We start from the raw sequence: 136,870 nt of genomic DNA, 5'->3' as shown, positions 1-136,870 counted from the left end.
GAGGCGCGGCTCCCGGCCGGTGCCCATGAACTTGGCCTTGAGGAGCTGGAAGCGTGTGGGTCGCCGCGGGGCGTCCTGGGGCTCCGGCGCCGGGCCGGTCTTGCTCAGCCCGCCTTCTGCCCTCCTGGCGGGAGGAGGCCCCTGGGGCCCGTCCTCGCGCTCGGTGATGTAGAGCAGCAAACTGCTGAGGATGGCTCGGGCCGCGGGGCCGCACGTCACCCTGCTGACCTTCTTCTTTAGGGCTTGGACATCGATGGGCGTCTTCTTGCTGCAAATCCTGCCGCTCCTGGGGCTGTAGGGAAAAGAAGGAATCGTCACCGATTTTATCATCGTTTTTCCAAGGCGGCTCCTTGGAACATTTCTTATGGGACAATCCCATTTGAAACAGCCCAAGAAGTCCAGGAACAGAAGCCTGGGCGCCAAGCGGCTTGGGTTCTGGGGTATCCCTGGGGCAGCCTCGGAGAGTCAGGGTTGCCCACCGCCTAGAACTTTGGGTCACTATTTCCTTTTCTGTTAACTGGCCATGTTTTCTGAACTGTACCCTCTGCAGGGCTTTGGAGAGTGTAAGGTATTTACATTTTTTTTTTTTGTAGTGGGCATGTTTTTCTTGCATAAGTTAGGAGAAAAGCATAAAGGCTTCACCTTCTCTGTGTGTTCTCTGCTTTCCTCTAACTGTACTGCATTATATTCTGATTCAGTCCCAAGGGCGCCGTCCCCACCCAGGCCCTGGGCGGGTCAGGCAGCGGGAGACTCAGCTGTGGGGCGGGAGCTGGGGCGCGGCCCCCGGAGCAGGAGGGCGCGGGCTTCACTGCCCAGCAGAGGGGAAGAGGGCTGGGGGCACCGGCCGGGACCTGCCCTGCTGAGCCCCCTCGGGAATGCTCTCAGGGAAACCCCGAGGCTGAGGGGCCTGAGCCCTCACCCTCCACGGCCCTGTCCCCAGACCCCTTCGCCCCAGCCCAGCGGGTCCAGGCCGAGAGGCTGTCCCCTGAGGGCGCGTCTGCCCAGCACTGGCAAAGCCGGAGCCTCCTCCCAGCTGGGGCTTCCACCTCTCCAGACGGTATTTTGGCAAAGACGTGCCCAGAATTGCAGCCCAGCCACCAGCACGGCTTGCTGTTCATACCAAAGAGACGATCAGGTCGCAGAGCAAAGATTAGTGTGCTGCGTGTGACACTGAAAACGGGACACATCCTAAGTGCCTGACACGGGGCAGGGGCCTCAAGAAACGTCACGTCTGAGTTTGAGGGAAGGCAATCTACAGCAGGAAAGTGCTCAGGACGCAGCTGGCGGAGACACAGACCGAAAGCAGGCTGGAAGGGAACGTGCGAACATACTTTTCTTTCTGTACTTCGCAGGAGAGAGAGCTCTGTTTCTGGAAGCTGCACACAAACTTCTTTTAAGAGCCGTTAGGAGCGCTTCCGTGATGGGAGGACAGCAATGGGGCCCCTGCTGGCCTCACCCCCTGACGGGTGAGCCCCTTGGGTGAGCCGGGCGCCCGTCTACTGCCTGGGAGTGGATCCCGGACGGACAATTACTCCTTTCAAGGAGCGAAGGGGAGTGAATGTAACCGCAGAATTTTCCGTAGAACCCCGAATTCACTCGTACGCAGTGAACCCACGCAGAATGCAGCTGCTCCCATTATCCTCAGATGCCAGAGGACCTGGGCGCCCAGTGAGGTGACCCCACCAGAAGCCCCAGCTCGGACGTCTCAGGGACCCAAGACCTGCATTTGCAGCAAGTCCCCTGAGTGGCCGTAGCTACTGGCCCTGGGAGCCACTTTGAGAACGGCCAGCATGGAGCGAGAACTTTCCAGCCTCAGACCACCGTGGGTTTGACCCTGACGTGGTGGACGAGGCTCCGCAAACAAACCCAGACCTGAACCCACTGAGCTCTGAGGTGGCAGGGCTGGCACGGCTGCGGGATGGCCACAGCCGAAAACACATGACCGCTGAATCTGGGGCGGCGCCGAGCATCTGAGGGGGTCGGGCTGTGCTGAGCCCCGGCCAGAGGGGGATGTGCCCTGGGCTCGCTGGGCAGCCAGGCTCCGGTGCACTGGCCCTCGACTGGTCCCAGCTCATTCCCACCCCAGGGCCTGAGCAGCCTGCGCGCGGGGCGTCTCGTGTCCTCTGCTGGGGTCCCTGCCTGAGCACACAGCTCCCAGGCGCCGCCCCCAGCACGTCCCCGGGGTGCCTCCCGCTGTGCACTTCTCATCCTTGCCAGAGGCCCGGGTGCAGCACAGAGCACGCGGAGTGTGGCTTTGCGTGGCCCCCAGTGGCACACAGCCTCTGCGCGGGGAGACCGTCTCTTCCCTGCTTTCCCAGGGCTCACAGCAGCACCTGTGGAAGGGCCCTGGCCGCCGGGTGCGCCCCTGAGCGCCTCTCCACGCTGCACCTTGCACCCGCCCGCCAGCCTCTCTGCCCTGCCGTTTTCCACTCCCCTCAAACTCTGGCCGTACTGGGCTCTGTTCCAGCTCTACACTTTCCCCGCACTGAGCCTTCCGGCCCGGCACAGCCACGCTCCTGACGAGCTCCTATCCATCCCTCAGGACCCGGTTCTCATGCCCCTGCTTTCCCAGTGGCCCGGATGCCTTGTCCCCACTGGTCCTATGAGGCCTCTTAGTGTCCCCTGCAGGGTGACAGTCCCGACCTCTGCACCCCGAAGTCACTGAGAGTGGACGGCAGGCGAGCTCCCGTGGGGAGGCGAGGTCCTTCTGTCCAGACTTCAAGTCTGCCTGTCCGGCCAGACTTGAAGGCAGGCCCAGCACATTCTTTTGGGACCTCCCTGCTCCCAAGGCACCTCGGGCCTGGGTAAGAGTTCCTGCCCATCACGGGGGTTCGGCCCAGCCCATCTCGGCCTGGTCAGCACTGCTTGGAGGACCGGTGGGCCCGTGGCTTCATGTCCAGCCCCTGGCGGCGTGGACGTGACCGAGCCCATCCCGGGACAGGAGTGGAACATTAGGGGCCAATCTAAACAGTAGCGCTGCAGCAAAGGTTCCTCATTTAGTCCCGTCAGTAACTCTGGCTCCCGAGAGGTCACTTGAAAATACAGGGACATCAGAGTCGCTGTTGGCGACACACCCCTTCCCACCCCGGTCACCAACCGGACCCCCTTGGCAGTCACAGATGGGGCAGGACGCAGACCCTGCGTTCCCAGCAGAGGTCCTCCACTCCATCGTTGTCCTAAAACGGGAGCAGCGTCCAGCACCTCTGGGGGCCTGTCCCCTCCACGGGGGCAGCCTGTCCTGCTTCATCGAGGGCCTGGTTGGCCTGGGCCTGCTCTACCACGCGTCAGCACATGTCCTGGGGCAGCGACTGGATGTCCCCCGGCCCCCGTGTCTCCGCTGAGGTACGGGGTCTCCTGGGGCACAGGTCTGGCCGTCCCGCCGCCCTGGCAGGGGCACTCTCTGCGGCACTGAGACCCCCTTCCCCACTCTCAGCCGTGACCTCCCTCCAGGCCGATCCCCTGCGCCCTGAGAGCACGTGTGCTGCCCCAGGACACACAGTGAGTTCACATCTGCCACGCGGCCATGCTATCTACCGTCGTCTCACGAACACTCTTCCCCCAGCTGTGGGCCTGGGGGTCAGGGGGCAGAGACAGGGACACGTCACCCCCTCGTCCTCCCGGCCTGGGGCAGAGATGGTGGCCGCTCACTCGGGGTGCGGAGGGGCACACACCGCGCACTCTGTTCTTCCAGCTGCGGCTCCTCCCGCGTCCCCGTGGAGCCGCGAAGGCCAGGAGGACACAGCGACCTTCCGAGCCACCCCTCCCCCAGTGCCAAGTGGGGCTGCACGCAGCAGGCGCTCCGTAAGTGCCTCGCCTCCCCTCGGAAGAGACGGGAAGGAGGAGAGGCTGTCGTCCCCCGTCTCTACAGGCCGTTGGCGGGGAGCTGGCGGGCGGCTCTCACGCTGACTGCAGGCCCCGGCTTGCACATCCCTCATCAGTAGCCGTTCCCCCACCGAAGCACAAATGCACATCGGTCGACTGCGCTGAACATTTTAGTGGCCAGGGAGCTACCGGCTGAAACTTGCCAACGCATCAGAGCCTGACAACCTGAACCTCTGTGTTTCCTGGAAATAAACCTGGATAAAGGCTGGTGGGCGTCCTCTGGGCCAGGGCCCACGGTCCCGCTCCTTCCCGCCTGGCCCTGGTCATGGTGGACAGAGGGCCATCCATCCAACCGGGCTGCCTGAGGCCCTGGGGGTTGGGTGCTATTTCAGGACCTGAGATTTAAATAGCAGAGTGTTCTGCGGACACTCCCCTCATGTCTAGTGACAACTACTGCTGGGTGTGCGTGTCTGTGTGTGTGTCTATTTGTGTCTGTGTGTGTGTCTGTGCATGTCTGTGTGTCTGTGTCTGTGTCTCTGTGTGTCTCTATTTGTGTCTCTCTGTGTGTATGTGTGTGTCTGTGTGTCTGTGTGTGTGTGTCTCTGTGTGTGTCTGTGAGTGTGTTTGTGTCTCTGTGGGTGGGTATGTGTGTGTCTATGTGTCTCTGTATGTGTGTGTCTCTGTGTGTCTGTGCGTGTCTATGTGTGTCTGTGTGTGTGTCTGTGTCTCTGTGTCTGTGTGTCTGTATCTCTGTGTGTCTGTGCATGTCTGTGTGTGTCTGTGTGTGTGTCTCTGTGTGTGTCTGTGCGTGTCTCTGTGTGTCTGTGCGTGTCTCTGTGTGTCTGTGCGTGTGTCTTTGTCTCTGTGTGTATGTGTGTGTCTATGTGTGTCTGTGTGTCTCTCTATTTGTGTCTCTGTGTCTTTGTGTGTCTGTGCATGTCTGTGTGTGTCTGTGTCTCTGTGTGTCTATGTGTCTCTGTGTGTGTGTGTGTTTGTGCGTGTCTCTGTGCGTGTGTCTTTGTCTCTGTGTGTCTGTGTGTCTATTTGTGTCTCTGTGTCTTTGTGTGTCTGTGCATGTCTGTGTGTGTCTGTGTCTCTGTGTGTCTATGTGTCTCTGTGTGTGTCTCTGTGTGTCTATGTGTCTGTGCGTGTCTTTGTGTCTGTGCGTGTCTGTGTGTCTCTGTGTGTCTGCGTGTAGTGAGGGGGGAGAAAGCAATGCAGCAAACGGGGCCCGGTATTAGTACAGTAACAGTGGGTAAAACTGGATGAAGGGTATACGGATTCTTCGAGCTGTTTTTGAGTTTTGTGTGTTTGAAGTACTTGAAAACAAACGATTAAGATGGGACAGGGATGCAGCAAAGCCAACCTGAAAGCACAGATGGCCCTGGGCCAGTGGGAACACTTGGGACCCTGGGGGGTGTCTCTGGGTTTCCCCTGGTCCTGTGCCCCCAGGGGGGGTGCAGTTCTGAGGGCCCTGTGGTCAGGCTCCAGCTAGCAAGCGTTTCCTCGTTTGCGTCCCCGGGGACCTGGCAGTTGAGGGGAGATGCCCCTGGGGCCAGGCATGGGCTCTGGCTGGGTGTCACCGGGCTCCAGAGCCTGAGCGCCGGCCAGGGGAAGGCACGGCCTAGTGTGTGGCCCCGCGCCGGAGCCACCCTTAGTGACGGGGGCGCGTGGAGCCCCGAAAGCCTCGAGGCTGCCATTTCCCCCATGCTGGTTTTTCCCTGTAACATCAGGGGTGCTCGCCTTATATTTCTACTTCTTAACTGGAAATGAGCCAACACGGGAGAGATTTTAACTCAAGTGGTCACGGTGTCCGCGCTCTTACCTAAGAGTTACTCCCACCTTTGGGGTGAATTTCGGTGATGAGGTTTTTAAACCCCGTGTTTGGGTGAAACGTCAAGTTGGGTATTTCCTGCTCCATCACGTGGCATCTGGTCCATTTTTCCCATCCCGTCTGCTCCGGGTGCTGGGTTCATAGCTCACCGAGGGCTCTGCCTGCGGATTCGGGGCTGTGGTGAAGCCTCGACGGGTCCGGGAGGCCGGCGGGGTGTTCAGGGAGTGCCTTGTCGGACGGCCTCTCCCACCCCTGAACCCACAGCACGGGGCGGTCAAGCGCCGCCGCGGAGCCCCCCGCTAAGGAGGCCCGGGTTCAGGGGCAGACCTGGTGGTGGGGCCGCTGCACCCTCCGAGGGGGCCCTTCTGGTCCTGCCCCGTGATTCAGCCCCGACCGCGGGGGGCTGGGGGGGACATCATCTGGCTTCCAGACATGAAAACGCTGGGAAATCTAATGCACGATCTCTAAGCAAAGAGTCTGGGGACAGGAATTAATTGAAATCGGCCTGAAGTCTGGAAGCTCGCCACAGGGCGGGGCCCGTGCACCTGTCCCTGGGGACGCAAACCCTTCCCGCCGGGCACCGCTAAGGCGGGGGTGTGGCCACAGGTGCAGGAGGAAAACAGCAAGATAGCACACGCGTCAACGGAATTTCAGGCAAGAGTTAAAAAACCCGAGGGGCACACGTGTGACTGCACAGAAAAGTATCCAGAAAGCCGTCAAGTGGAAAATTCCCAAAGCAAATCACAGGTAATGTGTCATTCCTATTTGTGGAGGGAAGTCGTGTGTGTGTGTGTGTGTGTGTGTGCGTGTGTAACACAAATGCATGTATGCAAACACCCCCCCTTCCCGGCCGTATGTGTAGAGAACCTTCTGGAAGGACACGAAGGAATCGTGACCCACGGTTTCTCTGGTGCCTGGTGACGTGAGTCGGGTGAGGGTTGGGAGGAACCCTGTTCCCCACATGCCCTGTTTACGGGGTTGAGTTTCTGAAGCCGTGTGCAGGTATCACTTTTCTAATAAAAATGAAATCAGCAGGTGTTAAATTTTAAAACAATTTGAGTAGGTATGGAATTCTCGTCATTACTTTTTATGGTTTTGTTTTTCTTTTCAACTGTTGCCTTTCTCTGGAACAGGAAAAGGAAATGGGGAGAGAGTTCCACTCTTATTTTATGATGCTGGTGAATTTCTATTCATGTGTTTTAATTTAATCAGTCTATAAGGAGACTCACTCCCTGATTCTCAGGATGGGTTTAATTCTCCTACATCGTCACTAAAGGTGGAGACCAAGTGGCCTTCAATCCAGCCACCCCCATTCCTCTGATCACTTCCCTTCCGCGCAGCAGATCGTGAAGGGCCGCTTTTCGGGAAAGCCGGGGACACGGGACAGACTCCACACAGGAAGCCCAGCCTGTCGTGTGTGTCTGGGCAAGTGTCGACTTACCTTAATTGGGTTCTGTTCCTGGAAGACAATTGTCATTAATCTCCCAGCCCCCCTACACCTATCTGGACCCCGCGTGGTGGAGCGTCCCCCCCTCTGCCTCTTCTGACTGCAAAGCATCTTGAGCAGCAAAGGTTAGTCCAGTTATTCAGAAACGCGGCGTGGAGCCCACTGCGTTACCATGTGCAGGATGGCCCAAGGTTTCTGTCCAGCACAGCTGAGAGCCTCCCTTGCCCAAGGAGTGCAAAGTGATGGATTCTGTGGAAAACATGCCCATCCCGTCCCCTCGCCCAGGACGCCAGGAGGTGCCTCGGGGCTGAGCGTCTGCGTGTCCGGCAGGGACGGGCCCGGCTGTGCGCCAAGGCAAGCCTTCAGCACGCGGGGCCTGCAGTCACACGACGGGCCCAGCCAAGCCGCCAAAGCACATGTTACACGTCAATCACCAACTGCTACTTTACTCACACCAGAGACTACTTCAAAGAGATTTGTGTCCAAGGTTACTTTTAACAAGAGCAAGTGTGGAGAAGCCCCGGCCACGGGGAACAGGGCCAGCTCTGTCCTCGTCAGCGAGCCCGGGGCAGGGCGGCACGTGGGAGGATGCGGGCCGCACGAGGCCCCCGTTTCCTGGCTGCATCAGTTAGTCGTTCTGAGAGAGGCTGGCGTTAAATCTAGTGAGATGACACACGTGGGCTGGAGCTTAAACACAGCGCGCGGCCCCGCAGGCGCAGGCGCTGGCCACTCTTCCAGCTGCTCTGGGCACGCGGCGGCGAGGACGCAGACGCAGAGCTAGGTGCGGCCCCGTGAGGCTGGGTGCCCGAGGTGTGCAGGTGTCGGACTGCACGCCTAAGAGCTAGAAAGAGACCGTGCTGGGCGCCCTGCAGACCGAGGAGGCCGTCCGAGCAGAGCCATCGTGCTAATGGGTGCTATTGGAATCAGTGAGCAGATGCGTTAGTTTTGCGACAGGATAAAATACACCGAGTGTCCCAGAGGCCCTCCGTGGCCTCGCGTTTGGAGGTGGGGCTGCTGCGTCCAGAGGGACGTCAGTGAGGCACTAGGCTTGGCCAGGGCGGGAAGACTATTCTCATAGGACAAACGATGTGTTTTATACAGCAGTTAGGCCTCTGAAATCGGGAGGAAAGTTAAGATGTCACACGAGCTGCGGGGGGCCCCCCGGGGCCCCAGAGGCACCAGTGGGCCGCCAGGGGCTGGGGGCGGGGAAGGGGTTTTACTTCTCCTCCGCGGACAGGCGGTAGAGCTCCTCGCCCAGGCGCCGCAGCTGCTCCTTGAGCTCCAGCTCGCGGTACAGGCCCGCGGGGACGGCGTCCAGGCCGTGCAGCAGCCCAAACAGGCAGCCGGCGATGGCCCCCGTGGCCCCGCTCTCACCTAGAACGAAGCACGGCCCTCAGGGCTGCACGGCGGTCCTGGCCCCCTGGCCCCCTGGCCCCCTCGCCAGGAGGCCGGGCCACCTCAGCCTCTGCCCTTGGCCTCAGCCAAAGCCCAGGTTTGCTCTGGGAGGTGCCGGGGACGGGGGCGGGGGGTCCCCTCCCCCTCCTGGGACAGCCGCACACCCTGGTGCGCTCGGGTGACCCCCTCCTGCGGGTCCTGCACACGCGCTGCGCACCACCCCCGCCGCCCCCGCTTCAGGCTCTCAGCCTCCTACCCACCCCGTCCGCCGGCGGCCCTGGCCCGCTGCCCCTGCTCCACTCCCCCGCCCCGGGAGGTGTCGCGTCTCCACACCTGGGCACCCGGAGGTCCCAGCAGTGTAGGTGGGGAGCCCGGGGCCCGGCAGGAGGGCCTGGCTGGTGGCCTCTTACTTCACACTCACGAGAAGGCGCATCTCACCTCCGTGGAACATGGCCCGGTGGCAGAGCTCCGTCCAGCTGCCCTTGGCTCCTAAAAGGGCATCGTAGGCAATCATGGGGGCGTCGTGGCCCCGCCGGCCCCCTCGACCTTCCGAGCTCCATTTCCTGTAGGTCTGGAGAAAGCGCCACAGGTCAGAGGCCACCAGGAACCACGTCCCGTGCGCTAGGGCACGAGCTTCTGGGTTCATCTGTGCGCCGACGTGGCGCCCCTGTGTGCCATGCACTGCCCCAGGGCTGCGGGTGGGCACTGGCTTCCCGTGTGTCTCACGCCAGCCGTGCCGCAGATAAGCAAACACGCCAGCTGCCGGGCAGAGACAGCCTTCAAGGGGTCTGGAGCGCTGTGATGGGGCTGCTGTGACAGCACAGCTGGGCGCCACTGCGTGATGTCAGGTCTGTGTGGGGCACAGGGACACGCGAGGCCGGGCAGGGGTGCTGTGTGTGGTCAGGGCCGCAGGCCGGCCGGAGGACATGGTTGGGGAGGCCATGGTGGCTTGAGCAGCTGGTGGCTCAGAGCAGGTCCCTGTGGGTCTGTGGCGAAGGCTGACGAGGGGCAGGGGCCAGATTGGGCCAGGGAGGTGGACGCAGGCAGGTCACACCCCTGTGCCTTAGCAGCAGAGTCAGTGTCGGTCTGGGGCAACAGCATCTCCACAGGAAGAAGAACGGTGTTTCTGAGTCTTTCTGCGTCGGGGGGCCCATGAGAGATAAATGAAAGGGCGGTAGGAAGCACCTAAAAAGGGAAGGGTGGACCCTTCCTCTCCCCCTGCTCCTTCCTGACACCTGGAATGCAGATGTGCTGGCTGGAGTGGGAGCAGCCAGTTTGGACTATGAGGCGTGCCCGCAGAACAGCAGAGCAGCCAGACAGAGGATCCTCAGCTCCTCACTGCAAGGGGCTTCTGACTCAGCTCTGATTCCCTTGACGTGAGGATAATGAACTTCTGTCTTGGTTAAACCGCAGTTACAGCGGTTTCTCTTATGCTACCAAACACGATCCTGACAATTTCAGCCACTTGGGGGGGTTTCTCAGCATGGGGAATGCCGGTGGTTTGCACAGACTTATTCATCCCTCTATCCCCAGTCCCTAGAAGAGATGAAGTGAGATGGACTATTTTCACATTTTCAACTTTTCTAGCACAAATCGTGCTTATAATCAGAGAAAATGAAAAGATAAAAGCACCATCCATTTGCAATGGGCTTCCTTCGAAAATCCTTCCACGGCCCCGCCTGCCAGCTGCTCCCTCAGCCCACCTCCACCGCGGGGTCCCGTACGGCCGGGGGCGGCAGGCGGCGGCCCCGACAGCTCCTGCTCGCCACCCACGTCGCCGGCAGACCTACCTTGTCCCTCTCCTCTGCGCTGTAGCGGTCGGGAAAGCTGGCCTCGTTCTCCGTGTCCTCACTGATTTTTCTCTCCTCCAAGTAAAACTGCCATTTAGCTTCGAAGTAAAACCAGTGCTCCTGGTATTCTAAACACAGAGGCCAGGTGAGCGGGCTGTGGCGGCCGTCCAGCTGGGCGCCGTGGGCAGTGGGCGGGAGGGAGGAGGCAGAGCCCATGCCCTCCGCCTCGGCTAAGGCTCGGGAAATTCGAAAATGCTCACATTTGTAGCTACTTTGAAATACCAGCAAGGAAGATGGAGATCTAAACCAGCCCAAAGAATTGCTTGACAATGTGCTGAACTAAGGCAGCGATCGCAGTATTTTTATTTTTAAGTGGCTTCTCTTGAAAATTCTGAACCTGTGTATTTTTCAAAATTAATTTTATTTATTTTTGGCTGTGTTGGGTCTTTGTTGCTGAGTGGGGGCTACTCTTTGTTGTGGTGAACGTGCTTCTCACTGTGGTGGCTTCTCTTGTTGCGGAGCACGGGCTGTAGGCGCACGGCCTCAGTAGTTGTGGTGCACAGGCTCAGTAGTTGTGGCTCACGGGCTCTAGAGCACAGGCTCAGTAGTTGTGGCACACGGGCTTAGTTGCTCCGCGGCATGTGAAATCTTCCCGGACTGGGGCTCGAACCTGTGTACCCTGCCTTGGCAGGCGGATTCTTAACCACTGTGCCACCAGGGAAGCCCTGAACCTGTGTATTTTTATTAACTCAACACTGTGCCTGCAAAGTCAGGAGAGAGGACGTTCGTTATCCCTAACTAGCAGCTTGACCTCCAAGCCCCAGAGGCGCTGAAGCGACTTTTCTGAAGTCATGGTAGGAGAATGCTGCTGCAAAGTCTGGAGCAGCAGCTGCAATGGCTCGTGGATGACGGGTGTGTGTGTCGGGGGGGTGCCCGCGTCTCGAGAACCCAGAGGGGATCCCCGTGCTCGTCTGACCCTCCGCTCTCTGGCTAGGCGATACTGCAGGCCTTCTTTGTGGGGTCAGCCTGTCACACGGCCCCCCCAGTCTGTCCAAGTCTTCTCTGGGTGTGGCTGGAGCCCACCTCCTTCTAAGGTGCCGGGGGAGGGTGTCAGGAGGGAGGCTGGGCTCACCTGCCAGGTGCCGGATGGTCCTTTTACAATACTCCTCGGCCAGCGGGACTGTCCTCAGCATGTCTCGTCCCCACTGCTCCAGCCGTTTGCCCTGAATGGCATACGACGCGAACAGGGCCGTGCACAGGGACCCGAGGAAGCCTGGGGTGGCAGGAGAGAGGGTCAAAGTTGGCACCAGCCACGCCCCCTCCCAGGTGCTGGACACGCTGTGTCCCTGGGCTTTGCCAATTTGACCTTCAGTTACCGTCTGCAAGGGGGCAGAGGCGGGGCGGGGAGAGCACGATCCCCACCTCTAAGCGCTGCTGTGGGCACGGGATCCAAGCCCGGGTGAGCCCCTGCAGAGCTGCCCCACGAGTGGCCACGGGAAGCGGGACCCCAGGGAGGCGTCAGCCGCAACCACTTCTGGGGCAGGGACGAGCGTCTGGTTCTCGCGCCCGGGGTCCAGCTGCCGTCCTGACCACCTGCCACAGCCCACCTCCCGTCATGGGGTGCTTCAACTCCAGATCTGGGACGCACGCTCCCAGGCAATAAAGGTAAGAAAAACGGACACTTGCCTCCAAAGGCAGTTCAAAAATTGCAAAGGAGAGTGGAGTTAAAACGTGCTTCCCGGTATTAAGTGTGTGCTGTCCAACCCTAGTCACCAGCCTAGTAATATATAAATTACCCAGCTCTTGAACACGTGAAACAACATTTCTTTAATAAGAGTGGGCAGGGCTTCCCTGGTGGCGCAGTGGTTGAGAGTCCGCCTGCCGATGCAGGGGACACGGGTTCATGCCCCGGTCCGGGAGGATCCCACATACCGCGGAGCGACTGGGCCTGTGAGCCATGGCCGCTGAGCCTGCGCGTCCAGAGCCTGTGCTCCGCAACGGGAGAGGCCACAACAAGAGTGGGCAATAAATTAACCAATGTTATAGATGTTTAAACTCTCACCCCAGGCTCTCGTACTCATGGCATTGTTTCCAAACGTTCAACATTTTCCTGTTGGAAGGCTGTTTATGTTTAATTCACTTCTGCTGAGTCGGGGGTTAGCAAACTCCTCTCCACCACCCGGACGTTGCCGCCCGGCTGAGTTACATGGCTTTGTGCTCAGAGATCTGACGGGCTCATCCGTGGGGCTCAGCGGCCGCGCCTGCTGTGGACTCAGGTGCCACGGCGCCCGCGTCGGCTGCTTCCTGGAGGGCACAGGGTGGCCCTCGCGGCTCAGGGGGCGACACCAGTAAGCCCGGACCCTGCAGGTGACCTTGAAAGGAGCACAGTCACCGAGAGCAGCTGACACCCTCGACCCCGGGGGCCGGGAGCCGAGCTCAGCCAGAACTCAGGACGGTTCTCCTTTCCTGAAGCTGAGCTGGCTGCTCCCCGGTCACGTCTCACGGGCGGGCGCTGGGTCGGCAGGCCCGCCCTCCCTCTGGAGCCCGACCCTGGGGGGCCAGCCCGGAGTGTGGGCCCCCTGCCCACCCCAAGCGCTTTGTCCTGACACACGGGGGGAGCGGCTTCTGCTGCTACAGCCACTGGACCCGGCCAGGGCGCGGCGCACAGCGCCCACGGGGCCCGACGGCGGCGCCGGCTCCCCGCTGGACAGCCCGGCCGAAGTGCCGGCTCCCGGGGCTCCAGCCAGACCCCAGGCTCGTTCGGAACCGGTGCCGTCCTGCTTTTCTTGTGACGTGACCGACTTTGAAGCGGGGAGAAGGCCTTTCCGTCCGGCCTCCCCACGCCTCCCCGCCGACCGCGGCTGCCTCACCTGTGGGATGGTTGTGCGTCATCCGGCCGCACTCCACGCTGACCTCGAGGAGCGTCTCCAGCCGCCCCGGCTGCCAGTACCGCATGCCCACGCACATCGCCTTGGTGGCAGCGCCAAACCCGGAGCCTGCGTGGAACGTGGGATACCTGGTCTTAGACCTCTGTGCCAGGGACGCCGGCTCTGGAAGTCTAGCTCTCACGAACCATATGAAGATGTACAAAAACTATGTGCTACCATGATTATCACAGGGTCATTTAAATGAGTCAAAAGTAGGGAAATTGCCCACATTCCTGACAAAGAAAAGAGAGGAAAGAAGTTGCAAAGCAGCCATTAAAAACAGGATTTTTGACGGGATGAGGAAATGCTCCTTCTGGGAAACGTAGGAGAGAGAATTGCACGCACAGTATGCTTTCAACGATATGTTTCCTCTTTTTTTTTTTTTTCTTGCGGTATGCGGGCCTCTCACTGCTGTGGCCTCTCCCGCTGCGGAGCACAGGCTCCGGATGCGCAGGCTCAGCGGCCATGGCTCACGGGCCCAGTCGCCCCGCGGCATGTGGGATCCTCCCGGTCCGGGGCACGAACCCACGTCCCCTGCATCGGCAGGCGGACTCTCAACCACTGCGCCACCAGGGAAGCCCACATTGTTATTCCTTTTAATGCCACATCTTTTAGAGAGGGTTAAATAATAAGTCAGCACCCGCGTCCTCACCGTTTCCACCGCCTCCCTGCCCCACTGGCGGTGTCCTCCTGCCCGAAGGACGTCCTGGGCATCTCTCCCTGGGCACCTGCCCAGCATGAACTCCTCAGTTCGTTTGTCTGTAAAGGCCACTTGGCCTTCGCTCGGGAAGGCGTCCTCTGGGTGTCGGCCTGGCTGGTGCTTTCTCTGCACCCGGATGGCTCTGCCTCTGGCGAGAACCTGCCGTCTCTGCCTTGGTGGTCGGCACCGGAGACGTGTTCCTGTCTTTATTATTAGTTTGGAGCGGTTTGATTGCCATGTGCCTTGATGTCGTTTGCTTTGTGTTTCTTGTGCTTGGAATTTATTGAGATTCTTGGGCATGTGAGTTTATGTTCTGCATCAAATTTGGAGAAATTTGGCCCCTATCTCTCCACATCGTTTTTGTTCCCCGCCTTTTAAGGGCTCCAGCTGTAGGTGCGTGAGTGCCTTGACTTGCGCTGTGGCTCCCTGGTGCCCTTTCCACATTCTGCGCTTCTTTTTTTTTCTGTATGTCCCATTTTGGATAGTTTCTATCGCTGTGCCTTTGAATTCACTAACCTTTTCTTCTGAAATGTCTAATCTGCTGTTAATCTCAGTCAGTGAATTTTTTTTTTTTTTTTTTTTTGCGGTGCGCGGGCCTCTCACTGTTGTGGCCTCTCCCGTTGCGGAGCACAGGCTCCAGACACGCAGGCTCGGCGGCCATGGCTCACGGGCCCAGCTGCTCCGCGGCATGTGGGATCTTCCCGGACCGGGGCACAAACCCGTGTCCCCTGCATCGGCAGGCGGACTCCCAACCACTGCGCCACCAGGGAAGCCCCTCAGTCAGTGAATTTTTAAACTCAGACATCGCACTGTTTTTCTCTAGAACTGTGATCTAGATCTTTTTTACACCTACGTGTCTCTATTTAACCTTTTGCAGAAATATCGAATCCACACTATTTTATATCCTTACCTGGTAACTTTAGTGATGGTGTCAGGGTTCGTCAGTTCTGATTTACTGCTGTTTCTCTTTGTTATGGACCATGTCTCCTGCTTCTTTATGTGCCAGTAACATTTGATTTGATGGCATCCTTCAAGGTAAACCCAGAAGGACAGGTATGCCCTCAGAGTCAACCCGGAGGGCGTGTCCAGGACCCCAGGAGCAGAGGCCCTGGGGGCAGAGACTGCAGCTGCCTGATAACATCACCCCGAGGACACATGAGATCATCACAGAGACAGACATTTATGCAGGTGGTGTATGCTTTCCCTGATGCACTGGCTAAAAATAACACATTTAAAGGGAAAGCAGTGGGAAAATGTTCCTAAACCAGGGATGGTGACAGAGGAGCTGGGCATGCTAGTGACTCTGAAGCCGGCGCCCAGGCTGGCTGGCTCCCTGGGCGACCGGTCAGTGGGGTGACAGGCAGGGTAGTGTCGCGGGGCCCTGTAGCCCCGTGGCCTTGGAAGGAGAGGAACTCATGCTCTGACCTTTCTCATTGAAGGGCGTGTGCCAGGCCAGGAGATAGTTGTCGGGCTTCAGCTGCGAGCAGCCCTCGATGGTGGCCGGGTCTACCCGCTGCCCCGGGAGCTTCTCGAGCACGTCCACGTAGCGTCGCACCATCTCACGGTACAGGTCGTCCAGGCACCAGAAGTCTGGGGCGGAAGGGGGTGTGTGGGGGGCAGGGTCAGACAAGGGGCGGGTGGAAGGCAGCGACAAGGGAAGCGACGACCGGCGTCCGGCCCCATCCCCCCAGGAGGAGGGAGAGTCTGGGGTCGGCTCACAGGACCCTGGCTCCCCGGAGAAACCTGACCGCAGACGAACGACGCGCTGTGGATCTCATTGAATTTCAGATGCTGTAGTTTGCTGCTGTGCTTCTTCTAGCTACACACCAGAATCTAGGAAAACCCAGGATCCTCACACACGGCTCGCGGTTCTATCCGAGACGCCCAGCTGGCCCGAAACCTGCTGTTCCTCGGGCCCTCGGGGACCCACGTCCAGGGTACAGGGAGCTGACCCTCTCCCATCTCCCTGTCAGCGAAGCGGCCAAGTGCCCGCTGCCCACCGTCCCCACTGCCTCCTCGTGGGAAGGCGTTCTGGGGACAAGCGTGGTCTCGAGTCCCTCGGAGACCATGGGCCACAGGACAGGGGCGCCCAGGCTGTTACCTGGGTGGCACCGGGTTTGGCTGACCTGTACTGGGTGACCTCATGTGACGCCCCCCCCCCCCCACAACGCGCCCATCACTGCAGGGTCAGGCTCCTGTCTGTCTACTGTTTCCTCCCAGACAAGGCTCAGCGAGGGGCGGTCACTTGCCGAGGCCAGAGCTGGCCAATGGATTTCAATCGCAAAGCCTGAGCACTTCTGCCATTAAATGAATCCACAGCGTGGTGTACAGAGGCCACACACCCTCCAAAGTTGGGGCCCAAGGTGCCTGGTCACACGGAGAGCAGACCAGACAGTGCAGGGCAGGGCACACCTGCCAACACAGCTGACGGGCACCAGGAACCCGACCTGTGCGGGGCTGCGTCTCAGGCCTCGGGGACCGGCCCTCCTCTCCTGCCTGCCTGTCTTTGGAAATCGCGTGAAGAGCCGTCGTCCATCGGGGCCCCTGAGCTATCGCGTGTCCAGCAGCCCCAGCAGGCGGGATGGTGCTTCAGATGCAGGCACGAAGCTGTCTGGGTTCCAGTCCGCACTCACTGTGCGCCGCTGGGCAGGTTACTCAGCGCCAAACAGCGAGTGTGGATTGGAACCACACTCTGTGCGTCGGTTCCTTTATCTGTAGCCCCTCGTAATAAACCCGACCTGCAGGGTGGTGCGAGGACCTGATGACGCCGCCCGCAGTTAGAGCAGCACCCTGCCACAGTCAGAGTCTGCTGTCGCTGTGACTCAGGGGGCTCAGAGGCCCCTTCCACAGGCTGCAGTTTGTTATTAAAGAAAAAAGCTGGGCTGTTTGAAAACTAAACGTAAATGAAATTCCAACTTGTATGTTTAGGGAGCTGAAAACACATTCGCTTGCGGAGTTTCTGGGGGCGCAGGCCTGCCCGAGCGCGCCCTGGTGACCCGCTGGCCAGAGGGCGTGCGTCTGTCCAGCTGCGCCCGCAGCCATCGGAACTGGGCCCACTGCCACCGTCCTCACCCGGGGCGGATTCCGCCCTATTCCTGCCAAGGGGACAGGACTCGATCCAACCCGGGGGAGCACGTTCTCGTCGGGGGCCGAGCCGGGAGCTGTCCTGGGGGCCGCCGCACGGGACGGAGACACGCCGTGGGCTCTGCCAGGTGAGGACCAACACAAGGGCACACGGACTGACACGGAGGGACACGGGAACCTGCCTGAAAGCCTCACAATCAGCCCCCACTGCCCCCAGTTGCGGAGTTTGCAGACTCAGAAGGACACTTGCTGTGCCAGCTTGCCGTGACGCTGTCTTATCTGAGGTGCCTTAGCTCTCCCCCCGGCTACTTGGGACCCGGCAGAGCAGACGGCATTCCTGTGCGGTGACAGCAGAGCTAAACCCGGCTGCTGGCACCGGCCCGCGGGGTGAGCACAGGGTGACACGTACGTTCCAGCCACTTCAGAGCTGCCGTAAGTTCTAATTTTGCAGTGACGAGCTCACCACTCGATACCTGTGGGGAAGGTGTGCCTCACAGACACCCGCTGCTTCTCTGAAACTCAGTGAAGACCTGCTCCTAAAATCAACCTGCTCCTTAAGGAAGCGTGTCTCCCCTCAAGTCATAGCATCTTCTTAGGACAACTGGGAAACTGCAGCAACTCTCCGAGCTAAATCCTATTTTGGTAGGTGGCGTTTTAACCACAGTTCATTGGAATTTAGAAGTAATTCCCCCAAATATCATCGTAATGCGTCCAAACTTCAAACTGGCTTATTATTTTATGTATTGTTGAAATAAACTCAGAAGCAGGCTTACTACCCGCAGTGAAAAGCTGAGCCCTCATTCCAAACCCCGAAGCGAGCCGTTTGGCTGGTTTTAACCCTAGAGACAGAGGCTGGGCCGAGTGAATGTTTACAAAACAGTGAAAGTCCCGGTTTAAGAACCTGAGGCTGCAGATGAGCAGAGAGTGATACTGTCACCCGAGAGGCTGCGTGGGAACATAACCCACGGCACGTCCGGTTTGCTGGGGAGCCGGGTGTGACAAGCTGGTTTCAGCAGCGGCAGCGGGTGACCCCCCGCCCCCCCCTCACCGCGGGATCCCGCGCTCCCGCCCGCCGGCACGCCGGGGCTGAGCCTCACCTGTGACCAGGGCCCCTGCCGTCGCCATGTGCATGATGGTGTTGTCGCTCACCGGCCACCTCTCTGGAGAGAGCACCAGGTGGTCCAGTCCCCCCACCTTTCCCGGCTCCTTCTGGACCTTGGGGCCCGAGGCGCTGTCCTCCCCGAAGGCGTGTCCGTGCCCGAGTGCATCGCCCACGGCCCCCAGCAGCATCGCAGCCTGAAACTTCTCCATCTCTGCCGGCAGCTGCCGGGTGCCCAGCCTTCAGCCCGCCCCGCCGGCCCCTGTTCTGGTCGCCGCGTCGCCGTCGGGAGCCTCCCCGATCGGCCAGGCGCCCTCTTCTGTCCCGGGCGGGCGGGCGGCACCAATGAGGAAGCCGTCTGGGCCCGCAGCCCGCAGCCACGTGGTGCGCCCAGGGCTGGCTCTTCAGTGGGGGCACCTGCGGCTCAGAGCGCCGCTTCAGAGGGAGGTCTGCTCGGCGCGCTGGGGAGATGCACACGTTTCTAGAGCTTCCAGGTGTAACTCGCGCACCGTCGGGCTCACTGCGTTCGGTCCAGTCACGCAGCCCAGGCGGAGAGCCCGCCCGAGCCGCGGCCCCTCTGCTCCCTGGGCCTCCACCCACCCACTTGGTCTCTGTAGCTCTGCCTTTCCGGGACTTTCAATTACACGGGATCGCGCTCGGCGGCCTCCACGCTGCGACTCGACTGTCACACGCACGGCTCTGTTTTCCGGAGGACTCGTTGATTATAAAGCGTGTTTATGGTAGAAAACTGCCACGTGCGAAGGGGGAAAGCACGTGGAGCCGCCGCGTGCGCGATCACGGGCGTCCCCGCGGCCCAGCGTCAGCGAAGGCTCCCCGACAGCCAGCCTCCCGGCCGCTCCGTGTGCGCGCAGAGCCCGGAGCCCCGAGGGGCCGGCGAGGGCGCCCCGTGAAGGCTCACGCACCTTAAGCGTCCTCCCACCGATCCCGTTCCACGGGGAGGATGTTCACGGCCGTGCTGAGGCTGAGAGTGGGGGGAAGCCCTGCAAACCAGGGACCTTGACTTGAAAAGAGGGGTCAGGAGAGCTACCACCTCTGTCCCCAGGCCCCTTGTCCCCCAGGTTCTGGTCCCATGTCAGACCAGGACAAGCAGGAGGGCGTCACGCCGGGATGTAAGAAACACGTCTGATAAAACTTAAGTTTCTTTTGATAACAAGATACTAAGATGCCTTTAAATGAATGGGTCGCACTTCCCTGGCAGTACAGTGGTTACAACTCCACACGGGTTCGATCCCTGGTTGGGGAGCTGAGATCCCGCACGCCGCGTGGCGTGGCAAGAAAAGGCAAATGAATGGGTAGTGTCATCACAGCACTTACTAAAAGAGAGGTTCTGGAACCCGACTCTGGCCGGCACAGTCCGAGAGGTCCTAAAGCAAAAAGTCCTTTACGACCAGTGCAGTTGGCCCGGGTTGCTAGGGTGCAGGCTCCCTCCCCGAGGGCAGCCCCTCAGACAGCCACCCACGTAGGGAGAAAGGCACCATGTGGCAGAAGCCGTCTGTCGCTAGGCAGAGGTACCGTCTTCGGCTGGTCTCTTTTGCTGAATCTGAGGCAGCAGACACTGTCGTCGAGACACTAAGAGCAATCCCACACTATCTGGCCGACGTCAGCGAGAGGAAGAGGTGAGGCGAGCCCACTGCATCGTTCCTGCAGTGTTTGCCAAGCCCCGGCCGTGTGCCACGAGTCGTGGGTATGGCTGTCCCCACAGAGCCTGGAGCTGGAGACATATGTAATATCCCACTTAAGCGTTTACTAAGGTAAAAGAACACACTGACATGTGCAATGTCACCAACATGGAAGGAGGTGATGCTGTCCAGCCCAGGAACTCCCGGCAGGCACGGGGAGGCCAGGTGTGTTAAACCTCCCACATTTGGTTAACCCGCATGTCTTCACCGTATGTATAGTTTGCGTTTCAGTGGATCAGTTAGGTACGTAACTCCCGCCAATTCAAGGAAATTCGTGTATTATGAGATCTGTGACCGCCCACGTGGAACAGGTGTATTTAGCAGATACTACGTGATACCTAGAAAGGAAAGTATGTGACCCAGGCCGTCCGTGTGGGACGTGATCCTGTAACAAGGCGGCAGGGACACAGGTTGGGAGGGTCCCAAGTGTGGTGGCCACTCCCCTGACGTGGGACCAGGACCCTGACATCCAGGACCCTGACATCCAGGGCCCTGACATCCAGGACCCTGACATCCAGGGCCCTGACATCCAGGACCCTGACATCCAGGGCCCTGACATCCAGGGCCCTGACATCCAGGACCCTGACATCCAGGGCCCTGGCATCCAGGACCCTGACATCCAGGACCCTGGCATCCAGGGCCCTGACATCCAGGACCCTGGCATCCAGGGCCCTGACATCCAGGACCCTGACATCCAGGGCCCTGACATCCGAGGACAGACCTGAGAGGCACCATGACACCAGGAAGAGAATTTTAGTGTTTCCAGAGTCCTCAGCACTTTCACAGCACGCACGACTTAAACGTGTATTATAGAAGGGAAACCTACAAGTGTTGGAAGAGCCTTTGTCACTGTTTTGGTATCTGTTGATAAACAACTCCACAGAACACCTTTTCTCTACATAACTTTAAACCTCAAGAATGAAACAGTGCCACACACCTCATGATTCTCACAGGCCCGTCCGAGTTCCATAACCTCTCTGAACAGAACTCTTACATGTCAGAACCCACGAGGCCTTGAACGATGTGTTACAATTGGTGAAGTTTCTATTAAAGCCTCTTAGAACTCCAGTCTTACAGGTAGAGGACGGGGCAGCGGGGCCTGGGAGAGATCAGGTGACTTCCCTGGCCCTGCACCTTGTGACGGGCCGACCCGCCCAGACTGGGTCTCCAGGACCCAGGCCTGAGTGGGTCACATTTTTGAACGCCAAACCAACTACACATTTTAGGCACACTTTCTGGAAATCTGAGTGAATTCCCCTCTCCTGTGAAATTACCCCGATTTATCTGTCTCACGAACGGGGTTGCGGGCTGGGCAGCAAGCACGCCTGTGGCGTGAAGATCGTTCCCAGTACGAGGTGGGGTCCACACAGCAATTCTGGACAGCGTCCCCCCGACAGGGGGCACAGGAGGCCGGGCAACGAGACGCGGACACACACGTCCACCTGCACGTGCCGTGGCTTCCGGTGTGGGGTTTTGGGACAACAATGTGTATTTTGCCTCCCAAATGTGACAACCGTAGGAGGGCGGGTGGGTGAACAGTACTCATATTACAGACGGCTGAAAGGAGAGAACGCTGATGTTTAAATCTATAATTTATCATGAAAGAAATAATTTTTCATGGAAAAATGTCCTTTTAAATACTTTTTTTTTTTTTTTTTTTTTTGCGGTACGCAGGCCTCTCACCGCTGCGGCCTCTCCCGTTGTGGAGCACAGGCTCTGGACGCGCAGGCTCAGCGGCCACGGCTCATGGGCCCAGCCGCTCCGCGGCACGTGGGATCTTCCCGGACTGGGGCACGAACCCGCATCCCCTGCATCGGCAGGCGGACTCTCAACCACTGCGCCACCAGGGAAGCCCTTAACTACATTTTTTAAAAGCATACTTTATGACGCTCTTAGGAAGCTCAGCTGCCGTTATCAGAAGTAAAGCAGACCCACTGACGTGCAGGCAATTTAGAAGAACACTTTTCTGGAATCACGATGACACCATCGCCGTGCAAACTGCAACGGTGCGTTAACCTGTAAAATGATTCCCAGATGAGCATCCAGAGAAAAGTGAAATGAAAATAGAGCTGATAAATCTAGACACTTGATGATTCAAAAAATATAAATCTTAACCCTGGCACCAAGTTCAAAACCGCCAGCATCCACGACACCCGTCCTCTTTGGGGCACGTTTCCAGCAGCCTGACTTGTAGTTCCTTGGGGCGGTTACGGACAATTCAGCGAGTGTGGTGAGCACAGCCTCGCTTTGGGTCATGATCAACAGCGACCCTGCAGCCTGCAGACAGGCCCCAGCTCCTCCGTAAACGCGGAAATCATGCGGAGGTCTCTTACAGCAACAGCAGGGCCCCGTCTCTGGGAGCCCCAGCAGCGAGCTCAGAGGGTCTCCGTGCGGCGTCCAGTCAGCGGCGTCTTCTCTAAGCAGCAGGAGAGGGTCTCCAGTCTCACGACTGGTCAGGATGACTTCCAAAATGGGCAACGGGCATGGCTGGCCAGCGTCTCCTGCAGGACAGCTCCCTTTTCACCTCAATCCATCTCGATCTTCTGCCTAGAGAGGGCTGCCTTAACCACCCGTGACCACTGGCCGTGCACATTCTACGAAATCATCTGTAAGAACAGGCCACACTCCTGAAGAAGAGCAAATAGATTTTTAAAAAAAATCAACGACTTAGAGCAATATTTTTACATTCAAAGTATTTTTTCACAATCCAACTTTTATATTTCAAGAACTCAAATGATTTTAACTTTCTATAGCCTGTGCTCCACTTAAAGAATCGGCTAAAGTGACCCTCTTCTGCTCTAGCCAGACCAGGGTTGGCAAGTGCTGGTGTGCTTGTGTGGAGCCGGCCCTGTGAGGACCGCCCACCCTTGACCCCGCCGGGAATGTGCACAGTCACCTCCTGGCCGGGCAGAGGGAGCCGACGGTGGGCGGGGCTGGGGGGGTGGGCATCCTTCCCTAACGGGGCAGCGCCCACAGCTCAGCAGGCAGGCAAACGCTCCCCGAGTCCTGAAATGTTTGGGGTGGGGGCCGCAGCAGGCGTGCATGCTCAGGTGAGCAAATGGAGGCTGCGGTCTTCCGTGAGCTTCGGCCGTGAGACGGAACAGCCGCTGCAGCCACACGCGGGGCAGCGGGCCCCAGTGACTGTCCTGCTTGAGGTCTGCCTCAGGGCCTCTGCACGTCCACTCTGAAATGGCTTAGTTCGGACAACTGTCTTCCTGACTTTAACTAAATATGCAGCTGTATTTTCTTTTGTGTGATTTACAAGACATAATAAAGTGACTACTAGTCACTATGATCACCACCCCCGCCTCCGGAGGGGGTCGGGCCAGGAGTCAGCAGATGCCGTCTGCCCCGGGGCCTGCGCTGCCATCACTGACCCGTGGTCCGGGGTCAGAGACGTGCGCGCCCGCGTCAGTGCCTCTGGCCATCGCCTGAGTTCCGACTACTTCTCGTACCTTCTTCATCATAGCTGGACACGTCATCTGCAATCATATTTCCAAAATCTAGCAGAAGGTTCCAAGTGTTTCTTGGGATTGATCTTTTGCGATGCTTCTAATACACAAGAGAAAAAAACCACCAGACTCACGATACAGACTTAGCTCTCAGGAGTTCTACTGGCCTGGCTATCTCAGAACAGAATTTGATAAGGAATAAGTACCGGAACAATACTGTCAAAAGTTAAAATAATAGCGCTTTGGGTAAACACTAAGAGCTACATAATGCCAATGTGCAGATGTAGAAAGCAGACTTATTTAAACACAAATTAAAATAAAACTTTAAAAATACAAAAATTATAAACTTATTTCAAATCAAGAGGCAGCACTTTTAATCTCTTCACCTAAGCCCCAAACCAATTCAGAAACAGGGCGGGCAAGTCGTATTTTGATACATTTATTTTCCTAAATACCAGGGAGTTCTTTGAAGTGGACACTTTTCCGGAAATGTCTCGGTAGTTCCTCGGTACTTCAGGTGCAGCGAACACGTGCAGGATACCCGCCCGCAGCTCAAGGGGCAGCCCCGGCCCCGGCCCGGCCTCCCCTTTATCTCCCAGAGGCTCCCAGCTCATAAGGCAGCAGGTGCCGCTGTGGGCCCGTCTGCACACGTCACAGGCACACGGTTCACAGACGGCTCGCCAGCTCATCTCACACCTCAGAACACGCGCGTGACCAGCACAGTGTGCTCTTCTGCACCTGCCATCCCACGTGAGCCCTGTGTCCCTCTGCCGCGTGGCGTTCTGGGGTCCTTCCCCAGGCTGCTCCAGGAGGGCTTTCCCACACAGCCCCCACCCCACCACCCGGTGGAAGGGCTGCTCCTCGCACGCAGTGGGCGCCTGAGCAGGACAGCACGGCCACCGCCCGAGGTCAGGGCGGCCCGCACCCTGCACGATCCCCGCAGCCGCAGCCGAGACCCCGGCCCGAAGGACCCGCCCCCCCAGGGCCAGCTGAGCCCCCCACTCCTCCCGAGCGATGCACAGGACATCCGGGGTGGCCCCAGCCCGTGAACACAGCTGGGGGGGGGGGGCCGCTGGTGGGCAGTCCAGAGGACGCAGCCTCGGAGCAGCCGGGGCAGAGCCCCTGGGCGCCGCTTTCAGCTGGTGGCAGAGCGTGGCCGCGGGTCTGCTGCTTGGTGACTTCTGCGCGAGGCCCTGGTCCCACAGTGCCCGCGGTCAGGCCCTCAGTTAGTACGGAGGCCACCGCACCCACTGAGCCCTCCCGCGGGGCCCCGGCAAGCAGGAAGCCACTTACCAACAAAAGGATGTTCCAAAGATCTAAAAACTTAAGCCTTCCGGAAAATACCAAATTCCAATATGCGACGGCCATTTCTAAGTCTGACAAAAAAAGGGAAAGAGCAGTTAGTGAATCCCAGTTTCTTTTTCCGCTGCACAGTGACCACTTCTCAGCGCGCTGGTGTTCACTTACTCAATAACCATCAGCAACCTTACCCAGGAGTGACACGAGGGCTAATGCGTTCAGAAGTGTTCCTGAAGTTGTGTGTAATCTAATTTTGTAACTCCGGGGAAATGTCTTTTAAAAAGGATTTGTTGCAAATTCCCTGGCGGTCCAGTGGTTAGGACTTGACACTTTCACTGCGGTGGCCCAGGTTCAATCCCTGGTAAGGGAACTAAGATCCCGCAAGCCACGCAGCACAACCAAAAAAAAAAAGGATTTGTGTACTATGTTATTTGGACATGTAAGTAAGTATCCCCTAATTAAACCATTTCAAAGACTCTCATTTTCTTATGTATCGGGCTTCCTTGAAAGCTGAACCGACCTGGATACTATCAACACATATCATTTATTTTTAAAAAATAGCCCAATGCACTTTCTAAGTGATGAACTACAAGTTAAAAACTCATTTAGAAAGGAAGGGACACAGTGCTTTCCAAATAGACCTGTCTTGCCACTTAAGAACTAAAACAGAATCTGATTCAAAAGTCGATCATATAAGTACTATAAAGACTTGCAACTTCTTGGGACTTCCCTGGTGGCGCAGTGGTTAAGAATCTGCCTGCCAATGCAGGGGACACGGGTTTGAGCCCTGGTCCGGGAAGATCCCACGTGCCTTGGAGCAACTAAGCCCGTGCACCACAACTACTGAGCCTGTGCTCTAGAGTCCACGAGCCACAACTACCAAGCCCACAACTACTGAAGCCTGCATTCCTGGAGCCCATGCTCCACAACAAGAGAAGCCACCTGATGAGAAGCCCACGCACCACAATGAAGAGTAGCCCCGACTCGCCGCAACTAGAGAAAGCCCGTGTGCAGCCATGAAGACCCAACACAGCCAAAAGTAAATAAATAAATTTATTAAAAAAACCCAACAAGCTTAAAAAAAAAAGACTTGGAATTTAAAGTCAAGACAATTAAGCATGTTTATTTGGTCACTAGTCAAAGTCAACGTCCTCAGTTTTCATTTTTCCTTGGCTGGAAGGTAGCGATGATTTCACAACTTCTGTACAGACCGACGCTGTGGGGCTCGATCGTAAGATGGTGTCTTAATGCAACATGAACGCGACGCTGTGGGGCTCGATCATAAGATGGTGTCAATGCCACGTGAACGCGACACTGTGGGGCTCGATCATAAGATGGTGTCTTAATGCAACGTGAACGCGACGCTGTGGGGCTCGATCATAAGATGGTGTCTTAATGCAACGTGAACGCCATTTCAGGGCTGCAGTAGAGGATGCTCCCCGACCCACCGTGCTTGGAATACAGACTCATTCTCTGCTCACTGCCAGGTTAGTACTGATTTCTTTCTATATGATTGATACACAAGTACATCAAGGGGCTGAGAAGGTTACTTCCTAAAGCTGACAATAGTTAACCATGTCGGCGAGCGCTCATCACTGTCGGATGACCAAACAGTCATACTGCAGTAATGCTTACGGGTGCACACCAGTTAGATTAATGTGAAAAGCTGATGAGTAAACATTTAAGGTAACAACTTCCTTTAAATGCAAAATACTCAGCTAATCACTTTTCAGATTTTTACCTAAATCTGGTTTGGTTCCACCTGGACAAAAAACTATTAAAGCTCTGACCTGAGCTTTCCAGGGTCAATCGTTAACACTGGATGAGCAAAAGAATCTATGAGTAGCAGCCAAGTTTAAATAAAATGCCTCTGTTCCCTGTGTGTTTAAAGTGCATGAGATGTTCTCAGTCTGAAATAACCTGGAGTCTTAATCAGAAAGAAAGCAATGGTCAGGAAATTGCAGGAGCTGGTAGAAGGGAAGGCTGGCTGGACCTTACCTACGGGGCCCTCGGCATTTACGCCTAGACGATTAGTCCCGTCCTGCTAAGTCTGCATCCTTATCACTTAGGAAATCTATACTCAATGCATCTTAATGATGAAAAGTGTCACATTGAGAAATGGAGGTAAACCTGGGGGAGAAAGAAAAATAAGTTTTTTGGCAGATATTAAATCTAGTTACTTTTAGGTTCGTTTGGTCCGAGAAACCCCTCTTATAAAGTTCCCGATTTGTATGTTTGCAAACCACACAACTAAAGTAGAAGTGTGCATTTTCAGAGACCTAGCATCACTTACATAAACACGCCGAGTGCTGTCCTGATGGACCTGGCCATTTGCAGAATAACAACAACAAAACTCAAAATTACAGAACTTGAGAGCTGAAATCAAGAATAAAAGCTACTCCAGTGACCATAAAAGGAATCTTCACAGCACCTATATTCTTTCCAATAACCTCTTAAAATCCTACCTCCTGAGTAAGAAAATGTTTAGAAGGTACTCCTACTTAAAATTTTTATCTGTGATACTCCCTTTAGAATTAGATCATAAAGATGTTCCTTCTGTCAAAAAAGGGTCTTTGGGCCAATGTAAAAATTAGCTAATAATCATGAAATTTTACTTCCTCAAAAATTATGATTTTTCAAAGCCAACTGATTCCAGACTCTAGCCAGTATAAAACCATGCTAGGCTTCTTACCTCAAAACACGGAGTCAAGCTTTAATTATCTCCTCTTTTAGCCTATCAGTTAAGCACAGGCTAAGGAATCATCACACACAAAACCATACAGCACATGCACATCTTAACACACACATAAGCAGACACAGAAACCTGAAGGAAAGGAAGGGTTCATCTGTGGGTTTTTTTTTGATTACCCCTTTCCACTGCTGTCCATGCTTTTTCTAGGAATTATAGGAACACTTGTATCAATCTCTTTAATTTATATTTAACCCTTCAGAGGACAGACCATGTAATATACTTTGGAAATTGTAAAATCAATTGTTCCATTTGGGGTTTGCAGCCATAAAGTTCCTCATCTTGCTTTATTTTTGTTAAAAAAGCCCTCAGAAAACCTTATAAAATAAAATGTATGTGAAATGTCCAGGTATCTAACCATTTTATATTCCTTCAGTTAGTCTCACGAAGCAAAGAAACAAAATCAGTAACTGCTCTAATTCTCTAGTGAATGATTTTTTAAAATAAATTTATTTATTTATTTTTGGCTGCGTTGGGTCTTCATTGCCGCATGCGGGCTTTTCTCTAGTTGCAGTGAGTGGGGACTAATCTTTGCTGCGGTGCATGGGCTTCTCATTGCGGTGGCTTTTCTTGCTGCGGAGCGTGGGCTCTAGGCACGCGGGCTTCAGTAGTTGTGGCTCGCGGGCTCTAGAGCGCAGGCTCGGTAGATGTGGCGCACGGGCTTAGTTGCTCCATGGCATGTGGGATCTTCCTGGACCAGGGCTCGAACCCGTGTCCTCTAGCATTGGCAGGAGGATTCTTAACCAGTGAGCCACCAGGAAAGTCCCTAGTGAATGATTTTTTATAAACATGTTATTTAAGTGTCTATAGGTATAAAAATAAATAAGACAACGATTTTTTCCTCAGTAAAGGAATTACAGGATAAACTATAAATTTCACCTTTTGTGCTGCCTCATGCTACGGCAGATCTATTTAAAATAGAGGCTAAACGTACTAGGCTCCGTATTGCCAAAGTGCTTCAAAATGCTCCGTACCCTCATACTGAATTTCTTTGAAATTATTCATGCAGAAAGAAAGTAAATTTTAAAACTTTCAATTAGGTAATGAATTGAGACTGTCACGCAGCACTCCACCGTATTCATATTTTATAACTTCTATGCGCTGCTGACGGTAAATGTTTGGGCTGTTTCTTGTTTTCTGGTCACAAAGAATGTTGTTAAATGGTTTCTGGACATGTATCCTGGCACACAAGTGAATGTGTTGAGGCAGACACCCACCCATGATTTCATGAGTCTTGTTAAACAGTTCTCCACGCTGACTGCCCACCAGCGCCGCTCTGGAGCTGTCCTGGAAGAGTTGTCTGGAGCTGTCCTGGAAGAGTGAGCTGTGTATTCTCATGTGCACACTGCCATGAATGAGGCTGAGCGCCTGCCTGTATTTTCACTGGCCATATGGAATGCACCTTTCGTGAAGGCCTTGGTCAGGTCTCTTGCCCATTCTCAGTTAGGTTATCTTTTTCTTGTTGTTCTGCGGGAATTCTCTACATATCAGGGACACAGGCCTTTGTCAGTTGAGTATCTCATGGCTCCCACCCCTCACGTGGAAGCCTCTTCACTTCTCGATGCTGTTTCTTGGTCAGAAGTTCTTATTTTAGCGTAGCACACTCTACAGTCTTCTCTACAGTGATTTTTCATGCGTTTTACAACCTGTCCTACTGCGCGGCCATAAGGATGTTCTCCTGCATTATTTTCTAAAGGTTTCTGCCTTCGGCCTTTCACACTGAGATCTACAACCCACCTGAACTGACTTTCACGTACGGTGTGAGGCAGAGATCAAGATGCATTTTTTCCATACGACCAGACCATTCTCCCAGGACCATCTGCTGAAAAGCTGTCCCTTCTCCGCTTCTCCAAAGGGCCACCTTTCCCATAAATCAAGTGTTCCTGTAAACACGGATTTGTTTCTGGGCTCTCCATTCTGCTCCACTGGCCTATTCATCTAATCTGGCCCCCAATGTCATGTACTCTTAATTACTGTAGCTTGAAAAGTCCCATGTTATGCTCTGAGATAATATCCACCCCCTCACTTTTCTGTTACTGTGATCAATTACATTGATCTACTTTGTAATGTTAAAAAAATCTCGCATTCCTGGACTACAACAAACGTTGTCATGACAAATTAGCCTGGTGTTTTGGTTGATTTGTTTTGGGGGCTTAATTTATTTTGCTGAAAATTTGTTTAGGATTTTTGGATCTTATGTTCATCATAAGCATCTTTTGATTCTTATGACTGGGAGTGGCCTATAATTTTCCATTCTCAAAATGTCCTCTCTAGGCCTTATTATCTAGGTTGTGCTGGCCTCAAAACATATTGCGGAGTGTTTCTTCCTGTACTACTCTCTGGAAGGGGTGGTGTGAAATTGGTGCTATTCTCTTTATTAAAAGCTTGGTAGGATGTGCCAGTGAACCAATTCTGGCCAAGAGTTTTCTCTTTGAAAAGATTTTAAATTATGGGTTTAGACTCTGTAAGAGTTATGGAACTATTTCTTCATGTGCCCATTTCAGTAAGTTGTCATTTTTAAAAGAACATCTCTATTTCATTCAGGTTTTCAAATTTACTAACATAAAGTTGTTCATAATACTCTCATCCTTTAATCTGTAGGGTCTATAGTGATGTCCCCCTTTCATTCTATATTGGTTATTTGTTATTCATTACTTTATAAGTGTTCACATAACAAGCTTTTGGCTTTACAAATCCTTTCTACTTACAACTTTTAAAAAATTTCATGAAATGACTGCCTGTTTAAAAAAATTAATTCCTTCTGTCAACACTCTTAACTTCCTGCTCTTTTCTCTGCTTGTTAAGATGGATGCTTTCCTTACTGATTTTCAACTTTTCTTTCTAAAATATGCATTTAAGAAGCTGAATCCTGCAAGTTTTCATATGCAGTGTTTTATCATTCAAAATACTTTCTAATTTCCACTGTAACTTTTCTCAACCCAAGGGTTATTCAGAGGTGTAATATCCACACTTATTTCAATCTGTCTTTTTGTTATATTCCTCGTTTAATTCTATTGTGGTCAGAAAACATGCTCTGTATCATTTCAAGTCTTTGAAATTTGTTCAACTTACTTTACGGCCCAGTTTATGGTCAATGTTTATAAATGTTCTATGTCTTTTTGAAAAGAATATGTATTCTTCAACATCAAGGGAAAAGTTCTATCTCCTTTTCCAAATCTTCTATTTCCTTACTGATTTTTCATCTACTTATTCTACCAGTTGGTAAGATGTGAGAATTCCCCACTTTGCTTGTAGTTTGTCTCTTTCTCTTTAGAGTGTTAACTTCTGCTTTAAATAAACTATTACCCTCTTGGTGAAATAAAACTTTTATCATTAAGAAATGTCCTTCAGATTCCCCCTCCCTCCCTCCCTTCCTCTCCTGCTTCTCCTTCTTTCCTCCATCCCTCCCTCCTTCCTTCTTTCCCTCCCTCCTTGCTTCCTTCCCTCCTTCCTTCCTTCTCCCCTTCCTTCCTCCTTCCTTCCTTCCTTCCCCCTTTCCTCTGCTCTTTAATTCATTAACACATAACTTTCCCCTCCTTGTTGTCTCCTCCATGTATATACTGGTTGGTTCCTCTTTGTCAACATGTCTCTAGTTGAGACATGATGTGAGGTCTTCTGGAAATGTGATACCCGTTGCTAAATACCATCCTGCTCTGCCTGCCTTGGGCTGGAGTTGGGGGAACTGAGAACTCAGGGGATGTGCATCCACAGCTGAAAATGACCAGGAACACAGAATTCCAGGGCCTTAAGAAGGTGGAAGCAGACCCATCCTGGAATAGAAGATTAATTGTGCATAAAACCATGGAGATGATGCTGACCAGACCATTGCAGGACCAGTCTGAGATGATTATGGGAGCTGACTGTGCTGTTCTGCATGTAGCCCCCCCTCCCAGCCTGTATACACCTGAGACTCCCTTTTAAAATCTTTGTTCCCTAACCAGCAACTTGGAGATGGTCTGAGGACACTAGTCCACCATCTTCCCAGGTTGCTGGCTTCCTGAATAAAGCACCTTTTATTTTTTCAAAAAAAAAAAAAAAAGAAAGAAAAGGATATGCCCTTCATTATCTCTAGAATTACTGTTTGCTTCAAAGTTTGTTTTAATATTAACAGCCACGTCAGCCTTTTTTTGGTTAACGTTTGCATAATGTATCAGCTTCTGTCCTTCAAATTGTTCTGTGCCCTTATGTCTTAGTTGTATCTACTGTAGACAGTACACATGGTAGTTGACTTTTTAAAAAAAAATTTTTAATTTTATTTATTTATTTTTGGCTGCGTTGGGTTTTCGTTGCTGCGCGTGGGCTTTCTCTAGTTGCAGCGAGCAGGGGCTACTATTCGTTTCGGTGTGCAGGCTTCTCATTGCGGTGGCTTCTATTGTTGCGGAGCACGGGCTCTAGGCATGTGGGCTTCAGTAGTTGTGGCACGTGGGCTTCAGTAGTTGTGGCTCGCGGGCTCTAGAGCGCAGGCTCAGTAGTTGTGGTGCACGGGCTTAGTTGCTCCGAGGCATGTGGGATCTTCCCGGACCAGGGATCAAACCCATGTCCCCTGCATTGGCAGGTGGATTCTTATCCACTGCACCACCAGGGAAGCCCCACGGTAGTTGATTTTAAACAATCCATCTAACATTTAATTCACTTACACTTAATATAATTATGTAAATGCTGACATTTTCAGGCTTAAATCCTCCATTTTATCATGTGCTGTTTGTCCTGCCATAAACTAATTTTCCTTGTGTGCTTTTTTTTTTCTTGGATTCTTTTGGATTGAATTTTAAAATAACTTTACTCCTTGCTCTCTTATTTAGGAATTATATGTAAATTATAATTCTCCTACTGTTTTTATAGTCATTATAACATATACAAAGAGCGAACAAATATTTTCCCACTGTTTTACCCTTTTCATTCTCCTAAAAGCATCTTTTGATAAGCAGAAGTTTTTAACTTTGATGGAGTCCGGTTTATCAATTTTTTCCTTATGGCTAGTGCATTTTATGTCTTCCCTGAAAAAGTGTTGCTTAACCCAAGGTTACAAAGATAGTCTCTTAATGTTTTGTCTAAAACTTCACGGTTGTCAGTATCTCGTACAGGTCTACAATCTAGCCCCAATTAATTTTTATATATGATGTGAAAGAGGGACCGAGGTTAAATTTTTTCAGCTTTACCCAGTTGCTTTGGCATCATTTGTTGACAAGGCTCTTTTTTCCCCCATTGAAATAATAAAAGCTGACTAACAATCTTGCAGTAGATGAACAGAGTAGTAAGACTTCACTAATTCATTTCAAGACTTACTCTAAGGCTACAGCAATTAAGAATATGTGGTGTTGGGTTAAAGACAGATAAAAAGACCCACGGAATACAGGAGAGAAGATCCACACAGTGTTTTGTCTTTAAAAAGATGTCAAGGTATTTCATAAAGTTTATTCAGTTTACCTAAGAATCCTGCAGCCCCAAGAAAGGATGTAGAATTAACTGTTAAAGGCAGGTGTTCTCACCAGTCAGGAGTTAGCAGGCAGGAAGACATGTGGAGAAATCACAGCAGAGCAGACACGAAAGCCAAAGCGTTTCTAGAGGTTAGTGCTGTTTAGACTAGAAGCAAAGTCCTTCACATCTCTAAAAACAAGGTTATCTCCACAATATAGTTCACTAATACACTCATCATACTTTTGTTTAATATTTTGAAAAATAGTTTCACCTTTAACTGCTCCTTGCGGTGTAGAGAGAGAGCAGTCCACCAACCATCATTAACTTGTAAGCTAAACTTATGTTCTGTATACTCCAGATAAGAGGGCCTGAGATTATCTAAATCATTTTGGGAAGATTCACTCTCAAAATCTTTAAAATATACTTTTTAATTTATGATACTTTATAGGATAATAGGAATTTAAAAATTTTACTTGTGGGCTTCCCTGGTGGTGCAGTGGTTGAGAGTCCGCCTGCCGATGCAGGGGACACGGGTTCGTGCCCCGGTCCGGGAAGATCCCACATGCCGCAGAGCGGCTGGGCCCGTGAGCCATGGCCGCTGAGCCTGCGCGTCTGGAGCCTGTGCTCCGCGACGGGAGAGGCCACAGCAGTGAGAGGCCAGCCTACTGCCAAAAAAAAAAAAATTTTTACTTGTACATCATATTTCTAGACAACGTCTAAGAAATGCCATCAACTGTCTCTATAAGAAGCACTTGTTTCCAAAATGTCCCATTTTGGGGAGACTTTAACAGGCGGGACAACCTGTAGTCCAATGCCTACGGAACGCTTCTTTAAGAGGTCTTTCCTATTCTAAAACTACTGGTAACTCATCTAGGCTTTCCTAGGTGAAAAGAACGCAGAACACATACGCTGTTACAAATTGTTACAATGATACCTTTCGTTTGGTTGGCTTTATTCAATACCAGGAATGTGGTGAGATATTAGAAATAAAGTCTCATAGAGTTTAACGTCACAACAGACACATGGGTTTAGTGAAAACAAGCACGCTGTCAGCACAGCCTCAGAACATGTTTACTTAAGGCTTTTGAGCTCCTTCCGGAGCTAAAAATAAGTGAGTTTAGGTTGTCAACACTGAGCTATCAGAGTAGCAGCAAGTCAGTTTTTACACACCTCCTGAAACAGTAATAAGCTCAGTGATTAGAAGAAGTTTATGTACTTTCATTTACCTCTCCGACTCATCCAGCAAGTCAGAAACACGTTACGGTATGGATGAAGCTTTTATCCCAACCCTGTAGGTAGAACAGGGAGGTGTTACAAGCAAAAAGACAGAATGACATTTTATTAATGCTTAATACAGCAACACAACAAATTATACATGGAGCACACAGTATTATGAGATAAATTAAATGGCTGAAAACAAACCAGCAAAAACACCTGGATGTCTACCGTCAATTCAAAACTGGAAGGAAAAAAATTAAAAGGAGAAAGTGTTGCAAAAGAAATTAATCTGAATAAAAACACTGAACAAAACTTTAGCTGGAATTTAAAAGAAAACCAAAGGTTTAACAGTACAAATGCATCAGAAATTTGTAAACTATTCAAGGGACATAAATTGATACGAAGTTTACAGGTTGCTGAAACATGATTAATGTTGAAAGAACTTTCCTTTCTGAAAAAGTTTAAACTGAGACCAATTTACTTACCCAAGCTCTGTCATGCCATCTACAAATTCTTTTTGCTAAATTCACATAGAGTCGCGGCCCTGAATTTCCACACTATACCCAAAACAGTGATACTAGGCTTAAATCTAGGCTTAAATCATCACAAAACTTCTGAATTCCATCAATTCCAATTTTATTTTCATCTTGTGGGTCTGTAGTTAAAGTTAAGGGGAAAAGAAGTTAAAAATTTGGATATTTTGAAAAGCATTACTAAAATGGGTGGTAAGAATCATATCTCTACTACATAGTTTTGGCAAGTGTGTTTCAAACACATCTATCAATGCACTGCAATTTTCTACCATATGTGAAAGAAATAGCAACAAATAATGATTTATCCAGAAAATACTCTTTATTTTTAAAATCTAGGTTCCTGGGTTTTTAGGGGGGGAAAATCATTGAAACTTCTTTGAAGACTTCATCATTAAGAAAAAATTAATTAATCTCCCTAAAGTAAAATAAAATTTCAAGTTTACAGAATTTTACCTTGCCCAAAGGCAAACTGCTACGAAAAACACTGTAAAGCATTCAAAATATTTTAAGTTTTTATCACCACCTTGTCAAAGCAAAAGAAAGATGATTTTCTTTTAAAAGTGATTTCATTTGCTACAGTGCTAATACTACTGCACAATACTCATTCTTCAGTTGTTTAGTTTATGCATCCACGTTTAACAGCTTAGAAATTCAGGCTCCCCCCCGCCCCCCCATCCCCCCCGGCAATTTCTAGTTTAGACATAAAATTAAAGAACTTAGCATTTCTCCATGGGAAAATCAAACCGTGAAATCCATTAAAAGAATCAGCAAGGCCTCACCAAGCGAGGCCCTGTGACCTCAGCCTGTGTCTCCTGACCGGCATCACAATGACAGCCCACCTGCTGCCGTAGAAGGTGGGAGAAGCAGGCCCGCGGCACCTTCCCGCAAAGGAAGGTTAAGTGCAACAAACTCTTCCATCACACGAGATCGAACTCTTAAGTGCTCAACGCCACGTTTATATATACATATGTTGTTACCAAAGAAGAACTGCTGACCTACCTTAAATGAGCAAAATCACACAGACCCTTCCAACTCTACGCTCCTGTGTCCGTGAGAACCTGCCGCCGTGGGCTCATAGGACAGAGGTTCCCACACACCTCCTGACTCAAGCCTGCGCTCCTAACACAACAGACCTTCAGGATAACAGAAAAATGGGTCTACGATGCCCTCACCTGATAACCGTCCTGATAAACTTCACATATAATAATTTAGAATGCTTTAAAGTAGTCTGGAAGCACTCATTCATTTGTATACATTGTGTAACAACAGTTGTTCTATTTGTCAATTGGCTTTGAACTATACATCTATGTTTAGGGGCCAAAATGACTGTACCATATGTCTACTTTAAATGACTAGAATTGCATGAATAAAATTAAATGATAAGGGATGAAGCTTAAAGACTAAAGATAATTTTCACATAAAAATATTTTTCCAAAGGCAGCTGCACATATCTGAATAACTTTTAGAATCTGCATAGCATATGACTTACAAAATTAGCTCAGTAATTAACTTAGCCAAAAAAATTTAAAGCACACTGAAAACAATGTTCATTTTTGGAGAACTACAACAAGTACAAATCTGTTTTTTAAACCACAGAACATGTTTCTGAACCAAGATTTTTTTCTTTTTAATGGAATGCAATTTTCAATTGATTTTTTGGATCTAGATAGACAGATTATACACAGTATTTTCAAAAGTGAAAAATGAAAATAATAAATAAACAAGAACTTAAAGCCAAGGGAGTTACTCTGTTTGTGTTAATACTTGTTTAAATGAGGGATTTTATTTTTTAAGTTTTGGAAAGATAAGATTAACCTTAGAAACTGCTAGAAAAAAAAAAAAATCAGCTCTTGAATCGTTGCCGCCTCTCCCATTACAGCACAGACCTGACATTTGATGTGGAATCTAGAGCCTGCTGAGCAGTCTGGACCTGCACAGACTCATCACGCAGACTTATTTTTGCCGCATGACTGCATTTTGATAGGGAAAGCTCCACTCTAAGTGCCAATTTCAATGAAAATAACAACTGTCCCCAGCTGACAACACAAAGGTTTTTTTGCCAAGAGTTTTTCCAGAAGCTTCTGCAGCTGGAGCTGTTCCAGGGCTCCAACACCAGCACACGGTGTTAAGGGCAGGATACCTGTACCCTCGCATCAGAATTACTCTTACGAGTCGGTATCGTTCTGGAATGGCCTTCTCACCACGTATTCCTGCCTACGTGCAAGCGCTGGGGAGAAGTACTGTCTTAACAAGTGTAGCCACCTGGCCTGGACACCAAGCCTCCGAGCAGTGACCGTGCGCAGCCAACCGTGGGCACACGAGCCTCCGCCCAGGCCACGTGCAGGAGGGCTCGCTGCTCATCAGTCCTCAGACTTTTGTGCAGCTGAACATCTGCACGGGAAGGGAATGCACGTCGGGGGCCCTGGGACACAGCACGGAGACTCCAGCACAGCCACCCTGCTCCCTGGAGACGCACGCACTCGCCACTGCGCCCCTACCTTTGTACCGGTTATACAGCGGCTCCAGCATCTTCCTGTCCACGGAGGTTCGCATGGAGTCCTTGTGGAACGAGGCCGGGTTCTGGAAGAAGCTGTCCGTGGCGCGTCCAGTTTCCACTCACTTTGGGCTGAGCGCCGGATGACAGTTCTCTCACCAGCCTGAGTGAATGCCATGAGCTGGAGGACCTCGTCCTTCTGAGATGATTTAAGCTTATGCTGTGGGAAGCAAAAGAAGCAGGAAAGCCAATGAGGCCAGTCCAGAGAGCTGTTTCAGCTCTATCACTAACTCCTATATTGTAACTGGACTTAACTTTTCCTTGGGTGACCGGACTTCACTTCAGAATTACAGGAAGACAAAGCCTTGTTTTTCATCAGTTAAAAAGACTGCACAGCCTTCTGAAAATTCAAACGACAGCATCTACACAGTAACAAATATACAAAGTCTCATCTCCCCCGAATTAGAAGAATCAATGTTTTATACAAAATACATTTTGATCTCTATCTGGTTCACTTTGCAAGAAGTAGGATGTTAATTTTTTTCTAAGTCTCAGTGAAATCCCTCTTTATAACACATATGTACCCTCTGATGAAATGCGGCTAACCCGAGGCCTGACCACATCACCACAGCCCACCTGGGGGTCCTCCTTGGCTTCAATTAATTTCAGGCCCTAACGGCCAGGAGGAGGACCTCATGGTTGGAAACATCATTATTTTAAGTTTTTCTCCGTTTAAAATTAGCAGAACACTGATGAAAACAAACACACATAACAAAGAATTGTGTGAAAAATAACTTATACAAGTTCCAGCAGCAGGCGCAAAAAGCCTGTTATGGTTAAATGAAGGTGATACTAATAATGAGAATGTCTGTGTACATGAGACAGAAATAAGACGGAAAGACAGGGCAGAGGCTGTCGGTAGGTAGTAAATAACAAAACCGCCATGTAACAGTACTATATATAGCATATAATGAAACCGAATAGCATTTTCATGTTTCCAGGTATCGGATGGTTAAGGTTTTATTTATCCAAGGTAGCCTGATGAAAACAACAGCAGAAATGACAGTCATTCATTAATTTCTGTAAATCAAAACAGACTCTGTAGTCTACTGGGTGCTAATACTTTAAAAGATACTTTACACAATAATATGATAAGGGGAAAAGTTTTACTTAAAATGATTTATACCCAGTCTTGTTCAAAAAAAAGATGAGTTTATAGAAGCACACAGAATAAATTATAATTTACATAAATATGTAACTGGAAAACATACTGTAGATGAGGAAATCAAGCAGAGGAAATAAGGAAAATAAGAAAGCCAGAGATAAGACACAGACACGCACACCATATATATGAGTTGAAAGTGAGCTGAAAATTAGGCTCTGAGCTTCTCAGTTGCCAACGTGAAGAAGAAAAGAGGATTAGCTTCTCAGTTGCCAACGTAAAGAAGAAAAGAGGAAAATCTGTTTTCATAAGATTTAAAGACCCACCAGTGGCCCAAAAGTGGCCCAGCCCCTCCTGGCGCTGAGACTGGAAGGAATTGGAGACATGAAATGTCCCCTTTGTACCAGACCAGCTCCTCACCAAATGCCACCAGTGAACAGCAGAGCAAGCTTGCAACGCTTTTTGCTAAGGCCTCCCTCAGTGCCTGCTGGTGCCAGAAGAGCAGGGACAACTGAGCAGAAGTTACGCCACTGCAGTCCACACACACTGCTCTCCAAGTGTGGCTGGGGACACCGGGGGCCTAAGACCTGTCAGGGGTTCCGCGGTCACAAAGGTATCTCCAAGTGCCTCCAGCCGTTACCCACTTTCTCACTCTCACTGGGGCACAGCAGAGGCTTCCAGAGGCTGCCTGACTGGCGACATCACAACAGACTGAACACAGAAGATTGGAGAACCTAACGTTGATTAAAGATGTTTGCAAAAATGTAATGTGAATATATAACGGGTTTACTATTGTTATTTTTAAACACAGATATTTTTAAACTTTCCATTTTAATTTCTAATATGGTAAATACCAATGGCTACAATCCCAATAATTTTTTAAAGTGTATAGGGGGGCTGGGACTTAGAAGTTTGAGAAACACTGATCTAGAGTAACCCAGGGAATTAATATTTTGGCTACTTAGAACAATGACTGTTGATCATTTGGGGTCCTGGGTCCCTTCTGGAATCTGATGACAGCATGGATCCTTTCTCCTGGAAAACGTATGCGGTACACATGTGGGCATATGGTTTGGCACAGAAATTCAGGGTTTTCATGGACCTTTTAGGACCATCCTGGCTTCTCAGAGGCTGGGGCAAGGTGGAACTCGGGCTAAGAACCCCGGAGCTAGGTCAGGAGGTGCTGGTCTCTGCCGCAGTGAGAGCACCGCGCAGACAGGTGGGCGAACTGTGCTCCACGCGGCTGCATTTACAAACCTGCAGCTACCCAGCGACTGCAGCCTACAGTCCGGGTTCCAGGGGCACACATAGAGTGCATATTCTCTACCTTATTTCCTGAAATTGAGCCTTTGAGAAAAACCAAAGAGTTCAAGGTTCTGTTCTCTGGGAAGATTAAATTTTGCTCAGTGCGGTCAGATGCCAACGGCTTTGACAGTAAACTGACAAAAGACAATGCTGGCATCTTTGATGACACCGATGGCTTCCCCAAGGGAGGTGGGCAAAGCCAAGGCTTACCTCAGACACCTTAAGACAGTGACAGGTGTTCGACCCCAAAATGGTGCACCGTTCAGAAGACCCATGACATGTTCACTATGGAAACTGCGATCAATGCTAGATTTTAACATTCTGTCAGGCTTGTGAAGGCAGAATTCGGTACATACATACAATGAAATTCATGGAGTACTGATATATGCTACGATGTGGGTGGGCCTCGAAAACATCATGCTGAGCAAAGGAAGTCGGACACAAACGGTCACACGCTGTGAGGTTCCATTCGCGTGAAACGTGCAGCACAGGCAAGTCCTGAGACGGAGGGCGGGCGGTGTGGCCAGGGGCTGGGGGAGGGAGGCACTGCTGACAGGTGTGGGCCTTCCTTCGGGGGATGAAAGTGTTCTGGAACTAGACACAGGCAGCGGTAGCACAACGCGGTGAAGGTCCTACGCACCACTGGACTGTACACTTCTAAACAGTTAACTTTATGGTACGTGATTCCACCTCAAAAGAATCCACCTCAGCACCCTGAGACTCTCCAAGATGAGCCAACAGAGCAACGGTTGCTCAGGTGACAACCATTCAGTCGGCAGATCCCCGCCAAGGAGATGCTGCCCAGCACCTGGAGGACAGGACGAGGTCCCATCTCGAGGTCCCTCTCCTGACAGCAGCCGCCCGCAGCCCCTCCTAAACCGCGGCCAAGCGGCTACACGACAGTATAACGGGGAGTGCTTTCCGGGAAGCCTAGGAGGAGGGAGGCAGGAGGAGCACGTGGCCCCAGGCCACCCAGAGCGCTCTGAATTGTCACCGTGTGAGTTACAGAGTGGGGGAAGTGCAGATGATCAATCTATTCCAGGTGGTAGGACCTGTCTATCCCAAGACAGATCCTACCCCCTGGAACCGCGAAGTGGCACAAAGGTGCCGGTTCTGCATGAGCAACCGCAGCCGTGGGTCCAAGCCGAGCCCAGAGCAGGTCTCTGGCCAGGATGAAAGGGGAGGGGATGGTCAGTAAAGTTCCAATGATTCAATGTTACCCCTACGGTGATTAGAACAACAACCAAGAGCTAAATCTAAAGACTATATGTGCTTCATGCCCAAAAGGGACAAAGAGATTCAAGTTGCAATTTGTAAAAAAAGGGACCCATGGGCTTCCCTGGTGGCGCAGTGGTTGAGAGTCTGCCTGCCGATGCAGGGGACATGGGTTCGTGCCCCGGTCCGGGAAGATCCCACATGCCGCGGAGCAGCTGGGCCCATGAGCCATGGCCACTGAGCCTGCGCATCCGGAGCCTGTGCTCCGCAACGGGAGAGGCCACGACAGTGAGAGGCCCGCGTACCACACACAAAAAAAAAAGACAAAAAAAATCTGGACACTCCAGGAAAAACATCAGATAAATTCTCTACCTCTGGAAAAAGTCTCAAACATTTTAATTGTGACCTTGTAAAAAATCACCCATGTGATCTGGGCACCAAAACTGACCACATACAAAATGAAAATGTTATCCTTAAAATGCCCTTCCAGAGACACTGAATACAACAAAATCTCCTCTTAGGGTCAACTTACAAGGGGCTGCCAGGGCAACCACACTGACCCAGTTCGTGCCATCAGTTCAGTCGCCTTGACGGTTTCAGGTACAGCAGGCGGGGGTGGTGCATGGAGTCACACCAAAGTGCCCCCTTTCACTCTCCTTCCTCTCCAACCTCTTCAGCAAGTCAGGCTCCTGCCCACCCAGCACCTTCCCCTTAAGAGCTGGGGCGTGTGGTCTCACCGGCCAAGGCGGGCGCACTCGGCCGGGCAGTGCAGCTGCTGCCCCGGGGCCGGCACGAGCCTCCCGGCTGCACTGCGGACAGCCCGCTCCTGGTTTCTGGGACGACCTTCTCGAGCCCTCACGTTCCTCTGACCGGCGCTTCTCCATCTGCTTTCTTGCCTGCTCTTCCCACCCAGAAGGTTGGTTCTCACGCCTCCCCTCTTCCTGGCACATTCCTCCTGGACCATCTCTCCCCGGCCTCCCACTACCACGAGGACAAAGGCTGCCATTCCTCCCTGTGACCAGATGAGTGCCCATCACAGCCTCCCGCCGCGGCTGCCCCCTGGCTCTCTGGGCTCCGCGGGGCCCTCTTCCCATTCCTGTCCCTCCCACCCCACACGTGCGCCGCGCACATCTGGCTGCCCTACTCCCACTCATTCTCGAGAGTTCAGCTCAGCTCACACCGTGCTGCCGCGGTCAAGCCTTCACTGGCTGGGCATCTGACACCCCACACCCCACCCTGCGGGTGCCTGGAACCGGTGCCTCTCCCTGGCACTTATCCCACCTGTAATAATGTAGCTGCGTGTTCAGTGCCCGTCTCTCCTGCTGGGACATCGTCTCCATCAGTACCAAACCCACGTCCGCTTGCTCAGCGTCGAAGCCCCGGCACCTTGCACACCACCTCGCTTGCACGCAGAAGCCGCTGAATGTACTGAATGAACACTGAAACCCTTCAACTACCATGGTTTCCACGACGTTTCAAAGTAACTGTACGTTTCCAGAAAGCCCGCCCTCTCCTGGTCTCCAGATCTACGTCTCTAACCAACTAGATCCCGCTATCTCCCCCTCCTCACAGCATCATCTTTCCGTACAAACCTGCGCTTCCTTCTACAATCCCTAGTTTGGTCAATACCATGACCGTCTGCTCAGACGCCCCAGCCAGGCCTGCACAGCCCTTCCTCTCCTTTTCCTCCTTTTCTGAACGGCTCTGTGAAATTCCCCACCTTTCCCTCCTCTCATGCCCCTTGTTCCTACCGACAGTCTTCGTTCAAGTCTTCTCTTCTTGCCGAGCTATTACCGCCGCTTCCTAGCTGGCCTCCCCGACCCGCAGTCCTGACCCCCTCCCATCCAAGTCTTGTTCTCCGGACAAAAGGCGATCGCTTCGCACACACCCCTCCTTCTCAAAGACCTTCCAGGCTCCCGCCCTCTCCTGGGAGACTCTGCCCTCCTCGACGGGGAACACGAGACCCTGCTCGGGAGCCCTGCCATTGTCGACCCTGAAGTCCACGTTCCGGCCGCTCTGAACCAGCGGCAAGGCTCAGGCGCGATCCGGTCCACCGCATCTCCCGGCAGGACGCCCGCCTGCCCGGAACGTCCTCCCTCCGGGGTCACCCGGCTGCTAGCGCTCCCGAGGAGGCAGTGCTCGGAGTCCCCGGCCCGCTCTGTGCCTTCGTCTCGTCAAGCAGCACCGCCGCACTTGGGTCACCGGTCCGGTCCCACCTGCGTGCTCCCCGCTGCGCCTAAGGACTCCGCGCCCGGCCCTGCGCCCCGACCGCCAGTCCCCGACCCACGACCTCCGACCCCAACCCTCGGCCCCAGCAGCGCCTCGCCGCCCCCCAGTCCCGGATGCCCGGGAGCAGCCGAGAGGAAGGCGAGCCGCGGGCCACCTACCATACTCCCCGCGCTCCCCAGCTTGTCGCCGGCCCCGGCCGTCTGCGCAGGCGCCCCGGCCCGGCCGCGCCATCCCCGTCACTGTCCTCAGCCCCCGGGACACCCGCCCAGGGAGGCGGCAACAGGTCAGTCCGGGCCGGCGGGACTCCAATTCCCGGCGTGCACTGCGCCGCCCGGGGCCGCCGGGATGCAGGCCCTGCGGCGCCTCCGACTCCCGGCGTGCACCGCGCCGACCTGGGGTGGACGGAACCCACACCCCGCCTCCTTAAAGGGGCCGCGACTGCCTTTGAGCCGCGTCGGCTCAGAGGGCGTTCGAGAGAGCACTGCGGGCCTCCTGGGCCCTCCCCGTGCCCGACCTCGTCCCCGTCCTCGTCCCCGCCTCCCGGAAAGGGATGCGGATAAGCCGGATAAGGTCTTCCCCTCTGGAAAGCCGGGCCCAGGACGCGGCGCGGCCGGAACGTCTAGGTGAGCGTTCGGCGCGGGGCCCCGGGTCCGGCCTGAAGCGCGGCCCTCGGGGCTTCCCTCTCCTCCCCTCCCTTCCCCTGGGGTCTCCCCTTCCCGTGGGTGTCAGTTCTTCTCCTCCCCGGCGTCTGGTCTCCCCTCGGGGTCTCTCCTCCCAAGGTCTCCTCTTCCTGGGAGTCCCTTCTCCCCCTCCCCGGGAGTCTGGTCTCCCATCCCCCTCCCGGGTCTCCCCTCCCCGGGGGTGTCCCCTTCCCGAGGATGTCTTCTCCCCCTCCCTGGGGGGGCGGTGTCTGGTCTCTCCTTCCCCTCCCTAGAGGTCTCTCCTCCTCCTTTCCAGGGGTCTCTCCGCCTTCTCTCGAGGTTCCGTCCTCTTGGCCTCACTCAGCCCCCGCCCGCTCTCTCTTCCTCCGGGCTTTGCGCCGAGAGCGGTGCTGCACCTGAGCACCCTTTACCGGACCCCGCACCTGGCGGCGGCCCCGGGGTTGCGGGGAGGGCCGATGGGGGTGCGGGCGGGAGCTGGCGAGGCTTCAGACACCGCGGGCCACTCGGTTGGACAGTCTACACTCTCCCGGCGCCTGATCCTCGGGTCAGATCTGCGGAGGAGCCGGCCCTCCACGAGCCCCTGGGGGTCCTGGCTCTGCGAGCCGCTCCCTGGTTCCCGTCGGACCTCACCCGTGGTCCCCGTTCACGGTGTCGTCCAGGTGTCAGGCGGCCCCGCCAGGTTCCAGGTCCCCTGGGAAAAGGACGCACGACGTGAGCCCCGAGTTTCCGCGTGATTCGGGGACAGCCCGTCATCCAGCTCCGGGGAGCCGCTACGAGGAGGGGGGCCTCGTGGAGGGTCGCTGCCTGTCACGGGGACAGGTGTACCCGTGAATGACTCTAGCGCTTTCCTAAGGGTGGGAAGATGCAAGGATCCGGTCTGTAAATGTTGTTCCTAGAGTGTAATCGTCGAAGGGCCTGTTTTCCCAAAGCGCCAGGCCTCATTCCGTCCTGGGCCTGCGCTCCCCTCGGGCTGCGCTGTGTGCGCCCGGCACCCCATGGCTGGCCGGGGGAACCGGATGGCGAATAACGTAACTGAGTTCACAGCCTTTTTATACGTTTTTCTGACCATTTTTTCGGCCAGAGCGGCATACTGTCTTACTGGTCCCAAATTTCTTTTATAATATAAATTTTTGAAAAGACAGTGTCTCAGTGATTGGATTATTAACGGAATACTGGGTTTTTGTACAGTTTAATTAACATTAAATACTTTAAAACTTTTTATTGTCCGTAAGAATTTTCTTCTTTCCTTCCTCTCCCCCTTTGTTCAGCTCATTCTCCCATTTTACTGATTAGAAGTGAACCATAAATTGTATTGTAAGTGCTTATAAGTGCTTATAAGTGCTTTATCTTTTAAGAAGTAGACTTTGCGTCATCTGACTTGTTAAAGTGTGAAATAGGCTTTTCAGGTAAACTCCCCCACAGATTACATTGAGGTAGATCGCTTCCACTGGGGGTTTCTTTGCTTCCTTCGATCTTTCCACAAGTTCCCCCCTTTGTTTCCCGTTTTGTGCCTGGCCTGGAAGTTCTGGTGGCATCAGGAAGAGATACTGCAAACAACCCTCCTGCTTTCCTTTTTCCAGAGGCCCTGCACCCGCTAACCCTGATCCTGCCCCATCCAAGCGGCTCGCTCTGGAATTCCTGCCTGGAGCTCCCATACCAGGTCAGCCACCCTCCCCCCTTTAGGGTCTGGGTTCAGCTGGGTAGACGGCGGGCCCCTAGGGTGGGCTGTCCCGGGAGCTGTGTCCCACCTGGTCCTGATGGCCTCTGCCCACAGACAGAGGCTGCTGTCAATAAACCACACTGACTTTGAGCAGTTGGACCTGCTAAAACTGAGGTGGTGGGTCTGGAAGGTCCTGAGGAAGAGAGACGGAGGGGCCTCTGGCTACACGTGTGCAGGAGGCTGGGGGGCAGGGCTGCCAGGTTCTCGCATTTTATTTTAGCCTAGTGTGTAAAGTAGAAAAACAGGGACGCTGCCTCCCCGCCCCCCATTCTCCGGAGGGCCTCCAGCAATGGTCTAGGGCTCTGTGGTCCAGCAGCGGGTGTCCCAGGAGAGTGCTGCACACCCTGCAGTCTTGATAGAACTCAGAGTGGAGGCGAGAGAGAAATCTTAACCTGGTGACTTTGCTCTGAAAAAACCTGGTCTTGGACTTTATTTTTACATTTTTTTTTGGCTGTGTTGAGTCTTTGCTGCTGTGCTGCTGCACACGAGCTTTCTCTAGTTGCAGCGAGCGGGGGCTACTCTTCGTTGCGATGTGCGGGCTTCTCATCGCGGTGGCTTCTCTTGCTGTGGAGCATGGGCTCTAGGCGCGCAGGCTTTGGTAGTTGTGGCTCATGGGCTTAGTTGCTCCGCAGCATGTGGGATCTTCCTGGGCCAGGGCTCAAACCTGTGTCCCCTGCATTGGCAGGCAGATTCTTAACCACTGCGCCACCAGGGAAGCCCCAGATCTTGGACTTTTTATGTAAAATTATTGGAAGTTTCTTTGTTTTTGAGTAGGCTTAATAATGAACCCATATGCCTTTTTATTCTGAATCATTTATTACAAATTTTTTTTCTTAATCAAATAATCTCATCGATTTTAAAGTTAGTTTTGGGATTCCTGTTCTGCCTTTATAAAAACAAGCAAAACCTCCTAGAAATTTGGCAAAGTTGGGGAGATATATTTTAATTAATATTGGAATATGTATAAATAGAAAGTTGTAGGAGGGAAGGTTTGTGCTCAAAGTATTGATTTTTGCTATCACACTAAATGAAAAGTAACCTTGGGTTTCACTTTAGTTGAGTCATACTGAAAACCTTTGGTTTTAGGGCGTTTCCTACTTTAAAATATTAAAATGTCATAGGCATGTTTGCCATGCTCTGCAGTGTAAACGGTGCACATTACACACAATAAGGGTGTAGTGGGAAACAGGAAGCACTTATATAGAGTTTTAAAAACTTTGAGATGATTATAGAGTCACATAAAGTTTTAAAAAATAATACAGAGAATTCCTATAGAATATACATAGAAAATCCTGAAGATGCCACCAGAAAACTACTAGAACTTATCAATGAATTTGGTAAGGTTGCAGGATACAAAATTAATGCACACAAATCTCTGGCATTCCTATACACTAACAATGAAAAATCAGAAAGAGAAATTAAGGAAACAGTCCCATTTACCATCGCAACAAAAAGAATAAAATACCTAGGAATAAACCTACCTAAGGAGATAAAAGACCTGTACTCAGAAAACTTACACTGATGAAAGAAATCAAAGATGACATAAACAGATGGAGAAATATACAATCATTATTGTGAAAATGACTATGCTACCCAAAGCAATATACAGATTCAATGCAATCCCTGTCAAATTACCAATGGCATTCTTTATAGAATTACAACAAAAAATTTTACAATTCGTATGGAAACACAAAAGACCCCAAATAGCCAAATCAATCTTGAGAAAAAAATAGAGCTGGAAGAATCAGGCTCGCTGACTTCAGGCTATACTACAAAGCTACAGTAATCAAGACAGTGTGGTATTGGCACAAAAACAGAAATATAGATCAATGGTAGAGGATAGAAAGCCCAGAGATAAACCCACCACATATGGTCATCTAATCTATGACAAAGGAGGCAGGAACATACAATGGAGAAAGACAGCCTCTCCAATAAGTGGTGCTGGGAAAACTGGACAGCTACCTGTGAAAGAATGAAATTAGAACACTACCTAACACCATACAGAAAAATAAACTCAAAATGGATTAAAGACCTAAATGTTAAGACCGGACACTATAAAACTCTTAGAGGAAGACATAAGAAAAACACTCTGACATAAACCACAGCAAGATCTTTTTTGACCCACCTTCTAGAGTAATGAAAATAAAAACGAGAATAAACAAATGGGACCTAATGAAACTTAAAAGCTTTTGCACAGCAAACCATAAACAAGATGGAAAGACAACCCTCAGAATGGGAGAAAATATTTGCAAATGAAGCAACGAACAAAGGATTAATCTCCAAAATATACAAAGAGCTCATGGAGCTCAATATCAAAAAAACAAACAACCCAATTAAAAAATGGGCAGAAGACCCAAATAGACATTTCACCAAAGAAGACATACACATGGCCAAGAGACACATAAAAAGATGCTCAACATCACTAATCATTAGAGAAATGCAAATCGAAACTACAATGAGGTATCACCTCACACTGGTCAGAATGGCCATCATCAAAAAATCTACAAACAATAAATCCTGGAGAGGGTGTGGAGAAAAGGGAACCCTCTTGCACTGTTTCTGGGAATGTAAATTGATAGCCACTATGGAGAACAGTATGGAGGGTCCTTAAAAAACTAAAAATAGACTTACCATATGACCTAGCAATCCCACTACTGGGCATATACCCTGAGAAAACCATAATTCAAAAAGAGTCATGTAGGGCTTCCCTGGTGGTGCAGTGGTTGAGAGTCCGCCTGCCGATGCAGGGGACACGGGTTTGAGCCCTGGTCCGGGAAGATCCCACATGCCGCAGAGAGGCTAGGCCTGTGAGCCGTGGTCGCTGAGCCTGTGCGTCCGGAGCCTGTGCTCCACAACGGGAGAGGCCACAACAGTGAGAGGCCCGCGTACCGCAAAAAAAAAAAAAAAAAGAAAAAGGCATGTACCACAGTATTCATTGGAGCACTATTTGCAATAGCCAGGACACGGGAACAACCTAAATGTCAAATGATAGATGACTGGATAAAGAAGATGTGGCACATGTATACAATGGAATATTACTCAGCCATAGGAAGGAACGAAATTGGGTCATTTTGAGAGATGTGGATGGACTTAGAGTCTGTCATACAGAGTGAAGTAAGCCAGAAAGAGAAAAACAAGTATCGTATATTAATGCATATATGTGGAATCTAGTAAAATGGTACAGATGAACCTATTTGCAGGGCAGGAATAGAGATGTAGAGAACGGACATGTGGACACAGCGGGAGAAGGGGAGGGTGGGACGAATTGGGAGATTAGGTTTGACATAAATACACTACCATGTGTGAAATAGACGGCTAGTGGGAACCTGCTATAAAGCACAGGGAGCTCAGTGCGGTGTCTGTGATGACCTGGAAGGGTGGGATGGTGGGGGTGGGAGGGACGTCCAAGGTAGGGGGGATATAGGTATACATATGGCTGATTCACTTCATTGTGCAGCACAAAGTAACACAACATTGTAAAGCAATTATACTCCAATAATTAAATAAAAGAATTAGATAAATTCAGAAAATACAGAGAAATCCTATAGACCCTTCACCCAGTATCCCCAGCGGGAGCTCTTGCAAAACTGTATCCTAAGCAGGAGCTGGGAGAGATACAGCCCACTGCCCGATCCGGGTGCACCAGGGCACATGCACGCACTCGTGTGTGTGTAGATCTGTGTGATTCTGTCACACGTGCACACACGTGTGGCCACCACCACTGTCAGGGCACAGAACACGTCCACCCCACAGGGTCCTTCCTGCTGCCTTGTTATGTCCACAGCCATCGCCTCCCCCTTCCCCGGGCCCTGACCCCCACTCTCCCTTCCCCGTCTCTGCAGTTTGTCATTTTAAGAATGTTGTGTAGGGAGTTCCTGGTGGCCTAGTGGTTAGGATTCCAGACTCTCACTGCCAGGGCCCAGGTTCAGTCCCTGGTCTGGGAACTGAGATCCCACAAGCCTCGCGGCCAAAAAAAAGAAGAAGAAAGAAAAGAAGTTGTGTAAATGGCATCATGCGTGAGAGTGGCAGGCTCTCCTCGGCCTTGAGGTCACCCGGGTTACTGCATCAGTCGTTCAAGATGTGGAAATTTTAAGAATTCATTATAAAACCACAACAAATCCAGAGTGTCTTTTTTTATAATTAAGAATAACAATAACAAAATAACACTATTTACTGAAAAAAACATGTTACAGTTTAGTAGTCTGTAGGATTTGATAGCCAAGTTTGAAGGTAAAATGAGGTGTTTATGAAAAAGGAGTGGTTCATATCTTAAGGTCTGTAAATAACTTCATGTTCACGGTAAAAGCTCTTTTCAGTGGAAATATTAGTGTGACTACAGCTAAAATTCTCAGAGGTTTTTCATAAAAGTGAATAGCTGTCTTCGGTGTTTCGGGGAGAGGGATAGCTAACTTCGGGAGCTTGTCTGAGGGAGGGGCCCGAGATGGACGGAGGGGTGTTACATGCCAGCTGCGCAGCAGTTTATCTTCCTGAAGTTTGAAATCTGTAGAAGAATCACTTTCTGAGATCTTTTGGAGAAAATGTGCATGTCTAGGTCTGTGCAGTTAACAAAGCACCTGCAATTTGTGTCTTGGTTCTGAAGAACACTAAATGTGTGCATGTCTGAAGTAGTGCTTGAATTCTTTCTTTCCCTTGAAACAGTAGGAGCTTAGCAACTGAGTCAATAAAATAACAGACCAGTGATATTGCCGGCTGTCTGTGGGATTGATCAGTGGTTTGTTTGCTTAAGGTGGTAACGTTTACTTAAGATTGTATTAAAACTGTGCCAGTGAACTCAGGAACTCAGCCCGCCCTACTCGATTATCCCACCTCATTAGGAAGCGCGCTGTCCCGCGTCCGTGGATCCTCTGGGAGATGCTGGGACCCAGAGTATCTAAACAAGTATTGAAATCGGACAGTTTCCTGACTTTTTACCCAGAATAGTGAGCCGGTGTGCAGTCTGTAATGGGTGACTTCTGATTGTCATTCTGAACACGGTGGCTCTTCTGCCCTCAGCGGTCGCCTCTGCAGGGTCTGCTGAGGTGCATGGAGCAGTCGGCCCCCCAGACCTCCGGCTGGGGCTCTTTGCTGCGTTCCCATGTGTGTCTCTGTAAGCTCTGTTGGTGTCCACTTTCTGTTGGCTGTCATTCCTTGGTTTGGTCAGCATTCTATCTCTAGAAGTGCACACTCTTATTTTTGCTAATCTACTTTACCTGGGAAACCAGATTAAACTCATTAGAATTGGGATTACCAGTGAAATGAAAATATATATATTCTAGAATAATATGATTCCTTGGAAATGGTGGGTTTTGTTTTGTTTCCTTTTCTTTTTGGCATAAGGACTTGGGCCTAGTTGCCAGGCTCAGTGGGTGTATTTCAGGGTGCGTCTTACTGGGCTCTCCTGCATTTGTCACCTCTTCCGTCTTTGTTCTCTATCTTCCTGCCTCCGAGGTCATTCTTTCTTGGTGACCCTGCTGACCCGGCCTCCATCTGCGCCTGGATCAGCCCTCCTCTGGGCGACACAGCTGCAGCTCCCCCCGCTACTGGGGCCGGGGTCCTGTCTGCGCCCTGCTGCCAGGATGAGCTCCCAGGCGCTGCTTGAAGTCTTCCTTAAGGGAGAAGAGGAGGAACCTGAATCTGCATGATAGAAAGTGTCTGAGTGTGGTTGTAGTTTGTAATTTTTTTTCTCTCCTTGACATCTTGTTAGCACATAAAGGTAGGCTGACATTGGAAATTTGACGGAATTCCAGGTGACTCAGGAAAGCACACGGTACGGCTCAGCCAGCTCGGCTCCATTTCCCAGCCCCTCGGACCTGGTTCCAGGGCCCCTCATGTGTGATGGGGGTAGCAGGTGGTGTTTCCTGGCCTTTGATATGTGAACCGTATGAAATGGAATTGGTTTTTGTCTTTTGTACGTGGTAGATTTAGTAGGTATATGAGGCTGAGTTTCACTTTAAAAAGTTGCTTTTAAATTCAGATGTAATCTTTAATCTCAGCTCTTCATCAGGCACCATACTTTAAATTCAGTGTTTGATTGTAATCTAAGTGCAGCAGATAGTTCAGATGTTGTTCTACGAAAAATAACATTTTCCTCGGAAAAGTGATAGTTTTTAGTAATTATTTAAAACTTTAATCTCCATAGCAATGAGTCATCGTTCAACTATATGTGTCAATAAATCTCTTTTTCAGCTGAAAATGCGTATCTCAAATGCAAGCCCGACTTAGCAGGAGTCTTTGGACTGCCTTGCCCTGTCCCTAAAGTCGGATCATGAAGGTGCTGGGGAGAAGCCACCTGTGGGTGTGGCTCCCGTTCCTTCACCTGCTGGCCAGCGGCGCGGAGCACGAAGAAGCGGTGAGACACGCCATCGAGTTGCACCGGCGCCAAGGGGCGGCCGTCACCCAGAGGAGACAGTGGGTCCTGGACGGTTGCAGAAAGCTCTCCGGGCTTCTTCGCCAAAAGGCTGTGGTTCTTAACAAACTGAAAAGTGCAGTCAGAGCAGTGGAAAAAGATGCCAGCCTTTCGGATGAAGAGAAGCTGTTTCAGGTGCACATGTTTGAAATTTTCCAGAAAGAGCTGAATGAAAGTGAAAACTCAGTCTTCCAGGCCGTCCATGGACTCCAAAGAGCCCTGCAGGGCGACTACAGGGACGTGGCCAACGTGAAGGAGAGCAGCCGGCAGCGCCTGGAGGCCCTGCGGAAGGCAGCCATCAAGGTGGGTCCAAGGCGGGGCGGGGCGCCCGCGGAGGGGGCTCCGATCTGACCCAGCAGGTGCAGGAGAGCCGCTCCCTTGGTGCAGTCACTTAGCAGAGCCACATTTGAGCACTTCTAGGGGTCTCTCATGCTTTCTCCATGGTGGAGATCCCTGGGTATTGAAAAGAGTTACTCGTGTTCCCCCAGTGAACTGACGTGGAAATAAGCCCATTGTAATTGCCGTCAGGGTTTTGAGCTTCTGATAAGAATCACTTTTAGTGTGAAGGCTGACTTTCTTCAAGGCCCACTTACTGAAAACAAAAATATTAAAGGTAGTTTTAAACAAATGTATACATTTGAATTAAGGATTTTGATGAAGGATACTTTTATTTTATTTTTAAATTTTTATTATTTTTTAAATAAATTTATTTTTGTTTTTTGGCTGCGTTGGGTCTTTGTTGCTGCGCACAGGCTTTCTCTAGTTGCGGCGAGCTGGGGCTACTCTTTGTTGCGGTGCGCGGGCTTCTCATTGCAGTGGTTTCTCTTGTTGTGGAGCACGGGCTCTAGGTGCACAGACTTTAGTAGATGCGGCGCGTGGGCTCAGTAGTTGTGGCTTGCCAGCTCTAGAGCACAGCCTCAGTAGCTGTGGCGCACGGGCTTAGCTGCTCCACGGTATGTGGGATCTTCCCGGACCAGGGCTCGAACCTGTGTCTCCTGCAGGTAGATTCTTAACCACTGCGCCACCAGGGAAGCCCCTGAAGGATACTTTTTTTTTTTTTTTTTTTGTGGTACGCAGGCCTCTCGCTGTTGTGGCCTCTCTCGTTGCGGAGCCCAGGCTCCGGACGCGCAGGGTCACCAGCCATGGCTCACGGGCCCAACTGCTCTGTGGCATGTGGGATCTTCCCGGACCGGGGCACGAACCCGTGTTCCCTGCATTGGCAGGCGGACTCTCAACCACTGCGCCACCAGGGAAGCCCTACCCTGAAGGATACTTTTAAAATGATGAGAAGAAACTATTATTACGTCAGATGTGATAGTTATATAATACTTTAAAGCTGTCATTTAAGCCATCTATTGTGTGCCAGGCACTTTAAATACACGAAGTATCATTTCGTCTTCATGGAAAGGCTATGGCAATATTATACAGCTTAAAAAGTAAAGAAGATACAAATTATTAAACTTTGTTTTGCCCAAGTGTGGTAGTTTGGGTAGGAATGTGGTGATGGGGTAAGTAGCCCCCTGGACTCGGGCGTCCTGCCTGTTGTTGGAAACAGACCTCCCCCTCCCAGCGGGATCACCGCCTCACCAGGTCCTTCGCACGGGTGGGACATTAAACTCCTTGGTGTTAAAGAGGGAGTCGCAGGGGTGTCGGTTTGCGGTAGTTTAACGGTAGAACAGAGAACAAACATGAGTTTGAGTGGCGCTGACCCCACCCGCCTGCTCTCTGCTGGTTCTGGCCTCACGGGTCTGAGGCGGTCCAGGCGCTGAGTAGAGGCCGCGAAACGGCCGAGCCTGTGCCTGGGGCCACCCTCCGCTCGGCGCCCACTCCGCCTCGAACGTGAGCAAGTAGAGGGATTTGATTTGCGATCCCTCGGGCTTGAGCATGGCTGTGTGCTCTACACGTGTTAAACTCTGTTCCCGGCACCACCCGTCAACTGTGCACGTAAGTAATGCTGTCAGATTCTCCTGGAACATCTCCCCTTCGTAACTTGGAAGTCCACTGTATTCCGCTCAGAAATGTCTAGCTAAATAGTCAGGTGCGCAGCTGGGCTTCACACGCAGTCGGCACAGTGGCTGCAACCGCATCAGGGTCGGCGGGTGGTTTTCGTGTGAAGAGAGGACCTTCGGCGTCTCTTTACGCTGGTGTGTTACATCCGTGTGTGTGTAAGTAGCCTTCCTGCGGGGTTTGCAGTGCCCTGGGGCACCTGGCCTCCACTGCCGTGTTCGCAGCGGGCAGGTCGTCCAGGTTTCCTTCGTCATAAACACCACCCTTCATTTCTTGCAAATGAATAGGAAGAGACGGAGTATGTGGAACTTCTGGCAGCAGAAAAACATCAGGCTGAAGTTCTTAAAAGCATGCAGCATCGGAACAAAAGTTTATCCCTCCTGGATGAGATCCTTGAGGACGTGAGGAAGGCGGCAGACCGTCTGGAGAAGGAGACGGAGGAACGCGCTTTCGACGACAATAGGTCGGTGAGTAGCGTCCACAGCAAGGTCCCCTCCGCCTGCCGAGCCGCTGAGAGGACGTGCACTTGGGACTGTTTGCGGGTGTACGGTAGTGCAGGCTGAAAACGAAGATGAGGCTGACGCACTCGCGTGGCCCTGAAGACGTGCCCCGTTTCCTCTGCTTCCCGCCCGGCCCCGTGTTTGGTCAGCGCCCCCCCCCCCCGCCCCCCGCCCCGACTGCCCCGCGCCCAGCAGCTCGTCTGTCTCCCCGGCCTTGGCTCCGGTCTCAGGAAGCTGGCCCTGGATGGCCACGTTTCAGTGCAGATCTGCCCGGGAGAGGCTCGCTCCTTACAGGAAACCACCTTTGGGTCCCAAGCAGCATGTCAGAGTGAGTCCTGGGACGGACTCAGGAAAGGGTTAGGTAATGACAGCAAACCAGAGCAAGGCTGGAGAGGGAAGGGGAGTGGGGCCCGCAGTGACCCCGGGGCTGGGGAGGCTCTGGGTGTGTGAGGGCCGTGTGCCTGGGGAAGAGTGTCCTTGCTTTTACCCCGCGCACCAGGCACTCTGCCCTCCGCGGCTCCGGGCTCTTCCACATTGGCCCTCCCCCGGTCCTCCCGTGGTTCAGTTCAGCCTGGCACCGTCCCCGTGGGGCTGGCGTGGACCCCGTGGGGACAGGCCCAGCCCAAGACGGCCCCTACTCCAAATGCCAACGCCCCTCCCTCTGGCGTTTGCTGTGCTGCCCACAGAGCTCAGTCTGTTTGCTAGGTTGGCAGATTGTCACGAAGGACACAGCTCAGACGGAAGAGGTACAGGGGCAGGGTGTGGGGGACGGTGGCCGCTCCCCTGCCCGCTCCGGGCCTGGCAGCCTCCCCCAAACACCTCCACACGTTCAGCAGCCTGGAAGCTCTCGGAAGCTCGTGACTGAAGGGTCTTCACGGAAGCTTCGTTATTTAGGCTCCTGACAAACTCGGCCTTGAGCCCCCCTGCCCTCCCAGAGGCCGTGGTGGAGCTGCGAGTTCAGCCCTCATCACGTGGCCGGCTCCTCTGGTGACCAGCCCCTCCCGTGGGTACCCGGGGGCTCTCCACCACCCCTCGCTCACCCGAGGGCAGGTGAGGTTGCGAGGGGCTTATTATGAAGGACAGCACACTCCTTTCACCTCTGCTGCTCTGGAGCGATTCGGGAACCGAGGCCAAAAGACCCAATATAGGGCAAGATGTTTGCATCGCTCTTTATCACTCAGGAAGTCCTGCGGGTTTGGGGGCTGTGGGCAGGAAAGGGGTCTAAGACCAAATATGTGTTTCTTGTTACAGATCACAGCGCCACGCCCTGAATCAGGTAGAGTAGGTGTTTGGAAGTAATAGAAATCCTGAACACTTCCATCCTTAAATCGCTTTTCAGTTGAAAGGCTTTTTCGAATTTTCTAATTTATCGGTCTTCGGTCACACTTGACAGAATGCTGAGAACGTTCCTGTCGTTCTTCTGTGGGGGACTTACTCTCTAACATTTGACCTTGAACTTAAACACGTCTAATTGGTTGTAGTGACACAACACTGTCATTGTTACAGGTCAGAGGGGTCAACTTTGAGGCAGTTCTGCGGGTGGAAGAGGACGAGGCCGGCTCCAAGCAGAACCTCACGAACCGGGAGGTCGAGGAGGACCTGGGCCTGAGCATGCTCATCGACTCCCAGAATAACCAGTACATCCTGACCAAGCCCAGGGACGCCACCATCCCGCGGGCAGACCCCCACCTCATCAAGGTAGCCCGTGCCTCCGCCTGGCACCCACGTCCGCTGCCTAAAAGCTGCCTTCGCTAGAATAGCTCCTTCTCGAGGGGCAGAGAGGGCCTGGCCGTGGTTTCACGTGTGGCCTGTGTCGACGTGGGGGCGGCCTGAGGTGCACACCTGCACCCTTGGAGGGAGCCGGTCTAGTGGGGGGACGTGGAATTCTTTAGACTCGAGGTCGACAGGGTTGTGGTTCGGGATCACTGTTTGGACTTGGACCGTGTGAGTGACAGGTGTGAGAGTGAGGGAGTGCAGCCTGCGCAGGGCCACATCAGTCGCTGGGTCTCCAGCTAAACTCCCTGACGCTGGAATCTGTTCAGGAGAAGAGACCGAGGCAAAGAACTCAGCCTTCAAGGTGCTGCCAGGACAGACAGCCGAGGGGCAGGTAGACATGCGGTCCCCACGGGCTTGTCCCGTGTGAGGGGCTGATCCCTGAACTGCTGTCTTGAATCCAGAGGTGAAAGACAGCACGTGTGTGGCCTTCCTTGGTTTTGACCACGTGGGGACTGGGAGGGGCTGAGTCTGAGAACGCGACTTCGTGCCCTTGGCGAGGGGCAGGGTCTCTCCACTGCGCAGTTGCCCCCCTTCCCCTTTGTACGTAGCGTAGCTTCTGGGGCGGCATCTTGAGGCCACGTGAATACGCCATTCCTCGCCACCCTCGGGCCAGCAGCCTTAGCACCGTCCACGAGTCTCTTCTGGACCGGTTCATATCCTGAAGGTTAGGTCGTCTTCGTGCCGTGGGAGCACAGTGGGGAAGGGCTCCCGGACTCGAGCCCTGAGAGGAGTCCTCGTACTCACAGTTCTCAGAGGACTGTCACGGGGTCCACGCGAGACAGACACATCGCTGTAATCGTTAGACGCTGAGGAGCGAGCCTAACCTGCTCCCAGAAGCCTCCCTCGGCTCCCGCACTTGCCTTTCTGCCCCCTCAGTGAGGCCAGGGTACCGTCCCACCCTACCTTCTCCTTTCTCTTGCTGCCTGTTATCTTATGTGTGTGTTTCTTGTCTGTTTATCCTTCTGTTAGGACATCGTCACCATAGGGATGTTGTCCTTACCATGCGGCTGGCTCTGTACAACGATAGGACTGCCGACCATGTTTGGTTACATCATCTGTGGCGTGCTTCTGGGGCCCTCCGGACTCAACAGTATTAAGGTAAGAACAAAATTGAACTGTTTAGTGTCTGTTGAACTTGAATTAATGAAGATAGCAGTTTCTTATAAATCATATCAAAGAAGATGTCTTTTAAAGTTAACTGAGGAATCTCTAAAGTGTAAGAAAGTCATTTTGTTCATTAATGAATGAGCAGCTTGACCAGACAAATGATCCTCTTCGTGTCTTTAAAATTATATTAGTTTTAAAGATTCTATTTGCAGTAATATTATGGGCTGGATTATTCGGACACTGAAAGGAACTAAAAATCCTGGATTAAATGTATTTTTAAAACATGCTTGGAGGGCTTCCCTGGTGGCGCAGTGGTTGAGAGTCCACCTGCCGATGCAGGGGACACGGGTTCGTGCCCCGGTCCAGGAGGATCCCACATGCCGCGGAGTGGCTGGGCCCGTGAGCCATGGCTGCTGAGCCTGCGCGTCCGGAGCCTTTGCTCCACGACGGGAGAGGCCACAACAGTGAGAGGCCCGTGTAAAAAAAAAAAAAACAACATGCTTGGGACTTCCCTGGTGGTGCAGTGGTTAAGAATCTGCCTGCCAAGGCAGGGGACACAGCTTCGAGCCCTGGTCTGGGAAGATCCCGCGTGCTGCGGAGTGACTAAGCCCGCGTGCCACGACTACTGAGCCCGCGTGCCACGACTACTGAGCCCGCGTGCCACAACTACTGAGCCCACGCGCCGCATCTACTGAAGCCTGCGCACCTAGAGCCTGTGCTCCGCAACAAGAGAAGCCACCACAATGAGGAGCCTGTGCACTGCAACGAAGAGTAGCCCCTGCTCGCTGCAACTAGAGAAAGCCCGCGCACAGCGACGAAGACCCAGTGCAGCAAGAAAATAAATAAAAATTAAAAAAACCAAAAAACCAAAAACCACGCTTAACACCCTGAGAAGCTGGTAAAGTAGTGAGCAGTGACCCAGCCTGGCTGTGGGTGTCTGGAGGCCCGGGAGGATGCGGGTGCTGAGGCTGCTCCTGCTGAAGGCTGTTTGCCGAGCAGATTGAGGGGAGCATTGTCCTGTGTTGGTGGCGCTTTTGACGGTGAGGAAAGAGTCCCAAGCCTTGTGGGCTTCAAGCTGGGTCCTTGAAAAGAAAACGCAATGTGGACAAAGGGAAAGAGAGTGCCATGTAGAGGTGTCCTGGTCCCACCCCAGCGGAACCTGCAGTGCAGGGTGTGGGAAGGGGCCACGGTGTGCCCCGCCCTGCCTGATGCTTCCCTTTGGGTAGCATGGGAGTCGGTGAAGCGGGGGCTCCACCTGCAGCCTCATCCCCTCCTCGGCATAGCCCACCCGCACCGGGTCTGGAGGGTCCTGAGGGATCCCCCCGCTGGACAACACGGGGGGGTCGAGGCGGCCTTCACACTGACTGATCCTCACAGCAGACTGTGTTGCCAGGTGAGAAGTACCTGGATGCTGCCGGCTGAGAGCCTGGACCTTGGTGAGGAGATGAGTGTAGCCGCTACCCAGCAGGGTGGCTTCTGGGAAGCCTGGTTTTAATTCAACTTTTTTTTTTTTTAACATCTTTATTGGAGTATAATTGCTTTAAAATGGTGTGTTAGTTGCTGCTGTATAACAAAGTGAATCAGCTATACATATATATATATATCCCCGTATCTCTTCCCTCTTGCGTCTCCCTCCCACCCTCCCTATCCCACCCCTCTAGGTGGTCACAAAGCACTGAGCTGATCTCCCTGTGCTATGCGGCTGCTTCCCACTAGCCATCTGTTTTACATTTGGGAGTGTATATATGTCCATGCCACCCTCTCACTTCGTCCCAGCTTACCCTTCCCCCTCCCTGTGTCCTCACGTCCATTCTCTACATCTGCGTCTTTATTCCTCTCCTGCCCCTAGGTTCTTCAGAACTATTCTTTTTTAGATTCCATATATATGTGTTAGCATATGGTATTTGTTTTTCTCTTTCTGACTTACCTCACTCTGTATGACAGACTCTAGGTCCATCCATCTCACTACAAATAACTCAATTTCATTTCTTTTTATGGCTGAGTAATATTCCATTGTATATATGTGCCACATCTTCTTTATCCATTCATCTGTCGATGGACACTTAGGTTGCTTCCGTGTCCTGTCTATTGTAAATAGTGCTGAAATGAACATTGTGGTACATGACTCTTTTTCAATTATGGTTTTCTCTCAGCTTTTTAAATAGGTAGTTTTTATGTGATTGAAACAGTATAAAAAGCTGTAGGTGAAAAATCTTTGCCTGACCTTGTCCCATCCCTCCCTTTCCAGAACATTTGCAAACACTGGAAGACACAAATGTATCTTCCTTTTCCTTTTTACTTAACAGCAAAGATAGCTCATAAGCAAAGAATTAAGGCTAAATAACTAGGTAATAGATCCAACTGGATACTATGAATATTGCATTTCTTAATAAATTACCTATACCATGGAAAAATAATATAATTACAGTAGATAAAAATACCAAGATCAGGACTTCCCTGGCGGTCCAGTGGTTACGACTCTGCGCTCCCAATGCAGGGGGCCCAGGTTCCATCCCTGGTCGGGGAACTAGATCTGCATGCCACATGGTGTGGCCAGAAACAAAAAACATAAACAAAAACAAAACCCCAAACAAACGAACAAAAATACCAAGATAAAATTACCAAATTAAAAATGCAAGATCATACTAGCCGAAAGTGGGAGTGGTTAATGGAGAGAGTCTAATTGTATATAATTGTACTTCAGTATTTATCTTTTCATAGTAGGGAGTTAACAGGCTTTCATTTTCTAAGTCAAGAAGTATAGGTTTAAGTATGTTACTTTGAAGTCAGGTTGCAGCCTAATTTTCAAAAGGGAAAATAAATAGTAGCAGTAAGGAAGCATAAAAAGCAGAAGACATAAAAGAATTGAGAGCAAATGTTGTTTTATAGCAAATATATGTGGAATAAACTTCTGTATGAAAAGAGGTTTGCAGATGGTGTCAGGAAAAAAAGTACAACAAACGAGATTGAATAAAAATTAAGTGACTAAAAGGTTGAGAGTGAAAGGAGGAAATGTGCTGATAGAGAGAGGGCAAATCGGTGGTGTTCACAGCCAGCAGACAGAGGAGGTGCACGGCGGGGCCTGGGTGGCACACCGACACACGAAGGCCTGGACTCTGTTTTCACGTGTTCAGGGAACGTTGAAAAAAATCAAAAAGTTAGTGGCCATAATGCAAACCTCAACTGTAAATAATGTAAGTAGCACCAAATGTACTGGTATGAACAGCACTGTCTGCTGTAGTGCAGGAACGTTGATGGTAAAAAGCAAATGAGGGGCACTGTACGCCAGGACCTGTGGGGAGTGGCCAGATGGGGTCCAGGAGAAAATGCCACACTCAGTCTCACCCAGACCCAAGGAAAGTAAAGCACTCCTGTTAGTTAAGTGTTAAACTCAGGTTTAATGCCTCCCCGTCCCCAAAGGAAGCTAATGGAAGGAAGTAATGGAAGTACCAGTGGAAATTAATGAACTTGAAAGTGGGTGAATTCATGAGTTGTTTCCTAGAAAATAAATAAAAATATTCCTCCAGCTAATCAAGAAAAAGGAAAAAAGGCACTACCGTCAGGAAGTTCAGAGTATCTCAGATATAGAGGAAATTCAGATCGTTGTTTGTTTGTTGTTTTAAATACTGGGCTTTTTGGTGGAGTCCCACTGAGTATGTTAGGACAAGATGGTTCTGTGAAGTCCACGTGATGTCTTAACTACGTTCAGTTTTACGGTTTTAAAACCTTCTTGTTTCTCAGTCAGTTGTGCAGGTGGAGACGTTGGGAGAATTTGGCGTGTTCTTTACTCTCTTCCTCGTTGGCTTAGAATTTTCCCCAGAGAAGCTGAGAAAGGTGAGTCCACCAGTGTGCTTGTGTCGTTGCCCCACTGAGATTAACGTGCCCTGCAACCGCCGTCCACGTTCGTTGGAGACTTGCCCAGCAGATGAGGTCTGTTTAGAGTAGAATATGGTGTTGTAGTTTGATGTTATTTCTGGAACATAAACTCCAGAAGATAAAATGTTTAAAAAAAAAGAGTGAAAATTCAGTGAATAAATGGAATTAGCGTTCAGTGGCTAATTCCAAACCGGGTCTGAGAAGTGCTGTGTTCAAACTTATTGATTTTTGAGTCCCTCCAAGAGGGTCCAACGCTGGTAGAGGCCGAAATATCATAGGGATGGAACATTCAGTGTGTTACTCTGGGGAAAAACTCCTCGTTTTCCTAAATAAGTGGCAAATTTTGATTATTGCTGTGTCACTGTAAGATGAAAATATCTGAAAGGTTAATAGTATTTAAGATCATATGTATGAATAAATGTTAAAATAGTGGAAGCAACAGTTCCTCCTAAATTTGTTGACTTTTAGAATGATTACTTTGAAAGCCGGAATATTCAAGAATGGAAACGGAGTTAGGTTGGAAGTGAATTCATGAAAAGCTACTTTGTGTTTGAACAGACAGCTCACAGAAGAGGAGAAAGCTGATGAGAAAGCAGATGCGGGTGTGTGGGAAATGACAGGGAGGCTGCTGGTTACAGGAAGGGGCAGCTCCATCCAGGCCCCGTTTGCCACCAGCTTAACAGGACACTAGTGTCGAGCCAGCAGGGGTCTCAGTGACTTTGCGGGTGGTCACTGGGCGCCCTCCCACCAGGCTGATGAGAGTGACAGCTCGTGCCCCTTCTGGGGAGCAGTCCGGCAGTTGGATTCGAGAGCCTTGCCAGGTTCACGTCCTTCACTTGTGGTTCTGCTCCTGGGTTTCTAGGCAAAGGGAAGAGTCAAGCCCAAGTTTTGGTTTTTGTTTTTAAAATTAGCCCCTAAAAGGTACTCAGCTCCTCACTGTAGCATTTTTATGGAAGATCCACAGCAGGCTGAGTGTCTGAGGCTAAGCTGGGATGTAGCTGCTGGGTGGACTCTTACGTAGCCATTAAAAGTGTTATAAGAATGTGCAGTAACAAAGAGAAAAATGTTAAATGCTGAACTTCAGAAGAAAAGGTGAGCGTATAGTGTGACTGTGGCGACACAGAAGGAGCCCAGAAGCGCCAAACACCCGTGGGTGCTGCTCTCCAAGTCCTCTCTGACCACCAGCGTGCTTCCTGCAGGAAGGGAAGTGAGCTCGGCCTGAGCCTGCGCTGCCGTAGGAGCAGCTGTGCCCGGCCCTGCCCACCCCTCTCCCCAGTTCCTCCTTTTCTTCTTTCTTTTTGTTTTTTAATAAATTTATTTACTTATTTTTATTTTTGGCCATGTTGGGTCTTTGTTGCTGCGCGCGGGCTTTCTCTAGTTGCGGCGAGCAGGGGCTACTCTGTTGTGGTGTGCAGGCTTCTCATTGCGGTGGCTTCTCTTGTTGCGGAGCACAGGCTCTAGGCGCGTGGCCTCAGTAGTTGTGGCACGTGGGCTCAGTAGTTGTGGCTTTCGGGCTCTAGAGCACAGGCTCAGTAGTTGTGGTGCATGGGCTTAGTTGCTCCACGGTGTGTGGGATCTTCCCAGACCAGGGCTCGAACCTGTGTCCCCTGCACTGGCAGGCGGATTCCTAACCACCGTGCCACCAGGGAAGTCCCGCCCCCTTTTTTTCTATTAAAGCTCCATTTGTCCATCCACTGGCGACTCACTTCCTGTCAGTTTTCCTCCTCATGCAGTGTCCTGAGTCAGCTCAGGGTTTTCTCCTGGTACTCTGGTATCTTTTTCATCCTTCTGGCACAATCACCTCCATGTGTTAATTTCTGAATCTAAAGTATAAAGAAAATTGGCCACTTCTCTTGGTCCTAAGGGAAGTGGCCGAATTCTTCCTGTTAATTCCGTTGAGGTGTGTGTTGTGGCTGGGCCAGAGGGGCCTGGCGAGGACCTGTGGGGTCTCCCGGGAGCGGGAGGGTCTTCCCAGGCAGCCCTGTGAAAGCGCAGCCTGGACCCCTCGGTGTTCACGTGCGTTCAGACGTTCACAGCAAGCAGCGGTGTTACCTTGCGGTTAGGAGTGCGGAGGGGCAGCGTCTGGTCCCCCCGCGTCCCTGGTGCAGCCACCTCAGCTGGCGCGTTCTCATCTGGGCTGTGAGGGGTTGGGAAGAGTCAGGTGCCCTCTGGGTCCAGAGTCTCATAGCTGTCTTCCCCAGCACTGTGGTGTTCAGGATTAAACAAGGAAGTAACGTCATTCACCATGATGTTTGTGTGCCCGCATCAGTGTGATACGTTTTTGTGATGCTTTAGGGATTTTGCGCCTGGGGATGCAGCCTGAGGCAGGGCTCGTGGGAGCAGGTGTGTGTCGTAAGTCAGGGCAGGGGCTTGGGCGGGGACCGGCCTTATTGGGTGCCTTTGGGTCTGGGGCGAGCTGGGGTCTCTAATGTCCCCTAGCTCCGATGTCCCTGAGCGCCACCGAGCCTGGCTGCTCCCCGCCTGGCGGCCCTGACCCTTGACCTGCACCTGGAGCGCATCCCGCCCCTTCGTAGGCAGGCCCATGGGCTCGGCGTGCAGAAAGTTTATATCCATTGATAACTACGCTAGTAAGTCCACTTTTATTTCTCAGCGATAAGTGACTGACAGCTTTAGCGCACCCTGAGGTACCGGTGGCTCTCCTGCCTTGTGGGGTACCCGTGTGGCCCTGTCACGGTGGGAGGTTACTTGGCGGGGTTTTGAAGTGTCAGCAGTTGCTGGCAGGTCCCTCTCAGTCTTCTGTGAAATCTCCTAGAGGCCTGATTAGAGACAGTTCAGAGACGCCCGAGTCTGCGAGATCCTTCCCGGGCCTTGTCACCGAGGATGCTCGTGCCCTCGACTGTCTGTCGTTTATCTGTGAATCACCTGGGCCGCTCAGGTGTGTCCCGTTTCCGCTGGAAGAGGGGGCGGAGGGGTCCCCAGCTCCAGGTGTGTTCTGAGGATGGCGGTGCACGACACGGAGAGTGTGGAGGGCGTGCTTCGTCCCTAACCACGTCCAGCGCTCGGCGACCGCGTGTGCCCGCCCCCGCTTTTCGTGGTGTCGCGCTGGTGTGTTTGCTGCGGGGCCGGCTGGTTCCTGGGCAGGCGTGCCCGCGCTCTGCGGGGCCGCGGGCACTGAGGTGTGTGCACACCCCTGTGCTCTCTCCCAGGTGTGGAAGATCTCCCTGCAGGGGCCCTGCTACATGACTCTGCTCATGGTGGCCTTTGGCTTGCTCTGGGGCCACCTTCTGCAGATCAGACCCACCCAGAGCGTCTTTATCTCCACCTGCCTCTCCTTGTCGAGCACACCCCTGGTGTCCAAGTTCCTTGTGGGCAGCGCTCGCAGCGACAAGGAAGGTAGGTGGCCGCGCGTTCTGAGCGTGTGTCAAGGTTAACCGACTTGAGTCCACACGCTCTTAGTGACTTTTCCCCAAGCAGGCGACATCGACTACGGCGCGGTGCTGCTGGGGATGCTGGTGACGCAGGACGTGCAGCTGGGACTGTTCATGGCTGTCCTGCCCACGCTCATCCAGGCAGGAGCCGGCACACACGCCAGGTAGGGTTGCTGCTCTACTTCAGTTCACGGTGTGTTTTTCTGGCTTCAGATCATTTGTTTATCGAAATACCGACCTTCCTTTCCTTCTCAAGTACAAGGTTTCTTCTGCTCTGTTTCCTTTCTGTTGGAGGGCTCTGGTCATTCTTTTGTGGTCAGTCTGCTGCCGATGGCAGGTTCTCTCGGTTTCCTCATCTGAGTCTTATCTCCCTTCCCGCTGGAGGACGTGGCCACCGGGTGTTGGTCCGCAGCAGACGTTTCTTTCTTCCAGTGCCTGGCAGTGCTGTGCTGCTTCTCCCTGGCCTCCGACGGCTTCAGTGATAAACCGGCTGTCGTTCAGATCTGTGTTTCTCCACAAGTAACGCAAGGCTGCTCTCTGGCTGCTTTCAAGACTTTGCCTTTAGTTTTCAGAAATTTAATTACGCTGTCTTGGTGTCTTAGCTTGGGCTCTTCAGCAGACACCACAGATGCGGCAGCTTACACAGCAGACGTTTAGCCTCGGGGGCTGGGCGCCGGAGATTAGGGTGCTGGTGCCCTCTCAGGCAGCTGTCTTCTCCTGTGTCTCGACGGTAGGGGAGGTGGAGAGGCTGCAGAGCCCTCCGGTCTCTCTTATAAAGGCCATTAGTCCCGGCACCAGCCCCACCTCCAGATGACTCTGGGGGGACACACACCTCCGGCCCGTGATACCTTTGGGTTTGTTCTGTGTGGCGTTCGTTCATCTTCTCGAAGCTGTAGCTCTATGTCTCTTGTCTATTCCTAGTTTAGGAATTTCGGCCATTGTTTCCTCAGGTGTTTTTTTTCAGTCCCGCTTGCCCCCTCCTCCTGGGACCCCAGTGATGCGCACGTGGCTCTTCTGTTGTCCAACGGGGCTCTGAGACACTTCTTTTTCGGTCTGTCTTCTGCCTGTTGTTCAGACTGGGTAGATTGTGTGCGTTTGCCCTCACGTCCACTGGTCCCACCCTCTGTCATCTCTCTACTACTCAGCCCACCCAGCAAGGGTTTTGCTCGGGTTACTACACTGCTTAGTTGCCTAATTTCCATTTGATCCTTCTTTTTATAACTTCTGTTTCTTGCTGAGATTTTCTATTTTTTCATTTGTTTCAAGAGAATTTTTTAAGTGCTATTGAATCATTTTTACGATGTGGCTGCTTTAAAATCTTTGTCAGATAGATAACCCTAGTGATGACGGGTCTTGATGTTGGAGTCTCACTCAGGTTGTGGTTTTCCTGATTCTTGGTGTGCTGAGTGATTTCCAGTCGTATCCTGGACATTTTATATCTGATAACATGAGTCTCTGGATCCTTTCATTATTTTTTAAAGCCAGCAGCCCCATGTTGAGGCGTGGTTGAGGGTGGGTGTGTGTTCATCTTCCTGCTGAGCCCCGTCCGGGGAGCGTGGACAGCCTGCCTCATTGCTGACCGGCGGGGTGGAAGCGTTTTGTATTTTTAGTATTTGCCTTTTGCCAGATATTGTAATAAGTTTCAGCAATCCAAAGTGATCAAGATCTCTTCTCTGCTCTCAGGAAGCTCAGCCTGGCAGGGAAAGTAGAAGGAGGGAATGATTTTTAACTGAGATTCCCAGAGGTGAAGGCTCCGGCCCTGGTGTGTGGCCACCTTGGAGCCCCAGCTCTCCATTTGCCAACCCTGTGGGCTGTGTTCTCACCTGTAGGATGGGAACAAGGTGGAACCTGGACAGTGTGCTGGCTGTCAACAGGAGAGACTTGTAAGGCACCTGACACGCCCCTCGTATGTGCAGCTGTTAAAGGCCATTTGTCAGGAAGGCCCTTTGTCTGTCATTTTTCTTTGATCCAAAGGTCTTTAACTGTCAGAAAAGCGACCTTTGTTGCATTAGTCCTTCTGGCTACAGATTTTCAGGGTAAGTAACTGAAAAAACATTTAGACAGAAAAAGGATTTGTAACTTTAGCTGAAAGTCGTTTGAGTTCTGCTTGGGCTGTGCAGTAAGTCCTTCCCGGGAGAGGCGGGAACCCCCTTTCCCAGGCGGAATCCGAACCGCGGCCAAGAGTGTCCGGGCCCCCTGGGAGCTACGGGTATCACCTGGGAACCAGGCCCCCTGCCAGGTAGACAGGTACAGCTCAGGCAGAAGGCTTGGAAAGCTTTTCTTTTTATCTTCCTAATTTAAAATTTCATCCAGTACTGGTACTGGTCCTGTTGACGTAATTCCTGTTTTGTCATGAGAAGCCATGTTTACCGAGAATTTTAATGACGTGGAAAAGTGCCCTGCATTGTGTTAGGTTGTAAAAAAGAGTCAAGACCACATATAGTATTTCTCAGAAGGAGAAACATGGAGCTGCCACGTGACTCAGCTCTTCTGCTCCAGGGTGTGTACCCCACAGGAATGGGAACACCTGTCCACAGGTGTCACCTTTGGGGGGGCGAAGGCGGCACAGCCACGTGAATGCCCCTCATGCCATGAGTTACACACTAATGGGGAAGGTGGTAAATTTTATGTTACGAATATTTTACCACAATAAAAAAAACTTGTGCGTGAATGTTCATGGCAGCATTAGTCGTGATGGCTAAGACGTGGAAACAACTCAAATGTCCATTAGCTAACAGACAGGCGAATAAAACATACAGGGAAATGTCATTCAGCCATAAAAAGGAATGACGCGCTGACACACACTACAGCGCGGATGAGCCCTGAGGACAGACGCCAAAGCCCACACCATGGTTCCCACAAACGATTCTGTTTATATGAAACGTCCAGAACAGGCAGGTCCACGGAGACAGCAGGCTGGTGGTGCTGGGGGCTGGGCTCAGGGAGTGAGTGTAAGGGGCGCAGGCTCTCTCTCGGGGATGAAATACGTTCTGAGACTGTGGTGGTGGCACAGCTCTGTGACTAGAAGCCGTTGAATTGTAGACTTCAAATGGGTGAATTGTGTGAAATGAGACATGTATCAAAAAAGCTGTTAAAAATTACGTACAATATTATTTTAACTGCATAAAGGAGAAGATGGGGGCTAGAAATGTGCATTACAGAGTGTCCAGTAGAGGAGTAGATTAGGGTGAGTTTACTGTTTACTTTATTTACTTTTCTGTATAATTTGGGAAAACCTCTTTTCCAATTTTAATAACTAGGGAAAATTTATAGTAAAAAATATTAAATAAAATCAATAGTAATGTTAATATAAGCTTTGCCTCTTAATTCAGCTTTATTCAGAACTCGTCTTGATCTTTCCTAAAGGAAAGAATTGTCTTCTTCCCTCCAAATATTTCACAGGTAAAGGACAGAACACAGAGACTATGATAAAATTATAAAGTAATTCAAATTTTACTAGAATTAAAATCTTGCAAAACCATGAACGTTCTAGAAGAAAGTATGGATGAATGTATTAAATATTGAAGATGTTCAAGCGGAACACAAATTCCAGAAGCCATAAAGGACAAGATATGCGATCAGTGTCACTGAAGTTTCATACTTTGAATGTTTAAATACACGCACATGTCCGTGTACACACAAACACACATCCACCCACGCACACGCATGGATACACACAGACCTGCACACATACATATACACACATACATGTGTGCACACACGTATACGTGCACATACATGTACAGGAACACATTAGGTAAGCAGGCCAAAGACAAATGGGAAAGAGATGTGTGTACACGTTCTGTCTTATTGTTTAAAATCGAAGTATAGTTGATTTTAAGACAGGGTTAAGTTTCTCATTTCATGAAGATCTACAAATCAATGAGAAAGATGAGACTAACGCAGTTAACAGATAGGTGAGCGCTGAGAGCGGCTAACTCAGCAACAAGCGAGTGGGAGACACCCCGCCCCCTGCCCCCCAGGGAAGGAAGTCCGGGGGCGCCTCTCCCTGTTGGGCAGGGCCGTCTGTCAAGGGTGGACGTGGACGGGCACGAGCTCCCCCACACGCCGCCCCCAGTGTGGCTGAGCCTGGACGACCCATTCCCGGCTCCAGCCCAGGAGACGTGGCCCCGGCCCTCGGGTCACGGACGTCAGACCGCATCCCCACGTGTTGCTTTGGCCTCTGCAGCCCACTGAATGGGATGAATCAGGGGTCACTGGGGTACAGGGGGAAGGGGCGCCCGGTGCCGGCCCTGAGGGTCCGGGTCGCGGGCGGTGGGTGAGGAGTTAGGCGTCAGCTGCCGGGCTCTGGGGGCCTGGCTGGGACTTCGCGCAGGTTTCTCTTCCTGCCGAGGCCACAGACCCCGCCTTCTCCCCTGGGCTGTCATCCTGAGCCTTAGCCATGGGTGTTCACAGAGGCTCTGCTGTGACGCCCTGAGGCCTCACACACCCTGGGACGTGTCTGGGCTGCTGGTCTAGGCCTGGCTGCAGGGGCGAGTCCTCTCTTACCACCTGATTTATATTCTTCCATCAAGAGCTCTTAAACCAGAATTTTGGACTGAAGGGTTTCCTAAATGTGATGGGGAACTGGGGTTAAAAACTGTGTATGTTACTATGAACACGACAGATGCACAATAATGCCTATCTTGTGAAGGTCATTAGGTTGAGATCTTAACAATGTATTGAGATCTGAGTAGCATATTCTAAAAAGGGCTTCGTGCAGAAGCCTTTTCTCCATGACTAAGTAGCAGAAAATTCAGAGTTCTGGCCTGGGATAAGGGAAGGCTTTTCTGAAAGTCGCTGGCATCCCCCAGTCACGCTTTGGTGGGGAGCCTGCAGTGTCGTGTTACAGAGCGACTGTTGCCTTACAAAGAATTTCAAATGGGGGTTAATTCCTAGTGAGGACTTTTATCATCTGTCATCGATGGAGACACATAGGCTGTCAGTCACGAGTCATTACATCCTATAAAATGTACTTACTCCAAAGTATTAATTGCAACACAATTCAGATTCTATGTTCAAGTAACTTAATTTCTGAGGTTAATGTTTGATGGATTTTATTCTAACATTTAGAAATGAAAGTGTCTGCGATTTGGGTCATTTATTTCGTAATGCTAAAAAGGAATGAAAGGTCATTTCGTTGGACTTGAGCGTATTCTGAGGAGAATCAGGCGTCTCCCTCTCTTTCCCAGCGTCGCCATGGAGATCCTGCGGGTCCTGGGGCTGGTCGGGCAGGTCCTCTTCTCGCTTGCTGCAGTTCTCCTCTTCTGTCTTGTCGTGAGGACCTACCTCGTGGGTCCGTACTGCCGGAGGCTGCACGCGGAGAGCAAGGGGAACAAGGAGGTCCTCATCCTGGGAATCTCCGCTTTCACCTTCCTCATGCTGACGGTAAGGCCCCAAATGCCCGCCGCTTACATCGCCTGACTCATCCTCTGTTCACCGAGAGCTTGTGATCGGTCCTTTCTCTTTCATTTTACTAACAGTTGGCATCCGTGAGACGCTTGTGGGTGTTTTATCCGCGCACAGTCGTGCTGCCTGGCGCTTCTGCCCGCGCTCTAGGCTCTCTGCTGGGATGGTGTTTGTGAGTGTGAAACCGTGCGAGTGTGTCTTAGACGCTTTGCATCCGACGCAAGAATCACAGTTTAAAACGGCTTTTTGTTCCGTTGGATGAGAACAAGCTCGTGAGCAGCATAACTTCTTTCACTGTAACGTGAAAAGCTCACCATAGAGGCTTGTTTTGGAGGCGGCCGTCCCAGTTAAGGGACAGGCTTCTCATGGGAGAGCAGGGGAGGGGCTGGAGACCCCGTAAACAGTCCCAGCTCTGGGGGCATCACCTGCACGGAAGAGCTGCGCCCCTCGACGTGCGCCGGAGAAGTGAAGACCCGTGTTCACGTGGAAACTGACGTGTGAGCGTGACAACAGCTGTGCTCCCATCGGCCCAGACCGCCCCGATGGCCTTCCTCAGGCGCATAGTTCAGCCAGCCACGGCCCTCCACGCCAGGGCAGCCACCCAGCTTTGAACCGTGGGTCTGTGAGTCGCCGGAGAGCTGTGCTGACTCGAAAAGCCAGTCCCCAAGGTCAGGAGCTATGTCACTCCACTTCCGTGCAGTTCGTGAAGACAGATCAGAGATGGGGGAAGGCCGCTGGCCGGGTGCTGAGGAGGGAGGGCGGTGGGGAGGACCCCGGAGGTCACGGGCGGCCCACATGGCTCCACGGTGTCACATCCACGGGACTCGTGCTGTGACTTGGGAAGATGCTGCCGTGGGGGAGCCCGGGGGAAGGTACCGGGGTCTCTGGATGACTTCGTAGAACTGCACATGAGCCTACAGTTAGGTCAAGAGAAAAGTTTAATCCTATAAAGGACACTGAGGAAAAGAACTTCCTTACACAGTTGCGTTGCCTGCTAGTGTCTCGTAATCTTGGGAGAAGACTGAGGTTTGCTTTTGCTCAGAGCCGTTCACGTATGTGACCGACTTCGGTTTTGTGCGTTGCTCCATCCCATCTGGAGTGTCCTCTCTGGAATGACACCCAGCAGAGCGCTCTGACCCGGCGCTCCGTGCTGCCACCTAGCGGCACTTGAGCCGAAGCAGCCTCGCTCTGCGGCCCGCGTGTCCCGAGCGCCTGCGCGGGTTCCGGGCGCCGGGGGAGGCATCTAGCGCCCGAGGCCGCCGCTCACTCGCGCCGTCTGTGCTTAGACGTTCCGGGCCGTGGGAGTGAGGCTGGACGTGCGGGTCTAGGCCCGGGCCGTGTGGGCCTGCGTGACCGCAGCTGGTTTCCCCAGGTGGCCGTGCCCTTCTCCCCGCCCAGCACGTTTCAGAGGCTTACCCCAAGCTGTAGCCCGTGCCAGTGCTTCATTCCTTCCCACGGCTGAATGGTATTCCTTGTCAGATACAGTTTTGCTAATATCTTGTAGTTTGTGACTTGCCTTTCACTCTCTTGACGACGTGTTTTTGAACGGAAGTTCCTAATTGTAGCGTGGTGCTGTGATCGTTCTTTAAGGGCAGCACTTCAGGGTCCTGCGTGACACGTGTTTTCCGGCTCCAGGTCACGGAGATGCTGTGTGTTGTCCTCTGGAAACGCACTGCTTTCTTTTCTCACTGAGACCTGCCATCCACGGGAGGCGAGTTAGCGCGGGGTGGATGGCCGTGGTCAGGACCTGTTCTCCACGAGCGTCTCCTCACCCCCGTGAAGTCGAAGTCGAAGGTCACAGCACAGAAGCCGCGTGGCGGAGCATGGGTGGCCCAGACGCCCTGCTGTCCCCAGGTGGGCGGGCGGCCAGCCCGGCCCCCTCTCTGCAGGCTGTCTGGTCGTGGTCTTCTGGGTCACGGGGATGGGTTCAGCTGGTCGGCTTCCAGGCACAGGGAGTTCTGTGACTGCTCCCGTAACGCTAGGCACCCTTGGTTCCCCACGTCCGTGTCCGCGCTGCCCGGCGTGTGTCATGTGTGCGGCGGCAGCGAGCGCTGTGTCGGATCCGCTCCCAGGCATCTGATGGGCTCTGACACGGTCGTCAGCAGGGCTTCCTGGAACATCGTCCATCTGTCTTTGCTGCTCTCGTCACTGGATTTACCTCCCCGAGTTAAACACCGTGTCCGCTTCCTTCCTCTAGGCGCTGGCCAGGGTGGGGGTGGGGGAATAGTTTTGTGTGCCACGTGTTTAATGCCAGGGGAGTTGGGCTGTTTATTGATTCAGGGTAAAGAAAGTGTGTCACAAATTCTTAGATCTTGGGAAATAGTCCCACTCAAAATGTCTGCAGCAGTCTACACAAACGATGGTTGCAACTGTTGTATGACCGTTTCCTCTCGCTCGTGGTCAGTGAGCTGACGTCCCCTGCTGTGCCTTCTGCGGGGTTCTCCTGGGACGCCGCAGGGGCCTGGGCGGGGGCAGGGAAGCTGGCTTGTCGCAGTTTTATGGGGACATCCCGCCGCGTCCGAGAGGCCCTCTCGTGTGTCCTCAGCAGAGTCACTGGCGGGTGCACCTGGCGTGACCTGTGTCCTCCTCCCCTCAGGTCACCGAGCTCCTGGACGTGTCTATGGAGCTGGGCTGCTTCCTGGCCGGAGCCCTGGTATCCTCCCAGGGCCACGTGGTCGCTGAGGAGGTCGTGTCCTGCGTGGAGCCCGTCCGTGACTTCCTGGCCATCGTGTTCTTCGCGTCCATAGGTGACCCTCCTCCTCCAGGGGTGACACTCCCACTGGGTCTCATCTGCTCACACGTGTTTCTACTTAGCTTGTGCCGCAAAAACAGTCCCCATGGTGACTAGGGTCTGAGGGACTCTACCTTAGAAGGAGGGAAGGTTTGAGCTGAGGGACGGGGGCTCCTGACTGGTGGTCCTGAGGGTCCACCGCTCAGCAGGGTGGCAGGCCCACTTCAGCACGTCCACATCAAGTGCAGGAAGAAATTCTAATTTTAATACAAAAAATCAAACTAGTGTGTCGAGGCTGCTGCCCTGGGAATGTCCCCGTGGAGGGGGGCGGTCCCACTCACGGTCACAGCACGGCCATCTGGCCTCTCGCTCACACCCTGCACCGCTCGGTGGGTCCAAGAGCCCCAGAGACTCTGGGTGCCTCGAGAGGCAGGTTCTGAAGCCCGTGGAAACAGGGCGGGGAGCACTGAGTCACCCGGCCCTCTGCTCGGGGTCTCGGGGTGGAGTGGGTGGGAGACACCCTGCCCCTTCCCGTCCTGGCGGAGGAGCCTGTGGATGTAGGGGCGGCAGGGAGGCCGGCCGCCCAGCCCAGACGATCGCCGGTGCCCGTCCCCCAGGCCTTCACGTGTTCCCCACCTTCGTGCTGCGCGAGCTCGCCGTGCTGCTGGCCCTCACGCTCTCGGTGGTGGCCATGAAGGTAGGGCCCCTGCTTGCGAGTCTGCCCTGCCTTTGCTTTCCCCTGTCACACCCCGTGCCCCGCTTCCTGCCTGTGTGTGCCCCCCGCCCAGCGCAGCCCGGCAGCTGGGGCGTCTTGGATCGGGATGGCCCTTCGGCTCAGTTTGTGTTGAAAACGGGGGTTTCAGAAGCTGGGACTGGAGAAACCGCTCTCTGGATCCTCCAGTGACACCCTTGCTCTGTAATTTGACTTCTAAGTGAGTCTAAAGAACCGTAAACCCGGCTCTGGTGACGCAAACGTACATTTTAACGGCCACTGAGAACTATTTCGCCACTTTCCACTTGTCTGATCTCTGTGACTACAGATTGTTGAGGTGCCCGTGTCAGCGTGGGATTCTGGGAGTGGGCGTGGCCCGGGTAGTGGCCGCTGGCTTTGCGGATGAGAAGGGGCGGTGCCCCGATGGCGGCTGAACTGCACTGCCCGCCGCAGGCTGCTTTCCTCCGCTTTCTTTACGTTGCATTGAAAACAAAGTTTCCATTCTGAAGGCTGCACGATACTCGTTTGGCGGGAGGGCCCTGGTTTTCCCCGGGGTGTCTCCGTGCGTCCTCCCACGCGGTGCTGGGGCGGCCTCCCCCCTCCCCGGACCCGCCCTGCTTCCTGCGGGCGGTGCTTCGGGCCCGGCCTGGCAGAGCGTGACCTGCCGCTCTGCCAGTTCGCCCTGGCAGCCCTGGTCCTGTCTCTGCTGCTGCCCAAGACCAGCCAGTACGTCAAGTGGATCGTGGCCGCGGGGCTGGCCCAGGTCAGCGAGTTCTCTCTGGTCCTGGGGAGCCGGGCGCGCAGAGCACGTATCATCTCTCGGGAGGTGAGTCTCTGCCCGGCTGGCGGAGCGGGGTTGTTAGGGGGAGTAGGGCTGGGGTGGGGGGGGGGGCGCCCCCGTCCCCAGGGCCTCTTGGGGAAGGGGGCGCCCTCATCCAGGCCGGGCACCAGAGGCTCGCACGCCGTGATGCGGAGACATGCCCCCGGCCGCGCTGACGCCCCGCCCCCGGCAGGTGTACCTCCTCATCCTGAGCGTGACCACGCTCAGCCTCCTCCTGGCCCCGCTGCTTTGGCGAGCAGCCGTCGCCAGGTGTGCGCCGCGGCCCGAGAGAAGGTCTAGCCTCTGAGGACCGCGGCCAGGCGACCGGCCGGAGCTGGCACCGCGTTCCCGGACCTCAGAGTCTCCCGGAGCCCGCCTCTGCACGCAGTGATTATGCACCGTGTACATGTAACTCTGCGTTTTACAAATCGCCTTGACTCCTTTGCCTGGATGTGCCTTTTCTTCAGAAATTAATGTCAACTTTCTATTGTTATTTCATCAGTTCATGTTTTTTTGGTAAGGAAAAAAACTAGGAGGCTTTTTTATTTATTGTACAACTTGTAAACCATTGGTCGATGTTTGTTATTAAACGTTTCTGTGACGTGAGCTTTTAATTCTCACAATGTGTTTGGAAAGTTACTTTTAATCCTTAAAGTCTATGTTTTCTAAAATGAGACAAGTTCTTCTAAATGTCTTTTGCTTTTTATTACAATTTTAAACAATACTTTCATGTCAGTTTTTATCAGGTAAATCATTCTTTTAAAATATTTGGTTTTGAATCACAAGACTATGCATTCCTTAATAAAAATCATTTATGATCAGTATAATTAATTGAAATTTATTGAAAACCTGTCTTTTTAATTAGATTTTTATGTTGAACTAATCTTTGTCAGATTTTAAAATTAAGATGCAAAAAAAAGGTGGGCGGGAGCGTCCCTGGTGGTCCAGTGGTTAAGACTCCATGCTTCCCCTGCAGGGGGTGGAGGTTCGATTCCTGGTCAGGGAACTAAGATCCCGCTTGCAGCATGGTGTGGCCAAAAAAAACAAAAGAAAAACAAAATTAAGGTGTGTCACCTATTACCTCACTTTTGTAGAGGCTAAATGAATGCAGAGCTGCTTGTACAGGCTGAGTTCTGACTTTGAATTCGAAAAGTGTGTTGGTGATTATGTGCCCTTTTTTTTTTTTTACTTTTGATGATTTTTTTTTTTCATTCCATATATTATCCAGTCTCACATGCTCACAGTGGGGTCAGCAATTACAACAGCCTCCTTGTCTCCCAGCTCTGACAAGACAGAGCGGCAAGACAGCCACAGCTGCGGCCAAAGTGTGCCCCACTTTAGAAAACCACACAGCTGAAGGTCTGATCCTTACACACATTTCCCTAAGGGGTACCTAAGTTGAGTTTTCCTATAAATACTGCCTTTAAGAGCCCAATGATTTGTCCAGAACACTTGGTGTAGAGGGACAGAGATGTTAGGTGTGATTACGGATCGCAGATGTAAATTATGGGTTGCAGTAATACTAACTAAAACACATTAAGGTGAAGTAAATTGTATCTAGTCTGAAGTAAATCAATGGAGAAATGATGTAAATGTGCTTATTTTTAGAAACTAGCATTGGTTCTATTCATTTTTAAATCATTCCACACGGCGCCATTCCCTCGGGATCCTTGGGCAGAGTGGGAGGTGTTAGCTGAGGCACCAAGGCCCTCCTGCCTTGCCTGTAACCCTGCACCGTGTCTGTCCGTGTGCCTCTCCCTCCGGTGTTGTTCTGTTTTCTCTTATATCTCCAGGACCCACAGCAGAGCTGGGACCTCTTAAATTTTGTTGAATGAAACCTATCTGATGTGCTGACATAAAGTTTTCCCTGAAATGTGGAACTAATACCACTCTGTGAGACTGAAGTAATTAATAAAGATGCACACTTCGTGACAAGAGGAAATGCTGTTAGAAAAGCCCTGCTCCTTGGAGAGGTCTAGACCATCAGGACTCCCCAGAGCCATGGGGGCTTACCCCACCAGGCCCACTCTGCTGCAGCCCCGGGATTGGCCTCGCCACCTTTTACTCACCGGTGTCTTCACCCTCACCTCTCTTGGTCCTTATCATCTGTAAACTTGCTCCAGTCTGCCCCCATGGTGAACTCACAGAGCCCTCTCTCAACCCCTGTCCTCTCTCTCCCCTCACCGTGCAGACTCGCAGAAGGCTCAGAGCCCTTCTAACCCCCGCACCTGGGGCTGCAGACCACCTACCTCCCAGATACCAGCATTGACCCATCACCATTTCCTCTGGGCCTGTGTGTGTGGCCCAGCAGAAACTCTTCAGGCCAGAAGGAAGTGGCATGATATATTTAAAGTGATGAAAGGAAAAAACGTACAACTCAGAATACTCTACTTAGTAAGGCTGTTATTCAGATTTGAAGGAGAAATGAAGTTTTGCAGATAATCAAGACATTCTCCAATTTAGATCACATGCTAGGCCACAAAACAAGTCTGCCAAAATTTAAGAAAATTGAAATCATATCAAGCATCTTTTCCAACCACAACAGTATGTGACTAGAAAGCAACCATGAGAATAAAAACTGCAAAAACACAAACACATGGACGCTAGACAGTGTGCTACTAAAAAACCAGTGGGTCACTGGAGAAATCAAAAAGGAAATTTTAAAAAAATACCTGAAGACAAATGAAAGTGGAAACACAATGATCCAAAAATCTATGAGATGCTGCAAATGCAGTTCTAAGAGGGAAGTTTAAAGTGATACAAGCCCACCTCTGGAAACAAGAACAATCTCAAATAAACAATCTAACCTTACACCTAAAGGAACTAGAAAAAAGAGCAAACAAACCCCAGAGCTAGTAGAAGGAAATAAAAAGAGCAGAAAGAGAGAAGAAAAGATGAAGAAAAGAGAGGAGGCCCAAATAAAATCAGAAATGGAAAAGGAGAAGTTACAACCAACACCACAGAAATACAAAAGATTGTAAGAGATGACTATAAATGATGATACACCAATAAAAAGGACAACCTAGAAGAAATGGATAGATTCCTACAAATGTACACTCTCCCAAGACTGAATCAGGAAGAAATAGAAAATATGAAAAGACAGATGACCAGTAATGAAATTGAATCAGTAATCAGAAAGCCCACAGGAAACAAAATCCAGGACCAGATGACCTCATGGGTGAATTCTAACAAACATTTAAAGAAGAACACATATTCTTCTGAAACTATTCCAAAATATTGGAGAGAGAGGAACACTTCCAAACTTATTCTGTAAGGCCAGCATCACCCTGATACCAAAACCAGACAACAATCTTCCAAAAAAAGAAAATTACAGGCCAATATCACGGATGAGCATAGATGCAAAATCCCGTACAAAATATTTGCAAATGAATTTGCAAAATCCTGGACAAAATATTTGCAAATGAATTCAGCAACACATTAAGAGGATCATACACCATGATCAAGTGGGATTTATCCCAGGGATGCAAGGATGGTTCAATATCTAAATCAATTAATGTGATACACCACATTAACAAATTGAAGAATAAAAAAACCCACAAAACATGATCATCTCAATAGATGTAGAAGAAGCTTGCGACAAAATTCAATATCCATTTATGATAAAAACTCTCAACAAAGCGGGTATAGATTGAGCATACCTCAACAGAACAAACACCATATATGACAAGCCCATAGCTAATATTATAGTCAACGGTGAAAGCTGGAAGCATTTCTGCTAAGATCAGGAACAAGACAAGGATGCCCACTTTTGTCATTTTTATTCAATGTATTATTGGAAGTACTAGCCACAGCAATCAGACAAGGAAAAGAAATAAAAGGCATCCAAATTGGAAAGGAAGAAGGAAAGCTCTCACTGTTTGCAAATGACATGATACTATATGTAGAAAATCCTAAAGATTCCACCAAAAACCTATTGGAACTAATACACAAATTCACTAAAATGGAAAGATACAAAATTAATATACAGAAATCTGTTGCATTTCTGTACATTAACAGTGAACTACCAGAAAGAGAAATTAAGAAAACAATCCTATTTACAATTACATCAAAAAAAGAATAACATACCTAGGAATTAATCTCACTAAGGAAATAAAAGACCTGTACTTGAAAAACTATAAGACATTGATGAAAGAGATTGAAGACAACACACAAATAGATATTCCATGCTCATAGATTGGAAGAATTAATATTAAAATAATCATTCTACCCAAGTTAATCTACAGATTAAATGCAATCCCTATCAAAATACCAATGGCATTTTTTTTTTTTTTTTACAGAACTAGAACAAATGATTCTAAAACTTGTGGAAACATAAAGACTCCAAATAGCCAAAGCAGTCTTGAAAAGGAAGAACGAAGCTGGAGGTGTCAGGCTCCCTGATTTCAAACTATACTACAAAGCTGCAATAAACATGGTACTGGCACAAAAACAGACACATAGATCAGTGGAACAGAATAGAACCCAGAAATAAACCCATACTTACTTGGTCAATTCATCTGTGACAAAGGAGGAAAGAATATATTATGCAAGGGGGAAAAGACAGCCCCTTCAATAAGTGGTTTTTGGGAAAACTGGAGAGCTACATGCAAAAGAATGAAATTAGAACATTTTCTTACACCATATACAAAAGTAAGCTCAAAATGGACTAAAGACTTAAATGTAAGACCTGAAACCATAAAACTCCTAGAAGAAAACATAAGCAGTACACTCTGTGCCATTGGTCTCAGCAATAATTTTTTGATCTGTCTCAATGCAAGGGAAACAAAAGAAAAATAAACAAATGGGACTACATGAAAGTTAAGGAAACTATCAACAAAATGAAAAGGTAACCTACTGAATGGGAGAAGATATTTGCAAACAATGTATCCAATAAAGGGTTAATATTCCAAAATATACAAAGAACTCATACAACTCAACATCAAAAAAAAAAAAAGAATAAAACAGATTAAAAAATGGGCAGAGTATCTGCATAGACATTTTTCCCAGGAAGGCATACAGATGGCCAGCAGGCACTGCTGGTCAACATCACTAACCATCAGGGAAATGCACATCAAAACCACAAATGAGGTAGCATCTCACACCTGTCAGAATGGCTGTTGTGAAAAAGACTACAAATAACAAACGTTGGTGAGGATGTGGAGAAAAGGGAAGCCTTGTGCACTGTTGGTGAGAGTGTAAATTGGTGTAGCCACTATGGAAAAGAGTATGGAGATTCCTCAAAAAATTAAAAAGAGAACTACCATATGACCCAGCAATTCTACTCTTGGTATGTAACCAAAGAAGACAGAACACTAGTTCAAAAAAATACATGCACCCGTATGTTCATTGCAGCATTATTTACAGTAGTCAAGATGTGGAAGCACCCTAAGTGCCCATCAATAGATGAATGGATAAAGAAGATGTGTTGTTTTTATATACAATGGAATAATACTCAGCCATAAAAAGAATGAAATCTTGGCCATTAGTGAGAACACAGATGGAACTAGAGGGTATGCTGAGTGAAATATGTCAGAGAAAGACAAATACTGTATGGTTTTACTTATATGTGGACTTTAAAAATGAACAAACATGACAAAACTGAAACAGAGTCATAAATACAGGGAACAAACAGGTTGCCAGAGGGGAGGAGCGTGAGGGAATGAGTGAAATAGGTGACGGAAATTAAGAGGAGCAAACTTCCCATTATAAAATAAGTGAGTCACGGGGATGAAATGTACAGTGTGGGGAATATAGTCCATAACTATGTAATACCTTTGGTGACAGGTTGTAACTAGACTTATAGTGGTGATCGATTCATAATGCATACAAATACCAAGTCACTATTTGTGTACCTGGAACTAACATCGTGGTGTTCAGTAAGACAACAACCACAACCACAGAACAAAGACTAGCTGCGGCAGGATCCCCAGGAGTGATGAGCACTTAGATCAGAGGGGAAGGTGTGACCATGTAGCATCATACCAGCCCTTAGCAGTCTGGCCAGACTCCCACACGGAAGAGAGAAGTTTTTACCTTGTTGAGGCACTGATATGCCATCAGCTTTAACATAACCGTCTGGGATAGTCTGCATGGATATGTAGGCAAACAGCTAAGGCACGACCTGAGAACGCCTCTACACCCCATGGCCCTCAGTAGAGAAAGCACAGACTGGAGTCCAGTGTACAGGTCAGAGCATGCAAGTACCTAACAGATATACTTGTGTGTGTGTATATATATTGTTCTATTAATGTGATACATTACATCTATTGATTTTCTTATGTTGAACTATCTTTGCATTCCTGGAGTAAATTCCCCTTGGTCATGGTGTATACGTTGATGAAAAATATGAATCTACAAATCCAGGAAGCTCAATGAACTCAAAGTAGGGTGAAGTCAAAGAGATCCACACGGAAACACATTATAATCAAACTCAAAAGACAAAGACTGAGAATCTTGAAAGCAATGAGATGTGACTTATCACTTACAAGGGATTCTCAGAAAGATTAATAGCCAGTTTCTCATTAGAAGCCATGGAAGTCAGAAGGCAGTAGAATAACGTATTTGAAGTACTGAAAGAAAAAAAAAATGACCTGCCAATCAAGAATTCTATATCCAGCAAAACTGTGCTTCAAAAATAAGGGAGAGAGTAAGCTATTCCCAGGTAGACAAAAGCAGTGGGAGTTCATTTCCACTAGACCCATTCTACAAAAGATGCTATAGGGAGTCTTTCAGGTTGAAATGTAAGGACACTAGACAATAACCAAAGGCCATAGGAAGAAGTAAAGACCTACGTGAAGGGTAAATACACAGGCTAATATAAAAGCCAATATTGTTGTATTTTTGATTCTCAACTCCACTTTTTATTTTTCCTACATGACTTAAATGGCAAATGCATAAATATAATTATAAATATGTTATTGAAAAAATAATGTATAAATATGTATTAATATGAATTAAATTCCCATATCACAATACATAGATTGGCAGATGGATAAAAAGTAGAATACAACTATATGCGGTCTACAAAAGACTGACTCTCAACCTATGGACACACAGGTTGAAAGTGAAAGGATGGAAGGTTTTACCTGCAATTTGTAACCGAAAGAGAGAAGGGGTAGCTGTACTAATATCTCACAAAATAGATTTTAAGTAAAAAATTGTTACAAGAGACGAAGAACATTATATGATTATAATAATGATAATATAATGTCTCTTGTCACTTGTCACAATGATAAAAGGGTAAATTCGCCAAGAAGATATAACAGTTATAAATGTACATATGCTAAACATCAGAGCTTCTAAATATACGAAGCAAACACTGACAGAATTGGAGTATAGGCAGCATACCATAATATAGGAGATTTTAACACCCCACTTTCGATAGTGGATAGAACACCCAGAAAGAAGGTCAGCACGGAAGCAGCGGACTAGCACGGCGCCATAGAGCACTGCGACCCGACTGACATACGTAGAGCACCCCCCCAACAAGAGCAGAATACACATTTTTCTCAAGTGCACGTGGAACATTCACCAGAGTTGGGGCCTTGGAGACGTCGCCTCCACTTTGTGAGACAGCAGTGCATTAAAGAATGCGTCGTACTCGGAGTCTATTTACTCAGGCGCCCCTAGTTTCTCACCAGCTCAGAAGCAGGGGCAGTCCACTGGAGAATTTTAAGCAGGAAGTGTCATGATCTACTTTCCGTTGTCTGTAGTGAGGCGCGAGGGCAGGTGCACAGAGGTGTGGGTGGTGGTACTTACTGCAGTAGGAGGTGGTGGGTACCTGGAGGAGGTTACTCACCCGGCCTGGGCCCGTGGAAGAGGCACAGCTGAGGGGCCCTGCAGGAGCCATGGACAGAGGGGGTTGCAGCCACCAGCCAGTGTGGCCAGGGAGGAAGAGGGTCCAGTGACCGCAGGGCGACAGGTCGGGGTGGGGGAGGGGTGGGAAGAGCCCTCCAGGGACCAGGTGGGGATGGGGCAGGACCAGCAGGTCTTCCTTCCTGGGAGTGCGTCCTCTGTCTTCCTCTGGGGACTGAGCTCCCAGAGCACCCCAGCCCCTGCACGCCGCCCACGGCACGGGCACGTTTTCAACCCGAGCGTGTCCGGGTGCTGGTCTTGTGCCCTGAACGTCTGTCCGTGTCTCACTGTCATGTTCCTCTGCAACTCGACCGTCAGGAATGCTTGCCCCGACCTCCCTGACCCATCCCGTCTGTCCAGCTGCCCAGCCTGCCCACATCCACCTTCCCGGTCCTCGCCTGGCGCCTGTGAATCTGGGCTGGGGGCTGCCCCTACCCCTTCCCTCAGCATCCACTGGTGCAGCTCTTGGTAGCAAACACTTGCGTTTTGGAGGCTGTTGGTGTCTGAAGCAACTCCCTATAGTGAGGAAATGTGCCCTCATTAACATTGGCAGGAGGCGGGTGCCACGTCCCACCCTGGGAGCCCGAGAGGCACCGCCACCAGGAGCTGGAGAGTAGAGGAGGCCCACCCAGGCCGAGGCACCTGTGCACAGTTCTGACTCTGGATCACGAGCTCTGGCTGGGTGCCTCCAAAGCCCTTCCAGCCTCCGCGGCCCCATCTGTGCGCCGGTGCTGCTGGGTGGGCGTCCGAGGGCGCCCAGCTTCCTCGGCCCTTGTTGTTTCTGAGTCCAGACCTCAAGTGATCCCTGACCCCTGGCCCTTCTCGGTCAGTCCCCAGAGCTGTGCTCTGCAACCTCTCCTCTGCCCACCACGTGCCTTACTTCCCTGAAACACAAATCTCTCTTCATCGTTCAGAACAAACTGATAATTGTCTCCTAACGCCCACTCTCTGCCCCCTTTTTTTATAGAGCTTGAAATGCTTGGCAGGTAAAGGACCCAGAATGATGACTGCATTTCTAGCATCACTTACAGCCAGGTGTGGTCCCAGCTAAGCCAGTAGGACTGTTATGGTCTGAATGTTTGCAGCCCCAGTGAGGTGTGAAAGGTGACAGGATATGCCACTCCTTCGGGAGAAGCTCTGGGAACAGGGCAGAGGCTTACCCTTTCACCTGGGAAAGCTACATGTGTAAAGGAACTCTGTCTGTCCCAGGAGGACGTAGGTGAGGAAGTCAGGAGAAATGTGTGTCAGTGAAGGGGACTGGGGTGTAACCTGCACAGGCACCTTACTTGTCTTCTGCATTTCCCTGTCACCTCCTGCGCACCCTTCTTTCCTTTGTCTTTAGCTGGACGTGGTCTTTAAGCCTGAGTTCTAAGCCACTCTGGGAGTTACTCATCTTCCGCTAGGTGCTCCCCTGTACACACGAGCTACACACGTTCACCTTCTGCTTTTCTCTTGTTGATCTAAGGGCCACAGCCTAGAACTTAGAATAGAGGGGAACTTATTTTTCTTCTGCTACAGGCGGTGTTTGGAGGTGGGGGTCTTCAGGGGGTAAGGAGGTCATGGGGCAGAGCCCTACAGATGTGATTAGTGCCCGTGTTAGAAGAGGCCAGGGAGCCAGCTCACCTTGTCTGCCCTGTGAGGGTAACGAGGCAGCCGTCTGTGAGCCAGGAAGAGGGTCCCACCAGAACGGCACAGGCTGGCGCCCTGATTCTGGACTTCCGGCCTCCGTAACCATGAGAAATAATTTCTGTTGCTTATAAGCCACCAGTCTGTCGTGTTTGGTTGTAGCTGCCCTGCCCGAGACACAGATGTAAGCAGCTACAGGCATTTTCCAAGATGTGTCCTTTTCTGCATGTGCAGGAACACACACGTACTCACGTGTGCACGTGCATGCTCGCACACACACACCTCAGCTGGTCATAGCCCATCTCAGTGTCACCTTTGCTGTGAAGCACTCCCTGACTGCCTGCAGGGGACATAATCGCTCCTCGCTCTGTGCTTCCACAATTCCAGTTTCCAATCATGAAGGGAGCCTTGCCCCCGAACGTTGTATTTCATTTGTGGCAGTCTGTCTCTCCCGTTCGACTCTCAGCAATCCTGTATCTTCTTTCTTTCTTTTTTGGCCGTGCCGTGCAGCTTGAGAGATCTTAGTTCCCCAACCAGGGATTGAACTCTTCCCCCCCGACCACCCCTGCAATGGAAGCACGGAATCCTAATCACTGGAGCGCCAGGGAATTTCTAATCGTGTCTTATTAATCTGTGCAGTGTCAGCACTCAGATACTACCTGGCACATGTTCAGGCCTCAGAACTGTTAGGTGAGTGAGGAATGTAGGACAGGTAAAGCTTCTGAAATTGTGGCTTGTCTTCTTATCAAAGAACTATATTTCTATCTACTTATTTCTCAGCTAAAGGAATCTGAGCATCGGAGAGGCTGAGATTACTTGTCCGGGGTCATTTGACTTCCTTCATCTCAGCTCCATCGTAGCAGGTTGCCTGTAGGGCCCTTCTCTGAATCAGCAAGGTAAGTGGACAGCAGTGGGGAAATGACCAAAGGCTTTTGGTTCTACGCAAAGTGAAGTTCCCTAAAGTTGTGCTGTGGGCTCTGGTGCTTTTCCTCCTGGCTGATGGTAATGGATTCTGTCGAGGAAGGAAATGACATAGGAGAGGTGGGCCTCCAACCTTACATTGTCGGATCCCGTGGAAAACAACCTGGATGTCATCTTAGCCGGAGCAACACCGAGTCACCCAGAAGGAACACTGGGGTGAATTGCGGAATTAATGGGCAAAGGAATGAAAGGGGCTTGAGTCAGATTGGATGCCGTGATCTTCTAAAATTTGTTGGATCCAAGGGGAGCTCTTCGAAGGACCGTGGCTTCAACCTGTAAGTGGTTGTGCAGGTGTTTAAGGTGCTAAGGACATAGTAATGCCAGAAGGCCGAGGACTGACCCTCCTTCCCAGAGGGGAACTTGGCTTTGACCAGAAATTTTCAAAAGGAGTCGTGATGTAAGGAAGGGAGAAACACGGACGTCTTCGTGTGTCTGGGCGGTGGGTGGGGCTCAGAAGTGGCGACCTCCGTGGGGAGAGGACCAGGGGATTTTTCCTGAGGTTTGCAAACAAGTCATCCAGCCACCCAATTCACTTACATTTCATGTTACACACAAATAAGTAGAAAAAAATTTTCTAAAGATGCCGTTATTGATATTTGGCCAAAGAAAGAGAAAATGTCACTTGTCCATATGCAGAACCCCGCCCGTAAGTCCCATGAGCCCCTGCCCCCCTCCCTGTCTTCCCACCTCTTGATGTCACCATTGCCATGGTTACCCAAGAAGGTGGAAAACAGAAAACTGCTGGAGAAAAGGCCAGTCATTGAGAAGGGAACCGAAGACAAACTGGATATCTAACAGACAGATTTAGAATTCAGATTTTCAAGGGATTAGAAAACTTTCTCTCTCTTTAAAGGAGAGTTTAGTGGGGGTGGGGGAAGGCTTTATATCACACTCCGAGACTCAACAGAGCAGGTGCCCAAAGAAAGAGGAAGCTTGTGAGAGGTGAGCCGTTTTCCTGGGAAGGACGGGTCACTTCCTTCTAATAAAACACAGAATAGCACCATTTTCCTGTGGTGTCCTGCACGACACAGCAGTGATACAGCCCCTGGGAGGAGGAGCGAGTCAGCACTGAACGGAAGCGGCACTACGGGCTGTGCTTCTGTACACCCCCCGACGCAGACTGGACGTGGAGCGATCAGATGAACACGGGCGTGCGGCTCACCACACACCAAGGTTACTGTTCTGCCAGCCTAGGGGTTTAAGGTGAGGCAGTGGCAAAAAGCCTTTGGATGCTCAACCCCAAATTGTATTCTGTTACCTTTTAACACAGGCACAGGGGCTCTGTGGGGCACCTGACTACGGAGGCAGGGAGGTTCCACGCAAACCAGCCTCAGCAGACTTAGTGCTGCGGTAGCTCCTGCGAGTTCAGAATGTTTCACTAGTGACTTCTGCGCAGAAATTATTTTGAATATGAGAGCTAGTTATCCGTGTCAATGCGGTTGAATTCTTGGAATCTTGACTCTGTAGGGAGAGGTCTAAGAGTCGTACTCTGGCCCAGCGTTTCTTTCTCACTCTGAGCCCCCAGCCGTCACCAAGAGGCTTGCTGGCTGTGCACTTGGGTCCAAGGGCTGGGAGTGGGCTTCCACCTGCCATCTGGGGGGGAAGATTCCAATATAGTAAACAAGAAAGAATTCCTGGGAAAGAACTGTGGGGCTAGTAACACATGACCACTTGAGGAACAGAACGGAGGGCTGTAGGTTCCGACACCATGGGGCCCTGGTGACCATTGGGGAGCTGGGTACATTTCACCACAGGGAAGCGAGGTGCTCTGCCCGCAGGAAAGCAGGACTGTCCCTCTGAAGCCTTTTATTCCCCCCTTCTCCTCTCCATCCCTGTTTCTCTAAGTGCAGTGTACTAATCAGAAAGAATGGGAAGATTTCTGCTCTTCAAGAAACCAACGCTAACCAGGGCATTAACAGTTCAAGACTGGAGTGGTGGGACTTCCCTGGTGGCGCAGGGGATAGGACTCCGCGCTCCCAATGCAGGGGGCCGGGGTTCGATCCCTGGTCAGGGAACTAGATCCCACACGCATGCCGCAGCTGAGTTCATGTGCCCCGACTAAGGAGCCCAGCCTCAACCAAGACCCCGTGCAATCATATAGATAAAAAAAAAAAAAGACTGGAGTGGCTTTGCCAGCTGGTGTGGGCATAATCAGCATAACAGTGGTTAATCGTGAAACGCTCCCAGTCCTGGGTGGGGGCAGCGACACCCTAGGTGCAGGGAAGGGGCCTTCTATCCACCCTCCAGTCCTCTGACTAGGCGCTGACCTTTGCACTGGCTCCCAGGCCCCGCCCACCCTCTGCTGGGTCTCCGGCAGCCGGCCCCATGCCCTTGGCCCTGCCGGTGGTGGGCTACAGGAGGGACAAGTGTCCAGGGCTCAGTATCCACTAGGTCCAGTCCACCCGGCGATAAGGAGCAAACCCGCACCCTTCTGCCCCGAGGACACGGAATCTGGCCAGAGGCCGGGCGTGGGCGTGGAGCCCACCGGCAAGGCAGGAGCAGGAGAGCACCCAGTGGACAGGGCCCTCCACGCGGCGTGCGCACACACCCGGTCTTCTCCGTGCACCTGCACAGGCACACGCCTGGCCTCCTCTCCCTCCTGTGCACGTACACATGCACCCGCCCATACACGCCCACGGGCACAAACCCAGCCTGCTTTTCTCCTCCGCGAGTACACATACACGCTGCGCACACACTGGAACCCTGCTCCTCCAAGTCCGCACATCTGCACGTGCACGCACACACACACACACACACACATTCGACCCCTGTCCTCCGTGTGCACGTGTATACCTTGCCCCTGGCTATGCACACACGTACGTGCACACCCATCGCTTGGCCCCCGTGTGCACACACACTGACCTGCACACCTTGCCCCTGTTCCCCGTGTGCCTACACACTGACCTGCACACCTTGCCCCTGTTCCCCGTGTGCCTACACATGCATACACACCCCCAGCCCCTTTCCTCCGGGTGCACACACATCCACACACACCAGGCCACTGTCCCCCGAGTGCACACACACGTACTTGCACCCTGGTCCCTGTTCCCCATGTGCGCACACACGCCCGTGCACCCCCTGCTCCGATCCCCCAGGTGCGCACACATGTGCACACATCCCAGCCCCTGTTCCCCGGGTGCGTACACTCGCCCGTGCACCCCCGGCTCCCATCCCCCGTGTGCGCACACGTGCACACATCCCCGGCCCGGCTACCCCGCGCGCGCACCGCCGCGTCCTGGGCCAGGCCCTCCTCTCCATCCCCGGTCGGCGCGCGCACACACGCGGGCACGCGCAGGCGCAGCCCATCCCCTCGGAGCTCGAGCGCGGGCCTCCGGGCGGGAGGGGGAGGGGAGGAGGGGGAGGGGAGGGGGGAGGAGGAGGAGGAGGAGGAGGGAGCCGAAGGCGCGAAAAGGCGCGCAGGCGCGCTGCGGGAGCCGGGCCGCCGCCCACGTCACCGCGCCGCGCACGTCACGCCGCCCGACGCTCGCAGGGTGAGCCCCGCGCCCCGGCGCCTCGGCAGGGCAGGGACCCCGGCCGAGCGCCGCCGGGACCGCCGCCCTCAGCCCGCCCGCCCGCGTGTGCGCGCCCGGTGTCCGCGCGCCGACCGCCCGCCAGGTGCGGCGGGCCGGGGTCCCGGAGGGGCGCGCGCGCTGAGCGCCCGCGGACCCCGCCGCCCCCCGCCCCCGCGCCGCGTGCGCCGACCCGGTCCCCGCGCGCCGAGGGCCGCCGCGTGGGCGCCCAGGTGACCGGCGCAGCGGGGTCGCGGGCCGGGGTCCCGGGCGGGGCCTGCGGGCGGCCTCCAGGCGGAGCGGCGCGCGCGTCCGCGTCCGCACCCGGCGGGGGTCGGAGCGGGGCGGGTCCGAGCGCGCGGGGTCTGGGGCGCGGGGTCCGGGCGGCGCCGGGCCCACCTGCCCGCCGACTGCCGGTTCCGGCGCGCGGGGGGCGCTCGCGGGTGGCGGCCGCGGCCTAGTGACAGGCCGGAGGCCGGGACCCCGGAAGCCCACCTGTCAGAGTTACCGGTCGGCCGGTGGTCGCGGGTGGGCCGGGAGCGCCAGTGGGAGCGCGTGTGCGCGGGGCCGCGGTGCCAGGCTAATCCGCGCGGGGTCTTTGTGCGCGTCAGGGAGGCTGGGCGGGCATCCTGGTGGCTGACGGGCTGCCCTGCCTGGGATGACTTTAAAGTCTCCAAGGTAGGGGGCATTTCTGGGCTGCGCGCGCTCTGGGGATGGGGTGTGAGGGTTTGGAAAGGAAGGCACCTGCTACCCGGAGGGGCAGTGGGGACAGCGGTGGTGCTGGGGGAACGTTGGTGTTACTTCTTATTTCATCCTTACTCATTCCTCGTTTTTCCTTCTTCTTACCAGAAAAACCATTTTTCTTCTCTGGAGGGTGAACATTTATAGCATCGATTTCACGGATCTGGTAACATGGCAAAAGATGTAAGTATGTTTGCTTCTTGCTGGACAGACGTTTGCCTAGTGCTGTGTTCTTGGTAGGTTCCCACTTTGTTTCAGAATGACCACACATAAACCACAGAAGAGTTGATTTTCAGGCTTTTAAAGCACATGAAACAAGGTAAAGGTGAAAAGAAGAGGAGAAACCCACAGCTTGTGTGGAGCCGTGCGCCGGCCTCCGCCTGGGCTTCGCAGGCCTGAACGCCGGGCGGTAAGCTCCGTTAGGAGGCTCAGTGGCAGCCCAATTTCTGGGTCCTGCCGACGGTTAACTCGTAAATCAATCATGCCCTTGTGGGAGGACGCCCTGAGTGCAGGAGGGCTGGGCCCGGCCCTGGGCTGCGCCCCGAGCACCTGCCTTGTGTACCTCGCGGGAAGCTAGTTCAGCTTCGATCCGTAAAGCGCTGAGCACTGGTTTCGGCAACTCTTTTTCTCAGAAAGAGTGAAGTTCGGTGATGGACAAAATGTGGTAAAAAATTCTCCTTTAGCTTTGTATTTGTTATGAAGCTATAGGACGTAGTGAGTGATTTCTCTTCACATTTTGCAAGAAACAGGCTTTTAGGTCCCCAAATATATTTTATGGGCCATGTAGCCCTGTACTACCCTTGGTAATAGTTAACTGAAACCCCAGCTCTGTCCTTCAGTGTTTCTCAGAATGTGCTGTTCTGTGAACGTTAGGGAAAAGAGGCCGTGGACTTATTCACTCATTAATTGCACGGAAGTACAGCCCGAGACACAGCTGGAGGCGTAAAATGTGTCTGTATCTGTGGGACCACATAACAGGTGTGAAGTCCTCCCTCCAGCATGTGTGGACTCGGGTGCCCCTGTGTGGTGTCTGTGGGTATGAGTTTATCATCTCTGTCAGTCGAAGGCCGTGCCTGCTTCTCTGCTACGTTCGCCCCAAGGACGCGGGCCGGGCAGCAGGCGTGCAGTAAGGGCGCTGCGGTGCCGGGGCTGGTGTTTGGGGGCTGAGTTTCTTGCCCTCCTGTGTGAACCCCTGGAGGAGAGCCATCTTCCTGCTCCGGGGCGTCTGGGGGAAGTAGAGACGGACGGTCACGGCCCCGGGCCCGGCTGCAGGAGGAGGACTGCTTAGCGGCCTCTTCCGATGGTCCCTCCTGGAGACACAGCCCCGCAAAGCGCAGGCAGCCCGGTGGCTGGGTGGAGTGATGCAGGACCGTCCGTTGCGATGTGAGTAGGTGACACCAGCCGTGGAGGTCGGCGCCGTGGTGATACCGGCCTGAGGAGATGCAGGTGAAGTGGCCTTGCCTGTTCTGAGCTAGGGGCCGTCAAGTGTGCTGGAACCAGGTCTCACTGGGGCTGGGGGTCGGCGGGCTGGAGGCCACGGCCGGGTCAGGGCTTGGCCCGTGTCCCGCTGCCTGAGTCTTAAGGAGGGTGTGACGTTTGAGCCTGGGAAGCCGACCCTGGCAGCCAGCGGTAACTTAAGCAGTGGGGCCTCAGTGTGGTCGCTCGTGTAAGATCAAAGCCCCTTGAGTTGAAGGGGGTGGTGGGCTGGGATTCCAGCTCGACAGAGCTCTGGGGGCTCCGTGGGGGACTGTTGGGGCTGGAGGGGCTGGGACGGGGCAGCGTGGGCTGTCCCCCTGCGGGTGGGCCAGTCTCCTGGGCGTACCTGGAGCTTCTCTCTACCCCGTCGTAGGTGCGTCGGGCCCAGGGTCCTGCCCTACTGGGCTGAGGACCCCTGCGTGCTGCCGGCCTCGCGTGGGGTTTGGGGTTTGCCGGAGCCGTGACGGTGACCCCGGCGGTGAGGGTGGAGCGGAGTCGGGAGCAAGCGGCGCGTTCCCCCTGAACCCCGGAGGGTGGGGGTGGGGAGGGTGAGGGCACAGGCCGGTGCGCCTGAGGCTGAGCTGCCCGCCCGCCGTGGGGCTTCTGTGCCTAGTGCACGAAGAGGTGAAGTCTTTGTGTGTTTTTCTAAAAGGCGTCTGGACAAAACACTGTCATTCCCGCGTTTAACCATCTTCCGGCAATACGTGGAAAGAAGCCTGGTGGCTCGGGGGTTCACCACCACCGTTCCCTTTGGAAAGTGGGTCTCCGCGCCGTCCTTAACTTCCCTGGCCCCTTCGTTGCTCCCGGGACCCTCGGCCCTCGTGTGTGGGACTCACACCAGAGCTCAGGGGCTGTCCTTAATGTGCACGTGGCGGTGTTGCCACGATTTCCTGCGACGAGGCCCGTGGGTCAGAGGCGCGCGGGTCGAAGGTGGTGGCGACGCTGTTGGCGGCGCCGTCCTGGGGCTACCTGTTCCCTCCCCCACGGGGACTTGTCACCCTGCTGAGTGGAAATGCAGTTCATTGGTTATTGATTTATGAAGCCGGGTATCTGTGGGTTTTGTTTTGTGCCTCTGGTCCCATGACAGATCCTGATGGGAGGGCTTCCAGTGCCCAGGACGCTCCTGCGGTGAATGTAGGCGTGGAAGGAAATGTGAAAACTGTCACCGGCAGAGATGTCTCATCGTACTAAAAATTGCAGTTGTGTGAAGTAGAGAGTGGATGGCGTCTGACGTTGTGCATGTGTTTCTGTGTGTGTTTCCTGAGCGTGTGCGTGTAGGGGGCCGAGCGTGTGCATGTGTGCGCGTCTGCATGTGTGTGCGTGCTGAGTGTGTGTGTGCTGAGCGTGTGCGCGTGCTAAATGTGTGGTGCACGCGTGTCCCTGCGTCTGTGGGGCCACACTGCAGAGGTCTGGCCCTCACACCATGAGTGACCCAGGGTCTGTGGCCCTGATGAGTGCTTTGGTGCCATTGGCCTTTGGAAGACTGTGGGTTTAAGATAAAGGGCCTGTGTAGCGGCTGTAGTTGTTCTAGAACTGGACTGGAGGGGCCGCAGGGAGTGAGCCCGTGACTAGCCCCCGCCCCGGCCGTCGGAGTGACCCTCGGAAGGAGGACACGGGGCTGGCGTCCCCACTGGGAGGACCAGTCCTCCTCCAGCGTCACAAAGGTTTGAAAAGAGCAGGTGGGGGGTAGTCGATTCGTGAAATCTCAGGCCTGCGTTTGCGGAGATGTTCCTGGGACCCTCCCCTCCCTGCTTCAGGTTGGGGGCAGAGGGCAGGTGAGCCGCGGTTCGGCCCCAGTAGTCCCGGAAGGGCCTGTGAGTTGCCGTCAGGGCTTGGGGGCCTCACCGTGGAGCTGCTCTGTGGTTGCACTTTGCGTTCCGTGAGGTTATGGAAAAGCCCCTGGATTGTGTTACTGAGGGCAGGAGACCGAAGAAACACGCGTGGAATCTAGGCTTGTGAGGGATGCATAACGAGGCCTGGTTTAATGAGCTTGTCTAGAAACACACGTCCTGAATGCTGTTTCCCAGGCCTGGGCCTCGGTGATGAGATTCGGGCCGCGGAAGGGGACCTGGGCTGGCGGGACCGGCCGTGTCTCTCAGGCCGTGAGGTGGGGGCCCGCCGGGTGCTGACGGTGCTTCTCTTCCCGCTTGAGACATGAGCGAGAGAGCTCAGCCCGCTGCGGCGAAAGCGGTGCAGCCAGCACTGCTGTGCGTGTTTGCCGACGGGCTTTTCCTGTCTCGGAATCACCTTTTTTCTCCCCGGAATGAAGTTGGAGAAACTCTGAGGCCGTGTGAAGAGCAGGACGCTGTGGCAGGACCAGCAGTGCCGCCCTGGACCCCGCGGCTGCGTCGCACCTGGTGGAAAATGCTGTCTGTCTCCTGGTACAGCCAGGATGCTTTCTCAGCCCTGCTCCTCGGTGAGCGAGTCACCCCGGGGTGCGCTGTGGACCTGGGGCTCGGCACCCAGCCTGACGCGCGTTGTGGCCCCTCGGGACGTTTTCCGCACACAGTCGCTTGCTGGAAGCCCTTCTCTTTGGTGTTGAGCAAGCCTCGTTTTTCTGCAGTGTAGAACAGCGTGGTTCTTGCTCGGACGCCAGCCCTGGCTTCTCCTCCTGTGGCTCTGTGCTGTTTGTTGAAGGGGGCTGGGCCTCGGGGGGAGCGGGGTTGGGCCACAGCCCTGGGTCACTCGTGGCGTGAGGGCCAGACCTCTGCAGTGTGGCATCGCGTTGGCCCAGATGGAGGTGGGACTCAACCCGGCCCCTCTGCTCAGACGGGCACGGCCGGTACGGAGTCTGTCTACGCTGCGCGGGCCTGGACGGGAGCCGGCGGTGGTGGCTCAAGAGTGGTGGCGCTATCTGGGCCTGGAGCAGATGTGCTGCACGGATTTCGAGGGTCCAGGGTGAAGTTGGACTTATTTCTCTCAGTCTCTGTTGTTTTTTTTTGTTTTGTTTTGTTTCTGTTTTTGTTTTTTGCAGTACGCGGGCCTCTCACTGTTGTGGCCTCTCCTGTTGCGGAGCACAGGCTCCGGACGCGCAGGCTCAGCGGCCATGGCTCACGGGCCCAGCTGCTCCGCGGCACGTGGGATCTTCCCGGACCGGGGCACGAACCCGTGTCCCCTGCATCGGCAGGCGGACTCCCAACCACTGCGCCACCAGGGAAGCCCAGCCTCTGTGGTTTGAGCTCAGGACTCTGTCCATCAAGGTCCTGTTTTCACAGGATCCAGATTTTAAGGGGATTCTGGTTTGACAGAGTGAAACCCCTGGGCCTCCCTTGGGCCCTGAAACGCAGCACCTCCTGACACCTGTAGCCCGGTGTCCCGACAGATGACTTCGTGTCACCGAGGGCCCAGAGGGACACGGAGCGCTTGCTGGATGATACCCAGGGTGGGATTCTGCCTGTGGACCAGGCCGCGGGCCGTGCCGCTCTGCCTCCCTGCCCAGTCACCGGTGACAGACTTGCCGGCCCTTCCTGGTCCATCCCGCAGAGGACTCGCCACCCCAGGCAGCCGTGCTAAATGTGTGGCAGCCGTGAGTTTGTCTTTGCTGGTTGACGTCGCACCAGCAGGCGTTTTTGTCACAAACCTTGGGTTTTCCTTTTAGCAGAAGTTCCGCAAGGAACAAGTGTGAATTACTGAAAACGTTCAAGGAATGTTTCTCGTGATCGTAAATGCATTGTTAGCTGGGCCAGAGTTGGAAAAGCTCCAGGAGAACGAGAACAAGAGAAAGGAGCCATCTGCCAGCCGGCATCTGAGGGGGATTGTTGGGGGTTTGTAGGTTCTTCCTGTTGGATCTTCACTTAGTTGCACATGACAAAGGTTTTACCCACGTGTGAACGTCTGTGCGTCCCACGTCTACCCCGTCCACGTCCGTGTGCTGTCGCTGTTTCCCCCAGTCGGGCTTTCTCTTCTCCTGTGTCATCTTTAGCAGCTGTGCGTTTATTTGACACGTTGGGGAATCGTAGGTGGTCACTTACCGAAAAAGTGACCTAAAATGGGAAATAATAAAAAAGGATACATTCCTAAACTCACCTTGTAAAATTCAAACACCTATGCTTGCCCTCCCAGCCCCCTGGCTGTAGAGCGAAGGCCCTTTCTTGGCGAACGGGTCCATCGATTCACGTTTCTTGCATAAACCATAGCCCGTAAGGCCCAGCTTTGATTTCTGCAGGATGGAGGGAGGACGTAGAGGACGTTTAAAGGTGCTGAATGCGACCTAGATTGTTTGCCGTTTTTTCCACGCGTTTAATAACAAACATAAGCGGCACAAGTGGGCGTTTAGAAGCGAACACAGCCGAGTGGCGGCCTGACACGCGGGTCTTCGGAGGGTCCTGAAGGAGTGGGGCTGGGTTAGTTCGGCAGAGCCCCTCTGCCGTGTCCCCGTGCCCAGGCCCCAGCCGTGGGGATGCTGGCGGCTTCCAGTTCAGTCTTCTCACGTCTGCACAGATCCACAATGATAACCGAGGACGGGTTCCTGGCAGTGTAATTGCGGGTGGACGCTCACACACGTGTGCGCCGTGCCTGAGGCGTCCTCAGAGGACTTCCTGGGGCGGGCGTGCCGAGTCGCATCTACTCCCATCAGGTTGTCGGAGCCCATTTTAACCGCCCGTTTTTAACACCAAGTTTGCTAATTTAAAAACCCACAGACTCGCTCCATTTGATGGGTGAGGTTTTAAATTCATTGTTTTAGTTTGCATTTTTTGATTCAGAGACTGAATATGTTCCTTCTAAGACATCACGTTTCTTTGTGACTCGAACGCGCCCCGTGCTGCATCCTCCATTCGGGTGCCGATTTCCTGTTGATTTGCATCCACTCCAGAAACTAAGGATGTTCGTGAAACCATTGTCGTCATTTCACAGCAAAACGTTAAGATTTGGTTCTTCTGTCGTCAGCACGAGTGGCAGATATACCATCATTTCAGGCTACACCATGGAGAGCACACCAGAGTTCACACCTGGAAGTTTCGTGTTAGGAACAGTAGTTTCCAGGTGTCTGAACGTTCTTCCTTCCCTGTCGTCCCGGTGCAGTGTGACCGAGGCCGGCACGGGTCTGTGTTCCTGCCCCTCTGGGGCCGTGGTCTCGGCCTCAGCTGTTACACGATGGCTTGTCCTCTGCTTCCTGGTCTTGGGGACTTGAGTACCTGGCGTGGGTCTCATCTTTATGTTGTTTCGTTTGCATTTCAGAAAAATCAGGGTTTGAGTGAAAATGTCTCATGCTGAATCGATGGCATCTGGATCTGATCGGAGCTCTGGGGGTGAACACCCCCTCGTGCAGCCGAGGGCCCCAGGCCACCAGCATCGGGGTGCAGGGAGGACCCTGGCTGCAGTGTGGACGTGCCCGTGGGGTGTGGGCAGCAGGGACTTGTTGGGGGGAAGGGCCTGCTGCACTGGGTCTGGGGACGGGGTCCCCTTGAGGGGCCGCGGCCGGGCACAGTGGGTAGGAGGGCGGACGAGGGGCAAACCCAGAACAGGCCTTGGGGGCTTTGGGGAAGGGGAGAAGCCCGCCCATTGGGTCAGCCTTTCTGGTCCTAAAGAACCTGAAATCATGTTCCCCTGGGGGCGACTTGCAGAGGGGCGGGGTCCTAGTCTCCGTCGCCTGGCAGAGGGTGCGGCAGGGCTATAGCCCCTGCAGGTCTGCCGCAGAAAGGCCAGAAAGCGGGACGGAAGCAGGTATGTGAAGTTGTCTCGGAGCTGTGTCACGTTTTCTTAGGGCAGTCTTGCGTTTGCACCTGTTGTGGAGTGAATTCGCTGTTTTTCTGTCCATGATGAGTGAGGCTGGTCAGACTGTGGGTTAGAGGCCGCGTCCTTCTAGGGAGGGTGAGGCCGGGTCTGACGGGAGCCCCAGGACCTGGTGTTGGGGGCTGGGAGTGGGGCGGCACCTGCTCTCTGGTGGGTGGAAGGTGATGGTTTAGACGATCTGCGTGGCGCTGGGAGCAGGTTGGGGGGCGGAGTGGGGGGAAGCGCTCCTTCACACGTGGGTCTCTGGGGGCGCGGGGGGCTCTGATGCCCTGCGGGAGGCCCTGGAGCCCTGGCATTTCCGAGCAGGGCGTCAGGGCCCCTAAGGAGGAAGCAGAAGACGCGGGCTGGGCTGTGCCCTGCCTCCCGGCCGTGTGCCCCTCGGGGACAGTAGCCAGCATGCCGGCAGGGGGTCAGGATCTCACTTGAACTCTGCAGCCTCACCCTGGTTCCTGGCCCCGCCTGCGCCCCCCGATCCCTGCAGCCCGCTGGGCCTTGTGAGTGTGACCCCCACTGGTGGCGAGCCCTGGGCCTGGTGTGGGAAGCGTTGTCGCCCGCCGGCCGTCTCCTCTCCAGACCTGTGGCCGATGCTTCCCTGCCTGTGGCTCAGGCCACTCGCTGTGGCTGTGGCCACCGTGGCTCTGGCCGCCACCTGGCTTCCTCTCCGTGGATACCGGGGGGTCCCGGGGCGGGGGTCCCGGCCTCAGAGCCGCGGCTTGCAGCCCCCCAACCTCGTGCTTCCTGGATCTTGGGATCCTGGGGCGTCTGGATCCTCTGTTGAGGAAGTGGCGGGAGCCTCATGTTTGCCCAGTTACGGAAGTAGAGGGTTTATTTAAAAATCCATGTAAGAGTCGGAAAGAAAGTTAAGAGTCGTCTGAAATCACGGTCCAGGGTGGCCTTGCTGTTAGATTTGGGGGTTGTTTTGGGAGTAACTTACACGTCCGTTACACGGCTTTGCATACGTGCTCTCAGGCGGTCTTCTCCTGCTGTTCTTCTCCACGGGTTTGTCCCGGGCGTTTTCATGTTGGTAAATATGAACGATGAGAGGCGGCTTCGTGGGCCACCTCGAATGTGTGCGGGGGGAGGGGCCCGCACCCCTGTCGCGTCCTGAGTGACTCGGTTCAGGGCTGTCCCACCGTCCTGCCTCCCCCGGGACTGGTTACACTGCTACTGTCGTGGCATCAGATGTTCCAGGCCGTGTCCCTTGAAGGTGGGAAAACTTTACACCTGAAACTTGTATGATGTTGTACATCAGCTGTACCTCAAAAAATAATGCAAATAAGTAAAGAAGAGAAATACCCCAAATGCTGCACGTTGCTTCCCGAGTGTCTCCCCGCTGGTCCTGAACCCTGAGGGGCTCTGCCACTGGGGCCCTGTGGGCTGTTTCACGTGGACGTGGCCCTGGGTCCTCACCCGTTCAGGCAGCCTCCCCTGTACCGCCTTGTGAGCGCCAGGGGCCCGTTTCACCTGTTCTGTGGTGTCTGTGGCAGGAGCTGGATCTGAGGCTCCAGGCACAGCCTCCCGAGCTGTGCTGTCCACCTGGAGTCTTTCTTCACGTGATGGACCTCAGCCCTCGCCCTGGCGCTCCGGCCTCGTTGGTTCATAGTGTCTCCGTGGTGGCCCTTCCGTGGCAGGTGGCCTCGGTCAGCTCCGTAGCAGGTCACCCAGAGTCTAGGGACCTGGAGAGCAGTGTTGTCACCTGTGGCGTCTGCGGCAGGAGCACGGGACCCAAAGGTGTCCTCGATGGTCCCCGAGGCCCCCGGGGGCCACTTGTCGCCCTCAAATCATGAGAGCAAGTGAGGGGGCCGAGGAGACAGAGGGAGACAGAGACAGAGAGATGGGGAGAGACAGAGACGGACACAAGATGCAGGTGGGAGGGGCGGTGAGCCAGCGGGCAGGCGACTTGGTCCCTCGTGAGCTGCCCTGGCCTTTGCAGGTTTGACCACCAGGTCAGGCCGCGCTCGGGGGAGGGGACTGGGCAGGCGCGAAGTCCCGCCAGCGGGGGGCCTGGCTCACTCACCGGGTGCGTGTCCCCCGGCGAGGGGGGCAGCGTTCTTCGGGGTCCATGTCCTTTTACGTTAGGGCTGCTCCTGTGACTACTGTGCTGAAAGGACCTCATTTCTCTTGTATGCGCGTCAGTGCTGACGTTAAGGAATGCTGTGGGCTAGGTTTTCTCATGATTTCCACGAGGGCCAGTGATGATGGATTTTGTCTTTTTCTCGTCACCATGACAGCACTGATGCGCTGGGTGTGCCCGTGTGGCTCGGGAAGTGCCGCAGCCTTTCAGGATGAGTCAGGAGGAGGTTACTGAGGTGAAGGTGCGTGCGTGCAAACTGGCTCCCTCAGCACCCCTCCCCGGTGGGCGGGCCCTGGCCTGTGCGGAATCCTCGGGGTCCAGCGAAGGAGGCCGGGAGGTGATGCAGAGGCAGACTGGGGGGGAGATGCGGCAGGGCTCAGCCAGGTCACGCCTCCTGGGGGCAGGTGACGAGCTGGGGCCCCACTTTGCATTTCTCAAGCCTGGAGCGTGGTGGTGTCGGCAGTAGGAAGGTTTGCTAGTTTAAGTAAAGTAGTTGTCAGCTTTTCAGCTTTCGTTCTTAATAGGTTCAGCTCTTTCTAGCAGCATTGTGTGTTTGGGGAACACGTGTTTTACCGTCATGGCTACTGTGAATGGGGTAGCTGTACCTACTGTAATTGAGCAACCGACTTTTTCCGCTAACTACAAACACAAAAGGCAGAATATGGTTTTTCTAAGGAAAATTAAGGTTAGTTATGGCAAACGAGTGCCTTTGTTGTTGGTTTGCATGTAATGGATTTAGCAGCATGGTGTTTCCCTAGAGGAAGCCAGGTTTGCACCTTAAGTACAAAGATTTTGTCAGAAAGCGAGTCCAGAGCGCTGATGTTCCAATTCACTGCAATTTCAGAAATACGTCTCGAGGGTCAAGCGCCACCTGTGTTTTGATGCCTGTTGTCAAGGCCCTGAGCTCGTGGCCTCTGGGCTGCGAGGTGCGGGGAGAGGCCCTGAGGCCTGCTCCTGAAGCGGGCGTTTTAGAGAAGGCTGCACTGGGGTGGCTTGTGGGTGACGACGCCTGCGACCCCTCCATGCGCACCTGGGTGGACCGGCTCCTCTCCCAAGGTCTGCGCCGTCCGTGGTTTGTCCCGCTCCGGTGCGGTGTCCTGCAGGGCAGGGGCGGTGCAGAGATGCTGTCCCCACACGGAGCCTGGGGCGGGCTAGGGTGTTGGCCTGAGTCGTCTTCAGGCCCGCAGACGACTCTGTCACCTTCCCACAGAGCCGGGCGAGAGGGGCCTCGGGTTCAGGGGTGATGGCGACGTCTGTGTGCAGCGTCCCTGGTAGGTCTAGAAGCTGAGGTGGAGCCGTCTCGGCAGCGGGGTGGCCTCGAGGGTCTGCCCTGCTCCGCTGCCGTCGCGCTGACGTCTCGAGCTGCTTGACTGTGGCTGTCGCCCGCCCCCCCGAGGCCAGTGCCGCTCGCTTAGTCCCTCAGAAAGGCCTCCTCTGGGGTCAGGGGGCCTGAGAAATTGCTGGGCTGTGACTGCGTGTAGTTGATGGTTTGCGGTCGCGTCACATCCAGGGGTCACGGCCGCGGCTGCCCACGGCTGTGAGGTTTGCCCCCAGAGTGGCGGCCGGATGGTGAACGGCAGTGCTTTGTTATGTTCTGAGGAAACCTGTAACCGGCATCATCTCTGGGTGGGAATAGTGACCCCAAAATGCAGTGGCCGAAAGTAACAGCACACGTGTTCTCCCAGCAGCCGGGGAGGGTCGGGTGCGGGTGGCCTTGCCGAGGGGTCTGTCCCTGGGTCTGGCGGCGTCCAAGGGGTGAGGCGGCCACCCCGGGGGGCCTTGGTGTCCTCGCGGCACCCCGAGCGAGCGGCACAGGAGGAGGGGCGACCCCGCTGTGGGGCACAGCCCGCGGTCCCCACGGGTCCCCGGTGAGGGCGGGAGCCCCCGAGGCCCCAGGTCCAGGCGGCTCCTCCAGGCTCAGCGAGGAGGTCCCCGCGGCGCTGGTGCGGCGCTTCAGGTTGTCTGAAGGGAGGATTTCTCAGGTGTTTGTTTCCTTCACATGCAGGCGAGCTTGTGTCTCCTCTGTGATTCTGACACGTTGTGTAGGGACGTAGAGGGAGTTTCTGGACCTGGGAGCCTGGCTGGGTGCGGGCTGCCGTCCACGCGGCCGTCCGTGTGAGGGGACGGGCCCCTCCGGGCCGTTGGGCCTCAGTCGGGTGTCGGGTGTCACAGGCTTCTCGCCCCTGCTGGGAGATCAGGGCCGAGCACCCGGCCGCTCTGGGGGGGGGGGGTCTCTCTGGAGGCGGCGGAGCCCGATCCGTGGCTCTGGGTGGCGTCACCACGGGGGGGTCAGCTGGCACCGGTGGGGGGCCCTGCGGCGGCCCAGATGTCCGCGAGGGGACCGCTGAGAGCCCGGCGGGAGACGCAGGCGCTGTCGTGGGTTCCAGCCCTGTCTCCGCGTTGGCTCCCCGCTGGAGTGTGGGAGGCTCTGGAGCGCCGCGCGGTGGGTGCAGGCGGCGTGGCGTCCAGGGTCAGGAGGCCGCTTCTGTGCAGTGTCGCTGCGGAGCCGGCTCTGCCCCAGAGCTCGTGAGCCGTTTGCCTCGTTTCTCCTATGTTTCCTGGTCCAAGTTCCCCTGGCTTAGGTGGGAGGCTGGGGCTGGCAGAGAAGGGTGGCCCTTTGCCCCACCCTCAGCAGTTTGCAGGATGGGCTGTGCCCGTCGGCTCTGGCCGGGCAGCCGTTGCGGAGAGCCTGCGGCCGAGGAACGGAGGGTGGGCCCTGCATCTGGGGTGGGAGGCGAGCGCCCCAACGCAGGACTTCCTGGGCGTGAGCTGCCGAGCTATCGTGGGTCACGTCGCTGCGGGCCAAGCGTGAGAACCGAGCAGGCCGGGGGCGTCGGGGCCCTGGCCGACGGGGGCAGCGGCATTGTTCGGCGCAGGGGACGCTGGTCCCCAGGGCGGGCCGCCCCTGCGCCCTGCGGGCATTGGCCTCGTCATGGGGGCAGGCAGACCTCCTTGACCGCCAGCTGGCATGTCCGCATCGGGTCTCTGCTCTGCGGCTGCAGCGTCCACGCGGAGTCAGCTCTGGGGGAGCAGGACGGGGAACACGGAAGCCGGAGGGAAGGGCGGGGGGCCTGGGGCCCCCTGCCCGGTGCTGCCGTCCAGGCGAGGGGGACCAGCCTCTCTTGTCGCCTCTTTCAGGTGTGTGTCCTTATACGGCCCTTCCTGGCCGTGGCGGGTCTTCGCTCTGGGGCTCTGGGGCTCCGAGCCTGCATTACTGGGGCGTTTCTGGGACCCGTGAGATGCGGGCTCCCCAGCCGTGATCCGCGGCGGTCCTGGTGGTCAGGCACTTGGTCCTCCCCCTCGTTTTCTTGGGGGGTCAGGAAACGGCTACAGGGCGTTGCTGGGCTCAGCTTGTGGGTGGCCCCTCCCCCGTGGGGCCTGCCTTTGTCTGGGGCCTCAGCAGGTCGGGGGGCTCCCCCGTCTACCCATGGGGGATGTGAGTGCGTTTGAGCGCCTCACGGACGTGCCCGCCCAGCCCCACCTCGGTGCAGGGCTGAGGTGGGCTTCTCCACGGCCGGTCTCGGGGGACGCTGGGCAGGGTCTCCATTAGCTTTTTGTTTTCACACCTGGTTGTTGCGGGCACGTGCGAGGTGTGCGTTGCTGTGTATATGGGCGTGTGAGTGTGTGTGAGCGTGTGTGTGTGGACGTGTGAGCGTGTGTGTGGACGTGTGAGCGTGTGGTGTGCGTTGGGGTGTGTGTGTGTTTACGTGCATGCGTGTCCGTGTGCGTCTGTATGTGCACATACGCACATATCCGTGTCTGGCGGCCAGGTCCGGTCGGGAGGGCTGGATTCGGGCCCCGCTCCGAGCAGAGCCGCTGGGTCCATGGTGTGGCTGCAGGTGCCCCTCCTGGCGCTTGGCGGAGCAGAGAAACGCTGGCGGTTCCCAGACGTGGGGAGGCTGCCGCCACACGGCCTGACGCGGGCGGGCAGGGCGGTACCGTGGCTGGTCTGTGGAGGTCCGGTCACCCGAGGCCGTCACTGTGACAGTTTGGGTGGTGCTCCGAGCCCTCCATAGTCGCACGTGTCGGGCACACGCTTCTTTCGTTCAAGCGGCCCATCGTGCTGGTGCCCCAAACACGCTTGACCGTGAGGTGCCGCCCTGTGCCCCTCTGGTCGCCCTGGGACGAGGGGGGCGCTGGGGGGTGTTGGGTGCATCCCGTGGCCGTGAAGGGCGGGGACGGACGCGCCCCGGGCCCCAGGCCCACGCCCCCCATGCACAGAGGTCTGTCCTGATGCTGGGAGCGCGGTGTCCGGCACGCTGACGGAACCAAAGGTGCTGTTCTCAGGCCAGAGCACCAGTTTGCTTTCCCGGTGGCCCACCCGTGGTTACGCATCGCTGATCCCAAATGTGAAATACCATGTGACTTAGTTGATAACTAAGGGAAGGGTTGCACGGTGTCCCAAAGGCTGAGATTCAGAGGCTGACAGGATCCTTTTCCCGCTGCTGAGAGCCGATCACCGTGGGTGAGCCAGCACGTGCCCCCGGGCCTCGCGGCTGCGTGGGGACGGCGAGGTGTGCGAGCGGCGGGTTGCTGGATGGACTGCCGCGCTCCCCACGCCTGCTCACTGTGTTGTCGTTGCCCCCACAGGCCGGTCTAATTGAAGCCAACGGGGAACTCAAGGTCTTCATCGACCAGAACCTTAGTCCTGGAAAAGGTAAGGGCGCCCGTCTCGGGAAGGCACGTCTCTGGATAAGTGTGTCTAGTGTGGGGTGGGTGTGAGTGCCCTGACGTGAAGACCCCTGTCAGCGGTGGAAGCCCCACTTGGGGAGCTGCCTGCCTGGAGCCCCCGAAGGACCAGGGTCAGCGCCGCAGTTTATTTTGGTTAGTAAGTTGCGTGCTATATGCAGAGATTCGGGAAAAGTGTGAGGAAGAGAACACAGCACAGGGCACGGATACTCCTTCCGCCTCAGGGCAGCCACGCTGATGCCCGTGAAGCCCACCTCAAGCCTGCGGGTGCGCGGTGCCCCCGTGAGAGAGCGGCGTCTCCTCGTCCGCGCTGTGTCCTGAATGAGCCTCGACGTCTGTCTGCACCCTTGGGATTGAGGGGAGGGGGTGGGGCGGGGCGTTGCGGGCCCTCTTCCCAGGGGCCCCAAGCTTTGCGGTTTCCTTCCTGTAGGGACACGGGATGGACGCCTGCTAGTGGGTGTGTTTGAGCCGGTCTCCCAGCTGTGGATTTGCTGGGTCAGAAGGACGCCCACCTCGAGGTGCTGGCCTGTGATGCCTGGTGGACCAGGCCGTGCCGTGCGGGGCCGCAGCTGCAGGGCCTTCCTTCCTCTGATCTGTGTCTGCCTTCGGCATGCTTGCTGTTGCCTTTCAAATTGGAAAGTTTTCATCAAACAGATAATACGTGTTCACTGAAAAAAAGCGCTGATCGTACCCAAGGGTGCAGTTGAAGACGTAAACGTGTGTTTAAGTGCACGTTTCCTCGGGAGCGTCTGACACCTGGTGTCCATGCACGTGGTGTCCTGGGACCTGTGTTGTCCTCTCCCGGCAACATCTGGTGCCACCTTTTGTGGCCCGATGGCAGCTCTGGGCTCCTGAGTACCAGGTGCGCGTAGGCCACCATCTTCCACTCCCGGGACGTGCTGTTTCCCAGGGCGGGTCCTCATCTCCCTGGTGAGGGGCGTCCTCTGGGGACGCGGGTCACTCCGGGTCACTCTGTCCCTCAGCCTGAGGATGGGCTTCTCGGGCAGCAGCGGCGAGAACTTAGTAGTGATGTGCGGCTGGAGGCTTGGTGTCACTTTACGATTCTTGAGACTCGGAACCTACCCTCCAGACACACACCCGCAGGGTGAACTCAGCTTCCGGTATTGCTGGGAGGCCTGTTGTAGGAGGACGAGGTGCCCCTCCCCGTTGTGGCCCCCTGGGGCAGGGCGGGGGCTCAGAGGACGTTCCAGGTGGGGATGGTTCTCGGGGAGGTGGAAGGCTGCTCCCCAGGACGTGGTGGGGAGTCGCCCAGGAGTGGCCGGGGTCAGGGCGCCAAGACGGCCAGAGGGTGCCCCAGGCCCGTGAATGCTGCCCCTTGATCTATGCGGGAGCTCCCGCAGGGCCTGCCCGTGAGTGGTGTGCCCACGTGGGCAGGTGTGGCCGCTGTAATGGCCCAGGAGGGCAGCTCCCGCTGATGCCTGAGAACCAAGGAAGCCGCCGGGCTCTTCCAGTGCCAGTGAGGCCAGCGGCTGGCGGGGCTGGGAAGACCCAGCGTGCGAGTGGCCGCCTTGCCCTGACCCTTTTGGCCACGTTAGCCCACAGGGTATTTGTAGCATGGCAGGCAAATAGTAACTCTTCAAACATTAGGTTCTGGAAATTTTTAAACGTTTGCTTAAAATTATTCTCAAGAAAACACTAAACCTCACGTTTTCATACTTTAAGGTATCTTAAAACCTCTGGATATTAATGATATGGTTACTAATGATAAACCTATGTAATAATTTTAGAATCCTTTTTCTGTTAATGGTTATAACAGGTCAGACAGTATATATTCTTAACTCGCTTTTTTGAAAGGAATTCTCTAGTTCATAATGTTATATTTGAAAATACTTTGTTTGGTAGTTCCCTTAAGAAAGGCTTTGTAGTACGTTTTATGGCTAAAGCGGTGTTATTTCTAGGGAGCAGATTCCTAGCTTGTGTTATAATTTAACCTCCCTGTGGCTGAGATGTTACGCCCCCGCCCCCATAAATGGGTTGTGTGTGGCACGTTTATCAGGAAAATGTGTAAAGCATTCTGATTGCTCTGGCCAGATTAAACCAAAAGCGGAATACCATTCCATGCCCGACGTTGACCAAAAGTAGCCAATCTCAACTGAGTCAACAGTTGTCAGAAACCTGGGAGAGGGTGCTGGGGTGCGTGCGTGCGCGTACCCGTGCCGCAGAACAGCCGCAGGCCAGCACTGGGCTGAATCCCGTGACGCAGAAGGTCACCTGGGACCCAGGTTCCCTTGGAGAAGGGGCACCAGGAACATGTAGATATTACATTGTATGTTTGTATAGTTACACATGATATTAAAATGGAATCGGCCCCGCCTTAGAGGAAGTCAGCTAGATCTCTCTGTGGGTCAGTTTCAAAAACATCAGCATCAGAGTTGCAGAATGTGTACGTACTACCTTCTAGATGTAAAGGCCCGCAAACAGCACTCACGTTGTTCGTGGATGCGTGGGCGTGTGTGGGAAGCGTGGAAGACGGAGTGAACGCTCTGAGCGCGGTAGCTGCTGGCCGGGCGGAGTGGGGAGCTTTTCGGCAGAGACAGTGAAATGGCACTCGTGATTCTGTGCGTGCTGTGTACTGGCGCTAAGGCTGCCTGCAGAGTTATTACTTGTATTTGCAGCGTACACGCAAGGGGAAGATCCTCGGGGTGGGACAGGCGGTGTGGATGCAGGTGAGGAGGGGCTGGCCCGGTCCACCCCCGAGTTCTCCCCGCCCCGAGCTAGGCAAAGGCGGGAGCCCGGGTAGCGGCTGGGTGTTGCAGCCGGACCTGCAGACCGGCGGTGAGGTGGCCACACAGCCCTCCGTGAATGTGGCCTCCGCATAACGATGGACAAATGGCTTTAAAGGCCGGCGCCAGGAGCCGTGCCGGACAGCTGCTGTGGGCTTTGACCCGGCGAGCTTCCGTGCTCACCGGTGGTTGAAAACGGAATCATTTGCAGATTGAAAAAAAAGTTACTCTTTTTAGTGAAAGTAACCAATTCCGTATTTTTAAACTTACTAGTTACTCATCTGTACGTAAATCTGAACGTGGTATGTTTAATTGCCTAAGTGTATTTTAAATTTCTCAGTGCAAAACAATAATTTTGTGTCTTTTAAAAAATGTTTCTTGGGCTTCCCTGGTGGCGCAGTGGTTGAGAGTCTGCCTGCCGATGCTGGGGACACGGGTTCGTGCCCTGGTCCGGGAGGATCCCACATGCCGCGGAGCAGCTGGGCCTGTGAGCCACGGCCGCTGAGCCTGCGCGTCCAGAGCCTGTGCTCCGCAGCGGGAGAGGCCACAACAGTGAGAGGCCCGCGTACCACAAAAAAAAAAAAAAAAAGTTTCTCATATCCAAAACAATTTTTTAAATATTTGTTCTTGTTAAGATACACATCTCTATTTTTAGAGGAATATAAAAAACTCAAAGCAGATAAACCTATTTTGCTTACAGCCAATAGTTTAACTTTTTTGGTGTTGATTGGTAACAATATTAATATTTAGGCAGTTGAAGGATGCATATCTATCTTCGTCAACTTAGGTTAATAGAAATTATTCATCGTTCGTATGTAGCATCAAAATTCATTGTTTACTGGAATTTGAAGAAGTGTATTTAAAATGCATGGATTGTGAAGAGTTCAAAAATGAGACCTCGGACCAGGCCAGACGGAAGGCCATGTCTCTCCCTCTTGCTGAACCTGGTGGAAGTGAAGGAAAGCGTCCTCCGGTGGCAGCCTGGTGCAAGGCTCCCCGCCTGTAGAACCCCCGCCACCCACCCTGCGGGGACCGGAGCCCGTGTGCCTTAGGGGAACCGGGGGGTCCTGTCCACACGGGCCTTCTCCGTCCCTCCAGTGGGGCTGGAAATCCATGTCTTCTCACCTGAGACCGTCCCGGCCCTTCCAGGACGCTCGTGCCCCCGGGCCCGCCTGCCGGTTTCCCCGGGCACGCGTGCCCTCTGGTGTCGGCGGGGCAAGGGGTTCACCGTTGTATCCCTGGGGCCGAGGCTGGTGCTGGGCACACAGCGCTCTCAGCGGGCTCGTGCTGAGGGGAGGAAAGTTTCCGTCCCCCCTGAGGTGTTTCCCCAGCTCTGTGTTAGGTTATCTGACTGTTTAAAGAGGTGGCAGCTCCTCACGAGTCACTCCTCCTGGAAACAGAAGCGGATTCTACTTCTCGAGGAAAAGCAGATCGTTAGATTTCTACGCCAGGTTGCCAACACACAGAGAGGTGTTGGAATACAAGTTAGTTCCAACTGTGAAGTTCTGTAATTGTCTTAGAATTGCAGACTTGAAGAGCCGTTTAGCTTCGGGGCCTGTGGTCCCAGCAGAACATTCTGTCGGTGGGCAGACAGCCCACAGGGGTTGAGTAGGTTGGTGACGGCCTGGGTGCCCCGGAGCCCCCGATCCCTGGACGCGAGGGCACAGGGGCGGGTAGGGGTCGTCGTAGGGAGAGCGGCAGCCCCCTCAGATTTGGGCATCGGGCTTCGTAGCGGCGCTTGCGGCGGACCGCGGGTCTAACACGGTCGGGGGCAGTCAGGCTGTCTCCCAAGGGGCAGCTTCACCCTGACACTGGCACTTGGAGCCTCAGTTCAGGAAGGGCGTGACCTCTGGTCTCCTTGCGTTGCAGGTGTGGTGTCCTTAGTGGCCGTTCATCCCTCCACAGTAAACACGCTTGGGAAGCAGCTCTTGCCAAAAACATTCGGACAGTCCAATGTCAACATCGCTCAGCAAGTGGTAAGGCCGGGAGGGTGGTGCACGGTTGGCCCTGTGGCTTCCCTTCCTGGGCCCGCAGGTTTCAGGAGCACGTGGCCAGTGCCGTGTGTCCTCCCCCAGCTTGGGCCTTCCTGTGTGTGCCGCTGGACGGCGGGACCCGGCCAGGCCAGGGCAGCTTCCCCGCCGGCCACGCTGGTCCCACGTCTGCCCTGATGGTGTTTCCTGGGGTGACGCGTGCTCTTGGGCCCGAGCTGGTGCGGGCTGGCCGCTCAGGGCGGGCCGACTGCCGGCCCGGGACACGAGATGGTGTCCGTGCGGGCCTCACGGCGGGCTCAGGGCTCTGCCAGCCGTCAGGTGCTGCAGGGCGGGGGCTTCCCTGCCCATCCTGGCCGATGGGAGGGGGTCAGAGGCGGGCCTGCGCTCCTGGGACTGTGCCAGGCACCTCTCCTCCAAGTACTCCCACCAGCCCGTCAGCTCCCACCTGTGGGGTTTGGCGGCTCCCTTCCCGACGGGACTCAGGGCTCCATGGGGCCATGCGAGGAGGGGCGTTCACCGCCCACCGCCCCGCCAGGCGGCCCCGGGCAGCGGTGTGGCCTCCCCCGTCAGGGAGCTGGGACCACGTTTGCTCAGCAGCATTGCTGTGATTTTTCAAATCCGTGGTGTGTGGGAGTCCTAGGCCTTGCTGGGCACGTCACAGATATCCAATAAATGTCCTTTTGATAGAAGTTATAATCCACATCATTTTATTTTATAGGTACTGTGCGTTACGTTATAGCAGAGTCACGCCTGAGAATAGCTTGGTGATTATAGCAACAGTTCTGTCATTAGTACCAGTTTAAATAGTTGGGAGGAAGCTAACGTGAAGAGTTTTCTGGTGGTGCCTTTCCGACCTGCAGCTTATCCACCTGAAGTTCCACTGCTGACTTGCCCCAAGCCGTCTCGGAGCCCAGCTAGTTGTGGAAATGTGTTCTTCCCAGAATGCCCGTTCTCAGAGTTAAAGCTGGCCCGCCACAGATGCCTGTCCATCTCTACAGACACAGGGCTAAAAGCAGAAGAGCTGGCAGGTTCCCACAGGAGGGAAGTCCATGGAAAATAGTGAAAATAGGGGAGTGAGGGGACACCTGTGGTGTCCTCCGCGGGGCTGTGGGCAGTGGCCCGCCGGCCCAGGGTGCGCTCCCGCTCACCTGTCCTGTTGTCGAAGGAGGCTGCCCTTGCAGTGAGCACCTGTTGGGCGCTGCTGTGTGCCTGGTGCTCTGTTCTCCTTGCAGAACAGTGGAACCCACGGGAGGTGTCCTTAGGGGTGGACGGTGGAGTGGGCCCTTGTGTCCGGTGGGGCAGTGACACCGAGGCTGGGCACCCCTCTTGGGGGCAGCGGCAGCAGCCTGGCCTCTGCCGGCCACGCAGGGCTGGGCCGGCGTCCCGAGCCTGCTCTCCTGAGGACGTAGCGGGCTGAGTGCTGAGAGGGACGGGTCTCGAGGTTCCCGAGCCAGTGGCCACGGGCTTTGGCTGCACGCGCCTCCCGCCGAGACCCGGGGCCCTCGCCTCTGGGGCTTCACCCTCGTTTCCATCCTGTCTCACTTTCCAGAGCGCTAGCTATTTGATCGCATGTCTTTGGGATGAGAGTGACCTGCAGTTTGAAAAACACGGTGACGATGCCTCAGTCACTGGGGGCGTGAATTAAAAGAACGAGGCTCAGCTGAGCTGTTCGCCTTCCTGTGGCTTTTGTGGCTCATTAACATTGACAGGTGACCTGGGCTTAGGGATAATTTGCAACGTGCCAGGTCAGCTGTCCCAGGGCCACGGCAGGTAGCCCTTATCCCACTAAGCAGCGGACTAGCGGGAGTGTCCAGCTTAAAATAGCCCGGACACAGCCTGCTCTCCACGCGCCCAGTGCTGGGGACCAGTGCTGACACGTTCGGCGCCAACCCCGTGCAGTCACCAGGAAACGGTGCTTCGAGTGGTTTCCTGGGTCGGGCACGAGCTCTTTGGGAAGCTAGGATTTTACGTGGCTGGATGAGGCAGTGTCCCCGTGTCCCCGTAATGTGTGACTGTCGACGGATGGGACCAGAGTTCTGAGTGTTTGGTGTCAGAAGACGCCTTCTGTGCAGGGACGGGTGTGTGGATGTCGGGGGCGGCCCCGGTGCCATTGCCTCTCCTCCGCCCCATGCTGTCTGGGGTGCCCGGGGCTCCCCGCTTGGCTGGGTGGCCTGGCGGGGGCACTGCAGCAAACCTCGCTAGCCCTGCGTTCCTTTTTTCCTTCATTTTGGGGCCTCATTTTAGCACCGCTGAAGCATAGCGTTTTATCCTGTCTTGTGTCACTGAAAGGAAAGGAAGTAAAAGAGGAACGTGGGAGTCCCACTCGGAGTCGTCTCCAGGCCCAGCCAGGCTACCGGGCGTCCCCCGTGGCCCAGGGCTCCAGGTGTCCCCGTTGGGTGCCCACGTGACTTCTCTGACCTTTGTGGTTAATAGAGCTCGGCGGCGGCTGTAGGTAACAGAAGTGATGAAGCGGCAGCATCGTGTGGAGGAGATTCTGACTGTTGTGAATTGTCTCTTCTGACTGTAGGTAATTGGTACGCCTCAGAGACCTGCAGCGCCCAACACTATCGTGGTAGGAAGCCCACACACCCCTAACACCCACTTTGTCTCCCAGAACCAGTCTTCAGACCCCTCACCTTGGTCTGCCGGGTGAGCACTTGCCTAGAATTTACCCCCCAGCCTCTGGCTACGTGGCCGACCAGCACGCCAGAGGATCGGGCCCTGGCCAGCGCGTGCCCGGAGTAGACGCGTGGACCGCGCCGCCCTGCGGTTTTGGGGGTGGTGACTCCACTGCGGTTTTGGGGGTGGGCTCTGGCTTCTCAACGCAGCGGTAACTTTCACACTTTGCGCTGTCTATACCAGAAAGTACCGTTTCTCGAACCCCAATAAACGTGGCGGGTTTCGCAGCAGCTTCTCCTAAACAGCTAAATGTGGCCGTGGGGACAGCCCTGTGTGACGGCCACACCACCCTGTTCCTTTCCTCCAAAAGCAAAGCGATGTGAAAGCGACTTTACTCAGAGGTCAGCTGTGCAACTTTCCCTAAGAGCAAACAAAAGCAAAGATGTAGAATCGTGTCTGTATTTTTGGTTCTAAAGCAAAAATCATCAGCTCCCGCAATTCGTCAGTTGGAAACTTGGGGCGACCGTTTCCTCGCTGTGGCGACTCAGGAAGGTCGGGCGCTGGGGCTCCCCGCCGAGGGGAAGCGCTCCAGCCTCAGCGCTGGGCGCCGGCGGCCACGTGGCCATCAGGGTGTCTGCACTGGCTCACGTTTGCCCCCAGATTCCTGTATGTGCAGCAGAACTTCCGTAACCCCTGATGTCGGTCGACATCTTTTTAAGAAGCAGCGTTGTCTGGCGTCCCGATACACATCGGACGTGTCCTGGGGTCTGCCCTTTGGGTCACGTGCCCCACTTTTCCCGAGAGCTGAAGATACATGTGTAAGGTCCGGCCACTTAAGTTTGTTCTCCAGCCTTTAAAGGAAGGAGGGGGTCCCTGGACGGGGAGACGGAGCCAGGCTCCCGTCCCTGCTCTGCTGAGCGCAGCCCGTGGGACCCCTCGAGGCGCCCGCCGGTCCTAGGAGGCGGGTCTGGATCCTGGGCTGGCGCTGTGTGCTGAGACCACTGCTCTCCTGTTGTGTCTTTGAAGGAAGCGTAGCAGGAAAGGGGAGAAGAACGGCAAGGGGCTGAGGCATTTCTCCATGAAGGTCTGCGAGAAGGTGCAGCGGAAGGGGACCACGTCCTACAACGAGGTGGCGGACGAGCTGGTGGCAGAGTTCAGCGCCGCGGACAACCACATCTTACCGAACGAGTCGGTGAGCGTGTGCGCGGCAGGGCCGGCGGGGCTGGTGTGCGCGGCGGGGCCGGCAGGGCCGCGAGGCTGGCGGGGCGGGACACCCCGGCCCTCTGTCTGTGTCTCAGACGGCCTCAGACATGCAGAGAAGCTCTGAAAACACTTCCAAAGGTCTCCCGGCCCGCTTGTGTGGTGATGCCCCCGCGTCCCCGGCGCTTCCACAGCGCGCACCGGCTCCGGCCCCGTGTGTCGGCCACCTCCCCGTGGCGACACCCCCTGCCTGGGCTGGCGGGCCGAGCGGGGCCGTGCGGGGGGCTGCCTCACGGGGGCTGCGGACGGTGCCCAGCCTCGAGTGTGCTCGGGTTTTGGGCTGTCTGGAGATCTCCCTCTGTCTCCACCAGGCTTACGACCAGAAGAACATCAGACGGCGGGTCTACGACGCCCTGAACGTGCTCATGGCCATGAACATCATCTCCAAGGAGAAGAAGGAGATCAAGTGGATCGGTCTGCCCACCAACTCCGCCCAGGAGTGTCAGAACCTAGAGGTATCCCAGCCCTGCGTCCGCCGCGTGTTCCTAGTAGGCGTCGGTCGTCTGCACCACTGGCGCCTGCTGAGTGTCTTGGGCGGCGTTGGGGGTAGGTCTCCCCGCGTCCTGAAGCCCCTGATCGCGTCCGTGCTTTCCCACTTGACGGTGACCCTCCGGCCGTCTGGGGCCGCGGACACTGGTGGCAGGGCAGTCGGCCCGGTCCGGGGGGGTTTCCCCCAGTGTGGGTGAACTCTGCATCCCAGTTTGTGTGGTTTTCAAAAAGACACCATAGCCGTGTCCAGAAGACGAGAAGACGGAAGAAGCTTGTGTAGTTTTGAGATTAAGAGAAACTGGCCTGTGCCCGCATCGTCTGCCATGTTCTAGGTTCTTCTGTTGCCCCACCGTCAGGCCCAGGGCACACGTCTTCGGCGAGGACCTTTCCTCGGTGACCCTGTGTTGCCTTGGATTTTAAAATATGCTGTGAAAGCCAGTTGTGATGATGTCTCATGCCGATGGCTTGTCTTTGAAGGTGGAGAGACAGAGAAGGCTGGAAAGGATAAAGCAGAAACAGTCGCAGCTCCAAGAGCTTATCCTGCAGGTAACGCAGCGCCGCCGTGGGGGCAGCGGGACTGCCATTTGCTGGCGTCGGCCCCCCTCCGCGTGTTTGCGTTCTGGACACGTGTTCTCCGCTGGGCGGCTCCCTGGGGCTTGCGTCCCCCGGCTGCTCTGGTCTCTGAGGGGGTGCCGGGCAGGGCCGCTGAGGACGCCCTGGGAGGGTTAGGTGGCCGGTGGCAGCAGGTGTGGGTGCGCGTCAATCGTGCATCTTTTTAGCAAATCGCCTTTAAGAACCTGGTGCAGAGGAACCGCCAGGCGGAGCAGCAGGCCAGCCGGCCGCCCCCCGCCAACTCCGTCATCCATCTGCCTTTCATCATCGTGAACACCAGCAAGAAGACGGTCATCGACTGCAGCATTTCCAACGACAAGTAGGTCGTGGTGGGAAGGGCCTTGGCCGCGTGAAGACGCCTGGTCGGGGGGCGGGGGCAGAGAGAAGGTGGCCCGTCTGGTTGGTTTGCTGCGGGTCTAGCTTATAGCCACCAAGTGCGATCTTTTCAGCGTCATTACCTTGCAGGTGTCCTCCTCCCTTCCCTGAGTGTGCGGCTCCTCGGGAAGGAGGAGTGTTGTCAGGGCAGCAGGCGGTGCTCGGGGCCCAGCCCGGGGCGTCCTGGGGCGGCCGACAGCCCCGGGCTGCGTAGGTGCCGCCCGCGCTCCCTGGTTGCTGGCGCTGAGGTGGTGGGTTCTGTGGCTGAGGGAGGTTTGGGGTGAGTGGGGTGTCCCGCTCGGGGCCCCCGAGCCAGGTGTCCAGCTCTGTCGTGGAGACGGCGCTTTTCTGACGGTGACTTTCTCCTCTAGGTTTGAGTACCTGTTTAATTTCGACAACACGTTTGAAATCCACGATGACATCGAGGTGCTGAAGCGCATGGGGATGGCCTGCGGGCTGGAGTCCGGGAGTTGCTCCGCCGACGACCTGAAGGTGGCGAGAAGTTTGGTGCCGAAAGCGCTGGAACCCTACGTGACAGGTCTGCTCCGTCCTGGGCGGAACGCCCGCCCCCTCCGCTGGGGTTGGCTCGCGCCCGGTGCCCAGAGCAGAGACAAATGGGACGTGGGACGTGGGACGTGGGACGGTGGCGGGCTGTGGGGTGCCGATGCGGCAGCAGCAGGACGCCATCTGGCGGGGCCGTGGCCCCTCGGGACAGGGGGGCGGGGGGGTGGCGACAAGGCCGAGCCGTGTGGTTCATACGGTGCAGGTGTTACGTCAGGATCTCACCTTCCAGGTAGGGCCCCAGGTCTGTGAGGAGCGTGGCAGGTGTGGACCCGACCCCAGGGAGTGGCTTAGTCACTGCAGCAGAGTGACCGAGAAAAGCGTCGTCTCGGCAGCCCTGGGCCTGCCCCGATGGCAGGTGTGGGGAGCCTCCTGGGTCCCCGGCGTCTGTTCTGCTGGCTCGTTGGCTGAGCTGGGGGGTCCCAGCCGCCGAGGGGAAGGGCTTTGTGGTGAGAGAGGAGAAGCTGCCCCTGCGCCTCTGGTGTGGATTACCCCCGAGCGCTCCCAAGTGGCCCAGAATAAGTGGGCGTCTGGCCTCAGAGCGTCCCGTGGGGGCGCCTCCCACCCCCTCTGGATGCAGCAGCTGCCCTCCCCACGGCCCCCGTTCTTGGCGATACAGCTGCGTCCAGGACGGGGGTCGACGTAGGTCCTTCCTCCCCTTGGGTCCCGCCTCTGCGCTGTGGTGGCGGTTGCCCTCCCGTGGCGTCGTCGGTGGCCGCACCGATTCAGAGAAGTAAAGGGAGGACTTCCGTGCTGTCTTCGCGAGGCTTGGTCCGGTGGCCGGGCCCAGCGAGCGGGCTGCCTTCTGGCTGGTAGCGGGCATGGCGCTGGGCGGCCCGAGGGGCCTCGCCTGGAGAGCCGTCCCATCTCAGCTCGTGGGCCTGTTGCCTGCGGTCTCTGCTTTGTGAAATTTGCTTTCTTTTCTTTCTCTTTCCAGAAATGGCTCAGGGATCGCTCGGCGGTGTCTTTGTCACGTCGGCTGTTTCAACTGCCAACGGCACGAGGCTCTCTGCCAGGTAACTGCCATCCCCGGCGGGGCCTGGGGGTGGTGGGGCCACTGTCACCTGGCAGCGGGACGCCCGGAGTCGGGGCGCCCAGAGCAGGGCAGACCTCCCCCCACTCCGGATGCCCCCCGAGAGTCACTCAGAGCTCGCCCTTTGTGCAAAGGAGATTTGCTTTTTCTGATTGGTTTCCTTCCTCTAAAGGTTAAAAGTAGTACACAGCTTTTATGTTTTTGAAAAGTACTTCAGTGAAGTGCGGGCAGAGCCCCCTGAACCCCACGGCCGCAGCCTGAGTGACAGAGGCCGTTTCTCCATCTCTTCTTTTCCTTTTTAATACACTTGAAGTCACAATACGCATATAAGGTTCCTTTTTTTCACGTTACCGTGTATTGAGTGTATTTGATATTATCAAAGGAGTTTTATCATTTAAATCAATGTGTATTTGACTTTTGACCTAGCAGTCCCACAGAGCAGAAGTGTCAGACCTCAGGGTTTGTCTTAGTGTTTTGAAGATAAATGTAAAGTAATACCAACGTTAGGTATTGACAAAACAGTGGTTTTATTTTTTATGTAGTATTATGTGTCATACATATTTATATCAATTCTAAACATCAATAAATGTTCCTAAAGTGTAAGTGAAATCAGCAGAGTGTAGGTCCAACAAAATGGAATTGACTAATAAGTCACGTGTGCACACCTTCGAGGGGGCTCTGCGGGCACCGTGTCCTCTGGTCCCCGTGCAGCGCTGGCCCGGAAACAGTGCGGCCCTGAGGGAGGGGCGGGGTCGCCCCGCGAGGGCCCCAGTGCCCGTGGGGTCTGTGTCGACCTCCGGGGCTGAGGGAGGCCCCAGGGTGTCTGCACCTGTTTGGATTTGGACTGAGGCTGGTTCCGTTTTTAACTCTGAATCTACCGCTGTGTGTGGAGCCCAGTCTGTAACATCTGAACACTGGTTATAGCAAGAGGTGGAATCTGGGTGTTTCCTAAACGTTCCTCTTGCAGAAATTCTTTTTATTGATTAAACTTCAGAGGCTCACGTCAGGTTTTCTAAAGAGGGAAGCAAAGCCATTACCATCTCAGAAGAGAAGCTGACCTTAGTGGTGGACGCGCTGTTTTTACAAAGGCCTGTTTTGTTCATTGAGCTGCCCTCTGGCTGAACGTTTAGGTGGTTCCCAGTTACAAGAAAAGCTGCAACGAGCCGCCTGATGGCTCAGTTTTCCACTCTTCCTGGCTTGGTCTCCAGGCTGGCTTTCCCAGATGTGGGATTACTTTGTCCACGAGCAGCGTCAGTAAATACCAGTGAAAGGTATCAAGATACATGCGTGTGGTTTTCTGATAACGGGAAAACACCTTTAACGTTAGGAATCTGTGCAGCTCTGCCCTGTGGGCTTTCTGTGGTGCCACAGGCCTCTCAGGGTCCTGACCTGCGTGGCGGGACAAGAACCCTTTTACTCAGTCATCACCCTCCCCTGCCCCGTGCCGTCTGATTCAAGTGTATCACAGCCGCGTTTCCAGGGTGGTTCTGACCCTTTCATGTCCTGTTATCTTTAAACAGACTCACGGTTTACCAAGTAAGCTCCTCCGTTTTGTGGAGAGCAGTTGAAGGCCGCAGGTTGGGTGCAGAGAGGATGCTGTGAGGCCCCCCCGAGGGTGCCGCTGTGTCTCCGCGTGGAGACAGGCCTCCTCCGAGTCTGGAGCCTGGATGACCTGTGTCAAGTTGTAGCTCTAGGTCGGGGTCCCCTTGGGGCCTTCCCTTGCTGTTCAGCTCAGACATGAAGACACTGAATGACTTGTGACGGTGCCTGAGCAAGTTGTAGCTCAGAAGAAACGTCGCCTTCCCTCCCCTCGTGGTGGGCGTGGCCATCTCCCGTTGGTGCCCTGGGACCGTAACTGACCACAGCTGACCCTTCGCGTCTCGTGTGCGCTGTGCTGGGACGCGGGCGGTGGCTGAAGCCGGGGGTCTTCGCCCGGGATTCTGGCTCCTGAAGCCCCTCCATTCTAGGCCAGGGTCTCGCCCGCGGGCCTGTTGGCATTTTGGGCCGGACCACCCTTTGCTGTGCGTGCTGCCCGTGCCTTGCGGGGCACTGGGTTGTGCCCTCGGCCTCAGATGCTAGCACCCCGCCCCCCGCCCCAGTTGTGGCAACCAGAGGTGGTCATGTGTTTCCGGATGAGGCTCCCAGGAGCGTGAAGCAAACGCGGGTGGGTTCCAGCGACCCATTTGAAGACGAGGGCGCCCTGGCCGCTCTAGAGCCCAGCCCCGCAGCTCTGCCCCTGGGTCCGTGGTCCCCGCCTGGGTCCCCCCCGGGGCCGGCGTCAGGCGGCATTCCAAAGAATAAAGCCTGCAAGAGCCGTGGGTCCTCGGGGCCGTCCTGGAGGCGCAGGCTGCAGCAAGACGCGCCCGTCACCCCCAGCTTCCTGGCTCAGCACGGACGCCAGAGGCGCTGAGGGTGGGGCCTGGGGTGGCGTTGCCACAAGCGGACACACGCACACGCCAGCACACGCTCACGGGGTGCCCCTTTCCTCCCCGGCTCCCAGCCTTCAGGGAGGTCAGGGAAGTCACAGGCGGAGGCCTGGGAGGAGAGTCTCGGGGCTTTTCCGGTTGGTGTGCCCGAGTCTCGCTTCCGACATGATGATAAATGGGGAGGACTCAGTGCTGGGGCCCTGCCGGAGCCCCTCGTCCAGTGGTGATGTGTGAAGGGGGCGTGACGGGTGGCGTCAGCCTCGGGGGCGCTGGGTTCTGTGCTGCACGTGGGTAAGGCTTGCCGTTTCTGTTCGTGTAGTTGAGAACACCCGGACCTCACGGGGGTGCCGGCCCGTCTCTGGCGCCGCAGACGCCGCCACTGACACCTCCTGTCCTTGCAGTGACCTGGCCAACGGCGCGGACGGGGCGCTGGCCACGAGCTCCAGCGGGTCGCAGTACAGCGGGTCCCGGGTGGAGACCCCCGTGTCGTACGCTGGGGAGGACGACGACGAGGACGAGGACCTCAACGAGAATGAGGGGGAGGACTGAGCCCCGCCGGCTCCGGGGACACGTCCGGGGAGGAGAACTGCTGTGAACGTGGGTCTTTCTGTTTCTTTTGCCCTCCTCCCAAGAAGAGCTCGCTGAGCCACCGGGTTCGGCACGCGCCACCGATACGCAACGCGCTGTCCTCTGCGGGGTCCTGACGAGCTGCGCTGTCTGGTGCCGACGCACGGCCTCTCTTTACTCTTCTGGATTTTGTGTTTTCGTTTGCTGTTTTTTAAATTCAGAGTTCATTTCGCCCCTTCACAGTTCTTGCCGAGTTTGCTGGAGACGTTGCGCTCCGTCCGCGCCGAGGGAGATACAGGCCCTGCTGCCCGGCGGGCCCGAGGCAGCCGCTGAGGGGGAGGCACCACGGAACCGGCAGACGGCGAGGCTCTGCCTCTCGACGTCTTATTACGACCTTATTTCCCTTAAATTATATTGACTGCGTGACTCCATCGGGTTTCTACTTGGGTTTTGCTCTGTGTTGCAGCTGATGAATTGCGAAGCTCTTTCTTCGTTTCTGTGTGTTTGGTTTGGTAGGAGTTTACTGCCACGCTGGTGCAGCTTTGGAGACTGTCTGAGAGCTCGGAGTGGTTTATTGCTTATGGTAAAATGTGCCTGATTTCTTACAGGCAGCGTTTGGGAACTTTTATTATATAGTTGTTTACATACTTCTAAGTCTGTCATTTAAAGACATGTACTGAAACAAATGTTGTATTTGTTTCGTAAGCATCTTCCTGTAATCTATTATAAAGTTGAAATTAAATATAGAGAATGTTTTAACAGTTTTTTAACTCAAAATTTGTCAATCATTTTTAATAGTTCTTTTTTTATAAAAAGAAAAAGGAATTTCAGGACAGGCAGTAGTCTCTTTTAAAACTTATTCACCAAGAACCATTAACTGCACAGTTGCTGTTAGCTGCCTGTTCTAAAATACTTGTCTTTCTATTGGAACACAAACAGACTTTTCTGTAATATTTTGTGGAATAAAGAGACTTAAATTGTTTGACTTGTTTAACTTGGCACTGTTAGTTTTTATTAATAAAGTGCGCATGGGCATTTTAAACAAGTCGTGTGTCCCTCTGATTCGGGATTGCTGTCTGGAGCTCATTTTCTCCCGTCAGCCGGGCCCTTCTCTGGAGGGAGGAGAGGGTCCAGGCCCAGCAGTGCACGCGGGACCCGCCGAGGCCCCCGGCCTGTCCTGCCGCTGCCCGGCGGCGGGGCCGAGGAAGGAGGTCCCGGGGACGCGGCCAGTGGTGGGGAGAGAGTTTGTGCTCTGCCTTGCTTTTAGAAGAAATGTACCCACGGCCTTTAACGTGCGAGTCCTTACGAAACGTGAACTTTGCAAACACACACATCCCCGAAAGGTCACGAAGCGCCCCAGGGAAGCAGGGGGCGGAGGGACGCAGGCTGGATGCCCTCGCGGACACGCCCACGGTGAGAGAGCCAGGCCGAGGGCGTTCCCTGCCTTTCTGCCGGATCCTAGAAGCCGAGACAGATTTTATGGATTTGACTTTCGGAAAAAGAGTCAGATTGTAAGGTAAGATGGGGCAGCTCAGTGTTTTATTCACGTTGGTCGAAGACATCCGTGAGTGTTGCGGTGCAAGGTTGCGGCCTCGGGCAGAGTCGTGTCTCCTGAGGGCTGTGGCGGTTCCTCCTTTCTTCCTGACTGTGGCGGACTGAAGTGTCCTGAGGGCTGTGGCTGGAGAGACAGGGGCAGTGTTGGCGCCCTTGCGGTGAGGACACGGCCAGCCCCGCGTCTCCGGCCGAGTCCCCTGCGGCTGTGCCCCTGCTGCCTCTCCTCCTCCAGGGCACCCGGGCGGGTCTGGCCAAGCTGGGCACCCGGGCGTGGGCACGAGACCCCCGACACCGACCTTGCACCGGTGGTGACCCAGGTGACCGAGGGTCTGCTGGTTCCGTTGCCGCGGGAGCGCCTTGGGCAGGGGACAAGGTTCTGGCACCGTCGCCTCTCCTGCTCTTCCTGGTAGGTGCTCAGCTGCGGCCCAGTCTTCCCGGAGCATCACCCGTCAGGGGGTCCAGCCTGCGTTCTTCCACGCCCGCTTCCCTGCGGTTGTGGTCTGTGACCTCTAGGGGAGGTGTTCGATTCCAAAGTTCACGTCTTACAAGCTGGTGAGTAGTGGGGTTCTGCAAACCAGGAGGCCTGTGGCTACTTGGGCCGAGGACTGACCCTGGGCATTGGCTCAGCAGTGGTCCCCGGGGCGTGTAAGCGAGCTCCCGAGAGAGGAACGTCCGGACTCGAACCTAGGCCTCTGACCTCTGACCCCAGAGCCTGTGCCCCCCCTCCCCCAGGTGCTGGTGGTTCCGTGTATTCGACAGCAACTTGACGGAAGGTTCTAGCACTTCTTTCCAAGGGGCACTTTGTGGTCAGCAGGTGGCCGGCTCTGAGGTTCCCTGTCCCCTGCACCCCCATGGGGGGGCAGCCCCTCCAGCTGCTGCGCCTCAGTTTCCTTCCCTGTGAAATGGGATCGCAGCCTCGGCCTCCCAGGGCAGCCGGAGGAGGGACCCCGAGGCAGACGGCCTGCTGTGCTCGGACCCCGCGACGTGCGCCCCACACCCAGCCCCATCGAGGCCTCGGTGTCTCTGCTGGGGTGGCTGGGCCTCTGACCCCCAGTGTGTCGTGACAGCCCCGAGGTGGCCTCTGACCTCCAGTGTGTCGTGACAGCCCCGAGGCGGCCTGATCTCTGGGCTGGGCCTCTGACCCCCAGTGTGTCGTGACAGCCCTGAGGTGGCCTGATCTCTGGGCTGGGCCTCTGACCTCCAGTGTGTCGTGACAGCCCCGAGGTGGCCTGATCTCTGGCCTGACGTGGCACTTCCCAGGTGGCTCAGGGTTTTTGCCGGTGGGGTCGGCAACGTGGAGCAGAGACACTGTACCCTGGGCCCTGGTGGCCTTCGGGGCTGGGCGGTGGGTCCCCTGTCCCCTGAGCCTCTGCGGGGCTTCTTCCTTTGGCTTAGGACTCTGGGCTGCCAGCTCCGGGTGGGGTGAAAAGAGGGCGACAGGTGAGAGCAGGTTTGTCCTTGGGACAGAATGTTCTCGTTTCAGGGTTTTCTGAATGGCCTGGGGCTGCAGACCGCCCCACCCCCTGCCGCCCTGGAGGGGAGACTGTGCTCCGAGGACCGTCACCTCTGGGGTTCGGGCTCCGCTGCGTGGGGACACCCTTACGTCCCAGAACTGTGCGCTCTCGGGGCAGCCCCTCCCACTCCGGTTTGTAATGTCCCCGACTTGCAGCTGAAAGTGTTAAAGGGAGAGGCTTTTTGGTTCATTAATTTTAGTTAATTCTTTTTAGTTAAGTGAATTTGTTAGTTTGAGTTTTTAGTTAATTCTTCCCCCTCATCAGGAGAGACACGACTCTTTTACATAGATTAAGAGTGAATTTAATAAACTTGATTTTTACAGTTGAGGAATTGTGTTTTTTAAAGCCGGCAACCAGAATGCATGAAACCCTAAGTCACGTTTCATGTCAACGCACTCCCGGTCTTCATATTAACGTATAGAAAAAATAAATTGCAGCAGGAAAGGTGATGTCCGCGCGGAAGAGATGAATCCTTTTGGGGTCTTGTTAGTTGCACAGCTGCTGCCTTAGGGTCACCGTGTTAGCCCAGCGTTGTCATCGTGGCTACAGTTCTACCTAAAAAGTGACGGAGGTTTCACAGGATTCTGGCTCCGAGAGCTGGGCGCACGGGGGCCTGTCCGGTGCGGAGCTGCCTCGGGTGCCGGGTGTAGCTGGACGCGGCGTCTGCGGTCACCCTGCACCCGGGGGCCAGCCGCCTGGCTCCCTTACTTCTGGATTTTAAGCTTGAACTCCACCTTCCCCTCGTAGGGGTCGTGGGGGTTGTCGAAGGTCACGTGCTCCGCCAGGACCTTGCACACGATGGCGACCTCCCTGTTCACGGGGGCGTTGAGGAGCTTCGCGGCCACCAGCGGGTTGCTGTAGTGGGGCTGAGGCGGATGTGCGTTAGGACCGGCGAGGGCGGCCGGGCGCTTGGCCGGGTGCTCTCACGCCGCCCGAGAGCCGCCCGGGACCCACTGGGACACAAATGTCTCCCTGCTTAGAAACGAGGAGACTTGGCCCGGGGGGCGGGGGGCGGGGGCAGACCAGTGACAGATTCAACTTCAAGTTACAGTTGATGAAAATTAATATAAAAACAGCGGAGGATAAAGCCAGAGATTTGGAGAAAATGATTTTAAATGGATATGCAGTTGTCTAAGGGCCTTCTAAGGAGGCCCTTGGAAGGTAAAGGACTAGATGTGATATTCATTTTGTGTGAGAACGATGTGTTTTCAGGTAGTTACGAGAACAGGGGTTTGGGAAGCACCCGAAGATTAAGGGGTCCGGCTGGGCTAAGTGCGGCCTTGTTTCGTTTCTGCGGGTGAAACGTTTAGGGCCTTCCTTCTGCTAGTGACTGCTCAGTTTCATCCGGTTCCGGAGCAGCTGTTGGGGACAGTGGCACACACGTACCTGGGCCTTCTTCCCGTAGTAGGGGAAGTAGTGTAGACTGTAGACGCCTTTGGGTGGGAAGTACTCCACCTGCAGGGCCGGGGCATCCGGGTGCTGGTCCTGTGGGCGAGAGGCCGCTGTGAGAAAGGCCGGATCTGGTGCGCTCGTGTCCGCCTGTGTGTCCGTGCCACGCATGCTTCTGCACGCAGGTCCACGTGTGTGCGTACGTGTGCACCGTGACCACACGTGCAGTTGGCACTAGATCTAATCTTTATCATCAGCCCAGAATCCATTAAGGGTGTAATTCGTTAGTTTGCAAGACCCCGGGTGACTTTTCAAGCTTGTGTTTTTTTCCATTTTAAACCCTCTTAGGATAAAGAAGGTGACAGAGCTGAGCGTGTGGGAACGAAGGCCCACAAGGCTGGGCGGGTGATCTGCGGAGACTGGGGAAGGACCCACACGCTGCCGTGGGGTTTGCTTCCCTTCACTGTCAGAGCCAGCGACTCGCCCGACGGCTTGAGCTCGTCTGAGGGCAGAGGAAGGGTACTTTGGTGTCTGTGCAGATCCCGGGTCAGCCTACACACACGTGGTCGAGGAAACTCAAAAAGGAAAAACAAAACAGGACGAACGCTGCGCTCCGGGGAGACTGCAGGCTTTGGGTGGGGGTGGGGGGGTGTCACCCCAGTGGGGCACCCGTGCTGACGGCAGAGAGCCCTGGCTGAGGGCGTGATTGTGGAAACAAACTTTAGAAAATATTCAACGAAGACAAATTTAGTTTTTTCGTGTTGTCCTTAAAAACATGTTTTGAGAAAAACTGGACTAAATTAATGCCAACTGTTGGCAGCATTTCCGTACACACGCTGCCAGACGACAGCGGCTGTCGGTAACTTGCATATTTTTGTAAATAAGCCAATAAGAAGGACAGAGCAGCGTAGCAGATGTGCCTTGGTTTCTCCAAATAGCCACAGACATTTTGAAGCACGTCAGTGATACACTGTCCCAAATGCCTTTTGAAGCAAAACGGTGACGAGCGTTGTTTTTCTTACCAGGTTGCTTTTTCCAGAGACAGTGTAAACCTTTACTCTCCAGGATCACATAGCTGTGCCGTTTGGCATCTTGCAAAACCATATAGAACATTTTTTCCTGATAATTCTTACCGGGTTTTTAATCCCCCAGGATAAAACCACTCTTAAGTGAAGGTTCCTGCAATTCGTGCCCCTGGCTTATTAGGCTGACGGCTGGGATGATTTTAGGGAAAAGCAGATCAGTATTTCCCACAGGTTTTCCCTCCTAAACAAGACAGCTGTGGCTGGTCACTCACCAGGAAGGTGCAGTCCACCCTGGGGGCCGTGTTGTTGCCGGGGAGAAAGTTGACGATCTGGAAGGGAAAGGTTCGGACGTGGCCTCTGTGCCCATCTGTGAGTGCGGAGGACGGGTGCCGGGGAGGCTCTGGGGCGGATGTACCAACTCCTGCTTCAAAGCCGGAAGCTCCACGCTGGGGCCGTGGTCTTGGCCGGCAGGTGGCAGAGCTGGATGGGGGGTCTGAGCTTCCCGAGCCCACCTGTGCAGACGGCCCGGCCCCCAGATGCGCCTGCTGGTGCCCAGGGCCCAGTGCAGTGCCCTCCTGGCTCGTGAGGACCACCGCCCTCCCTCGCACACCTGCTAGGCAGCCGGGACCGCAGCCCAGCTGGGCCCTAGGGCCCGGCGCGGTGTGCCAGTGTGTGGCCCCCCGGCCTCTTAGGGAGGAAAATGAAGGGTGCCACGCAGACGCCAGCATGGTGCCGGGTCCTCCCCGCCCCGCCGCCAGGTCCCACCCTCCCCGGGGCCCTGCCGAGATGTCCCCTCTCCCCGCAGCGTGGACGTGCCTCCCGAGGCTGGCCGTGTTCTCACGGTCAGCCTCCCTCTGCGCCTGTCCTCAGACGGTTCCCAGGTGCCCTCCCCGCGCTGACCGCGGCCCGGCTTCTTCCAGCCGCCGTGCACACAGGGCTGCTCCAGGCTCTGCGGCTCGGCGGGGGGCGGACGCCACGGTCAAGTGGGTGGTGGGTCTGCATGGCAGCTCCCAGTTGGTCTGAGGGAAGGCGCGCTCGCGGCCAGCACACGTGCAGGAGAGGCGGGGCCCCGGTTCCCTTCTCACCTCCGATCCCCTCACTCACCCTGTTCATCTTGATGATGAAACACGGCTTTCCTTCCTCAAAGCCGAAGGTGGGGTCCGGCCGGCCCGAGCAGTTTTGCAGCATGTCTGCTGTGAACTTGCAGGAGAACTTGGTGTGGTTCGGGGCCAGGAAGCTCTCCTGGAAGAAGTACCTCTCGGCCGTGCAGTTGATGTTGGCCTCCTGGGCCGCGGGTGAGTAGCCTGGGGGACAGGCACACCTGCGGCCCTGCCCGAGCTGCGGCCCCCTCTGCCCCCCGCCCCCCAGGGGGTTCCTGAGACGAGGAAAGAATGGAGACACTGCAGTGCATTCTGCACTCTACCTGCCAGGAAGTGGTGCAGGGCCTGCGTTAGTCCTGTCCAGGTCCTGTTGTCAGACACGTTGTAGGAGATGTCCAGGCCTTTCTCCCCGTAGACATCTGGCCTCAAGGTCACCCCTGGAAAAAGGACGTGACGCCTTGGCCTTTGGTTGTACATCCAGGCCGTTTGCCGTTCGGTTGGCCCTGGCCTGGGGGAGGCCGTGCCTGGGACGCTTCGGGGCCAGGCCTTCGAGGGTCCCCCCGCCCCTGGCAGCCAGCAGGGCCCGGGACCCTGCCCAGGGGCCGGGGGGCCGCGCCGTCCCACGAGGCCTGGCCAGGGCCCGTGGGTCCCTCCCACAGGAGGCCTGCCTGCCTGCCAGCCTCTGGGATTGGGGCACATTCTATCACGGTGTGTTCTCAAGTTTGTAATCTATTACGTTCTGTTCTGAAATGACATAGAAATCCTCCATGTTTTGTCCGTTGGTTGATTCAAAAAATTGACCCGCAGTTGTCACGATGATTTGCAGAGGATCCGCCGGGCGCTGACCCAGCTCAGCGCTGCTGTGGGATGTTCTCGGGTTAGTGTCTTCCTCAGAAACAGTTAAGGACGCAGGGGTGACAGACGCTCCGAGTAGCTGGGCTGGAAGAAGCTTTCCTCCCTTCGTTTCTCCCCCCACCCTTTGCACCGCAGGTTAGCTGGCTGCGTGGGGAAGCCTTGGTCCGAACACCCTCCCCGGGACCTGGGAGTTTTGTCACCAGCGACTTCCTGCTCTTTGGCGCTGGCCCAGCCCCCTCGTCGCACGGGCCACCTTGCACTTAGACGGCACTCGCGCTCTGGACCTAATTTGCTGCTGGGGAGGCGAGGCCTCCACAGGAGAGCAGCCTCGGTGCCGGTGACGCCGCACGGGCACCGAGCGCCCCTCGCCCCCCTTCCTGATCCCCTGGTGACCGTCCTCCCCGACATCCTCCCCGAGGGGCCGTGTCCCGGCCCGGCAGCCCAGGGCAGCGCAGGGCCCGGCGCCCGGTACCTGGCGACTTGAGCTGGTCCTGGTAGTCGGGGGTGTACGGGTCGACCGTGCACATCAGCACGTAGAGGCACAGGGCGAAGATGCCGGTCATGACCACGTAGAAGGCCACGTAATAGAGGCTGATCCACACTGCGGGAAGGGGCGGGTCAGACGCGGCGGCAGCCGCTCGGCTGCGGGGACGCGCGTGCCGCTCCCCAAACACGTCACCTCTCAGGGTGAGCGTTGCACTGGTGTCGGGCACGTTCACGCACGGCGCTGGGCACCCGTCCCGCTGTCTGGTTCCAGACCATTCTCCTCACCCCGTAACCCTGCCCCCCTTAACTTAAAAGCCTTAAAAAGTTACACTTTTAGGAACACAGCTTTAAAACGGCTCTTCTCCAATCTAAGGCTGGGCCTTTGGGTCAGGCTGATCCTCAGCTGCTCGCAGGTGCCCGCTGTCGGCGGGTGTCGGGGCTGAGGGGGGCCTTTGGAATCACCCAGTGGGGGAGGAGAGGCCGGCCAGGGCCTGCGTCTGGGCACGGAGCCCGCCAGCCCCACGCGGCTGCTGCTGGTCCCCTGCCCTCCCCTGGCGCCCCTGCCCTGCCGCACGGACCCCAGCGGGACGGCGTCCGGCCCAGCATCTGGCCCGTGTCCGGGTTCCAGCAGTAGTGCCGGAACTCCTCCATCCTCTGGCTGCATGACTTCTTCTCCTGCAGTGCCGCCATCGCCCCGCTCCTGCCAAGGGACGCTTGGGGGAGGACATCCCCTTGGGTTTTATGGTCTCCCCCTCAGAGGTCAAGGGCACTGCGGCTCTGGGTTCCGGGGCGAGCCCAGCAGGGTGTTATCACTGCTTGGCCGTCAAGCACCGACGCCCGGGCAGGCCCGGCAGGTTCCACTGCCGTCAGGTGCCCCTCCACCCCCTCCCTGGGCAAATCAGGGTGGCTCACTCCTCCTCTCGGGTGCCCTTGGCCCAGAGCCTTATCTGCTCTGATAATGAGCAAGGAGGCCTGCCAGGTGCTCAGCTCTGCCCACTCGCACCTCCTTGGGGAGGGAGGTGTGAGGAGAGCGGCCTGCACGAGGCGGGGCCTGGGCCCTGATGCCCAGCCGCGGCCGAGATGCTCCCTGCTCTGCGCTGATTGCAGCAGGCGCCCGAGGCCATGATGAGGCGACGGCTGGGACCCCGGTGTGGGGGGGGCTCCCGCCGCCGTCAGTCCTGGTGCTGGAGAGCCAAGCCTGCCGGTGCCCAGGGCCGCCGGCTGCGGGGCCGCAGGGGCTCCCGTCACTCTTGAGCTGAGCTTCGGTGACGAGCGTGGTGTCCTCTGAGAGCCAGTGTTGGGGCCCTGTAGGACTTTGTGTCCATGGAGGAATTCACAGCCATACAATCTAGAAGTGTTTTCGGAACCGAATACACACCAGTCCCCGGGCGATTTGCTGAAATGCAGATTCTCCCAGGGACCCAGCGGACCTGGGAGCTCCCGTGGGCCTTGCTTGTGGCTGCAGGACTGTGGCAGTGTCTCGGCAGGGGACGCTCAGCCTGACAGCACGTCCGACCCACCTGGGGCGCCTTGAAAACCTGTGACGCCTGTCCCACCCCCGAGGTTCTGAGGGAGCTGAGCTGCCGGGCGGCCTGAGCGTCTGGACAGCTGCGAGCCCCCGGACCTCCTGATGCGTGGCCAGAACCAACAGCCTTGGCGGTCTACATAGCTGGGGCCCGTCTCTGAGATTAGGAGGAAAGGGCAGCGCTGGGCAGACAGGACGTGGCACTGAGGCATCTTTACAAGTATCTAAGTCAGGACCCGACTGAAAGGGCGGGATTGTAAACAGAGCTGGGTGTCCATCCATTGTCACTTTCCCTCTAGGGACCCACGTAGCCAAATTGGAAGTGTTCTTCGGGGATAAAGATAGTGAAAAGCCCTCTAGCCATTATGTGTATTTTCTTTAGGATGATTTAGAGTTTGTCAGCAAAACGAACACCCTAAAATTCAGATGGAATCGCAGCATTTTAGCTTGGACTCATAGTTCCTTAATGGACCAACCCTAGGCATTTTCCTTCACACTGTTCCCCTTCACAGCTTTGGAACTTTAGGGCAGTAAAAACACAGAGTGTGGCCTTAGGCTGCGGTCTCACTGTCCACAGCCTGTGGGTCTGGGACCCCTGCACCGAGGCCTGAAGACACAGGGTAGGAACTGCTGTGCAGAGAATCGGTGCCGCCCTGTCTGGAAAGTACAGAGACACTCTTGGGACGAGCACAGCATGAATTCTTCCTGGAAGTCTCTGAACGAAATCCTCCACACTGAGTCTCTGAATTCCCAGAAGCATGAACGTGTGTGCTGAGCTGCACACGCGTTGTCGTGATGACCTTCCTGGGACACGTGCCCGTGGGGAGGGGAGGCCTGGGGCGGGATAGGGGGCACTGGGCTGCTTGGCGTGCCCCGCGGGGCAACGTGGGACGGACGCCCCAAAGAGAGCGAGCTCCGGGTGATGTGGGAGCTCACCCTTCCTATGCGGGGGCCTCGACTCCCACCCACCCCCCACAGCAAGGGACCGGAGCCCATCCCTCCACAGCGGCCATGGGGTCAGCGGAAGCCCACGAACGCCGAAGGACTGGATGATAGGAAGATTCCCAGCTTTCGATGGGTGATCACTCATCAGAGCGAGAACCAGGCAGATCTCCAAATGAAGTGAAAACAAGATGATCAGTAGATGCCACACTGAGGTGACAGATTCTGAAATCATCTGACAGGTTGTAAGATGCTTCAGCCAGCAATGATGATTGTGCTTGAAACAAATGGAAAGACAGAAGTAGAAAGTTTAAGGCAAGAATTAGAAGACATAAAGACCAAATGGAAATTTTAGATTCAAAAAATACAATAACCAAAATAAAAAGCTCAAAGAATGGATTCAGCAGCAGAAGGGAAGGGACCAAGGAAAGAATCACTGACATGGAAGAAAAAACAATAGAAATTTCCGGATTTGAACAATAGAGAGAAAGTAGAGCCAGAAAAAAAGTGCCCAGCCTCAGTGACCCAGGGGCCGTAGGAAAGGCCTAACGTCTGTGTCACTGGAGTCCCGCAAGGAGAGAAGAAAGAGTGGGGCTGGGGCATAAACCTTCAGACTCAAGAAGCTGAGAGAACCCCAAACAAGATAGCCCCCAAATCCATGCCAAGCTGCATCAAGATTAAACTTCGAATATCCAAGACAGACACAAAAAAACCTAGAAAGCATTTGCAATTGCTCCAAACAAAAAGGAATATTTAGGTGTTGATCTAATAAAACATGTATAAGACTTGTATGCTGAAAACTACATAATGGTGATGAAACAAAAGTCTAAGTAACTAGAGACACACATTGTGTTCGTAGGTTGGAAGATTCAACACAGTCAAGTCAATACTCCCCAAACTGATATACTGTTTTAACACAATTTCTATCAAAATCCAAGCAAGATTTTTTTTTTTGTATCTATAGGCAAGACTCTTCTAAAATTTATTTAGAAAGGCTAAGGAACTAGAATAAATATTTTCTTCTTTATTTGGAATACTTTTTTGAAAATATTTCTTAAAAAGAAAATTAAGGTAAGAAGACTCAGTCTACTCAATTTCAAGGCTTATTATATAGCCACAGTCATCAAGACAGTGTGGCGCTGGTGGAGGGACAGACACAGTGAACAGTGAAACAGGACAGAAAACTCAGAAGTAGACTCACAAATATGCCCAACTGATTTTGACAAAGGTGCCAAAGAAATTCAGTGAAGCAAAGACGGCCTTTTCAACACATGGAGGTGGAACCACTGGACATCCGTGAACCCTGACCTAAGCCTCACACCTTGCAAAAAAGTGAACTCAAAATGGTCATGGATTTAAATGTAAAAGTGTAAAAATTTTGGAAAAATACATGGGAGAAAATCTTCAAGAACCAGGGTTAGGCAGAGAGTCCTTAGGCCTGACACCAGAAGCGCAATCCATAAAAGAGAAAATTGAAAAATTGGACCTCCAACACAACAGCAAAAAGGCAAGCAGTCCAGTTAGAACACGGTCAAAAGACACAATGGGGTGTTTCACCGAAGAGGATTCACAGACGACAAACACATGGAAAAATGTTCAGTATCATTAGCCAGTAGGGAAATGCAAATTAAAAACACAATGGGGTACCACCTATCACAAGAGCTAAAATAAAAAATAATGACAACTCCAAGTGTCGGTGAGGATGCTGAGAAACTGGATCGCTCGTGTGTTGCTGGCAGGAATATAAAATGGTAGAGCCGTCTGGAAAAGAGTTTGCCAGTTTCTTAAAAAATTGAACATGCAAACACCATACGACTCAGCACATATGCTCTTGGGCATTAATCCCAGAGAAACTGAAATTTATATCTGCACGAATATCTGTATGTTTTTCGCAGCTTTATTCATGATAGCCCAAACTGGAATCAACCTAGGTGTCCTTCAACAAGTGAATGGTTAAACCAGCCGTGGTCCATTCACACCATGGAATACTCCTCAGCAGTGAACCTACAGGTGCGTGTAACCGCCTGGGTGAATCCAGGGAGTCATGCTGAGAGAAAAGAGTGAACCCCCAAAGTGACACACTGTGTGATTCCACGTACAAAGCATTCTTGAAAGGACGACTTTATGGAAATGGAGAACAGATCAGTGGTTGCCGGGGTTCAGGACAGGGCTTGGGGTGGGAAGGAGGTGGGTGTCTGTGAAGGGGGACCGTGTGGCGTCAGGGGTTCCTGAGCATTTGCTGTGCTGGCGTCGTATCCACGCTGCGATCCTGAGCTGCAGTTGGGGGAGATGCTACGACTGGGGGATTGGGTGAGGGGTGCAGGGGTCTCTGGGTTATTTCTTTTAACTGCGTGTGCGTCTACAATTACTCTGAATAAAAACTTTAAAAAAAGGGCCAAGTGAGTTTGGGAAGCTCTGCATACTTGACCCCTCTTAGAGAGCCAAGTTCACTCTTCAATCTCTGAGTCCCGTGATCGCAAACATGTTTAACGCCGTTTATCTGAATGCTTCCCACTTCCCCAGGAGGTAGTTCAGCTCAGCGTTAATCCAGTGGGAGTTGCCGTCCTCAGACACCGCCTCTCGCAGGGCTTCCTGATCTGGGTGCCAGCCCCACTCCAGGCCCACTGAAGCAGATCTTTATTTCTCCAGGTGATTCGTGTCCCCGCACTGCTGGGAGGCGCTGTCTGGGGACACACGGTGAGAGACACCGTAGAAGGGGCTCCGGTCCACAACACGCCTTGGAGCCGGAGCCGCCGACCCGTCTGAACACTGACGGGTTAAAGAAAAGGCAGGAAGGGTTTGAAGAGATCAGCTCAAGGTCGCCTGCTAGTGAGTGCCAGGCTGGACGCACCAACCCACCTGCTCAGCTGCAAGTTCTTATTTCTGCTTCCCCGACTGCTACACAGAGTCCGCCTGTCTCCCCATACCCACTGACAGAATCTCACTGACCTCTCGACCCTCTCCTCCCTGCGTGGGGTTGCTTACCCGGCCTCTTCTGGCTGGGGTGTTCTTCATTTCTGTGGCCCTTCTCTTCCTCCCCTCTCTAAACTGTAGCCAACCCCCATCACTTGCTTGTCATTCTTTCCCATACATGTACCAAGCACCTACTGTGTACTAGAACAAGGCAGACAAGGCCATACCCAGGTGTGCCCCAGGTGTGTCCCAAGTGTCCTCCAGCTGTGTCCCAGCTGTGCCCCAAGTATGTCCCAGGTGTGCCTCAGGTGTGCCCCAGGTATGTCTCAGGTACCCCCCAGGTGTGCCTCAGGTGTGTCCCAGCAGTGCCCCCAGCTATGTCCCAGGTGTGTCTTAGGTGTTCCCCCAGTGTGTCTCAGGTGAGCCCCAGGTATGTCTCAGGTGTCCCCAGGTGTGCCCCTGGTGTGTCCCAAGTGTCCTCCAGCTGTGTCCCAGCTGTCTCAGGTGTGTCCCAACCATGCCCCAGGTATGTCCCAGGTATGTCTCAGGTATCCCCCAGGTCTGCCTCAGGTGTGTCCCAGGTGTCCTCCAGCTGTGTCCCAGCTGTGCCCCAGCTATGTCCCAGGTGTGTCTTAGGTGTGCCCCCAGTGAGTCTCAGGTGAGCCCCAGGTGTGTCCGAAGTGTCCCTCAGGTGTGCCCCAGGTGTGCCCCAGGTATGTCTCAGGTGTCCCCCAGGTGTGTCTCAGGTGTGCCCCTGGTGTGTCCCTGGCCTCTTCGTTCCCTTCTCTCTCCTGCCTCTCTCTGTGTGGGACCTCAGCCTGGGTGTAGCTGGTGTCTCCTGCATCCCCGTCCTAATTTCACCTGAACCTTTCTCTTGGCGTTTCTCCTTCACCAGCCAGCACAGCCCAGGTGAGGGCAGGGGCTGATGTGAAGCTGATCCCTGGGCAAGGGCCGGGGTTACGTTAGGTCATCAGAGCCGCCAGCATGACACAGCTGCTCTCAGCGTCAGGTCAGGACAAATGTTGGTCCTCACATAGTGACCAGTCCCCTGGCCAGGGGTCTCACCCGTGGACGCCCAGAAAGCCTGTTCCTAAACTCCTATCATCAGCTGGTTTTATTCTCACTCGCGGGTTTTCTAAAGAAAAAAATGACACATAGTGGGGAAAACACCAGCCATCTTTGTGAATTCAGGTTTCTCCTGGGCCCCCTCCCTTCACCTGGGCCCCGTGTCCCCACCAGGAAACAGGCGGAGGGTCCAGCTCATCTGCGCGGGCCAGCGGGCCGGACGGGGAGGCTCGGGGCTCCCGTGCGCTGGGCCTGGGCCAGGTGTGTCCTTCCCGCGGGAAGGAGCGGGGCAGGTGGCCCGTCTAATCCCTGCGAGCGGCTTAGGGATTGTCTTTTTCTGGCACCTGCTCCGCCCTGTGCGCCCTCCACTCCAGCCGGGATTTCGCCTGAGCTGGGTCAGCGGGCTTCCTGGGGCTCCCGGTGCCCGGCCATCCTCCTGTCCGCAGAGGGTGGGAACGGGCCAGAGGCCAAGGGCAGTGGGTTAGGCCGGCTTGGGACGTGGGAGCCGGACGCGGAGGGAGGCCGGCGCCAGGATGGATTTCGGGTCCCTGGAGACGGTGGTGGCCAACTCGGCCTTCATTGCTGCCCGGGCCAGCTTCGACGCGAGCAGCGGCCCGACCTCCCGGGACAGGAAGTACCTGGCCCGGCTCAAGCTGCCCCCGCTGTCCAAGTGCGGGGCGCTGCAGGCGAGCCTGGACCTGGGCTTCGAGAGCGTGTGCTCGGAGCAGCCCATCGGCAAGCGGCTCTTCCAGCAGTTCCTGCAGGCCCAGGAGCAGCACGTGCCGGCCCTGGAGCTCTGGAGGGACATCGAGGTCTACAACACCGCCGGTGACGACCTCCGGCCGCAGAAGGCCCAGGCCATCCGGGCCGAGTACCTGGACCCCCAGGCCAAGCTCTTCTGCGGCTTCCTGGACAAGGAGATGGTGGCGCAGGTCCGGGAGGGGCCGGCGGGGGCCGGGGACGGGCTCTTCCAGCCCCTCCTGCAGGCCACCCTGGCGCACCTGAGCCAGGTCCCCTTCCAGCAGTACCTGGACAGCCTGTACTTCCAGCGCTTCCTGCAGTGGAAGTGGTTGGAGGCCCAGCCCGTGGGCGAGGACTGGTTCCTGGACTTCAGGGTCCTGGGGCGGGGAGGCTTTGGGGAGGTGTCTGCCTGCCAGATGAAGGCCACCGGGAAGATGTACGCCTGCAAAAAGCTGAACAAGAAGCGGCTGAAGAAGAGGAAGGGGTACAAGGTGGGCCGCCGAGGCGTTCCGGGGAGCGGGTGGGGGCTGGGGCGTCCTGGGCCGGCTCACCCTGTGGGGGGCGCTCCCGCCGTGCGGCCCTGGGCGGGGTCAGCGCCCCGCGCCCCCTCGTCGAGTCCGCCTGTCTGCCTGGCGACCAAGCCCCTGGCTCGGAGCGGCAGGCGCTGGTGGCGCTGACGCTCTGCCTGTCCAGCCGCTCTACACCACCAGCCTCAGTGCCCGGGGCGGCCCTCCTGGCGGGGCGGCCTCTGCGTGGCTGGCGTGGGTCCTGTGCCACAGGCACCACGCTTCTCAGCTTGCCACCAGGGCCACGCGGTGCGGCAGCCGGTGTCAGGGCTGCTGGGATGAGTCTGCAGATCCTTTACTCTGACCTTCTGGAACGTTCCCTGGCTTGTGCTGGGAGGAGGCTGCAGGGGGAGTCTCCCCGGGGCTGGTGTGGGGAGGCCCCAAGGTGCCCGCGTGCAGCGCTGTCCGGGCTGGGGGTTGGGGGTGGTGGAAGCAGCTGCTCTGAGCGGCGCCCACTCTCCGTCTGGCCTCAGGCCCCGTTCGGGCGGGGTCAGCCAAAGCTGCTTAATCTCCAGCCGCGCGTCTGCCTGCGTGGGCTTCCTTCCCGTTCCCGCTGCACAGGACAGATCACACTGGGGGCAAACAGCAGCTGCCCCCGAGCACCCCCCCCCGGGGGCCCCTCGATGGTGCTCTGCCTGACGGCCTCTACGGGCAGCAGGTACCCTCAGGGCCATCTACCTGCAAGTTGAATCCAACTGTTAGGGTATTAAGCCTCTCTTCTCCCGAGTTCAGGAAACTTATCAAACTTTTGCAGAGTAAAATCCACCTAAAATCTTCCCACGCAGCGGGTAGAAAGGGCTTCTCAACATCAGGAACTCCTCCTGCGACAGGGCTCTTTCTCCTTACCCAGCACAGCTTTCAAAAACACTTTAAATGGACTTCATGGGGTCTTAAAATCAATATAGAAAATGAACAGGATGCGGGGTGGCTTGAAACGGTGCTGTTCCGAGGCCTGGATGGGAGGAGAAGGGCTGGGATTGCAGCGGGAAGAGCTGGAAGGGAAGGTCAGTGCCGACAGGCTGCCTGGGGACCTGCTGGGACCCTCAGCCACATGTCTAAGGCTGGTTGGCAGGAGCCCCCTTGCTGGCGGCCCTAGGAACCCCGGAGTCCTCTGCACGTGGTGGGTTCCCAGGCCCTGTCTTGTCTCTGTGAAACGGGGCGTGTGAGGCATGTCTCTAAGTTATTTGCAATTGCTCTGTACAGCCACTTTTTTTTTTTTTTTTTGGTGGTATGCGGCCTCTTACTGCTGTGGCCTCTCCTGTTGCGGAGCACAGGCTCCGGACGTGCAGGCTCAGCGGCCATGGCTCACGGGCCCAGCCGCTCCGTGGCATGTGGGATCTTCCCGGACCGGGGCGCAAACCTGCGTCCCCTGCATCGGCAGGCAGACTCTCAACCACTGCGCCACCAGGGAAGCCCTGTTTCTGTTTTATCGTGACGTTTTCTGGTTTGTGGAGCTTGGCCGTTTTTGGCAATATCACTTTCCCGCCTAACCCTGGGCGCTCACCCTGCTTTCCAGGGCGCGATGGTGGAGAAGAAGATTCTTGCCAAAGTCCACAGCAGGTTCATCGTGTCTCTGGCCTACGCCTTTGAAACCAAAACCGACCTCTGTCTGGTGATGACCGTCATGAATGGAGGCGACATAAGGTCAGCGCCCGCCTCTCGGCTGTGGGATCGGGACGGGAGGGCTCACGCGGCCGAGTGCGCAGGGGGGCTCCTTCCCACGTGCTGAGGACGTGGTGGTGAAGACAAGCCCTGCCCCCATCTAAGTCCTCCTCTTTGCCTTCGGATTGCGGGTCCTCGAAACGACGTGTCCTCAGTCCCAGTGAAGTGCAGGAACCCTGGGCGAGGCGGTCAAGCTCTCGGGTCAGGGGTCCGTCTTGCGGGCCTCGGGTTCAGGCGGACGGCGGGGTGAGCAGGGAGGGCAGCAGGGCGTGAGGAGCTGCGAATCGAGTGCTAGTTGGACGGTGGATAAGGCGGCGGGAGGGGCCTCAAGGGGGGCGAGGGCCGCGCTTTAAGAGGGGTGGCAAACGAAGACAAGCTTCGTCAACGACGCACTCTGGGGGTGGTGGCAGAGTGGAAGCACCGTGCGGCCGACTCCGGGAACCGTGGCTTGGCCACCCACCGCAGGGGGAACCAGAGGGCGGCGTTGCCGTACGGGGCCTGGGTTTGCCAGAGACCTGAGGGCCCGGCCCTGGGCTTCCAGGAGCAGTTGGATCACTGGCTCTCAGAGGGGGAAAGACCCACTTGCCGGCTGGGCAACAAGGCCGCCCTTGCCCCAGCGCGCTGGTCTGTAAAACGGGGATAGAGGTGAAATACTGGCCTTCCGAGGTTGCTGCGGAGAGCTGGCTGACACACCTTAGACTCTTAGGCGACTCGCACGGCCCTCACACAAGGGGGCCGTCGCTGTGCCTCCGTTCTCGGGCCTGCGTTCGCCTGCCCCGAAACTCTGCCAGGTGAGCTTGTTGGCCCCACTTTCCAGGTGAGGCTCTGAGGCCCTGCCTGAGCCACCTGTGCACGTTCACGGAGGAGGAGCGAAGGGTCTGGAAGCGCAAATAGCACGAGCTGGAGAGCGGAGAGATCGTGACGCTTTGCTCGCCTCCCCTGCCCTGAGCTGTGCTATGTTACACTGCGCTGCGCTATATGTGCTGCTGTGTTCCACTGCACTATGTATGCTACATCGTGTCGATAGTACTACCCTGCCCTGCACTGCACTGTACCGCGCTGCGTCAGACGGTACACGACCCTGTGCTGCAGCACGCTGCCCTGCATTGCCCCGTCCTGTACCACACTGTACGATGTAGGACGCTGTGCGTGACCCTGTACCGCACCGCATCGTGCTACCCCGCACTGCACTACAGGACGCTAGTAAAATGCACATGGAGCAGAGAAGCCGTTCGTGCTGTCGCTCCGGCTGACATGAGGGTTCCTCTCTTGTTTCCTTCGAGATTACGGGCCTGCCTCTCCTCTCCCTGGTTGTTCTCTAGTTTAAATACCTTGCTTGTTAGGTTTTGCATCTCTGTACAACGTGACAGGGAAACGGGAGATAGGAGAGTCCGGGAGGCCGGGGGGAGTCCTCCGAGGGCCCACCGGGGAGTCTGCGCGTCTCTGGGGAAACGGCCCACATGCCTCCTGGGCTCTGGGTCAGCCGCTCACTTTGGTTGGGGCTGGGGCTTGTCCCGCGGCCCGCCTTCGCCTCCCTCTGCCTGGCTCCTTCACTGGTGGCCGTAAAGTGGCTTTGGGGCCTGTTTCCCTGTTACCCCCCGCGGGCCGGGGCAGGGGAGGTGGGGTGGGAGAGCTGCCCTGCCTTTCCCTTGTAACAGCTGTGCTGAGGGGCTGTGAGGACACAGACACCGGCGGCCGGCGGTCCAGGCTCCGCCGCGGGCCGCTAAGGCCGGACGCCGAGGCTGAAATGACGGACACTTTGCCGACACGACGTGGGATTCGGGGGCCTCGACGCTTTCCCGAGATTTTACTTCCCATCAGAACCGTGGGCACGCGGCTCCTGGTTGTGCCAGAGAAGCACAGGCTCCACACGTCTGCCCCCAGGTACCACATCTACAACGTGGACGAGGAGAACCCCGGCTTCCCGGAGGCGCGCGCCCTCTTCTACACGGCCCAGATCATCAGCGGCCTAGAGCACCTGCACCAGCGAGGAATCATCTACCGAGACCTCAAGCCCGAGAACGTGCTCCTGGACGACGACGGTGAGGCGGCCCCCGCGCGGCCTCCCCTCGCCTGCTCACCTCTGTAGCCTGACTGGGCATCGGTGGGGGGGGAGCCGCTCTGATAAACGCTCGTTGCAGTTTTACGGCGCCAAGACACGTCTCGAGTTTGTTTACTGTTCGTTC

General features: G+C 54.5%; 7 protein-coding genes across 34 annotated transcripts in view; 3 read left to right on the top strand and 4 right to left on the bottom strand.

The window, feature by feature from the left end:
- Positions 1-3,347, bottom strand: part of LOC105748173 (basic proline-rich protein) — a 7,448-nt gene extending 4,101 nt beyond the window's left edge. The window contains exon 1 of the mRNA XM_012534390.3: positions 1-3,347. This exon is cut by the window's left edge and continues 4,101 nt beyond it. Coding sequence (XP_012389844.1) covers positions 1-330 — 330 coding nt within the window. The 5' untranslated portion in view covers positions 331-3,347.
- Positions 3,348-7,533: 4,186 nt separating this feature from the next.
- On the bottom strand, positions 7,534-18,636 carry LOC101276443 (inactive ADP-ribosyltransferase ARH2). Its single transcript, XM_004273589.3, has 7 exons — positions 18,097-18,636; positions 15,341-15,505; positions 13,159-13,284; positions 11,421-11,561; positions 10,289-10,416; positions 8,937-9,069; positions 7,534-8,477 (listed from the first exon to the last, which is right to left on the bottom strand). The coding sequence occupies exons 1-7, from the start codon at positions 18,308-18,310 to the stop codon at positions 8,320-8,322; spliced, it is 1,065 nt and encodes a 354-aa protein (XP_004273637.1). The 5' UTR covers positions 18,311-18,636; the 3' UTR covers positions 7,534-8,319.
- Positions 18,637-21,485: 2,849 nt separating this feature from the next.
- DCUN1D2 (defective in cullin neddylation 1 domain containing 2) lies at positions 21,486-43,262 on the bottom strand. Of its 12 annotated transcripts, none has more exons than XM_033434989.2 (6): positions 41,482-43,021; positions 41,176-41,258; positions 36,974-37,181; positions 24,544-24,626; positions 23,254-23,350; positions 21,486-22,425 (listed from the first exon to the last, which is right to left on the bottom strand). In XM_033434989.2, exons 1-6 carry the CDS (start codon positions 41,795-41,797, stop codon positions 22,361-22,363), a joined length of 852 nt encoding a protein of 283 aa, XP_033290880.1. In that variant the 5' UTR covers positions 41,798-43,021; the 3' UTR covers positions 21,486-22,360. The 12 variants fall into 12 exon arrangements, 7 of the variants coding, with proteins under 7 accessions (XP_033290880.1, XP_049556966.1, XP_049556968.1 ...); XR_004485208.2 differs by lacking the exons at positions 41,176-41,258; positions 41,482-43,021 and adding exons at positions 26,548-26,679; positions 33,943-34,005; positions 43,031-43,229 and having other exon boundaries at positions 21,509-23,350; positions 34,420-37,181; XR_004485207.2 differs by lacking the exons at positions 41,176-41,258; positions 41,482-43,021 and adding exons at positions 33,943-34,005; positions 43,031-43,227 and having other exon boundaries at positions 21,510-23,350; positions 34,420-37,181.
- A 129-nt stretch (positions 43,263-43,391) lies between these two features.
- TMCO3 (transmembrane and coiled-coil domains 3) lies at positions 43,392-74,814 on the top strand. Of its 10 annotated transcripts, none has more exons than XM_033434969.2 (14): positions 43,392-43,495; positions 44,194-45,194; positions 51,441-51,963; positions 53,955-54,134; positions 55,674-55,865; positions 56,913-57,041; positions 60,792-60,884; positions 64,094-64,280; positions 64,359-64,479; positions 69,487-69,703; positions 72,321-72,471; positions 73,073-73,152; positions 73,844-73,993; positions 74,181-74,814. In XM_033434969.2, exons 3-14 carry the CDS (start codon positions 51,520-51,522, stop codon positions 74,292-74,294), a joined length of 2,058 nt encoding a protein of 685 aa, XP_033290860.1. In that variant the 5' UTR covers positions 43,392-43,495; positions 44,194-45,194; positions 51,441-51,519; the 3' UTR covers positions 74,295-74,814. The 10 variants fall into 10 exon arrangements, with proteins under 10 accessions (XP_033290860.1, XP_049556962.1, XP_033290861.1 ...); XM_033434970.2 differs by having other exon boundaries at positions 43,437-43,495; positions 45,115-45,194; XM_049701005.1 differs by lacking the exon at positions 44,194-45,194 and having other exon boundaries at positions 43,404-43,495.
- Positions 74,815-87,888: 13,074 nt separating this feature from the next.
- TFDP1 (transcription factor Dp-1) lies at positions 87,889-122,228 on the top strand. Of its 6 annotated transcripts, XM_049701015.1 has the most exons (13): positions 87,977-88,063; positions 88,807-88,881; positions 102,572-102,638; positions 107,284-107,390; positions 109,933-110,054; positions 111,051-111,216; positions 111,596-111,739; positions 112,251-112,319; positions 112,553-112,704; positions 113,132-113,298; positions 114,259-114,337; positions 117,182-117,377; positions 117,591-117,730. In XM_049701015.1, exons 2-12 carry the CDS (start codon positions 88,870-88,872, stop codon positions 117,327-117,329), a joined length of 1,233 nt encoding a protein of 410 aa, XP_049556972.1. In that variant the 5' UTR covers positions 87,977-88,063; positions 88,807-88,869; the 3' UTR covers positions 117,330-117,377; positions 117,591-117,730. The 6 variants fall into 6 exon arrangements, with proteins under 6 accessions (XP_004273635.1, XP_049556973.1, XP_049556974.1 ...); XM_004273587.3 differs by lacking the exon at positions 87,977-88,063 and adding an exon at positions 87,889-87,939 and having other exon boundaries at positions 117,182-118,329; XM_049701016.1 differs by lacking the exons at positions 117,182-117,377; positions 117,591-117,730 and adding an exon at positions 115,875-116,443 and having other exon boundaries at positions 87,970-88,063.
- ATP4B (ATPase H+/K+ transporting subunit beta) lies at positions 121,120-127,912 on the bottom strand. The gene is made up of 7 exons (XM_004273586.3): positions 125,849-127,912; positions 125,257-125,385; positions 124,253-124,366; positions 123,934-124,133; positions 123,102-123,158; positions 121,802-121,900; positions 121,120-121,281 (listed from the first exon to the last, which is right to left on the bottom strand). Exons 1-7 carry the CDS (start codon positions 125,958-125,960, stop codon positions 121,120-121,122), a joined length of 873 nt encoding a protein of 290 aa, XP_004273634.1. The 5' UTR covers positions 125,961-127,912.
- A 2,476-nt stretch (positions 127,913-130,388) lies between these two features.
- Positions 130,389-136,870, top strand: part of GRK1 (G protein-coupled receptor kinase 1) — a 15,627-nt gene continuing 9,145 nt past the window's right edge. Inside the window, exons 1-4 of one of the 3 annotated variants that reach the window (XM_049701012.1) lie at positions 130,389-130,881; positions 131,102-132,947; positions 134,539-134,666; positions 136,569-136,726. In XM_049701012.1, coding sequence (XP_049556969.1) covers positions 132,249-132,947; positions 134,539-134,666; positions 136,569-136,726 — 985 coding nt within the window. In that variant the 5' untranslated portion in view covers positions 130,389-130,881; positions 131,102-132,248. Of the gene's footprint in view, positions 130,981-131,101; positions 132,948-134,538; positions 134,667-136,568; positions 136,727-136,870 lie in introns of those variants that run through there. The other 2 variants (XM_004273585.3, XM_049701013.1) reach the window with 2 other exon arrangements.

Source organism: Orcinus orca, chromosome 18 (genome assembly GCF_937001465.1).
Source record: "Orcinus orca chromosome 18, mOrcOrc1.1, whole genome shotgun sequence".
Lineage (NCBI taxonomy): Eukaryota > Metazoa > Chordata > Mammalia > Artiodactyla > Delphinidae > Orcinus > Orcinus orca.
Note: the sequence above shows the minus strand (reverse complement) of the source record. Positions and strands in the feature narration are given on the sequence as shown.

Coding starts and splice junctions, on each gene's coding strand:
- LOC101276443 (XM_004273589.3), bottom strand. CDS start 18,310: ATGGAGAAGTTTCAGGCTGCGATGCTGCTGGGGGCCGTGGGCGATGCA. Junction 15,506..18,096: donor GGCAGGGGCCCTGGTCACAG/GTGAGGCTCAGC, acceptor CTTCCGCCCCAG/ACTTCTGGTGCCTGGACGAC. Junction 8,478..8,936: donor CCGGGCCATGTTCCACGGAG/GTGAGATGCGCC, acceptor GCTTCGTTCTAG/GTGAGAGCGGGGCCACGGGG.
- DCUN1D2 (XM_033434980.2), bottom strand. CDS start 41,797: ATGAGTGGGAGTAGGGCAGCCAGATGTGCGCGGCGCACGTGTGGGGTG. Junction 41,259..41,481: donor TGAGGGCTCGAGAAGGTCGT/CCCAGAAACCAG, acceptor TCCATGCACCAC/CCCCGCCTGCTGTACCTGAA. Junction 24,627..36,973: donor CTGGAGCCGCTGTATAACCG/GTACAAAGGTAG, acceptor TTTTTTTGTCAG/ACTTAGAAATGGCCGTCGCA.
- TMCO3 (XM_033434969.2), top strand. CDS start 51,520: ATGAAGGTGCTGGGGAGAAGCCACCTGTGGGTGTGGCTCCCGTTCCTT. Junction 57,042..60,791: donor CCGGACTCAACAGTATTAAG/GTAAGAACAAAA, acceptor CTTGTTTCTCAG/TCAGTTGTGCAGGTGGAGAC. Junction 64,281..64,358: donor CGCTCGCAGCGACAAGGAAG/GTAGGTGGCCGC, acceptor CTTTTCCCCAAG/CAGGCGACATCGACTACGGC.
- TFDP1 (XM_049701014.1), top strand. Junction 102,639..107,283: donor GAACCTTAGTCCTGGAAAAG/GTAAGGGCGCCC, acceptor CTTGCGTTGCAG/GTGTGGTGTCCTTAGTGGCC. Junction 114,338..117,590: donor GGCACGAGGCTCTCTGCCAG/GTAACTGCCATC, acceptor GCCCCTTCACAG/TTCTTGCCGAGTTTGCTGGA.
- ATP4B (XM_004273586.3), bottom strand. CDS start 125,960: ATGGCGGCACTGCAGGAGAAGAAGTCATGCAGCCAGAGGATGGAGGAG. Junction 124,367..125,256: donor GGACCAGCTCAAGTCGCCAG/GTACCGGGCGCC, acceptor TCCTTTTTCCAG/GGGTGACCTTGAGGCCAGAT. Junction 121,901..123,101: donor GGGTGGACTGCACCTTCCTG/GTGAGTGACCAG, acceptor TCTCGCCCACAG/GACCAGCACCCGGATGCCCC.